The following is a 144,179-nucleotide window of genomic DNA, read 5'->3' as shown; positions in this document are numbered from 1 at the left end:
GGAATGTCACCAGGAAACTACCTAACCTGATATGGCCAACAGACCACAACCCCTCACTGCTTTTTCATGTAAGGAGATATGAAGCAGCAACATATGGGTCAAGAGCCATCAAAAGGGACTTAAGGGCCTTGGGATAACAGCTAAAGGAATTGAATGCGCAGAACATCTTTTCTTTTCATCCTTCTGTATTGGGTAAGGACATGGAAACAGGTCTTTAAATATCTGGCCCTTCCCCTTCCCTTACCCCTTCCCTTTCCCATTCCTCCTCTCCTCTCCTCTCCTCTCCTCTCCTCTCCTCTCCTCTCCTCTCCTCTCCTCTCCTCTCCTCTCCTCTCCTCTCCTCTCCTCTCCTCTCCTCTCCTCTCCTCTCCTCTCCTCTCCTCTCCTCTCCTCTTCTCTCCTCTCCTCTCCTCTCCTCTCCCTGTCTTTCATGACAACCAAATGGCCTCTATGACACCATGTTTGTGTGCAGCGGATGGGATTTGCCTTTCTCTAAGGAGAAGAAGTGTCCTTGTGGAAAAGCTAATGGGACTCATTGGGAGGGCTTTAAACTAGGTCTGAAGGAGAGCAGAGGGGATAGTGAGCCTTCTCATGATAAGACGTGGGATGGCACAGCTATATTAGAGGAACTGGGTGCTAGAAGGTGCTAGCACACAAAACTCTGTGTTGATGAGGCAGTGACTACTGGAGCAACATAGAAACTCAAGGGAAATGCTTAAAAAGAATTAAAGAGTTATCCTTTAAGAAAGTGATAAGACAAGCTGCTGAGCAGAAATGCCTCTACAACAATGCACACAGCTTTGAAGCAAACAGGAGGAGCTGGAAGCTACCATGTTGCTAGAAAACAATATAGCTGCCATCACCAAAACCTGGTGGGATGATTCCCATGACTGGAGTGTGGCTACCAACAACTTCAAGCTGTTCAGAAGGGACAGGCAAGGAAGAAGGGGAGGAGGCATTGTTATCTATATCAGAATATGTGAAGAACTGTCCCTATATAATAGTCATGAACAAGTCAAAAGCCTGTGGGTGACAGAGACTGAGGCAACAAAGGGAACCTTGCAATTGTTGTCTACTACAGGCCACCTGATCAAACAGAGCCAACTGATGTAGCCTTCTACCTCCAGCTACAGGAGGCATCATGATTGCAAGCGCTCATCCTGATGGAGGCCTTCAACTATTCAGACATCTGATGGAAAAGTACTATGGCAAGTTGTAGGTGATCTAGGAGGCTCCTGGAGCGCATTGAGGATACCTTACAGAGTCAGGTAATGGAAGGCTCCACCAGGGATGATGCAACACTACACCTGTTGCTTGCCAATGCAACTGAACTGATTGGTGATACCAGCCTTGGAGGCTGCCTCAGCTGTAGTGACCATGCAATGGTGGAGGGATTCGAGACAAGAAAAGAGTAAAATTTGGACACTAAATTTTAGGAAAGCTAAATTCCAGATCTTCAGTGAGTTAACCAAACACCCAGGGTAACTGTCCTCATGGGCAAGGGTGCAGAGCAGAGCTGGCAGATCTTTAAGGAAGCTTTCCTCAGGGCAAAAAAAAACTCTCCATCCCCAGTTGCAGGAAGTCAGGAAAAGAAGGCTAAATTGGGACCTGCTGGTAAAACTGAAGAGGAGGAGAAAATATACAGGCAGTGGACACAGGGACAGGTACCATGGAAAGGTTAGGAAGCTGCTAGGCTGTGTAGGGACAGGGTCAGAAAAGCCAAGGTCCAAAACTTGAACTAAACTTGTCAAGGGCTGCATAGAAGAATGTCTTCTACAGGTACCTCAACCAGAAAAGGAAAGTCCAGGAAGGGTGTACCCCATCTAGTGAGTGACACAGGCAAGCTGATAATAGCACATAAGGAGAAGGCTGAGGTACTCAACTATATTTGGCCACCGTCTTTTCTGAAAAAAACTTGTCTCATAGTCCTCAAATGACTGATTTGGAAGGAGGAGACTGGGGGAAGAAATGCCCCTACCACTGTAATAAGTGAAGATCAGGTTTCTGACCACCTGAGGAACCTGAACATCTACAAATCTATGGGTCCAGATGAGATGCATCTCAGAGTCCTGAGGGAACTCTGGACATAATCTGACATAGTCATCAAACCACTCTCAGTGACATCTGAAAAGTCATGGCAGTCAGGTGAAGCGCCTGGTGGCTGGAAAAAAGGTAATATCACACCCATTTTTAAGAAGGGTAGAAAGGATGATCCAGGGAACTACTGACCTGTTAGCCTCACCTTTGTGCCAGGGGAGATCATGGACCAGATCCTCCTGGAAGCTATGCTAAGATACATGGAAAGTAGGGAGGTGATATGGGATAACCAGCATGGCTTCACCAAGAGCAAATCCTGCATGACCAACCCAGTGGCCTTCCATGATTGTGACACTGCATCAGTGCACAGGGGAAGAGCCACTAATGTCATCTATCTGGATTTCAGTAAGGCCTTTGACGCTGTACCTTACAGTATCCTTGTCTCCTCACTGGAAAGATAAGGATTTGAAGGTTGGAATGTTTGATGGAGTCACAGGAGAGGCACAGACTTCAAAGCTATGTAGAGGTGGGCCACAAAAATGATCTGAGGATGGAACACCTCCCTGTGAGGACAGGCTGCGAGAGCTGAGGCTGTGCAGCCTGGAGAAGGAAAGGTTCTGTGGTGACCTGAGAGTGGCCTTTCATTATTTAAAGAGGAGCTGCAAGAAAGAAGGGAACAGACTCTGTTGCAGGTTCTGGTTTCATAGGACAAGGGAAATGGTGTCTAGCTAATTGAGAGAAGATTTAGTTTGGATATAAGGAAGAAGATTTTTACAATAATAAATAAATGATTAGGGAGGTTTATATCTCACCGTAATTATTTATTCATTTGTGGGTTTTTTTTGTTTATTACTAGTTTCACAACTTACAATATATTAAAAATTAAATACTCATTATTATCTAAATTGCTAAATTATGGCTTGAGCATAATGCAAATAATTGTTGAATTGTTGAATTGTTGCATGGATTGTTGGTTTTTTTACTAAAAATATTGTCCTTTCCTAGTACTGAAAACTGGAATATTACATTTCCATACTTATATATCAGTAGTCCAATGTAGATTTAAAATGTATAATTTTTGAAGTAAATGTTAGTCATATTTTAATTTTTTTTTTAATTATGCTTCCCAAGTTATTCTGGTTCAAAACATTTATGATTATTATCTCACATGTACATTGCAAACCCCGAAATTATTGTGAATATTTAGTAAGCATGCTACCTGAAAGTTTCATTGTTATAATCATTAGCTGGGATTTTCATAGGCTATTTGCCAGTTGAACTCCGTAATGGCTTGTGACTGATGAATGCATGATTATCTGAGAGCTTCAAATTTAACTTCATGATTTATTAACTTTGTTAAAAACTATTTACAAGTGGATACTCAGTGTTAAATAAAATCTAAGTATGTAACAATTCAGGACAAAAAGCAAGGAATATAACATATTTCTGTCTCCTTTTATAAAATTTGACACAGAGAGAACTTTTTCTCCTTTCACTGCTCTGCAAATACCTCCCAATGCACATCTCAGATCTTTGATGTTCTTGCTGTTAGAAACATCTGCAATCCTTTTCTTCCACATGTGAGAGTTTCATCTTCCTCTTCATGCTAGGAGAGCTGCTCTGAAAGCAATGCTATTTTATTATGTCTGCCTATAATGTCAGAGACAGATGTGGGTGGGATGGCAGCAATGGCTGAACTTTCACAATATTCTGTTATGTTTTGTTGCTGTGTGATAGATGACAACAGAAGGACAGTCTGACAGAATGACGTCTGACATGGAAGTGTGTATGAAGCAGTGGGATGGAATAGAATTTCTCCATGCAGAGAAGTGGCTTACTGAACATATATGAAGACAGTGGATGTGAGCACAATGAGGCGCGCATTTCAGGGTAGTACATTTCAGCAGTAGCAACAACAGTACATCCATTATATTTGAAAGGTCATGGCAGTCTGGTGAAGTTCCCACTGACTGGAAACATGTTTCTAGTGGAATATATTCATGATCTATGCTATGGTAATCAGAAGAGCAATATTACTGTATCTAAGTCACAGATAAATGTCACAAAATACACTGAACCTACTATCAATGTTTCTCACTATGAAATTTCACATCAATTTAATTTTATTCTGATTTTATTTAGTTTGAGCACTAGAAGTAAAATTGTACTTGCTTTACATTTAACTGTAATGTCAAAGTTAGAATGTTGATATCTTTCCTTACTGTGTAATGTGAAACACGTTTAGTCTTTTTAAGAACTTAATTTACTGATTGTTGACGGTAATTGCACAGCTCTTTCTCGAATTTGCTGCACTTATGACTCTATAACTTACCTGTTAGAAGCTCTTCCTACTGCTTTCTTTCATCCCTAATGAGACATAGATAATAACACTATCCATACGTTGTTGAAACATGATTTCTAATTACATTGGATGTTAGGAAAATTGTCTTCTTTGAAAGAGTGGCCTGGAACGGGCTCCTCAGGGAATAGTGGAGTTACGGTCCCTGGAGGTGTTCAAGAAATATTTGAATGTTGTACTGAGGGACATGGTTTAGTGGGGAAATACTGGTGATAGGTGAACAGTTGGATTGGATGATCTTGGAGGTCTTTTCCAACCTTGGTGATTCCGTGATTTTCTGTGGCCTTTATTATTTCTATTTCTGCCTACGGATCTGTGTAACTCAATGAAAAATAAAAACTGTACTTTTAGATGAAGCCTTATTTTGTTGTTGATGTTGTTGTTACTTTAAGAGAACAAGAGCAAAAACTCTAGTAAGACTAATGACAAGGAACATAAAGAAGTTAGCTTCCAGCAAGGTAAAGGGTGAGTATTTACCCACATTTCAGTTCCTATCTATGTACATGTTTCCTCAACTTTGGGCATCTTGTCTAACCTTCCTTTGCTCCAGAGTCTGATGTGTGAAGAGGGAAACATCCTGTGCTTCCAGCCCTAACTTTTCTGTCTGTATCTTCTCAGGAATATGTAAGCCTACAGGACTGTAAACCAAGTAGAGCAGTAGAGCAGATTTTTAGTTAGACACTGCAAGAGACACAGAATCTATACACTATTCAAATATTAACAGAAACTGCTTTATACTATTCATGATAACAATACCTTCAAACAGATCAAAAACAGAAGGCATGCTCTTTCAAGTAGGATAATGTTATATTATATATCTATCCTGTCTTTTCTGGTCTGTGTCATATAATGAGGCTAATTAGAATTTATGTTTTTTTATTGTAATAATCATTACAATTTGAAAATGAACAGTGCCAAGAAGTATGCAGTTTTTCCTTTTTAAGGAAAATAGTGCAACATCCCTTAAGAATTTGCATGTTACATAGACTCACATTGCATGGTTTAACCCTGTATTAAGAGTCTAACCTATTGATGAGTAAGCTGGAAATTTTACGTGACACAAAGAATGGCTTACAATGTCACCTGCACAGGGAAGCAGTGTTTTTGTGCCAGATGTATGAATTCACACCTCACTACTGCATTTATCCTGGACTGAGTTTCAAGGATTGTTTGTTTGTAAATGACTCAAGCCTCAAGCATTTCTGCAGTGTGCTGTAGGTACCTGATGTTAAAAGCAAAGGCAGAGCAAAAATCCATTCTGAAAGTTACAGTGCTCTCAGAATTTGATTGTGATTTTGCATACAGAAAGTCATTTTGGTACAATCTGTTTCTTCCTACATCTGATTCTGCTCTCTCAGGATTTACCTTTTGAAAATTAGATTTTCTGAGTTATATCACTAAGCAACAAATTATTTCTTGGTGCATTTTATTAAAAATGCTATAAATATTCCAAATTTCAAGCATTTGACCCACTAGAAATGTCTAGAAAAAAGGTAGATGTGTTGCTGGCCATGTTGCTGACTGCATCTGGCTTGACTCAATCAGTCTGGAAATAAAATTGATGATTTTCTATTATAACAACTTGATTAGAAAATGGTTTATGCATTCTGCAAAAAGCTAAACATATTTTTGAAGTGATACAAGGAATATTGAAGTCTAAATCTATAGATAACATCTGAAATATCTGTAATGATTGTAAATAATTTTCATGAGATCCTAGTGAACTGTACATTACTGGTAGCTTAGTTCCCCTCTAGAAGTGCACTTAGTTTTCACATCCCGCTCCTTTCTCCTTGCTATAAATGTAGTCTTCTGGAAATATCATTACCTCCATATCAGTCAGCAAAAGGCTGAAATTCCATTTTCTGCTACAGATAGACTTAATCCTTGCTTCCTTTGTTATCTTTAACTCTTTCCTGTTCCCCTCAGCTGATCTCTGACTATTTATTTTGCAGATGTGCGAGATTTTCTCTGCTTTTCACAGCTGAGGTTGCCACATCATTCATTCATTTCATTTGTACATTTGAAGGCCATTCTCTCCTCGCTCATTTCTGAGTTCCGGTGAAAGCTTTGCAATATGACCAAGTATTACTAGTCCACATAAATGCTGACTCTGCGAAACAAGATAAACTCAATAGTCATCTCCCTTTTGTATGTGACATTCATGTTGAGAAGGTGAATAAATATAAGCAGCAAAGGCAGCATGTGATCAGTACTGCAGAAAAGCAAGGTATCAGACATTTCTGAGGAAAATAAAATCAGTTGATGTTAAGATAATAAAGAGGAAGAATAAACAGTGAGAAACCACTACTTCCGTCCTATCTTTCTCTTTTCAGTACTGTAGTTATTAGACTGAATCACTTTTTCTGGAGTGTGGTTTATGCAAACCACTCTTGATGTGTGATATACCAGGAGCGGGACATGCTTAGAAAAAGATGAACAGGGAGAATTTCCTATATTTTGCTTAACTTTCCTTCTCTGATCCTTCCAGTAACACTACAGAGCTAATCTGCTCAGATTAAATGGTTCATTTTGTTCAACTCCAGAAAGAATTATATGGGAAGAGTTGAAATGATGTCACTGTGGTAGGGTTGTTATCTGCTATTCCTGCCACTCTTAAAATGTGAGGAAAAAAATATTGTGAAATTACCTTTGATATGAGAGGGAAACTGATGCAATTATTGACTACAGAATTGGGTAAAATATTATTTTTTCTGAATTGTATCTTGCTTGCATTACTGATAGTTGCCAGGGAAACCAGCAGAATCTAAGTTCTTCTTCTAGAAAGGCAGCTACAGTTATAAATAGGGTTGTTTAAAACAAATTATGCAAATTATGAAGGAGCTAGGGGGACCCTGATGTGGATTCTGATCCAAGCTCACATGTAGTTAGATATGAAATATTTATCTTTGTTGGTATTAAATGTGTTTGTTTGTTTATTTGTTCATTTGTTTATTTATTTACTTATTACAGTGAGCAATGAAACCAATTATTCTGATTTACTTTGAGAGGAATTGTCCTGCACTGAGTATGTTTGTCACTTTGGTTTGTAATGTCACTCTGGCTTCTGCCTCCAGAGTGTGTGTGCTCTGTCTGCTTTGATTTCCACAAGATCACTGGATACCATGTAGAAGTTTAAATAAAGCTTTAAATATCACAGCAAATAAAAACATAGATCTCTTTGTACATGAAATGAAACCATTTTCCAAGAGGTTAAGCCTGGCTAAATGCCTGTCCGCCTTTCATCTGTAATGATGATGTTTCTTACGCTTTAGAGTGCCCCACATGTCAGGCACAACTACGAACCTTCACATATTCACCAGCACGCTTTCAGGGAAGAAAGCCAAAGTTTATACATAAATCTTTTTAAGGAACCAGTGCTTATGATCTTTCTCTCATATTGGCTTTATGGGACTGACTTTTTTATTACCTTACTGATTTCAACTAACAAGAGAAAATTATTTAAGATGAAAATAGGTATCATGATTTTCATCTTCAAAGGATCCTTGTGTCTTTCTGAATTAAATAATGATCACAAAAACAATTTGTGTATCTTTGATTTTCTTTCTGCCTTTTCTGAAGGTAATGTCCTCCCTGGTGTTTCATCACTTTGAATAATGCTGTCTTTCCTGGTTGATTTGACTTCTTTAGAGCCATGCCTAAATATGTTCAGACTAATTAAGACAATTAAAGACCAGTTGACAATTATGAATGCTTCAAGAAAATGCCACAGACTATACATGAATTTTTGTTCCTTAAGCAGGTAGTTTCTGCCTGCCTCCAGTCCTGCCTACATTACAGTTTATGACTTAGTCTTGTTTTTTATTCTGTCTTTTTGCAGCTGCAGAAAACAAATCTGACTAAGCAGGTGATCTGAGACAGACAACAAGGCTTCACTGAGGGAAGTCTGTGCCTTATCTGGTGGCCTTCTACAATTCAGTGATGGCATCAGTGGACAAAAGGAAGGAAACTTGATTTAATCTCCCTGGACTTATCCAAGGCCTTTGGCATGACCCCCACCATATCCCTATCTCTAAATTGGTGTGATATGGATTTGACGAGTGGACTATTTGGTGGATAAGGAATTGGTTGGAAGGTTGCAGACAGAGGGTTGGGGTCAATGGCTCTACATCCAGGTGGAGACTGGTGATGAGCTATGACCCCCGTTGGTCCATCTTGGGATCAATACTCTTCAAAATCTTTGTCAGATGACGGAATTGAGTGAACCCTCAGCAAGTTTGCTGATGACATTAAGCTGAATAATGTAGCTGATACAGCAGAATGGTGGCATCTGGGCAAAGGAGGTGATTGGCCCCCTCTACTCTGCCCTCGCGAGGCCCCATCTGGAGTGCTGTGTCCAAGTTTGGGGTCCTCAATAGAGGAAAGATGTGGAGCTTTTGGAGATGGTCCAGAGGAGGGCCATGGAAATGGTCCAAGGACAGGGCACCTCTCCTGTGAAGATGAGCTGAATAAACTGGGCTTGTTCAGCCTGGAAAAGAGAAAGTTATAGGGAGACCTCATTGTGACCTTCCAGTATTTAAGGGAAGTTTATAAGCATGAGGAAAATCAACTTTTTATGCAAGCAGACAGTGATAATACAAAGGGGAATGGTTTTATATTAAAGGAAGGAAGATTAAGACCGGATGAAGGGGGAAGTTTTTTGCTGAGTGGTGAGGTGCTGGAACAGGTTGCCCAGACAGGTTGTGGATGCCCTGTCTCTGGAGGTGTTTAAGGCCAGGTTGGATGGGGCCCTGTGCAATCTGACCTAGTACTTATCTAGCAGCTGGCAACCCTGTCTGTGGTGGCGGAATTGGAACTTGATGATCCTTGGGGTTCCTTCCAACCCAAGCTATCCTATGATTCTATGATTCTGTGATGCCCGGAGAAGCAGTAGTCACAACCATATCTGTGGCTGTGCTCATGCAGCTCAGCTGTGACTAAAGTTTATGCAGATCTATTTTGCTACCTCACTGCTAGCTTTTTCAGGTATTGTTAATAGCATATCCTGGCATGTGGGAAGACATGTTGCCTACATTGAACTCTATGCCCTTCAGCCTCTGAGGCTGCTTGTTTTTTGGAGATGCGATCTCTAAGAAAAATGTGATGTTGACATAGTGTGCAGGATGAGATTGGATTTCCCAGTTTGGGGAGTTTAAAAGAACTCCATACAGGCACCAATAGGTTTTATTAGTTAGAATTAAATTGTAGAATCACAGAATCACAGAATATCAGGGATTGGAAGGGACCTTGAAAGATCCTCTAGGTCCAATCCCCGTGCTGTAACAGGAACACCTAGATCAGGTCATGCAGGAACACGTCTAGGTGGTGTTTGAGTGTCTCCAGAGAAGGATACCCCACAACCTTTCCAGGCAGCCTGTTCCAGTGTTCTGTCACCCTCACCGTAAAGAAGTTTTTTCTCATAATTATGTGGAACCTCCTGTGTTCCAGCTTGCACCCACTGTCCCTTGTCCTATCATTGGATATCACTGAGAAGAGCCTTGCTCCATCCTCATGACACTCACCCTTTACATATTTATAAATATTAATGAGCTCACCCCTCAGTCTCCTCTTCTTCCAAACTAAAGAGACCCAACTCCCTCAGCTTCTCCTCACAAGGAGATGCTCCACTACCTTCATCATCTCTGGCTCTGCGCTGGACTCTCTCAAGCAGTTCCTTGTCCTTGAACTGAGGGTCCCAGAACTGGGCACAAAACTCCAGATGCAGTCTCACCAGGGCAGAGCAGATGGGAGGAGGACCTCTACTGAACTACTAACCACGCCCCTTCAAATATACTCCAGGATGCCATTGGCCTTCTTGGCCACAAGGGTACAGAGCTGGCTCAAGGTCACCCTGCTGTACACCAGGAACTCCAGCTCCCTTTCCCCTACGCTGCTCTCCAACAGGTCAGTTCCCAACCTGTACTGGTACCTGGGGTTGTTCTTGCCCAGATGCAAGACTCTACACTTGCCCTTGTTGTATTTCATTATATTTCTCCTCGCCCAACTCTCCAGCCTGTCTACGTCTTGCTGGATGGCAGCACAGTCTTCTGGCTCATCAGCCACTCCTCCCAGTTTTGTGTCATCAGCAAACTTGCTGATCATGCACTCTATTTCCTCATCCAAGTCACTGATGAATATACTGAATAGCGCTGGTCCCAGTACCACTCCCTGAGAAACTCCACTAGACACAGGCCTCCAACTAGACTCTGTCCCACTGACCACAACTCTGTGGCTTCTTCCATTCAGCCAGTTCACAGTCCACCTCAGTACCCAACCATTCAGACCACACTTCCTCAATTTAGCTGGGAGGATGCTGTGGGAGATGGCGTCAAATGCTTTCCTGAAATTAAGATAGACTGCATCCACTGCTTTACCATCATCTATCTACCTGGTTATTTCTTCATAAACGCTATCATATTGGTCAAGCATGATTTCCCCTTAGTGAAGCCATGCTGACTGCCTCTAATGACCCTCTTATCCTTGATACGCCTAGAGATAGAGCCAAGAGTAAGTTGCTTCATCAGCTTTCCAGGGATCCAAGTGAGGCTGATCAGTCTGTAGTTACCAGGGTCTTTCTTTTTGCCCATTTTGAAGACTGGGGTGACATTTGCTTTCCTCCAATCCCTAGGCACCTCTCCCATTTCTCATGACTTACCAAAAATGATGGAAAGCAACTCCCTCAGTACCCACTATGCATCCCATCAGGGCCCATGCATTTATGGATGTCCAGATTGCTTAACTGGTCCTTAACCCAGTCCTCATCAGCTGAGGCAAACTCCTCCTTTATCCTGTCTTCCTCTTGTGCCTCAGGGGTATGGGGCTCCTCAGGACAACCTCCAGCAGTACGGGCAGAGACAAAGAAGTCATTTAGTAATTCTGCCTTTTCTGTATCTTCCGTCATCAGGGCACTCACCTCATTCATCAGTGAGTGGGCCTACATTGCCTCTATTGTTAGCCTTATCTGAAATGTACTTGAAGAAGCCCATTTTATTTTCCTTCACCCCTCTTGCAAGGTTTAATTCTAAGGAGGCCTTACCTTTTCTGTTGCCTCCCTGCATACTCTGACAACAGTCATATTCCTCCCAAGTGGCCAGTCCCTCCTTCTGTGATCTCTAGACTCTCTTCTTCCACTTGAACTTGCCCAGCAGTTTCCTGTTTAACCACGCAGGGCTCCTTGGCTTCCTTTCTCAACTTTCTACCTGTTGGGATGCTCTGATCTTAATCTTGGAAGAAGCAATCCTTGAATGCTAACCAACTATCTTGGGCCCTTTACCTTCAAGTACCCTGTCCCATGGGATTTCCCCTTGCAATTGCTTGAAAAGGCCAAAGTTGGCCCTACTGAAGTTCAGGGTTGTGATTCTGCTTGGTAGTCTATTCCAGCCACATGAGGACCTGAACTTCACTATCTCATGGTTGCTGCAACCATGGCAGCCCTCAACCTTCACTGCTTCAACCAGACCCGCCTTATTAGTGAGAATAAGATCCAGCAGTGCTTCTCTCCTAGTTGGCTCATCCACCATTTGCATCAGAAAGTTATCATCAAAGTACTAGAGGAAGCTCCTGGACTTTGGATGGCTGGCTGAGTTGGCCTTAGAGCAAATATCAGGGTAGTTAAAGTCCCCCACAATGACCAGGGCCTGTAATTGCAAGGCCACTATCAGCTGCCTGAAGAAGGCCTCGTCAACTTTCTCATTCTGATCTGGTGAAGTGTAATAGCCACCCACAATGGTATCACCCAAACCAGCCTGCCCCCTAATTCTCACCCACAAACTCTCAACCTGCTCCTCATCCACCCCTGCACAGAACTCAGTACATTGTAGTTGCTCTCTCATATAAAGAGCAACTCCATCACCTCAACTTGCTGGCCTGTCTTTCTTGAGAAAGACATACCCATGCATGTCCACACTTCAGTCATATGAGCTGTCCCACCATGTCTCTGTAATTGCCACCAGGTCATAATCTCATGACCAAACATGGATTTCTAACTCCTTCTGCTTATTCCCCATGCTGCATTCATTGCTGTACAGGCATTTCAGTGTGTGAGTTGAGCATGCTGATTTTACCCTAGAGAGGTGGGAGGTGTCCCAGTCTTCATCAGTACTAGAGCACTTCCCCACCAGTACAAGCCCAGTTACAGCCCCAACCCCTTTTGGATCTAGTTCAAAGCTCTCCAGATGAACCCTGAGAATTCCTGTCCCAGAACCCTTTTTCCCCTGTGAGATAAACCTTTCCCATACATTATTGTTAGGGCTGTATTATGAAACCAGCCACTATCGAAGAACCCAGAGCCCTGCCTGTAGCACCAATCTTGTAGCCAAGCATTAATGGACTGGATCCTTCTATTCCATCCCATATCCTCACCTGAAAATGGAAGGAGGGAAGAGAAAATGCACCCCAGAGTCTTTCACTGACCATCCCAAGGCCTAGTAGTCTTTCTTCATTCCCCTCAGACTGCAGGATGCAGCTTCCTCCCCACCTGTCTGGAAGATCAGTAGTAGGTAGTAGTCTGTCAAGTGCACCAGGTTGGCAAGTGTCCTGCTGATGATTGCTTTTGAAGCCACTCTTCAGTGTTGTATCTCAGTGTTCCTCACTCAGGAAGCCTCTTCAAAAGGCAAGTAAGTTCTGTTAGTTATTTATTACAGAAGGGTGAGAAGTGGTTAGAGATGTGACCAAGATGATAAAGAAGACCTACAGTTCTCTGGATCCCAAGTGTGTGTATTTGACTTGTGACCATCAGTGAAAAATTGAAAGCTCTTTTTGACAAAGGAAAAACTTTTCAGAAAGATCTGAAAGAAAACTGCTATCACACATTAAATTCAAGAGTAGACTTTGTGTGGAGCACAATACTCTTTTTTCTGGACTTTTGTTACTTTTATTTTCTATTACTTAACATTTAAAGAAATCTGCACTGAAGTTTATACTCTCCTATGTTTTGATTCCCAACTGCATGTTCCTGTGAATGAAATAGCGCAACTTATTTTTTAATTCCGCATGTATTTACTCATATAGGTAAGTTATGAACTAAGTTATTGAGAATGACTAGGCGATATTTAAATCTCAATGTTGTTCTTATCAATCTATTTTCCTTTCAGCATCAGATATTCACATACATAATAATTTTATTCTTGTGTTGTTATGCAGTGAGTCTTTGATTCTAAATGAGTAGAACAGTGTACTAGGGAAATACAATTTATATTTTCTCTGTATAATTTAATGTTTTACTATCTCACAGTTTACTTTCTCAATAGTTATGTCTATGTAAGAACTGCAATAGCCTAATGGCTAAGATATGTGCTCATTACCATGCTATTTACCTTGAAATGCATTTTACAGTTCTAAGTGTAATCCTTACGGGAAACTTGAAACTATTACTAAGCAACCAGTAAACTTTGGCCTTGTTTTGAACTTCAGCCTCTCAATAGAACTGCCAAAGTAACAGAACTAGAAAGCTGTTCTGAACATCATTGCATCTTGTAAAGAGCTAGGACTAAAGGTTTCCACCTAACATTTTTATTCACTGTTTGAAAAACAAAACATGGAAGAGTATTTTCAAAATGAAAAGACATTTTGGATTAAGAAATCAATGTATTTCCTTTGAATAGAATCTCAGTGCAGTCTGATTCTTTCCAAGCACGGACTGATTCTTCTACTCTTTTCTCCTGTAGGCAGGAGCTTTTCTCTTTCCAGCATCTAACCTTCACACTCATGGTACTGGCAGCTTAGGAAATACAAATACTTGATGTTTTCATAACCACTGTGTTTTCTCCTTCCTCTCTCTATCATTGGAACTATTCATTTGCTCATTAAAAAAATTTTACTTTGAAGGAGCAGATGAGAGAGGCAAGATTTTGGGATGATTGCATGGAAAAATTGGCCAGCACCAAATGCACATTCACCACTGCCATGACATATGAAAGTTAAAAAGGAGATAATTAGAATGAAATAATTTATTCTGAACACATGAAAAATATGGGAAAACACAACTACATTATAATGAAATCCCCTTGTCAGAGTGACTTAAATCTTATAGAGGGCAGTGTATTTCACACAGCAAAGGGAGAAAACTCAGGGATTCATTCTGATATTACCAAGTGAAGAAATGAAAATGTGGTTTCTTTTTGATGTTCATGTATGATCACATCAGTGTCCTCTTCTGTGTATGTAAACGTTTATGTATATGTAAACAGTGTATGTTTGCAGTTGCTTTCCTTCAGTATCATTTTAAAAGCTAAGAAAATATCAGCAAATGAAAACATCAGAAGAAATCCCACATTTACAAAAATCCAGGTTTATTAAAAAAGAAAACTGTTGCTCTTGCTAGGTATAGAGTCTTTGGCCTTATTAGAAATATAGATCTAGAAAAAAAACCCACAAATATCTAGAGGTGTGAATCAGTATGCTTTCAAAATACCTTTTCGTTTTCTGGGATTGTCAATAGTCAGTAGGTCTTGTTTCTGCTGCCACATTAGCAATTTCAAACATAAGCTTTAATAAAGAGATGTTTCTGAAATAGATATTAGATATATTATCAATATGATATTACTGATATTATATGACCTACAGTCTGATTTATGCCCTAATACTGACTTTGAAACCAATTGAAATGTGCATATACAGAAGATATTCATTCCAAAAACAAAGGGGAAAGAGAAATCTAACCTACTTAAATTGGTATCTTGAACATGTAGTTATTACATATAATTATTACTATAGGTCATATTCACCTTCGTATTAACAAATATTTTCTTTGAATCTTTGAACTCTTGAACTTTTTGAAAATTTTTGAGGAACACATGTGGTCTCTTTATATGACACGCTGTGCATGTTTGTGCTGAATAAACTAATGACATGACAGAAACACACTGTGCACTTCAGAACTCAGAACTGTTTATTTGCTAAACAAGGGAGGCAACAATTTAATCTCCTTTTATACCTTCAGTTGCTGGAAATTACATCCTTTGTAATCCACAGAAAATGACCAAATAAAATAAAACTGAAAGGAGACTTGTTTATTTTTTAAAAATGAAAAATTATTCTATATCATAGCCATCCTCTTGACTGCATCAAGAGGAGTTGGTTTCCTGTACTTCTTATATATCAGAATGTACTAAGCTGAATTCTTCCATTCATCTTCTTGAGTGCTAACTGCATTATTGGCATTTTTTTAAATTTTTGTCTAGCAGTGTTGTAGGTCTGGGAAAATATAGGTCAGAATACTTTGCCCAGTAGCTGAGGGTGCCTACTTGTGAAAGATTGACGTGTTCTTTTCATACCTTAGCTCTGATATGCAATATTTAGTTTAATGCTACAAAGCAAAATAAAGAAATATAAAACCAGAAATGACAATCCCTTAATTGGAAAATTATCATGTGTTTCTTTAATGATAAAGCTGTGATCCCAACTATTTCATTTGCCTATATATACTTAAGCAGTTGGTCATCCGAAAGGACTTTTGTTCAGCTGTTCTCACCTGCAGACGTTGTGACTAATTAACATATTGGAAACTAACACGTTCCCCTCCATGGGGAGTTAGTAATATCCATCTTTCTGTGGAGTCCTCATTATGAGTGTAGTGAAATATGTTGTAGACATAATATAAAATATAACTCTAGAGTTTTCTCACCTGTGGGTTGTATTTTTGTCAAGTTTGTAATTCTAAAGCATAGGAAAAAATGCAGGGGTTTAGTCTTGGAGAATTTTATTTGTCTATTCTAACCTTAGGAAGGTATTCTCATACCTCTTTTTTTATCCCGAAGTTTCATCAGCTACTCAGATATACAGTAACCATGACCACACATCGAAGACGTTGCCATTGACATCGCTCTTCCTGCGACATGCCTCATTGGCCACTGTCACAGTTGTTTGGCTTTTTGTCCTGACACTGGATAGCAGCTCTTATTAAAACACCAACATTACTTTAAACTCATGTATATCTCAACTCCATGTCTTTTTTAACCCATCGTCTGTTCTGTAATCTTTCATGATTACCAGATCTGCCATTCATGATTCTTTTCAAAAAATCCAGCTTAATCTCCCATTTTCATGTGTGGAAAAATCTCCCAGTTGGCTACAGAATTTTGCTATGAGCTGCTCTGTGTACACTGCCAAAAGAGCTTCTGGGATCTAATTTTATAGGAACTGTTTTGCCTGGGTCTTGATTCTTTACAGCATAGAGAAATAGGGGTGTTAAACATGCATTTAGTGTTATTTCTATTACTACTGAGTACTGAGAAAAAGCAGGATTAAAATTGCTTGCCTTCTAGACTAGGTCAAATACTGCACTGCAAGTTTTGTTTTGTTTGCTTGATTGCTTGTTTGTTTGTAAGAAGAAAGTTAGAATTTAAGCACTTTGAGTATATATCATTCTGGCTGACACACTCTTTGTAATTTGTTTTATCACTATTCCCTAGAAAGGTTCACAGTTTTATCAAAATTTCTGATCTCTGGAACTCAGTCAGTGCTATCAAACCTAAAGATTACTTGGCTGTTTCTCTTAAATATTGTATCTCAAATTGTTCTTCTCACAGAATACTTACAGAACTATTTCTGCTATTCCCACAACACCAATTAGTGGTCTCTTACTGAACTCCTTTTGACTCTGAACATTTATGAAAAATCATGAAATTCAACAGTGTTTATTACAGTATATTGCCCACAGTGTTTCATTGTGTTATAGTTTGTTTGTTGAAACTGTTCACCTTTTTCAGTCTCATTTTTTTTCTGGGAGATTTTGCAGAAGATGAATAGCTGAATAGCTGTGATCATTGTCATGTCTAGTTCTTTGCTGGAACAATGATGTAGAATGTATAATCCTTCCCCAAATTTAGCCTATCTTAAACTTCTTTGATGCCTTTATTTAATACTTATTTTGGAACATTGTCTCAAAGCACCATTATTTTACCAGAATAATTTCCAAACTAATTATGCTTATGGTTAGTGCAACCCTTTTTTGTTGTATGACATTTTTATACCACTCCTTTTTAATGACAGTGTCAGCATGTAGTATTTCAATATTGTATCACCATAATAGACCATAATGATCTTAGCTACAAGACCTTGCAATCTGTTTGCCAGTTCTGTTGGCTCCCTAGGATGGAGAACTGAATACTGATGACAGAGTTAAGTTCACATCAGTATTATAAGTGAGCTCCATTATTTCACTCTGTATTAGTTTTCTGTCATGTGGTTTGATGATGATCATATGCGAGGCTATGTTTTGTGAGTATTGTGAATTAGGAAACTTGATACAGCAATGTGCTATTAAATAGTAGTTGTGATGTACAAATGTTGATTTTTCTTCTCATATAAGTAATTAGAAATATTTATGGAAGCCATATCCACAGTGGCTTTTTCTCCTGTTGCATTCATTCTGCCCTAGCTTTTTAGATAGAATGCTGATATTTGTTAGTCACTCTTGCATTCAGGTATGCAGGAAAAACTGCAGGAGAACAGCTACATCTGATTTTACTTTCAACTATACTCATGTTTGATCCAAGGACATCAGAACAAAGACTCAACCACTGTTGTCTGTTTTTTGATCTCAAACTCAGTGTGATCGTTTAAATGAAGAGGAATACTGAGCAAATGAGGAAGGAAAAAAGAGGAGTCCCTGATTCAGGAGTCCACATTTATCATGGATTTTATTCATTAATCTCTAGATCAAATATTTTTATTTCATTGCTTGTTAGTTTGGCTTTGCTTTATTTTGTTTTAACTTTTTTAATCACAGATATTTAAGTTTAATGTCTGAATGTTAGTTCTTCCAGAATCAGACTCATGAGCCAGAAATCCATCGGAACCCCCCTCTAGATGAGGAAATGAACAGTAAAGTACTATTCAGTAGAGTCCAAGTACTTGCTTCGTACTTATTTTTATTTTTTACAATGGTATTAGAGATTTTCAAGTAAATGTAGACCACATACATTTAATATCCATTTCCAGATAATATTGTCTATAGAGACTCATGCTGAAGAAGCCAAAATAACAGAATAACCTGAACAATGCACATTCTTTGATTTATATTTCATTTTACTTTGAGATTGAGAATACATTCAGTATCAGTGCTCTTGTCTCTTTTACTAGCATAATTAAGATCAAAGAACTATGTATTTCCAAATAATTTATATAACAGATATAAATGCTCTGAGAAATTCTTCTCAGTAGAGGCTTCAGCCTCCCTGGAAAAATACTAAAATGACACTGAAAATAAAACAAGTAAAGGAAGAAAAGAGCTGCAAATGGAACCAACACTATCATTCTGTAGAGACCATTACAGTTGTTTTTTCTTCCATGTGACCAGCCCAAATGTGTCATCAAGAAACAGTGAAACAGTCTAAAATAACAGCTTATTCTTCTGTGGAAGTGGAATAGTGTATCAGAGCTAAGGAGCATCCAAAGCAAACATGCTACCAAAGGCTCCCTTTCTATAAAAGGCTGGAATTAATGCCAGTAGTAATAGCACTCTGTACTTACAGGTTTAAGGAGAAAATCAGCCATGAATATGTCCAAGAAAAAGCAGTCAGGATGGACTGACTGTTCAGTGAAGAACTCTTAAACCTAGTGGAGATTTAAGCTTAGAAACTCAAATGTACCAGTGCCGTATGGACTTTTCTGATTAGGGGAAGATAGAATCTAGTAAAATTTACTTGATAGCAAGCCTAAATATGTTTTGATTCTTGAGGAAGATTCTTGAGAAATCTTTGGAACAATGCCAAACATTTGTCACTAGACTCTGGATTTCAGGTCAGGTGCCTGAAGGCAGCATTGCTATTTCTAACTTGTGCAATTCCAATTTTGAGACTAATATGAGTAGAATGAGCTTCTTCTGCATCTGTTAGTTTAAAAATTCCCTGTGTTTTCCTTCTGAAATTTTTAACATACATGATCATGTGTTCTGCTTGCAGTCACAGACATAAGGAACAAAGGTGGTTAAGCATTTCCAAATTCACGACTGAAAATAACAAAAAAAATTCCACATTTCTCCAGTACCATTTTTTCTCCTCCAGAAAATCACAAGTCTGGAAAAATGAGGGGAATTCAAAACATAAATATTTACTTTTTTTTTTTTTTTTTTTAGTATGTATTGCACTTAGATTACTTTGTTTTTAGTTTGTATTATTCTTCCTTCCTTAGCTTTTTTTCTTTTTTTGTTTTTTGCTTTTTTTTTTTTTTTTTTACTGGGGAAGGAAGGGTTAATATGGGCTAAAGTTCTTGGATAATTACAGGAAATTAGTAACACCCTCTACTGTAATACTTGACAGCATTGGAAACAGCTCAAGTTTATTTATCCCTCTAACCATTGACCTCTACATTCAACTACATTCAATAAACATACAGCTGAAAGATGACAGCAGAAAGGAATTTGTCAGCATTAGCCAGCAAGCATGAATTAGACACTATAATTCTCTGGGGGGAAAAGAAAAGAAAAGAAAAGAAAAGAAAAGAGAAGAGAAGAGAAGAGAAGAGAAGAGAAGAGAAGAGAAGAGAAGAGAAGAGAAGAGAAGAGAAGAGAAGAGAAGAGAAGAGAAGAGAAGAGAAGGAGAGAAAAGAAAAGAAGAATAAAAAGGCTTTCCCCTTGCATAAAAAAAAAAAAAACATACATACTCAAACATGCTCTTTGGAAACAAAGCATTGCTTGGATTTTGCTTTTTTTGTTTAACAGATGAACATCAAGTGCTAATAACCTGCTTTTGGATTTTATTTATTTTTTTACTTTTGCATATTCAACAACAGTTTATTATATTCCTGTGAGATACCTCTGCTAGTTACAGCGACTTTTATAATCTAATTTGTAGATACGCAGTTCTCAAATTGATGAAATTCTAGTCATCCCTTTGGAAATGGATGAAGAAATGGAAAGGATGAAAGTCTTTGTTCTCTCGCCTACAATCTTCTAAATGTCTTGTCCATACCCTGCATTTATTTTTGCACTTACTTTACAGTGTAGTTCATTTGAATGTAGTTCATTGTAATTCTGAAGAAGGTTTACTTCCCCACTAATTCTTCATAACCATTGAGCTTTTGGCCTCTTTACACAACACAAGACAAATATTCTACTATATCTATAGGCACTGGTCCACAGGAAAATGTATAAAAATTCTAGTTTTTTGTTTTGTTTTGCTTCTTCCCTTTTTTTCGTTTTGTTTTTTCACTGCTCAAGAAGGCCAATGGCATCCTGGCTTGTATCAGGAATGCTGTGGTGAGCAGGACAGGGAAGAAATCCTGCCCCTATACTCAGCACTGGTGAGGCCTCACCTCGAGCGCTGTGTTCAGTTTGGGGCACCTCAGTACAGAAAGGACATGGAGATGCTGGAGCAGGTCCAAAGAAAGGCAGCAAGGCTGGTGAAGGGCTTGGAGAATATGGCCTATGAGGAGAGATGAAAGGAACTGGGGCTGTTTAGTCGGGGGAAGAGGAGGCTGAGGGGAGACCTTATTGCTCTCTTCCAGTACCTGAAATGTGACTGCAGTGAGAGCAGGGTTGGTCTCTTCTCACTGATGAGAGGTGACAGGAGAAGGGGAAATGGTCCCAAATTGAACCAGGGGAGATTTAGGTTGGATATCAGGAAAAACTTCTTTACAGAAAGCGTTGTTAAACACTGGAATAGGCTCCCCAGGGAGGTGGGGGGTTGAGTCACCATCCCTGAATGTGTTTAAAAACCATTTGGATGTGGTGCTCAGAAACATGATTTAATTGCAGATTGTGAGAGTTAGGGTAGTATGGTTAGATTGCAGTTGGACTTGATGAGGTCTTTTCCAACCTGAGCAATTCCATAATTCTATGCATCTATGATTCTACATGAGTCACAAAAGAGACAATAGTTTGTAGCACCTCCACACAGCAATATTTAGCTTGTGAATACTAATTTCAGTGAGGTCCCTGAGGTAATTAGGTGAAAAGTTATACTTACAGTCATGTTCTAAAAGCAAAGATAACTCATTTTCCCCACTGGGTTTGGCAGAGACAAAAGCCTGAAAGAGGAGCTTTTCTAGAGAAAACGCAGCCATCAGGGGGCTTCTAATTGATTAAAAGATTTTTGTGAGGTGTTTTTATGAAGCTTCAGTCAAATGTATTCTTCTTTGCTACCTACCTTTCATTGTGTCTCTGATTAAATGTGCTCATGTGAAATTCTGAAAAAAGCAGATTTTTTTAATATATAATACAGTGTGTAAACTAAATAGAATAATGTATTATCATTAGTAAATTGATTTGTTAAATATTTGCAAATAACATATGTTTGATAAAAATAGAATTTATTCATGAAAAATTAAGGAACTAAATTAAAAGAAAACTTATTTTTAAGAAATGATTTCACACTGATGCATCCAATTATTGATTCACTATATCAAATGGTCCCTTTCCTAAATTATTTGTTAGAAATTTTTTTTCTTTTGAAAGAATTGAAATCTTCTTTGCATATCCATTATGCTAACTTTAATGGATCAATTTTTTTTCACTAAGGTCTGAAATTATCTGTGACACAAATGTTTACTAGATAAAAATAAAAGCTCTTGTTTTCTTGTTGCTCTTAATTATGTGCCTTTGATTCTCATGGCATGCATTTAAGAAAATGTAAATTACTGATGAATGTCTCCAGTGCATTTGATTGAAGTTCAGTTTCATATAAGCATCTGAATTTAAATATAAATACTTTTCCTAACGCTATTACAGGATCACTGGTACTAAAATTCTTAATTAATATCAGTGCATGTTGTTGGTAAGATTTTAGTTTGTGTCTGAAGTATTTTGAAAATTAATTACACACCTAGAGAAACCTAAAATGAAGTAATAATTCTGCTATAATTATTCAAAGAAAGAACTTCTAGCTTGGAAGCAATTTTCATTTTCTTCCCAACCTAATCAAGTCTGATAAAATCATACTGTCTTAGGAAATGTATAACCATGATGAAGTCATTTTTTTCATTTTGGTAGAGAAGATCTTCATAAAGCCCAAAACGCACACAAGGATGGTATCAAACAAATCTGAAAGATGTATTTTCAGTTTTCATTGTGGGGACTCTAGGTCAACAATATACATTGTTATCAACAAAAGCACAGTGATATATTACTGGCTTGTTGTCCATGGAGAAATGAAGTCAAAGAAATTCTCTACTATGGCATTAGACAATGCAGAAGAGGCAGACCCTATATTAATTCGGCTTGCTCTTTAATTACAGAAAGTCTGAAGCTTATGAATATGTTTAGGCAGGAATTTTGCGTGATCTCAGAGTAGCTGAAGGGCATCAGATGCCCCATTTCTGCCACTGAGATGTGCCTCAGCAGACAAGTAACAGATTATAAATCTCTGACAGGATTTTTCAGTCATGCATTTTTACCATATCCATAAACCAACCACAGGATTTTAAAGACTATAAAAATCCTTTGTACCAGAGGATTTTGAAGCATAGATAATACTGTAGAAACTTGCTGTACTGTCATTTTTACCCAAATAATTGGGCATGGAATTGTACATATGCAGAACAAGAAAAAAAAGCTTTCTCACATACTACCACACAGGATGTGTAATATAGAGTTACAATTGTAATAATCCATCTCTGTCTTTACTGAAATTGAAAACAAAAAAATACTGTGTTTGAGATACAAAAAAAAAAAAAAAAGAAAAAAGAAAAAAGAAATTGAACAACTGCTATACATTATCGGGTTATATTGTAGCTGGTGTGTCTGCAATTTGAACTCTTTTTCTTTTCCACTTCACATTCATTGCTGTGTAAATCAATTCAGTTTGCTGAGAACCTTCCATTTTGTGTTATTTTATTCTAAAAAATCTTGTTGAGAATTTATTATTCCCTGCAACTTCTTACAAAACACAGCCAATTTCTTCCGTCTTACTTTCTCTCTTTCTTCCAAATGGATAATTGCATTACTGATGACTTGCAAAAATTCTTGATTTATATTTGTAAACCGTAATTTGTCCATTTGGGTGTTGGAGGCTGAGAGCTGTAGGCAGCACGTATTTAGAGAACAGGGATGTGTGCATAGTCCCTCAGTTGTGGCTTGATTCTAGCTGGGCTGCAGCCCCAAGAGAGAAAGGTGTGACATGCCTGGAAGATGATCTCAGTGGAAAACACCTGGTCTGCTGTCCTCTCAGGTCTTCCCTGATCCATATGAGCAAAACTTGATATTTTGAGTTTTATGAAATTTGAAAATTTGAAACTGGATAAGGATCTGGCTGGAGGGCCAGGCCCAGAGAGTGGTAGTGAATGGAGTTAAATCCAGCTGGTGACCTGTCACAAGTGGTGTTCCCCAGGGGTTGGTGCTGGCACCTGTCCTCTTCAATATCTTTATTGATAACCTGGATGAGGGCATTGAGTGCACCCTCAGTAAGTTTGTGGATGACACCAAGTTGGCTGGAAGTGTCCATCTGACTGGGGGTAGTGAGGCCATACAGAGGGATCTGTACGGGCTGGATAGCTGGGCTGAAGCCAATGGGATGAGGTTCAGCAAGGCCGAATGCTGGCACTTTGGCCACAACAATGCCAGGCAAGGCTACAGGCTTGGGGCAGAGTGGCTGGAAGACTGTGTAGAGGGCCTGGGCATACTGATTGATGCTCAGTTGAACATGAGCCAGCAGTGTACCCAGGTGGCCAAGAAGGCCAATGGTATCCTGTTTTGCATCAGGCCTTGTGAGGAGCAGCTGAAGGAGCTGTGATTGTTCAATCTGGAGAAGAGGAGGCTCAGGGGAGACCTTATTGCCCTCTTTTATTACCTGAAGGAAGGTTGTAGTGAGCTGGAGGTCAGCCTCTTTTCTCATGTAACTGGTGATAGAACTAGAGGGAATGGCTTCAAGCTGTGCCAGGGGAGATTTAGGCTGGATGTTAGGAAATACTACTTTTCTGAAAGAGTGGTCAGGCACTGGAATGGGCTGCCCAGGGAGGTGGTGGAGTCACTGACCCTGGAGGTGTTCAAGGAACATTTGGATATTGTGTTGAGGGATATGGTTTAATGAGTACTATTGGTGATAGGTGGATGGTTGGACTGGATGATCTTGAAGGTCTTTTCCAACTTTCATGATTCTATTTGATTCTGTTTCTACCAGGCAATATCACATGTACATATGCCATTAAAAACGCAACACTTTATCACCCAAACCAGATACTTTCATTTTTAGATTGACATGTTAGGACTAAAGTATGCATATTCATACTTTATATGTATGTATATATATGTACTATGTATAGGGTTGACATAAACATGTGAACAAATACGTGAAAATAGGCATCTCTAAGTTACTGAAGGGAAACATTTTGATATAAGTTTTCCTCCTTATCCGTTAAGTGTAACAGATAATAAATATGGATAAACTGTCAAGTCTGTTACATGCTAGTTAGACTGTTAAACAATGTATCACATTGTATTTTTGTTTATTAAATGACATGTTTCTGAACCCTGCATCTCTTTCAACTTCCCTAAATTAATAACTATACAGAGCTTGAATAACTTTAGCATCTTTGCTTTAAATTGCTCATGGCTTTTTCTTCTTCATCTGTTTAGTTAGGTTAAGAAATAAAAGAGGATAGTCTGTATCTCTGTTGTGTCAGATTTCTGAAACTTTCTTCTTGTGCTTCTAATGCCTTGCAAACTAATTAAATTCACAATGACATTCTGGAAAGAAAGAAAGAAAGAGAGAAAGAGAGAAAGAGAGAAAGAGAGAAAGAGAGAAAGAGAGAAAGAGAGAAAGAGAGAAAGAAAGGGAAGGGAAGGGAAGGGAAGGGAAGGGAAGGGAAGGGAAGGGAAGGGAAGGGAAGGGAAGGGAAGGGAAGGGAAGGGAAGGGAAGGGAAGGGAAGGGAAGGGAAGGGAAGGGAAGGGAAGGGAAGGGAAGGGAAGGGAAGGGAAGGGAAGGGAAGGGAGGGGAAGGGGAAGGGGAAGGGGAAGGGGAAGGGGAAGGGGAAGGGGAAGGGGAAGGGGAAGGGGAAGGGGAAGGGGAAGGGGAAGGGGAAGGGGAAGGGGAAGGGGAAGGGGAAGGGGAAGGGGAAGGGGAAGGGGAAGGGGAAGGGGAAGGGGAAGGGGAAGGGGAAGGGGAAGGGGAAGGGGAAGGGGAAGGGGAAGGGGAGGGGAGGGGGAAGGGAAAGGGGAGGGGAGGGGAGGGGAGGGAAAAGGGAAAAGGGAAAAGGGAAAAGGGAAAAGGGAAAAGGGAAAAGGGAAAAGGGAAAAGGGGAGGGAAAAGGGAAAAGGGGAGGGAAAAGGGGAAAGGGAAGGAAAGGGAAGGAAAGGGAAGGAAAGGGAAGGAAAGGGAAGGAAAGGGAAGGAGAGGGAAGGAGAGGGAAGGAGAGGGAAGGAGAGGGAAGGAGAGGGAAGGAGAGGAAAGGAGAGGAAAGGAGAGAAAAGAAAAGGAGAGAAAAGAAAAGGAGAGAAAAGAAAAGGAGAGAAAAGAAAAGGAGAGAAAAGAAAAGGAGAGAAAAGGAGAGAAAAGGAGAGAAAAGGAGAGAAAAGAAAAGGAGAGAAAAGAAAAGGAGAGAAAAGAGAAGAGAAGAGAAGAGAAGAGAAGAGAAGAGAAGAGAAGAGAAGAGAAGAGAAGAGAAGAGAAGAGAAGAGAAGAGAAGAGAAGAGAAGAGAAGAGAAGAGAAGAGAAGAGAAGGAGAGAAAAGGAGAGAAAAGAAAAGAAAAGGAGAGAAAAGAAAAGAAAAGGAGAGAAAAGAAAAGAAAAGGAGAGAAAAGAAAAGAAAAGGAGAGAAAAGAAAAGGAGAGAAAAGAAAAGGAGAGAAAAGAAAAGGAGAGAAAAGAAAAGGAGAGAAAAGAAAAGGAGAGAAGAGAAAAGAAGAGAAAAGAAGAGAAAAGAAGAGAAAAGAAGAGAAAAGAAGAGAAAAGAAGAGAAAAGAAGAGAAAAGAAGAGAAAAGAAAAGAAAAGAAAAGAAAAGAAAAGAAAAGAAAAGAAAAGAAAAGAAAAGAAAAGAAAAGAAAAGAAAAGAAAAGAAAAGAAAAGAAAAGAAAAGAAAAGAAAAGAAAAGAAAAGAAAAGAAAAGAAAAGAAAAGATTTGTGCTCATTCTTTTTAGGAAAAATGGCCTTGAGATATATATTCTTTTAATAAATCTCCTAAGAAATAATAATAATAATAATAAAAAAACAGTTCAGAGAAAAGTACTTTGTAGTAGATACCCAAAGTGGTCAAAGTTGATTAACCTCCTTATTTCCTTCTTCCCATTGCAAAACTTTCTGATAATGGCCTATAATTCTTTTCTTTGGTTGGTTTTCACATGTTTTATATTAAACCATTTACATGTTGTGCATCGTACCCCAACAAGAATTGGTGGATCGGAAATACTGATAAATTGTAGTTGAATTTATTAATTGCTCATGGTCCAGAGGAGGGCCACTAAGATAATCAGAGGGCTGGAGCACCTCTTCTATGAGGAAAGATTGAGGAAATTGGGCTTGTTTAGGCTCTGAGGAGACTTCACTGTAACCTTCCAATATTTGAGGGGAGTGTACAAACAGGTGGGGGAACGGCTGTTTCTGAGGGTGAATTGTGATAGGAAAAGGGGGAATGGTTTTAAACTAAGACAGGAGAAGTTTAGGTTAGATATTAGGAATTTTTTCACCCAGATGGTGGTGACACACTGGAACAGGTTTCCCAAGGAGGTTGTGGATGCCCTATCCCTGGAGGCATTCAGGGCCAGGGAGAATGTGGCTCTGGACAGCCTGGATTGATAGTTGGTGACCCTGCATATAGCTGGGGGGTTGAAGCTAGATGATCATTGTGGTCCTTTTCAATCCAGGCCATTCTATGATACTATGATTTGCATGAGATTTTCTATGCTAGAGCAGCTGAACTTAGTTATTCAGGCTATACAACATTTTTGACCCCATGTTCTTCAGTTGTCTTTGTGCATGCCTTACCTACCACAGATGAGAAAACCACGCTGTAAAACTGATTATTTCCCTTCACTGAATTATTATTGAATTGGAACACAGTAACAATGAGATAGAATATAATGTATTACCATGTTAAAGTGTTTGGAATACCGAATAGCATAACATCAGCATATCCTGGCAGATCAGCATGACAGCAGCAAAGCAGAATGGACTGATTTAATCTCTACTGCAAAGCAAACTTTGCAGCCCATCACTGAGTTTGCAGGGCTTACTTGCAAATCTGCCTCTGTCTCTTAGAATAAGCACGCTGCATCTGTTATTGATTTCAATGGCTTTTTAAAGGTTGCCATATGAGTATGTTTTCCTATGGGAATATAAAAATGGAAATAAGTCTGACCTCGTACTGTTTAAGAGAAGGTATCAAATATAAAAGAGATTTGCCTGTACCAAGTACTGAATCTCACTCTGATTCTGAGGAAAAAGTACATTAAAAATATGACCACAAGGCTTCAGATGGTGTGAGTGATAAAATTCAATGCAGCACTGAGCCTTCTGTAGTATAATGTTTAAAAAAAATGCATTTCTGATGACAGCAGCTTAGAAATCACTCTTCTGGTTTGTAAAAAAGTCACTCAAACAAGAATGGTGAAATAGGTGTGGAGGTAAAGTAGTTGCAGGTGGAAAGGTAAAACAGCTGAATTAGTATGACTGAGTCCCTACAATAACACAAAAAGTTTGGAGAAATCTGAGTGCACTGTGTGCATGTGAGGAAGAGTTTGAAACTGTCCTGAAGTTTTTATACTACATTTCAGTGTTGTACTTCTAATTTTACTCTCATTCCACTCTATCCATTCTATCCTTTTCTGGGAAATTTACAGGCGCTTTCTGGTATTTGATACACGTGATTATCAGAGGAATGGAGTTAAGGTTCACTGTCTTGGCTTGTTCTTAATGATGTATCTTATGTACTCATTGTACTCTCTCCGACATGTGAGTGGAGAACATGAGAAGCCTTTTTCCTAGCTGTAAGAGGTTTCATCACTCTTAAAAAAAAACACAACTTCAAGAAGTTGGCCTTCCAAAACACCAGCTTCCTGTCCCCAGCAGTTAGTCTTTTAATGCACAATTTTGTTCCAAGAGTACAAAGAATGAAGTCTTATTGATTGAGACAGAACCCTGTTTCAAAGTGGTCTTTTAAATGCTCCAGTATCTGTTGTATAAAAGATGATTTCACAAAGTAGTAATAGTCAGTACTGTGGGAAGCCCCAGAGGAGGGACATCTGAATCACAATATTGAACAAACACAAGAAGGAGGGAATGTAGGTAGTCTACCTCTGAGGAGATGCTTTTGCAGATGTTTTTGTTTTCCAGCTTGGGAGCCAGAAACAATATTTTCATCTGGCTTTACTAAAGAACACTGAATTTTTTTCTACACAGATGTTCTCACTGTTTCAATGATATGTTGGGAGAGGAAAACTGTAGCAAAATTTGGAATGCTTGTCCAAATTTTTACCTTCATTAAGATGGATTCAACTGATCTGCAGGAAGGGAGATAAATTCTTGTAGTTTTAAGTGTAGAGGAGTCTTTCTAGATTAATATAGAAGCTCAGGAAAAAAAAAAATCACTGGAGATTGTCTCAAATGGCAGTCAAACACACTTCAAGGTATTACATGCTTATTACTGTTATTTTCTTAAAGTGTTCATAGATCATAGAATCACAGAATGGTTTGGGTTAGAAGGGACCCCAAGGATCTTCAAGATCCAACTCCCTGCCACAAACAGAGTTGCCAGCCGCTAGATCAAGCACTGGATTTGGTTGCACAGGGCCTCATCCATACTGGCCTTAAACACCTCCAATGACAGGGCATCCACAGCCTCTCTGGGCAAACTGTTCCAGCACCTCAACACTTTCTCAGTAAAGAACTTCCCCTGACATCTATTCTGAATGTCCCTTTAGTTTAAAACCATTACCTCTTGTTCTATCACGATCTACCCATGAAAAAAAAGTTGATTTCTATCACGTTTATAAACTTCTGTTAAACACTGGAAGGCCTCAATGAGGTCTCCCTGCAGCCTTCTCTTCTCCAGACTGAACAAGCCCATTTCCTTCAGCCTATTTTCCCCTCCCCTTCACTTCATTAAAAAAAAAATATTATAAAGCTTTGAAGCGTTTTCCATTAAAAAACAAACAAACAAACAAAGAGCTTGCCAATTTATTATAAAAGCATAATCTCAAATTTGTCAAGTTTCTATTACACTGTAGCCAGTGAAAGAGAAGGTTATAGCTAAATGACTTACTATTCTAGGAGAGAACGTTTTTTGCCATGTTTCTTCCCTTGCTTATGTTAGAAATCACAGTGCTTATGCTTTTTAAAATCTTAGAGAAACACAAACATCATTTGTGGTGTGTTTAATTATTTAATACACTAGAGCTGCCAGAAAAATTGGAAAGTGAATTATTTTAATTTGTTTTGTATTTATTCTAATGTCATGTGTCCTCAAAAACCTGTAACTGCTCCGCATAGTAGCAGAGTCCTATCACACCATTGCACAGCCTCATATTTGTGTACCATAAGGAATAAATAAGTTACAGAGTAAACCTGATGGGATGATGTCCCAGTACAGAAAAAACAGACGTGTCTGAGAAAAGGAAATCAATTTGAAGAACTGAAACTATAACAAAAAAGATCTTCAAAACAATATAGGCAGCTACGGGGAGATAACTTCCCGTCTTCCTTCATGCATAGAAGCAAATTAATTTCCATTTTATTTTTTTCTCACTCTCTCTTCTCCTCAGTGGGATATTTGCAGTCAATAGAATTTCTGTTTGCAGATAGGGGTATTTGTAAGATAAATCATGTTCATTTTCATTTCACTATTTCAAGACAATTACTTCTGAGAATGATTTTAAACAACAACAAAAACAAATAAACAAATAATAGTAATAATAATAAAACAACTCAGAAGCCAACACAAACAGCTGGTGGGAGCAACTGATTATTACAGAAAAGTTTAAGTCAGCTTATGTAGAGGAAGATCCCAACAAGCATGATGACATAATGATTTAAGTTAAGAATAGATAGCCATATCTGAATTATATGACTTATTTATCACATTTGATGACATGACAGTTGATAATTTCAGACTAAAACTCTGTTTTGTTTATGTGCATTGCAAGAAAGCATTATTTTAACATTACTGCATTGTAGACTGAGAAAACTCTAGCCTGCAGCCGAAAGTTTATGACCCTTTTCTTGCTGAAGAAATAATGCAGTCATCCAGACTTCTTGTAACTATGATTAGGCCTTCTGACAGCAGCACAATTATGCTCATCAGAAGCAGCTAGTGATTTATATCACTTTGTTGTGTTTGCCAGCCACTCAAAGTACGCACATACCTACTGCTGGTGCACTTACTTGCCAAGATTCTTTCAGTCTTTACTGTGTTTGAGATTTTAGTCTAAACTAAGTTGAAAAGAGTAATTTCAAGGTAAAACACAATTTTACTTTCATGGTAATAAGTACATGAAGGAAATAAAAATTTTCAGGGTCCATTATACAGTTTTATTGCTGGAAATATCCAAATAATTTATCAGGATGGCAACTCTGATAAAAGCAGATTTTATTCGTGATTGCAATGGAGGGCATCCTGCAAGCAAGAGCGTGCCTGCAGAGACAGTGTTACATCTTCTATGCCCTATTACCCAACGCTTTGCTTTTACTCCCCAGGTTCCTCATTTGCTGAGTACTTCAGGTTCACAGATCTTCCTGACACTTAACTAAACATATGGATACCTGCTAAACATAAATTGTTGCTATCTAAACATATATAAACATATATATTGATAATTATATATATTATATATATATAAAATATATATTGCTAATTGACTTCTCCTCCTTAAATTCTCTATCACTCAGGTCTTGTTTGTCCAGCACCAAAAATTAGTAGTCTTTCAACATAACAAGCCTATTGATATCCTTGTCACACTGTCTACGAGTGGGATGCCTAACTTGTCTTTAACTCAAGGCTCATAGGTATCCCAGAGGGCTGGACAGACAAGAGCTGCAGCCTTTGTACCTATAAATTACTCCATCTACCTAATCTCTGTGACCATAAATTACTTCACCTATCTGTTGAGCATGAGAAGACTGTCTGAGACCCCTGATGAAGTAAAAAGATCCCCCCAAAAAGAACTGTTAGTAAAATATTTATCTTGTTAGTTCTAATGCAGAAACAACATTCCATTTCTACATTAATCTGACACATTTTGTTTTCTTCAAGGCTATAAAGATAAGATTGGGCTTATTTACGAATATAAGGATGTAAAAAAACATGTCCTCCAACATCTCAAGCATCTTAAATCCAGGAAGATATTATTCTCTTTGCACCCTGACCACTTCTCTTCTATATCTGTATTTACTTTCTAAATTGAGGGAACATTTTTAAAGGACACCTCGTTAGGAGGAAGCATTGAAGCTTTTGGGATGCTTCAGTAAGGAAGAAAAAATTCAGCTCGTTGCAGTGTAGCACCCCAGCAATTTGAGTTGAAGCAGTTTGCTTCTCTATGGAGTATTAAAAAACAAAAAATAATATAACTTAATATAGAATTAATCGCTGTTTGATTTTTTCCATGGCAAGATATCAAATGAGTTTTTTTACAGACCCAAATTTTCAAAAACTGATGATGGTGGAGCAGCTTAGTTATTTACATAGGGCAAATTACAATAATTTCTTAAGATCTTAGCCATACCCCTCATGTTGATTACAGTGCAAAAGAGTTTTGAGAAAACAGGGGAAATTCCAGACTTCCTTTTAAAACTGGGCTGTTTTTTTATGTCAATGGATCCTTAGCAGTAGATGAGGTGGAATTCCTACATAGAAGAAATAGCCAAACTCAAAATGCTGAGGTGCCACTCAGCCAGTAGAACACTGTCTGGTTTGCAGTGACACCAGTTTTAGTCTAATGTTCTCCATTCATTGCCTAAAGCACTGAAACTTGCCCTTCGGCCTTTCTTCCTAAAAGTAGTTCTCACATCTTTTCTTAAATTCCTGTTTAGGTAGTAAACTCTTGGGACAAAAGCTTTCTCTTTCTGCAAAAATGTACAGCTACAGATAATTTTATGGAAGATAAATCAGGAAAAAGACCAGAGATCTCAAGTCAAGAGAAAGAGGGACCTGCTGGACTATTAGGTAGCATATGCATAATTAATGGTATGTTTTGTGGGAAGATGCAGCAACCCAGGCTCTATCCCAGCAACCTTCTGTCACCAAAATAATTTCCTGAGTTGCAACCAAATTGCAGTGTTTGTAAAGATGTACTTTTTGCCATATCAATGGCTAGCATGGCAGTCAGAGGATCAGAACAGCACTAGCTTGATTCTTTGCTGTTGTCTCCATGTGGACTAATACCTGGAAGACTGTTTTGTACACTGTTTGGAGCAAGCCTGGAGTTTCTGAGAAAATTACAGCCCCTCTCCCACAAAGACTGACTTTTCTATTATTCATTGATTGTTCCTGGTGGCACACTGCAGGGATGCCCAGGGACTGTGATGTCTGCAGTTGGAGTTCTGTCTGTGGACAGTGGACTGAGCCTCAACTACTGAGAATGTCAGGCAGCTCTCAGATGATTTGAGTTCTCTTGCCTGCAGTGAAAAGTAAATACATTGTCTGAAGCTAGCCTGTGTTAGAGACAGTCTTTTCTAGCCTATGTAACAAGGTGGATAAAATCAGATAAAACTAGGAAGAGAAGGGCATAATGTATGCAAACATGTATAGTAAAGTAAACATACAGTGGCATCTTCATGAATGGCAGATTAGGGAAGTTTCTAAGGAACCAAGAGAGATGTTTGTGCATCCTCTGTCAGAGATAGTAATTAAATATCAGATATCCACATCATAGTTATCTGCTACCATAAAATGCAGACTCACAGCATCCGTCTTTTTTGTCTAAATTTGGAAAGAAAAACACCTGCTCTTCAGTTGTGTAAAGAAGGTAATAACTGCCACACACTCCTAACTGGATTTTAAACAGGTAATAGGATGGAGGAGTCATTATCCAGTAAAATAATGCCAAGCGCATAGCTATCCTTGCTTGATATTTATACTGTTATCATTAATATTTCTTCTCTCAAAATTATTCCCAGACTTGATTCATGTGTTCGTTAAAGTTGTATTTGTTTTTTATGTGAAAGGAAAAAACTGATCACCACAGACCACTTTCTGTTCAGGAGTATAAAATACATGTTTAAATCATACGTGCTTCACGTATGTGCACATTATAACACATTTTCAGTCATGTAAGAAACAACACTAATCACTAAAATAAACTCATAATTGTCCTCGCTTCTGTTGAAATCATGATTTTCGTTCTCAGTGTATAGGTGGTAAAACTTAGTCATTCAGTTTGGAAGCTGTAGAAGTACCCTGCCTCTTTGCCTATGAATCCCCATTCTGCTTTGTGCCTGTCCAGTGTGTTGGCAATTTCTTTTTAATAAGTACTGAGGAACAGTCAGTCTCATTTACAGACTCAGTAAGACTTAGGTTTCTTTACTCTGCCTATGGTGACATACTCTAAAAGGTATTGCTATCTGTCATAGTTCAGTAGCCAGCTCTTCTGCTTTTATTAGGATTTTCATCAAGAAACCCTCTAGAAGATTTACATACAGGACTAAATTTCTTTGCTATCTAAAACAGAATAGTTGAGAGACAATCAAAGCCTTTATGAAAAGCAAAGAATTGGCAATTACACAGTCAACAAAAAACTTGGTTAGTGACAGAAAAACTCAAAAACTGAACAGTTGACAGTCCTTAGTTGGAGGAAAATGAATTCTAAAGACTTAGTGAATTCTTTACCATGGGTGCTCTGAGAAGTTTATTCTGCAGAAAGTGGGGTGGCTATGATGACAAGAATTTTAAGTGTTGATTTTCTAAAAGGTAAAGTAAATAAACAGTCTGAAACAAATGTTTCTGAATTTTTGATCCTTACACCACAGAGAGTTATCAGTGACCTTGCATGTGAATAACAAAATTTAAAAAGATGAGAATGATGCTTTAGTAGAGGAAGAGTGATTAAAAGGGAAGTACTGATAGTAGTTTTCACTGATCAGAAAATATCTGAACTTTAAATAAACAGTCTTTCATTCCTGTACAAGTTCTGTTCTAACAACTGAATCATAAAATGACTCAGTGTTTGCAATGAAATGAATAGGATTTTTTTGATGAATATCCATGCCAAGAAATAGTGAGATGAAAGTAGATATTTCCCATTGTTTGTGAAAATATTCCTGTGTAATTTCTTCTGGAAAAAAAATTGCTTTTGTGTTCCTTTGAAGAATTGCTTTCAAAATTCGTTTTATTGCAGTCTTTACAGATAATTCAAGGCTATAGCTCTGCTGCTTCAAGGCTCCTGTTCTTTTCAAGTGACTAGGCTGTACATCCAGTGCCTTTGAGTGTTTTCAGGGTTTATATACTGTTTTCTGTAAGAGTTCTCATTCCAGCAGATTGCATGTTCCAGAAAGCCACTTAGCAAATATTGCAATGACTTGCACATTCTCAATCTGAAATGTTGCTTAATTTTAAAATTTAAATTAATTTTTTTGTGAATCTTTGAATACAAGCTACATTTCTGAAATTCGTCTTAGCACATTACTTCTTGCTTTTTGCCTTCTCATCCTACCAACAGTAGCCTTGGATCATGAAATTCCAGAATCCTATTGCATTTCACAGGGCAACATGGAGGATATGAATACAGGCTACTAAACTGTTATTTGAATAAGATTTCCATATAGATTTGCTGGAAGGACCTCTGAGTCTCCCCTTATATGTATGATATGAAACCTAGCGTTATCTGAGTGGTTAGCATGCAAATACCCCTACCTCATTAAGGTGCAGAAAACAAATAAAGAAGGGGGTGTATTTTCCACCTACATCCCCAGTTTTTTAGGCAATGTAGAATGGGAGTTTCTAGGATTTGTTATCTTGCAGAGAATACAATTGCTTTCTTTCAAGAATGGCCAACAGAAGAGCACAGTTGTGTTACTTTCACACAACCTGGTGATTAGAGAACTCCCTGAAAATGAAAAGTTTTTGCACAGCTATCTACTTAAATGCAACTTCAATGTCTCCTTTTAGGATACAACCCTGCCATTGAGAAGATGATTCTGAATTCACTGTTGAAGAAGTACATGCAACTCTAGCACTTCAGTCAGAAGACGTTTCCAGATTTTCGTCCTTAATTCCTAGGACGGTTTCTTTTCACTGTTAAAAAAAAACTGTTAAAGAGAAACAACTAAAGCAAAACAAAACCCCAAACATAGCCAATGTCCCCCGAGTCCTCGGAAATTAAGAAAAGACATTGAAATAGATTCTCCTGTGCTCATCCTACAGAATCTTCTTCTGAGTCATGTTTTGCTTTACTGCACATTCAGTTACAACTTGAGGTCCACTTTGTCATAAAATCCTAAGAGTCGGAAGGGACCTATAAGAGGCCATCTAGTCCAAATCCCCCTCAATAAGCAGGGACCTCCACAGCTAGGAGCCTGATCCAGACTGGACTTGAAAGTCTCCAGGGATGGGGTATCCATATCTCTGGGCAACCTGTGTCAGTGCCTCACACTCTCACTGTAAAAGAATTTGTCTTTATATCCAGTCTAAATCTCCCCTCTTTAAGTTTGATACCATTTCCACTTGTCCTGTCACCACCACGGGCATCCCTAAAGAGTCTATCCCCTTCTTTCTTGTACCTCCTCTTTAGATACTGACAGACCACTTTCAGGTCTCCCTAGAGCCTTCCCTTCTCCATGCTGCACACTCCAGCTCTCAGCCAGTCCACACAGGGATCTGTTTCACCCCTTGGATCATTTTTGTGGCTCTCCTCTGGATGCACTCCAACAGGTTGCTGTCTCTTTTGTGCTGAGGATGACCCATCTGGACGCAGTGCTCCAGGTGAGGTCTCACAGCGCAGAGCAGAAGAGCAGATCCCCTCTCTCGCCCTGCTGGCTGTGCTGCTCTGGGTGCACCCAGGATCTGTTTGGCTTCCTGGTCTGAAAGGGCACAGTGCTGGCTCATGTCCAGCTTCCCATCCACCATGCCCCCAGGTCCTTTTCAACAGGACTGTGCTCTATCCTTACATTCCACAGCTTGTACTGGTACTGAGAGTTGCCATGACCCAGGTGCCAAACCTTGCATGAGATTCTCCTGGGCCCACTGCTCATCCTGTCTGTGTCTTTCTGGATAGCATCTCATCCCTCAGGCTTGTTGACTTCTTCACACAGCTTGGTGTCAGGTTGCTGTCTTCATCTGAATGACAATAGGAATTGAATGAGAATGTACTGTGGATGTAACGCAGTGGTAAATACTTATCTATTAATTTCAAGAAAGAACCAAAGATTGAATTACAACTTAAGACCATGGGTCCTTGGCATATTTCTGATGCTGTTATCTCTTCACAGAAATTTAAGGGAAATGACAGTTTATGTAGTGCTTTGAGAGAAAAGATTCAGAACTGCCAAGTTTTGATTCATATTTTCTTATCCTCATCTAAATAGATATTTAGGTATGGACCATGGAATGAAGTTTTATCCATTTTTTATTCATGATGTATTCTGGATGATGGAAAAAAAAAAAAAAAAAAAAAAAAAGATAGGGGGAGATGGAAAAAAGGGGAAATGAGAAAGGAAGAAAAGTCAGAAAGAAGGAATTCCTCTGGTGTCAGAATAAGAAGAACTTTATAACCCTTTTTTATCCTATAAATTTGTCTCAAAGCTAAGTAGAACTGGAAATTTTCTCTGATCTCTACATGCTTCTGACATCCTGAACACAATCTCACTGTGCAGGAAATTTTAAGTTGTAATTTGTTTTCAAGTGACCAGCAATTTGTCTCAGCAGAGAGAGCACTGTGTCAATTTTATCTGGTGCTATCTGCAGAGACATTTTTTTTGCTGGCAACAAAGAGGCTGTGGTAATTTTCATGGCTCCTGCCTGCATGCATTTTCTGTGAACTACACAAAAATAAAATAAATACAGCAGTGCCAATCCTGAGAACACACACTCACCCCTTTCAGGAAGAGTGGAAGGTTAATTTAAAAGGAAATAAAAGTTTAGGTAGAGTTCACTTCTCTCTTCATTTTTAAGTCTAATTTTGCAATAATTGGAGACTATGATCTTTCTATATGCTCTATATGCTCTTGGGAAAATGTCTTACATTTTATAATCAAATTTGGAATCCCTGATTAATGAATACATATGTGTAACCCACCAGCTAATTTTCATTAACACCTGTCCTCCCTCCTTTGGGGGAATAGTAGCTGTGTTGTATATACCATGCAGCTGAGATTGTTTCAGTTCTTGGCTATAGATCCTGTCTGTTTTGTTCAAACTGTAATGGTTCATACATCAATTCTGACCACTGATAACAGGGATCAGTTCTGATAGTGCCTGATGCTGATTTCAGTTATAGTACTGCAAATTTGGAGACAGTGTAAGTGAACTTAAAAGCTGGTGAATTGTGGTGAGCAGGAATTCTCCCACAGTGGAGCTTGATGCCCCATTTTTTGATCATGTTGTTGCTTGCCTGCAGTGCCTGAAGTGGCGCTGGATAATCAAACTAATGCATCTGTGGCTAAAGTAGAGCAGTCCTTATAGTCCTCACACTTACCTTCCAGGTTGATGGCTCTTGATATGTCATGCTGTTCCCAGCTGACCTATGTGATTTTTCAAAGTGGTGTGACTGAGGAGAACACCAGATGGCCTAGGATAATTAAAAAAGAAAAAAAGTCCTAGCCACCCACAAAGGCTTGTATCGATCCCAGGCTCTCCACAGGGGGGAGTAACAGTGTTGGCTTATGATCATCCCAGACTTAGGGATACAATGTGGACAGGTTTTTTGTACCTCTCTCTGGAAAAGCAAGCTCTTGATATGCCTTAGGACAGCAGTCTGCAGACATCTGATCCACGCAGTACTCATATTGGCCACTCATTACCTTTAACTAAGTGTAACATTGAGAGATTTGCTTCCAGATTGGGATCAGGGGCACATTTCCTGTTCTCCTGCTTCTTTCAAAAAATCCACTACTCTGGTGCTGTGTTATTTATAGCATTAGATATGACACAGAAGTTATCTACAAGACTTGATATAACCTTCAATTTTCTTCTCTCTGACACATACTATTTGCAAAGGTGTTATGCAGAGGTTAAATGGTATAGAGAAGGCAATGAGAGCAGTGTGCTGGGACCAAATTTCTTAATTTCTTTGAAAAAACTACCAAGAATCTGGATGTTGGGGTACAAGCATCAGAGAGGCAGTGTAAAGACTTGTCATATTTTGACTGAGAGACTTCAGTGATGAAGATATATCTTGAAAAGAATAAGCCTCGACTACTGAGTGATGAGCATGGAATAGACAGGGATTTCAGATATCCACCAAAAAAAATCCATTTTTTCCCTTTGTTTCAGAAACTAACAACATATCACATCCACAGTGCCCCACAGCATCCTCCCAGCCAGTTGGCTCTTAGCAGGAATAGGACCAATTTCTTAATCATTACTACACATCTTGCCAACATACTGTGAAGACAGAAGATATACCTTCTTCAAAAAGCATTTGTCTGCTATCATAGCCAGGTATATGCTTCAGCGGTGGCAGCTGGTGTAAGAAAAAACTTATTTATGCATAGATATATATAGCAACATACCTATTTGTATGAATATATAGATATATAGATAAACATACATATATTCAGATTGCAAATGTGCTCATTTCTGTATATGAAAAAAAGAGACACCAAGGAAATTGATTGGGTGTTAGTCTTCCAATTCAGCTTTTTTGTCTTAGTGTTTTAGATGAGTAGGGACAATGTGAGCAGCAGACGAAGTAGACCTTGTCTTGTGATTATTTTTAAGTTTGGCCAAGAATACTTTTATTCTTAGTTTGATATTAAATAAATATTTAAATATGAAAAAAAAATCATCTGTCTTGGTTCCCTTCTTCATAAAAATATAACAGACCTGCACTAGTCATTTACTGAGACTGACTCAGTAAGTTCTCAGTAATGACAGTTACAGTGAAGGGAAGTACCAAGAGAATCCTATGGAAGACAATTGAGGTTTAAGTTGTCTCAGAACTTCATCGCCTAAAAAAAGAAAAGTGACTCGCAATCGTTATAAAAGATATTTACCACGTTGACATACTGTAGAAGAGTTAACAGATGCTACTTCTATGTAGATGAAAACAGGAATTAAAAGCATTGCAAGTACACGATAAATATATATATTTTTTTTTCCCCAGAGATTTTTTTTTTTTTTTTTTTCCCTAAAACTTTCTTAAATACATGATATGGAATTACCCCTGGCACTGGATAGATGTAATGATTCTCAATCCAAAACTGTTTAATCTGTAAGAGAATAAGCATATACATGCATGTCAAGAGAGGGTCTGAAATGTTTTTATTTGTCACGGAGTTATCTAGATCAATCTATGCCCGTAACAGGGGGGGCAGTAGGCCCGTGGGCGCCCTGGCCACCCAAAAAATGGAAAGGGAAAAAGGAAGGGGTAGGGAGTTGGGAGCTGGGCTCAAAAAAATCCAAAACAGAACAGCAGCAATGATCTAAGGAGGAAATAAATTTTGCTCCTTTTACTAACTATGATATTGGAATACAAGATAACACAATATAATACAATCTAATTGAAATTGAGACTGATGAATCAAGTAAAATAAGAGAGAGAGAGAGTTTTCCAAACCCGAAAAGCTGAAGGCGCACAGCTTGGAAGAGCACCCACACACTGCCAAGCAGTGAGCGACAGAGGGCAAGATCTCATGACTTCCTTCCTCCTGTGACTTATCATGTTCGCCTCATGCGAAAGGTCCCCTGGGATATGTAGTTCTTCTTCTCTTTTGAGAGCCAGGTATCCAAAAAGTTGTCAGTCCGCAGAACTGGACTATTAACTCTTTAATTACTCGTGATTTACATGATGTTATGATGTGGAATACCAATAGCAAAAAATTACAAAACGATGACATTATTAATTCCCAGCTTAGCACCTACTGCTCATAGCATGCAATTCAACAAATTATAAGGAAAGATACACTAGACCGCACCCCCAAAACCCCATTTTAGTAGCAGGTATCACTGTTCTTATGTTAATGAGTGTACTTCTGCTGCATGGGAACGGGAAGATAAAAATCTACTGTCAGTACTTAAAGAAGTTAAGGGAGATCAACACATCTGATCTAGGGAAAAGTAAGTCTGTCAAAGCAAAAATTTCACATCATTTGCGGCAGCATGGAACAAGGGTGGGAAGGAGAGAATGAAATTTCTTATCCATTAAGGTAGCCATTCCTCACTTCATTTAATAATCAGTAACAATGACACTCACATGTCATCTTAAGTCTCCCAATCACTTTTACTCTTAATTGGCCCCCTTTGCCAGGTTAGTTATAGCACCCTTGCTGGAAACTGAAACTGAAGCATATTTCTCAGGTCAAACTCAATAGTGAGAGACAACGCTACGGAAGTTAGGTCTATTTACAGGAATTGTTTGGTGTTCCCTTCGTAAGATTCTAGATATACAAAAGCATCTTTTAGAACAAAATGGGTCAATGGAATGAACAGACAGATTAACAGTGATTCTGAATAAGAGTAACGTTGATCTCAGTGGGATTATTTACGTCCAAGGTCTTGTTTTAATTTTCCTCTCTTTCATATAACAGTGATACTGCTCTCAGAGTTTTAGTCAATTAACCCCCCCCAAATATTAAGAAACATTTTATTATGTAATTCTTTGTCTGTCACTCTACTACATGGGGTGGATAATGTTATATGCATTTGGTGTTTGGTAGGGTAAGAGATAATACTGCAGGCAGAGATATAAAACGTTTCTCAAAGCAGTAAGAACCATTTCACTCCATTTTGTTACAGTAATACTGCCTCAGATCCTTTCCTAATACTTTATTAATACACTTTTCACAATGTACATCATAGTAGGATTCTTCAGACTTGACACTTTATCCACACAGTGCATTTGAGAAGTTCAGAAGTCTTCTGATTTCCATGTTACATTTACATATACTTCTCATTTCTTGACACTGAGAGAAAAGAGAATGTGAAGCAAATTGTTTGTACTTGGTTTGCTGCAATTAGGGGAAAAATACTTATCTTGTTAAACATGGTCCAAAGATTTTGTTCTTAAACTCTGGTATTAGATACTTCCTATGGGAGAGACTGGCCTTTGTGACTGACTGTTACTGTTAAAAGGGCCTACAGTAAATCTCAGACAGATTTTTGATCTCTTAGAAAATCTGCTAGAAATCTGCTTTTCCAAAGTTTTTTCTTGCAAATTAACCTGTAGAGACATCTTAAAAGTGAAACATAAGATGGTTAACTATGTGTGAAGAAGTTGTTTTGTTTTGCTTTATTTTTCCAGAAGATGAATCAGAAATAAGACAAAATGTCTTTTGGTCACTTGGAATGAAAAATATTAACTGCTTGCTTGGGGACAAACAAGCAAAAAGAGATATCCCATAACTGAGATTGTTTAACTCAACAACAAAACAAACAAACAAACAAAAAAAACCCCAACACTTTATATCTTTTTGGTACTCTTAAGGGTACACCCTTTTTTAAATAATACAGTCTGTTTGTGTTTCCAGATGAGTTGATTTTGGTTTTAAAAATGATTTGAATATTTCAATTCAATATGTATATTTTTTTACTTATGCCTTACCGTAAATTAAGTACCACTTCCACTTAATTCACTTTTTTGAGAGTTTCTTTCTTTCTCTGTAAACCTGTAGACTGATTTATTTTGAATTTATTACAGCTCTGATTATGCAGCATAATACTGTAACCTGGAATCAGCCCAGAGAGGCTGTGGATGCCCCTTCCTTGAAGGTGTTTAAGGCCAGGCTGGATGAGGCCCAGGGCAATCTTATCTCGCACTTGATGTAGCAGTTGGCAACTCTGCAAGTGGCAAGGGGATTGGAACTTGATGACCCTTCATGTTCCAACCCAAGGCACTCTATGACTCTGTGATTTCCTTATTATGAATGGAAAGACTGCAAGTTGCCTCTGGTACCTCAGAATGCTCTTGTTAGGTATGATAAGTTAAGTATTACTCTATTTGTAATCAAAAGCTGGTTCTCAGTTTATTTCCTAGGTTATTGAGCGAGCATAAAACAAGCGGATCTCACTGGAAATATCTATTCAATAGCTTTACCAGCTCCTTAAAAACTCATTTGTCTCTTGACAAATAAGGCTGCTGGTAGGTTATGTCATTCTCCTGGCAAACAATGTTCCCCTCTCCCTATTGATACTCCACCATCTCTTTCCCAGCCTTGTCTGCCGCTTAGATGCTAGGATTCTGGAGAAGAAATTAGGTGTTTTTTCCCAGTCTGCACTGTATCAGTATGGCTCATGACTACGATTGCTAGGTGCCATGATGGTAAAATAATGGTTAAGACAAAAGCTTGATAATTCCATCTATGATACTTTTGAAGAACTTTGAAATAATGGTTAGGGATCATTGACAGCTTAATCTTAAACATCAGTATCATGAGGTAATACAATGTTGCTGATGAAATTAAATCCACAGATCTAAAAATCTGGAAATGATTTTTTTTTTTCCCCTCTTTTCTTTTGTCTCACCTAATCTCCTCTTTTCTGATATGAACTACTCCAGGGGATAGAAAATATAATAGATTTGTTATTTAAATATGTATATATCAGCTTAACTGCAGAATATAAATAATTCAAATTGCAAACAAACATTAAGCTGCTGAACAGGTGAAGTTAGAAGAACAGTTATTTCCACTTCATATTGTTGCTGACTGTAAAGTGCAAATTCAAGTCTCTCTTAAAATTCTTAATTTATCTACAGTCCAGCTCTACAAGGTACTCTCCACTTATGTGCAATATTTGCACAATGCACAAATGTACTGGTTGGTGCATTTCAGCTCTTGGTCTCCTGGACTGTATGTGGTGGCAGAAAAGAGTGTTTTTTAGTAGGGATTACCTGCCATGTACCCTAAAACAGTCTCTGACTGAAATGTTTGTAGGAAATGTTGCACTGCGTATACTTTGCAGCTTTGTAAAATTAAATTATTAAATCAGCAGCTGATTGGTTTGCATCATTTCAGCTACTCTCATACACACAGAATAAAAATGTAGTCCATTGTCTTTCTCTTAACATTAAAATTCTTTTTTTCAGATTATTAATCACAATAGTCTGAGACCTTATATATATTTTTTTAAATTGATATGGTTCACTTTCAAACTTAGTTTAAGATCCTTATGATGAGATCAAAAAGAATTAACTGTTCCTTGTTACACCAGGGATGTATCCAAGTTAAAATTATGCACCTATTCAACAACTATACTACTTTTACAGAGTAATGAATTTCAGCATAAAGTATCCAATTTTCACTATGAAAAAAATACTTATAAAAGTTACAAGCAAGAAAAAGAAGAAATCTTTTAATGAATGATACTTTCTAATCTTGTTGTGAAGAACACTATGATCATTGCATTAAATGATTCACTCGCATCAATTTTGGTAATACAGTACATCCTGGTAATTCGTTCAGAATACTGTGGAGTTCTTATCAGTTAGAGCTGGAAACATTCTAAGAGATGTTTAAATTCAAAGTCTATTTGTAATAGAATGGGCTGACCAGCATGAAATGATTCCATTCTCATCAAGAAAGCTTACTGTTGTCTCTCTCTGTAACATTCGTCTTCTACCCCGTGAGACGCTGCGTAGCCAGCGAAGCCGACCCTAACCAGGTCGGGGCCAAATGCTTGCACAGACCCCAAGAATAGGTGAAGCAAAATGGCGTTTATTAAAATGTAGCAGGCACTTAAATATTCTTGTCCCGCTTTGTCTACACCCCTTGCATACACGCTGTCCTATTATAGGGCAGCACTTGGCAAGCCCTGAGCATAGGGAACCTGACCCCGTCACATACCGTTTCCTCGCCACGCCTACTACAGCTTACTGCACTAAGTTTTTTCTGTTTTCAGGTGAATATGTAGGAATTCACTGCTTAGAAGGTGAATCTATAGTCAGTGCATAAGCTGGAAGACTGATTCCTCTGTAGTAAATAAAGCAAAAGAAACACCCCCAAAATTAGCCAAATTCAACCAAACAACCAATCAAAAACCATCCAGAGAAAATGTTTTTACAGTTTAATATAGAAAATCCATCCCTGACACTGTAAAACACAGAATAGAACTAAAGATTTCAGCCTGAAAAATCTTTAAAATGTCAATAAATTATCTAAATTAACAAGAGAATACATATCTGAAATTGAAGAGGAGAAAAACACTTAACATATACTTAAAGAAAAAAATGTTACCCTTTAGAAAAGATTCCCACAGTATCCCAAGATAATATAATTAAATGTAGGTACGTAGCTGCTAAGGATTTGCTGAGATAAATTGTTAAGTGTAGCACTCAGTGTGTGCTTTATTAAATTTTACTGAGGAATGTGGTTGACCTACTGTGCCTTTACTCATGGGTGCCTTCCAAAGCAAGACATCCTGTGTGCAAATCTGCATACTCTGGCCATGATTCATGCAGAGCACTGTTACAGCCTACGCAATTGTGAAAATTTGTTGATTGGATGTATAGATGGAAGTGGACCTCTCTGTCTTGTCTATAGCTGCTACATAAGATACTGTTATCTGGATTTTTCATATAAAATATTATCTCAGATTTGTAGATCAAACTAGATAATATAATTTTTGTTTTGGTGCCGTCACATCCCTACTTTTAGCTGCATAAACGTAGCTTGATATTCACAGTATTTAGCAATTGCTAAATCTAACAGCGGGATCAGAAGACATTGAATTTCAAAATGATGGGAGAAGATTGCTTTTTTCTTAAAATGAATTTTACAACCTTAAGCAAAATTGCAGTGAAAATTGCAAGTGAAGTTGTGAAGCTGAGGACAAAAATGGACAATTATTATAATTTGCATTCAATTCAGAGGATTGAGGAAGTTCTGTTTTCTGGAAACAGAGGCAAAAGGGAGAGATAAAAAAGAGTAAATTTTACACCTGCCTCTTAAAATATGTCTACTGAGCTGTAATTCAACTAAGCAGCAGCAAGTAACTTTAATTAATCTCTAATTAGGCCCATGAGTTTTAGCTGAAAGAGGGTTTAGGTTCTTAAAAATGATAAAAATCATACCCCTCCACAACCAAAGGCTGTTTTTGCAGACTCTCTGAGCCTTAATTACACTCCCTAACTCCTCAAGCAATTTTCTGAGCCAATTACATCACAATCACAATCGTGGCTAGAGTAACACATTACAGTGCCTTATAATTGGGGTGCTTGCTTGCTAGAATTAAATGGTTTGAAAAATGAGAAACTGCCCAGAATCAAGACCTAGATCTTGCAACTGACATTACTGTAAAACAGCTGTGGACACTTCTGATTTTGAGTCCTGTATTTTCTACTGATACTTAAAATTAGGAGCAACAACAAGAGCTAGTAAAGAGAACAAAAAGCAAGGGAAAACATTAAGTGTTCTTTATTATTAGAGTTGTTACATACAAATTCACATTCCAATGAAGAAGCGTTCTTCCTCTTGTGCTATAGCTATTACGCTGTAACTTATTCAACATTGTGCATATTGTACAAATAAAGAAATGTAATTTCTCAATGAGTTTTTAATATATTTCTACTCAAATACTACTTTGAACGTCTATCCACTGCATAGGAGTTTGTATCAGTACTGAATACAGGGTAACAATTTCCCTGAGTTTTTGAAAATATTACACAGCCAAAAAGGACAGGAAAATTTCACAGTAAATACATTTCCCAGTGCATCTGCAAACTCTGAGGGTCTCTTTAAAAGTTTCAAATCTAGACCTGCTGAGTATGCATTTTATATAACTCACTTAGAATTATAGAGTCATAGAGTGGCTTGAGTTGGAAGGGACCCCAAGGATTATCAAACTCCGATCCCCTTGTCATAAGCAGAGTTGCCAATTGCTACATCAAGTGCTTGATCAGATTGCCCAGGGCCGCATCCAACCGGACCTTAAACAACTTCAAGGATTGGGTATCCACAGCCTCGCTGGACAACCTGTTGCAGGACATTACCACCCTCTCAGTGAAAATCTAAATCTCCCTTCCTTTAGTTTAAAATCATTTCCCTTTGTCCTACCGCTATCTACCCATGTAAAACATGAATTTTCCTCCTGTTTATAATCTCCCTTTAAATACTGGAGGTCCATAATGTGGTCTCCCTGCAGCCTCCTCTTCTCCAGCCTAAACAATCCCAGCTCCTTCAGCTGCTCCTCACAAGGCCTGTGTTCCAGACACCTCACCAGCTTTGGCACCCTTCTTTGAACCCGCTCCAGAGCCTCAATGTCTTTCTTGCAGTGAGGAGCCCAAAACTGGACATAGTATTTGAGGTGCGGCCTCACAAGAGATGAGTACACAGGGACAATCACTTCCCTGTTCCTGCTGGCAACACCATTCCTGATGCAAAACAGGATACCATTGGCCTTCTTGGCCACCTGGGTACACTGCTGGCTCATGTTCAGCTGAGCATCAATCAGTATGCCCAGGCCCTCTACACAGTCTTCCAGCCACTCTGCCCCAAGCCTGTAGCCTTGCCTGGCGTTGTTGTGGCCAAAGTGCCAGCATTCGGCCTTGCTGAACCTCATCCCATTGGCTTCAGCCCAGCTATCCAGCCCGTACAGATCCCTCTGTATGGCCTCACTACCCCCAGTCAGATGGACACTTCCAGCCAACTTGGTGTCATCCACAAACTTACTGAGGGTGCACTCAATGCCCTCATCCAGGTCATCAATAAAGATATTGAAGAGGACAGGTGCCAGCACCAACCTCTGGGGAGCACAACTCGTGACAGGTCACCAGCTGGATTTAGAGCTACCAGCTACCAGCTGGTAGACTACATTAACAGTCTTTCCCTCATCCACCAGGTGGGTCACTAGATCATTGAAGGAGATCAAATTGGTCAAGCAGGATCTGCCCTTTGTGAACCTATGCTGGCTAGGCTTGATCCCTCGGTTGTCCTTTTGCAGATGAGAAATCCAGTCTTTCCTGCTCTGTCTCCTGGCTTACAAGTCCTCTTTGTTTTGCAAACTGTGTGCATTTCTGTGGAGGCATTTCATATGGGCAGTTGACCTTGTCAGCTTTGAAGTAATTCCCCTGAGTTTCCATGCTGTCCTCTCCTATTGCCTCAGTGATCCTTGTGCTTATGGTCATAAGATTTGAATTGTGCTGTGGTGTTGCTAGCAGATCTCAGGGCAGCAAGTAGAGGGCAGCCCACTAAACACTCTGTTCCTCGAACATACTTATGCCATCCCATGCCTTATCATGGGCAGGTTTTCTTTTACTCTCCACCCCCTCTGAACTTAGTTTAATGACAGTGAGCCCTGACAGGATTTTCCCAAGGACTCTCTTCTCTCTTTAAGTAAGGTGAAATTCCTCTGGTGACCGTGGGCCTGGTGCTATGTTGGCCATCCCTCTGTCAAAAACCCCAAAGTTTTGGTGGCAACACCAGCCACAAAGTCAAATGTTTATAGATCAAACCTTTCTGTTTCTTTCAGCATCCTTAACCTGTGCCCTCAATTCCTTCACCAGATGTCCTCAGGTCCTGAAGTCCCTTTGGATGGCATCTTACACAGCTGTTTTCACACGGCCACACAGTGACAGTGAAAGGCTCAGACACTGTGCAGCTGCAGGCCTGGATGGACGCATGTTTGCATTGGAAATCAGTTTGGGTTTCAGCATCTTTCCTGTTGGGTGCAGACACTCTCCATCAGGTGCATACAGTGACCAGTCTCTGTTCTCAATATGTGCTAATCCTGTATTTAGAGGATGATGAACTTGTACTTGGAGAGTGATAGTTACCTACTGACATTATCTCTCTGGCCTGCAGAGTGCTCACCGTCTGATCAGGGGCTCCGGACAGGGGAGTAGGAACTCCTTCTTACTCCCTGCTCTTTTCTCTTTACGGTTTTTGCTGCAGTTCTGCATAACTACCAGCACTATCTTCTGTTCTGGAACCAATGTCCACAAAGTCCATACTGATGCAGTGAGTGAGCTGTTCAGGTATTCGATTGTATTAGAATTGTACTATCAGTTGAATTATGTTGAGCAACACCTCTATCCAATTGCAACTCAATAAAAACTGTGACCACAATTTTGCTCTTAGAAGAGCAAAACAAATCCTTCCCATTCTGGTATGCCATTGACAATGTATATTCAAACTTAACCTGAGGGGATATAATGTACCAAGAGAGTGCCATTTATTAGTATCCACTAAATAAATGCTCTCACTATAGGGTAGAAATTTTAAAAACTGCTGATCATACATCTAAAAAGCCTGCATTCTATATTAATTCTTTCTCCACACTATGCTGTCATAATGCAACAATCAAAAAGCACATGCAATCTGTAAAGACAGATTTGCAGCAAAGCATCTCCTGGGAGAAATAAAATTTGAAATTTACCATTACATTGTCATTTCTCCATCAGTGAAGTTTAAACATTAAAGTCCTGTCATAAATTCCATGCAGCAAGTGCTTCTTACCCAGGTTTGAGCTTTGTGTCTGTTTCTTTGTAAGTGTTGTATTCTTGGAGAATAACCATTAATATTTTACCCTTGTAAAGAGGAGGCAATCTAGCTTCTCTTAATATAATTTTTATTTCTTATTATAATGCTTGAGGATTAACTTCCATTCACTGTTTGAATTTGGGGTGATTTGAAAACTCACAATCAGATGAAACCAAGTCTTACTTCATCTTAAATGAAAAAGGAGGGTCAAAAAAAATCAGATCTCTTAGAATCAGAGAATAATAGAGAAATAGAATCACTAAGGTTGGAAAAGACCTCTTACATCACCAAGTCAGCCATGTCTAACCCATGGCCTGGAGGACACATGTGGACTATCACAGCCTGTCCTGTGTCTGCCTCCTGCCCTGTGCCATCATGTCAGCAGCTCTTCCCACTGAACGGTGCAGCCCAGTCCCAATCATTCATACACTGCTCACTATCAAACACTGGCATGCAATGGGCAATTTCTGAGCTGAAACCAGAGCACAAGGAGAGAGCAGTGCAGGGCTAATTCAAGTTTTGGGAAATAATTGCGTACATTCTGATACTCTGGCTAAAAACAGTCAAGTGAACAGCAAAAATTGTGCAGCCATACTTTCCATGGTGATAAAGAAATTTGAGAACAGATATTAAGGTTTCTGGAAAAATCACTGATTTGTCACAAGTATGCAAATCAAATTTCAGTCAACATAAGCATGTTATCTGAGAACAAATGGAATCAGAATAAGAAAAAAAAAAAAAGTAGAACTTGTGGGTTGAGATAAAACTATTTTCTAAGACAGAGAAAAGGAATAGGATGATAGTTATGACTATATAAATATATATATGTGCTATGGCTCTATATGTATCTATGCATGTACAATGGTGAGCATGCACAAGCAATTGCTCACCACCCCCTGACCGATGCCACTAGAACAACAGAAGAGAGAGATGAACTTTCACTCCCTTCAAAACACCTTCTCCTTAATGTCATGTGGTATGGAATATCCCTTTGGCCAGTTTAAGTTTCTGCGAATAAACTCTTCCTAATATCCAATCTGAACCTTCTCTGTCATAACTTGAGGCTGATGCCTCTCATCCTATCACTGCTACCTGGGAGAAGAGGCTGACTCCCACAGCCTCCCTTCAGGTAGTTGAAGAGAGCGATAAGTTCTCTTGAACCTCTTCCCCAGGCTGACTCATCCCAGTTCCTTCAGTCACTCCCCAGAAGATTTGTGCTCTAGACAAAAGAAGCTCAGCTTCCTTACCCTTTTCTGGACACACTGCAGGGCCCCAATGAGTTTCTTGTTCTGAAGAGCCCAACAGTGAACACAGCACTTGAAGTGCAGCCTCACCAAGGCTGGTAACAGTAAGACAGTCAGCTCTGGCTACTGGCTACACTGTTTCAGATACAAGCCAGACTGCCATGTTTAATCTTCAATGGCACACAGCTGGCTCATATTCAGCTGACTGTTGACTAATCCCCCAGAATCCTTTCCTCCCCACAGTCTTCCACCCGCTCTGCCTGTGGCAATCAATAGGATTGTTGCATCCAAAGTGCAGGACCCAGCACTTAGTCTTGTTGAAGCTCATACAGTTGGCCTCAGACCATCAATACAGCCCATTGATCTTGTACTTGAAGGATCCATCTCTGAATTTTTCTGATGTGATCTAAGTATTAGTATTAGCATTACCATAACTGACACTGAACTGTGTATGGAAAAAAGTCTGAGACTAGTAGAATTTTCTGTATTTGAAGAATTTCCAGTCCGGAAAAGGCTTCCTGCAGCACATCTCCAGTTTGTTGTTGAGAGCTGCATACCAAATAAGATGTGTAGGCAAAAGAAATGATTTATTCTAAGTTGAGCTGAAGAAGCAGAATCTAGAAATGAAGATTTTTTTTCCTCAAGCTTTTGGTCCTGTCAGCACTAAATTGGATTCATGCTCATTCCCTGTTCTGGCCTTGCAGAGTTCTTAGCAAATTATTTGAAATATACTTCTGTATGAAAGGCATGGTGTAGCAATGGTAATCTGAGCACTGTTGTGAAGTACGCAGAAGAACTGTGCACATGAAATATTTGTTCAGAATCTTCTCTGCTTCATGACTCTGCTTCTGCCAAAGGAGTCCGTCTTTTACATGCTTTCTCACCCTTTGAATGTTAGATGTTTCCTCAATGAACCATTGCATAAGACAGTGCAACCAGTCCACTGAGACAGGTAGCCATAATCCTACAATTCAGGTTAGTCATGTTTTATTCCCAGTTAACAATATACTTTACACTTCCAGAAGACACAGACAATTACTTTGAAGCTGATAAGGTGAAAAACAATCAAACAAACAAATAAAAAGGTATAACTTTTCACTGATTATTAAGTGCTTAGAGCTAGAATTTGAGAAAGATCTCAGTGGCTATATGCATGTGAAAAACTTAGCAGCTCTAAAACTGAGAAGTGCCCTAGTGTAGCTGACATTTACACACAAATGTCTCATGTTCAGTTAGAGCTTGAGTTTTTCAGTTCTGACCTCCAGGGGATAGTAGGTCTTTACTCACAATGTGGTGGCTGCTGGCATTTCACATCCAGGCTTTTGGTTACTGAACACTGTGATGCCTTTTGCCACTTCTTTTTGATCTGCTTGATGTCGAGCTCCACCAAAAATTATTAGTTCAGTATTTTTAAGCAGAACTTATGAAAGATGGTTCAACTCTTTTTCCATACACATATTTCAATTAATTTTTCACATGAGTTTGATATATTTTTTACCATGATTTACCACAATTATATTCCATCATTATCAAAACTGCCTTCTTATTCACAGAAACTAACATAGAAACATCAAACATAGAAAGATTTAGGGAGATGATTGGTTTCAGTCTCTGGTAACAATATGAAGAGTCCGCAGTACTAAATAATTAATATTATCATTGGAAAATTCTCATGGAGGTACATAAGATACTATCATGTCCATCTAAATCTAAAAACCAAAAAAGCTGAAGAAGCTTATACAATTACAGGCAGAGTTTATCCTAGAGCTATTCAGCAGACCAGATTTAGAGACCAGATTGGTCTCTAAATTGATCTACCCACTAACCTATGCTTTTTCCCTGAAATGTGCTACAGAACCAATATGAAGAAGGAATTTGTGAAAACTTGAACATTAGGTACTTGTTCCATCTTCATACAAACTAAAATTTAAACATTATGAAGCTACTCCTGAAAACTAGATTGTGATATTAGAAAAGCAAGAATGTGCTAGTCCCAAGAAAAGACTGTAGAAAAAATGAGCATAAAAATGTTATGACAGGTGCAAAGTAGCACACATTTTACAACCTTCTCTGACAAGAACATGTCTGACTTTAGACGAGATTAAGCTTCAAAGCTTGGTTGTTCTGTGTGCTGCTCTAAATTCTTCGATTTTGTTTCTAAGAGGAATTTAATTATGGAATAGAAGTTAATAGAACATCGGCATAATGTAGGTCAGGTTGATAGCTCAGATTGTATGCAAGTTCATGATTTCAAGTGTAATCTCAAAATCAGTAAGTCACTTTGGCGAATTGAATAATGCCTTAGCATAGTGCCTAAGTGGTGCTAAAAGCCACTTAGTTTAAGGAGTAGGAAAGTTCAAAATACATTTCTGTTTTGTGACTCCAGCAGTGGGTAAAGTACAAAAGGAAGATAGTTTGCTTTCTTTTAAATAATGGCGCTCAGTACTTTTAAATCAGCTAGAGATTTGGCCGAGACTATTTGATCTGTCTTTCAAAGGATTAGTGTAAGATTTTTGTGCCCAATGTTATGTAGGTTAGAACCCCTGGGCAGAGCTGTGCTGGAAAGGTTTCAATGAGTGACAAGATAGGTCTTTTGAAAATGCAACCTCACACACACAAAAACAACAAATCATTTAAATAGGGCTTATAAAAAGAAAAGGTAGATAGACAATATTAAAAAAATGTATAATAACCACTCAAATGGATATCTGCTTTCTTCAACTGGATTAATAGTTTATATATATATATATAAGGGATCACGACGTATTTGGAAAATATCTAATAACTTGTAAGACGAATTTCCTAAGTGTTAACAAGTTATTTTATTAAAAAAAAAAAAAAAATCCCCCAAATCTCAAAATATATTTCCAGCACAGTTTTCAAAAACTCAGTCTAAAAAGATACTTTGCTCTTACTAGTGTTAAATCCTCATAAACTCCTGTAGAGTGTAGACAGTTTGAAATGCTTGGTCAAAGGCATTCAAAAAGTTAACGTGAGGCTTTCTCTCTGTAAAAGCTCATAGCCTCTTTGCTTAATATCCATATTTATTTTCTCCATCTCTAAAACCTGCAAAATTTTAATTAACCATAAATTTTCTGCTTAACAGATTCAATGATATGAGCAGAACCTACTCAGTTTGAAAGAGATGTGAAGATTGTTACTCTTTTTGCTTATGGAGACTGAGAGCACTATAATGACAACACATTTGATTTCTAAAGGGAAGAAAAAAACTGACTGCTTTAACTAATGTTATTCCCTGCTGTCGAGAAATAATGTAGAGAAAAAGGCAAGTCTGGTACTGCAGTAGAAAATGCTTAAGCAACAAAGTTGAGCAAATACGAGAAATGCCATAAAAAGCATTGTAGTGATACTCATGTAGGCTTTGACTTGCTAGATTTTGTGATCACCCAAACAAGTAAGGAAACTCAGCTGAGTCACTAGCACAAGAAGAAAGCTAAATAAACAAGCATACAAAGATTTATGGAGAGAAGTTCCCTATATGGGTTCCTTATAGTACATTATTTCACCTGCTAAAGGAGGTTTGAAATATATTTATATATTTAAGTCAGAAGGGTCTCAGCACATTTGCAAATTATATCACTTAGTGGCTAAGTGTGAACTAATTTGTTCCCAGAGTACATTAGAGATGCTGTCATGCTGTGAACGTTTTTCTGCTTGTGTTTAAACTATCTAGTGAAAATTATGTTTTTTTTATTTTAAGCTCTATGCCATTGTTTGGTCAAATCTTAAAGCTTTGACACAGTGCTGAAGGAGGTGTATTGATTCTTACAGTCGTTGTCTGCCTGGAGTTCAACTGTTATGATCCATTCAATTATTTGAATTCAACACAACAGACTTGAGAATGGAATTATGCTCATTTTCTGGAATGATTCAAATAAAAGAAGAGAAAATATGACATTTCACTGCTCACAACAGAGAAGTTACATGGCAGGAAATCAACTGAAATTAATGTCTGGAATAATTACTCCAAATTGTTTTGTGTTCACATTTAACTTGCCCTCCTCATAATGATGCAGATCAGCAGAGACACTTCAGTCTCACAGCAGAAAATGCAAAAACTCCTCCAAACTCCTAGGAAAACTCAAACTACTTTGAACTACTGCAGTGTAAACTAACTGCTTCTTTTGTTGTTGCTAGCACATCCTGTAGATGGACAGGCAAAACAAATGTTGACAGGCTGATCTCTGAAGTTGCATCTGCTTCTGTCTTTATATCCTTCCATTCCATTTTGCTACTTTCTTTTAAACTGTCAGGGGAGATATCAATGGGCTGTAAATGAAGAGTTGAGGAAATCCTTTCTTGTTGCTGCTTGACCTGTTGCTGGTTATAATGCTGTAGGAAGGAATAATTCACTGTATGCAGCTGAATCCTCAACAGGAATTGACTGGCAACATGCAGTTGACTGGCTCATTGAAGAGATTTGGTTCTTATGACTTTTCTGCCTGGTCAAAGATTTTCTCCTCAGTTATTCACATTCCTTCTTCCTTTCTCTCATTTCTCAATTCTTTGCAATGCTCTACATATTGAGAGCAGGTAGGTTTAATTTCACCAGTCTCCTTGTGTCTGTGTGTGCAGCGTACCAGTGTGGATTAAGGAGTGACTGAAGTCACTCCGTAGTAGTGAAGGACACACAATTTCACTTTGCAGTTAAACCTAGGTGATAGATAAGGAAAGAGTTGATTATGAAGTTGCCAAGTAACTGAATTGTTATTCATTGGAAAGAATCTGAATTATTTTTAGTTGAAATTTTCTTCTGTCAGAGCCAAAATGCTATGATTTTATTTTCTAATTATTGATGCTACTGGTATAGCTGTGTTGCTTTCAGTGGCTCAGTGAAGACTGTCAAAGATCTTTCTAAGCTGCCATTGACAGCAGATGAACATAAAAATGCATTTACATTCAGCAGCATATCCTAGTTCCTAGTTGTCAGGAACCTTTGTTTTTAACATCCCTCTTTCAGTGATGGAAACACCATATTCAATTTTTTGCCACTTTTGGGGGCGTACTTTTATGCAGAGTCTACTTGTTCTTATTAGTTTGCTGTGCAATGATTGATCAGCCTGTGTATAGCTCATTCTCCTTTCCTTAGATCACCTGCACAACTTCAGAAGCATTATAAAGCTGCTCTCTCTATCAGGAATTAAAAGAGCTACTCACCTTGAAAAAAAGGGAGTTCCACAGCTATTCAGTACCAGTGTCTTATTGGTCCTGTTTCTGCCTCTGAGTTTTGAATGAGCTAAGAAAAATCTTCTCTCCACCCTTGTCTTTTCTTTTTTATCTTGCTTATTTAGGTTTTTAAGTGGCATGTGATTTGTTGCTTTTGTAAGTCGAATGGCAATCTTACGCCAAGTATTATTATTATACTTAACTGACATAAGCAATACATGTCAGTGAATGTATCTGGTACATTGCAACCATCGTTTAGCAATAGAGATATGACACATACTGATCTAGAACTACCCCAGAGGTGTTCGAACTGAATAGATATTGTATTAATAAATCACTGCTTTATAAACACAGAACCAGATACATGAAAAGGACTGCTGCTTGGTATACGTTGGCCTAGTACCAAATGAAAAGCCGTACTCTGACTTGCAAACTTCTAAAGATTTATCAGTACTGAGAAAGACCACAAAACAATTCAGTGAAAAAATGTCAGAATACCTGGAATCCAGTAGAAGAGATGTAAAATAGATTGAACTTGTGGCTAAATTGAAGATAGAAAAAAATATATTTATTGGGATAAAATATTGAGAATATGTGCTTCATGAAGGGACGTTTATGGAGGCTGCTGAACATAGCTAGCAATGCAGGCAGCTGTATCACCCCTTATTCTGTGTACCATCATGGTACCTCTAGAAAATATGTGACTGAGGATCAGGGAAAACTGTGCTATCCACATATTCACAGCTTAGTATTTTCATGCATTCTTCTCATGTAACTAGTCATCCTAGCTTATTTGCTCTCCATTTAGAGGTCATTATATAAGCATTGTGCTTAAGTGCTGTTTTGTTGTTGTTGTTGTTGTTTATTTGTTTGTTTGTTTTAGAGTGGGGATTAAGAGGGGAAAGTTGTACTACACAAATATGTAATGAGTTTAGTTCCACCATCTCTTGCATAATTAAAAGCTTTTTATTAGGATTTTCAATGAAGTCAGCATTTTAGTGTCTAGTTTTACTTATTTTTTCATCACACAAGTACACACTCTGTACCATCTGCTATAGTAGTGAGTTAACACACTCAGAGTCTCCTATTGCTGTAGAAGGAACATCAAGTTCAGCAGGAATGGGCTCCCAGTGTAAAACAGATATCAGGAGTGGCATAACAGGCAAATCATGGATTCATAACAGTGTATCTAGTGGGGTTTTTTACACATAAAAGAACAGCCTTTATTTCCCATTCTTTTTACTATGTAAATCTTGCAGCTGACTTTGTGCACTAGATTGGGTGCCCTGACAAGTGCTGTGAACACTTATATCCAGAAGTTGCAGTGGAATCAAACAAGAAATTTCCAGTTTCCCTGCTGTGTGTGTATATATAAAATGAAAAGAAAACACAGCAGGTAAAGTATTTTTTTTAAAGCAGATTGTTTCAAAAAGGTCAATTCCATTAAATCTGGTTAAGTTTGTAACAGTAAAGTGTGAAAATCTAGGTAGATAATTTGAACATTGACTAATTTAATGTCTGTCCACAATCTTTGCCTAGCCTAGTGATCTTCTAGACTGTAAAAAGGAGCCAATTCTTACCAAGATGTCTAATGTACATCATAAGGAAAAGCAAGGCATGTCTTTTTTTTTTTTTTCTTTCCTGTCTTTAGATAGCAAGGTATGTAAAAATTAGTTTGAAGTAATTGTCTTTCCTCTTGAAACTTGTGCATTCCTTTTTATAGATGGATCTGTGAAAATCTGGTGAATATTGTAGAATGTGTAAAAAGAATCTTACAATTTCATTTTGCTATGAAGATCTTGGTATTTCAACATACCACTTCAAGAGATTTCCCTTAATGCCTTTTAATCACCAAAACTAATTTAAAAAAAGAAAGAAAAAAAAAAAAAAAAAAGAGGTTGAAAAGACAGTTACAAAGTTTAAGTCCTTACAAAACTAGGTATTCTTTTGTTTGTGTATCTGATTGCAGACAGTGATGTGAAAAAAGGAAGCTGACAGTAATTGCTGGAATATTCAGAAAACTACATAGGAAGAACACATTCTCTTGGACTTTCTACTGCATATTTGACATCCTTTTAACAATGTCCTTTCTGCTGGTACATACTTTCAACTTTGTGTCTTCGGTAAGGAAAATTGAGAAGACTACCTTAGGAAGGCTATGCCTGGATGATGAAATTAATTTATAGACTAACCATTCATGCCATCCTATCATTTGACATCCACTGAGCTGTTGATGTGATTCTTCTATCCTTATTACTGTTTCTTCACAGCTGTCTGTTGTCTCCTATTTCTTAAGTTTTGCTATTGAAACCAGAGACTTATTTGTTTGCACAGTGCTGCACAGTGAGAACTTGGTGTACTATCAGAGTTTCCAAGCTGTATAATAAGCAAATGATGAGATTTCCGAAACACTACTAAAGGACTAAAGGCAGCCTTTGTTTCTCCTGAATGGAGCTCTTTGTTTGGTGTCACCATGCGCTCCTGCTATGCAGTTCTGCTTTCTTTTTTGGAGGTAAAACACCACTTTTTGGATAATTATCGTTGTTGCTCTTGTTGGCAATTTAGATATGTGGAATGAAATTGTAAGTGATTTGGTGCCAAAGTTTCCTTATGCAACCGAAGAGCATCTTTTGTCTTGATTAATACTGCAGTAAACATGATGCTCAAATGTATTAGCAGTGATGATGCACCTGAGAATGACAATACTAGGGACAGAATTTTTTGCATTCCATCTCCTATGTATTCACGAGCTAATTTTAAAGAAAAGAAGACTTACAATATTCAAAGACAGTAATGAATAAGAAAAATGATGATGCCAACTTATGGTAATGCTAAGTGAAACAGTAATTCTCAGCTGGAATGAATTTCAGTAGAAGTTGTTTATAAAAAATGTAATAAAATTCTAATCACAGAATCACAGAATCACAGAATCACTAAGGTTGGAAAAGACCTATAAGATCATCCGGTCCATCCATCCACCTATCACCAATGGTTCTCGCTAAACCATATTCCTCAACAATATCTAATATCCCCTGAAAAGTTATCATCCAAGTCAAGAAGACATTATTTTATAAAGCTATGACAATTTATATTATCAAGATGGAAGATTTCATGAAACCAAATATGGACTTTTCCTGAAATCAAGTATGGATTCTTTTCACTTACTGTGTGGGTAGCATTACTGCAATATCACTGAAGTCAATGACAGAGAAGCATTATTCCCAAATAATAACATGGAAATACTGATAAAAAGACCATGAGATGGCAATTCCAACTGACATTGTTTGCAAAAGAGACTTTGTGGGGCAGTTATTGGGTAAATTCAAAGCTAAAGTGCAATAGAAGAAGGTGAATTCTCAGTTATTAGATTAGATATTCAGGATCAGTAAAAAATAGTGTAAACAGTGAAAAATATTACCAGTTTTTATGGGTGCCATTATGATTGGTAGCAGAGCTATGAAATTATGTGCTGGTAAAAAGATTTATTGAAGCCAGCTAAAGTATAAGCATTAAAAAATGTTGTACTAGATAACAGTTTGATAACAGTTGCTAGACATTTCCTGAGGTTGTTTTCTTAGAAATGCTATTATTGCTAATGATAAGTATTCTGTTATTTGTGCAGCTACTCTAGTGTGTAAACAGTTTATTCTGCTGATTTTTTATGTGTGTTTCTTAAATTTGATGATATTTGGGGTTACTTTATTTCTTTCTGTATGTTCCTTCCATGGGGAATGTGGAAATTAAATTCACCAGTCATCAGAAATCCACCTGTCTTACTGTGGGAAAATCTGAAAGTGAGAATGGTATCATTCACAGATGCCTGCATAGAAGTTCTGGATCAATTTGTTCTTAGCTTACCAGAATAAGAAACTGAAGAGAAGTCATAGTTCATGATCAGATAAGTATCCAGTCACAAGAGATGCATGCTTTTTCTGTCACTGAATGAAATATCATCTCAAATGAGTCTCTCCTTTGGAGTTGAAATATCTTTGTATCTGAACCCTTGTCTATTTTCATACTTCAGCTCCCCAGTGCTAAATTAGGAATAATAGTAATGTTATTATTATTCACAGATATATGTATCTAAATCTCAGAAGCCTACAAGGAGAAGAAAAAAAAAACAACAAAAACAATGTATTCCTTCTTATCAATACCTAGCTAGAAAAAAAAGTAAATATAAGCAAAATAAGTAAATATAGTCAACATTTATTTTGAGGCATTTAGAACCTAAAGTGGTTGGATGGAGAATACATAAGTGAAATGCATAAAGCATATCAATAATATGCATAAGGCATAATGATTTTCTAGACTGCAAAATAGAAAACTGGATGTCAGAGAAATGCACAATAAATTCATTTAACATCTATAATTTCAAACTTCAGAGGAAGATTAAATAGAAGAAAAACATATGTACACCCTCTTTAAAATATATTTTTTTTCCTCCTTAAAAATTGTACTGAACAAAAATTAGGCAGGTCTGGCAAAATTACTGTACTTCTACTCATTAATTCCTGTGTGAGTATACCTTCCTATGATTTTGTTTCATATGTGCCAGTTCTGAATTCCATACAGAAGCTTTTCTCTCCCTTCAGGGGAGGTTAGGTTAGATATTAGGGGGAAGTTTTTCACCCAGAGGGTGGTGACGCTCTGGAACAGGTTGCCCAAGGAGGTTGTGGATGCCCCATCCCTGGAGGCATTCAAGGCCAGGCTGGATGTGGCTCTGGGCAGCCTGGTCTGCTGGTTGGTGACCCTGCATATAGCAGAGGGTTTGAAACTAGATGATCATTGTGGTCCTTTTTAACTAAGGCCATTCTATGATTCTGTGATTCTTTGTGAGTGACAGAAGGAGTTCCTCCTCCTCCTCCTGCTCCTGATCTATTCTCATTTTTATTCTTCATTCAGGTGTCTCCCTATTTAAAAAACTCATTTTTTTGCAGACTCTCTTTGTACAAGAGTTTTCCCATGCCCTTAATCAGATTAATCAAGTCCTTAATTGCCTCACTATATTCAGTCAGATTTTCTAAAACGATCATTTGCATCACTTAAATGATGTACAGTTGTCACGATCTGGCTGCAAATTCCCTGTAGCATAGTGAAACTGATGGCTGGACAGATTTTGACAGCTTTGAGTTTCGCCTTTCTCTCCAACATAGTTCATATATCGGGGGGGGAATGACAGAATAAGAGAGGGGGTGGGTGAGATCAGCTATACTACTAGTCCAAGTCTGGGAAAGAATATGGCCCAGTATTATAAGGGTACTTGTTTGTGTTTATTCATGTAAAGTGAATGCACTAAAATTTGACCACAGAAGGTTGGATAATAATTTATGTCTGAAAATGGTGAAATATTTAAGTGTCACACTCTGTAAATCCAAATGGTTGTGCTATTTAAGGCAGGATCTGATTTTATCAATAGATCATTTGTGACATATGACACAAAAGAAAAAGAGCCTATGGCAAAAATAGATTTTAGCTAGGTCTGAATTAGATTTTATAGGTCAGCTATTCTGGGTTAATTCAGTACCATTTGATTGCTATAAAGGTACTTAATGAGGGTTAATTAGAAAGGATGTCTTTTATCATCATTTAATGCAATTCCATTCACATGAGATCAAGGATTGATATTAGATTTTTCTCTTTGTGATTGTTAAATTAAGAAAGGCCAGTAAATGATCGTACTTCTTACATTTCCTGCCCGATGCTTGTAGAATAAGCAGCACAGGAGCAAGTTTTAGAAATTACATGACCACAGTTTTAGAGATTGGACAGAAAGCATGTGAGCAGAAATGACATAGTAAATGTCAGAGAAAATTTAAATTTGAATTTTGCATTTCATGAGAATAGGAATTGCATGGAAACTTCCATTGTTTTAAAACTCTTCCATGTTTTCTACTTCATTTTATTCCTCTTTTTTTTTAATTATTTCAAAATATTCTCTATTGTTGTTATAAACTATATCATCAAACTTTGTGTAAAGAATGTTAGCTATTTATCATAAACAGTTTTGTAGCACAGCTTACGGGTGTCAAGAATGCCTGGCAAGAAGACAGATATTTAAAAAAAAAAAAACAAAAAACAAACAAACAAAAAAACAATGACCACACAAACAAACAAAAAAAAAACATGAAACAATCTTCAACATAAAATCACAGCATTTTAAATCTAATTTCAAGTATTTCAGAGTGAAATTAATGCTTGAATTTTTGGGAAACTTTTTTTTAGAACAAAGGCAATGCCATCAAATGCAAAACCTATTAAAATACCTTAGTCTTGAAAAAGCTTCAGCAACTTAAATAATTTATTTTCTAACGAAAACATGTTTGAAATTTACAAAACACTTCCTACTGACTAACCAGATGGAATAGGTTTTATGATCAGAATGTTAAGAGGTTACTGTGTTATTTTCTCTCAGATATGCCTGGTTCTCAAGAATGGTGTTCAGTGGTCCTTTAAGTGAAGCACAAGTGGTGTATGCATATAACCAGTCACTGTGTGGCTTTAAATTACCCGATGCGCAAATGTATTTTTACTGAACTGATACTGGAAATGCCATGGACAGTCAGACTTGACTGTTAAAAAAGCGAAGGAAGTTGACATGACAATAAATGAACTGGGCATGAATTATAGTAAATGCATCTACATCAGGCTCCCATATTTGCTTTTGTCACACTTGAAGTCTCTTAAATTCGATACAATAACAGACTTAGTAAATTAAAATTAAATGCCAATCTAACATACCCTGAAGTTTTGTGCTGACTCTTGTTTCTTAATTATTTCAAATCAAGTATGATATACTTACAGCAAATGTCAGTCACAGTCATTCTGTTGTTTTTATTAATTAAATTGTATCTTGTTAAAACAAGTGAAGGAGGTCTGAGAGTCAATAAAGCACAAACAAGGCATAAACAAGGAAGCAGTTTACACAGTAAGTGTAGACATCTAATGAAAAATATGAGGAGAAAAAAAGATTGTAATGAAGATGACGTAATTAAGATTTACAGGAAAAATTTGACATTTTACACATTCAGCCAGCAAAGTCCTGTTGATCAAAATACCAGGCGAGTGTCAATATATTGTGATATATTATTTAGAAGAAAAGGTGGCTTTCTTCTTTCATGAAATCAGAGACTTATTTTCTGTACACCACGCTGCTTGAACAAGTAACCTTTAACTAACTTACTAATGTCGTTTCTAATTAATGTCCCTACTTAAAATGAACAATTCTAGTGACAGAATCCTAAAAACAATTAAGCTGAACTTGTCAAAATTAATATAAGAGATAGCATCTTCATCTTAGCCAGCAAAGGCAATTAGTATCAAGTGGTTTTCTTAAGTAGACTATGTATTTTTTGTGTTTGTTTTAGAGAAGATTTCCTATTATTATCTTGCTGAGAAAAAAATGATCTGAGTAGAACCCAACTGGACTGAGGTAAAAGTTTCCTTCAGGACTCATGTTCTTTAGTTCTTTCATTTCTGTGGTGTCACTACTATGAGATACTCCCAGAGAGCTGAGATAATTCTCTTCAGATACTAGCCTGTAGCTTCCATTCGGAAAGTATGTTCACATTGCTAAGCAGGTCTGACCTTTGAATTCCTACTGGACATAGTAGATATGCCCTCTGATTAATTCATTTCAATAGATACTTTATGAAAAATACCCATTTGTAAGGAAAATGAAGGAGAAAAATGTAATATCTAACATTCTGTTCCACAAGCAGCAGAGCTGAGTAAACTTACTTTCCTGTAGATTTGTCTCCCATGTTTTTAAATCTAGCTTTGAGCTCTGGCATCTAATTCATTATCACATATTTTCTTCCATGAAACCCTTCTGCACTTCAAATATTCCGCCTTCTACTTGCCCTGAAATGCTGTCTCACGTGGTCTTTCTTAAATTCATCCATAGTATGTGAATACCATATTTTCTCCAGTGTTCCTATCAATATTTTATTGGAGGAGACAAGCTGCCATTGCAATAGTGGCCTTTTTTAACATGAAAAGCTGGGGTCGTTGTGCTACTATTATGGTAACCAAGCAAGGGCTACTATAATATTTTAATTATAAACTGATGTAACATGTTTTCTGAGGGCTAGCACAATATTTTGTGACTTAGTCAGTAATGTATCTATATTTTGATAAAACAACTTAGACTTCCTGTGTCTTCCTCAGCAGGAGTGTTAAAGAAAATATACCAATCTCAGCAAGATACACTGAGGTCCTCCTCTCTTCCACATGTTCTTCCTAAGCCTTACTAGTACTAAAAGTAAATTTTTGCAGTGTGTATTCTCAGATAGATGTTATTATCTCAGAGACTGTTATTATTTTTGGAACTGTAGTTTATTCAGTATAGTTACTATTACAAGATATGTGGTTGCAGAATACTTCATTAATTAGAAATAATTTGGTCTTTTATTTAAGACTCCTACTTCCCTCATTCTGCTAGCTCCCTCTTTCTTTCTTTGTTTGAACCACTACCCCAGAACAGCTATGAAGTGTAGAGTTCTGAGGTGAAAAAAAAACAGCAAATTCCATGCTGTGCAGTGTAGGCATTGTTTGTTTGTTTTCATGCTGACAAACCAGCCAAAAGTAACAGAACTTCTCCCTAGTGAATAATACAGAAAATTAGATTTCACCAAGATAATGTAGTAACATATTACGAGGACTACATTTTTTTTTTTCTACAAATATTTCTCAATGGATACTTTCATGCTATGATTCTATTAGATGATTGTGTTGCTTTAAAAAAAAAAATCTTCATGAACTGCATGGAAGCTCTGCTGGTTATTAGCTAATAACAATACACAAAGGAAATACTGCTGTCAAATGGTATCTTTGTAAGCATCTGCTTCATTCATATTTTCTAAATGTGTCCATTTGAGTTGACATATCCACAGTTTAGCAGAAATACAGTTAAACCATAAAAAAGAACCATAAGCATTTATGACCTGATTTTCTGAAGTATTTGTTACTTAAGTGCTATGTTAAAATATAGTACTGCTTAAAGATGCTTAAGAAAAGAAGGTATCTAGTGTATCCACAGGAGTGCTATCCTTCTGCATGGAAAACACAGGACCAGCATGTCCAACCCATGGCCTGGCACTGCTCTTACTGTGGCCCAGTCCCTTACTGGGGTCATCATGGTGGCAGCTATTCCACACTGACTGGCCTGGCCCTGCCTGGCCACTTGCCCAGCCCTCATAACAACCAAACATTGACAATTAGCACTGTGACAGCTGAAACCAGGGGACTAACTCAAGTTATGGCAAATAATTATATGCATTTTGATACATTAACTAAACAGAGTCTCTGAACAGCAAAAAGCAGGTATATCGATAAAGGAATGTGAGAACAAATTTCAAGATTTCATAAAAAGCATCATTTATTTTCCATATAATTGCAACTCCATTTTCGGTTGGCATAAACACATTTTCTGTGGATTTTCAGATGGAATGTAAAGAGCTGCAATCAGATATTCAACTCAAAAATTTGAGCTCGTGTCACCTTGCCAGAATTTTATAACACTTTTATAGGAGATTATCAGAGAAAAATATCTCTCACTTCCTATTCATGTCTTATTCAAGTCACCATTTTTTGGCAGTGAGTACATTTGTGAATAACTGTCTTCAAAGATGAAGTACAGGAAGAGCAAAATTTCATCAAAAATCTCTGATGAATACCTAGAAAACTCATTAAGGATTAGTTTCACAAAAACAAGGTAAATATCCCACTAGTTTTATGTTTCTCTTACCCTCTTCCTTTTTTTAATAAAAAGTATAGAAAAATAAAATTTTTGTTACTTATATACAGTAAATATATTACATATTTTATATGTGGCCCAAGACAATTCTTAACTTAATGCAGCCCAGAGAAGCCAAAAGTTTGGGCAACCATGACGTAGGGCATTCTAAAAGTGGTTATGCATTAATAACCTTTAAGTCTTTGGTGTCTTTTAATATATAGTGTCAGATACAAATTGCTACAGTGCTAATAGTGAGCTGACCAGAAGACATGGAAATGGATAGAATCAAAGGAGAGATCTGCATATATCACGTCCGAGGAAATGTTCTGCTTGACACAACAATCTTTTTTTTTTTTGTGGCATCAGTATAATGTTTGCAGATCAGGAATTGATGGATGCTAAAATGTTTTTGTCAGGTTCTTTGTTGCTTTTTCGTCAGGGAGATTTATTACAGAAAAATGGGGATTAGTGAAAAACTAGTAATTTACAGAAACTTTTCTTGAAGATTAAGTTTCCACCAACTAGGTATCTTGAAAGTAATACATTTAGTAATAGACTTGCAAAGAGAAAATATAAAATCTGAGACTTGAGTTAGTAATAAGTTGTATGGTGGTTTGCGTCTCATCTTCCAATATTTATGAATGTCATTACTCTGACACAATTTACTATGGTGATGCTATTTTTCTTCCTAGTAGTTTTTCAGAAGACATCAGTACAAAAATAAATAAATAAATAAAAGGCAGACCTCTCATAGTCTTAGCATTCAATCAAAAAATTATCTGCTTTTAATTCTCCTTAGTCTAACACTGAACAACCAGAAGAAAACTGAATTTTCTTTTCAGAAATAGGTTTGTGGATTTGATAGCAGTACTTAATACCTTTGGTTACAAATAAGAGTTTTATTTTTCAAATTCTTTAAAGTATGCAGACTTTGCTGGGCGAGGGTTTCCAGTGAGAAAAATTGCTTGGCTTAACCTTGTGAGCAGCTGAGCCATGCAGTTTCACTGCAGACATTTTTTTAAAACTCTGCTGTGGAGAAATAAGTACTCAGGTTTGAGCTTTCTCCTTCACCAAGTCACACCAGACTACTAACAAAGGAGTTCTGAGGAATACTCCATGCATACTAAAGATCAATACAAGACAAAGCTAAATAAAAAGTGTTGCTGTTTTTTTTTGTTGTTTGTTTGTTTCTTTTAGAATTCCTTTCCAAAGGAATTTGATCATGCGTTGCCTGTCATAAAATATGATTACATTTAGATTGTTTGTTTTAGAAAATAACAGCAAATGCTTTCAGTATAAAGAATTGCCTTAGAATTTTCCTCCAACTACTTCTAATGACAAATGTTGCAGGTTAAAATTACCTAATGTACCATTCATCATTTTATGTTGGATACTATTAACTGGAATTGAAATTTTTTGGAGCTTAATACAATCTAAGTAAAAAATAATTTGTATGTTAAATAAAAGAAAATTAGAGTATTCAGATTAATGAGTTCTATCTCTGTGCACATGCTAATGAATATATACTGGGGAAAAAAAAGGTTGCATCTCATCCATTCTGCATTTATTACTGCTTGGAGTTAGGTCTGATAATATGCCAAAGGATCTTCAAATGGCAAAGCTACTTTGATTAGACAGTGATGGTACAGCAAACAGAGTTCAAAGGCTACAAAAAGGGCAAATGTTTTAAATGAATTGTCTAATACAGGGTGATATAGTTTGGTTTGTTTAGCAACAAGGATTAGTACATTAGTTTAAGAACCAGTATATTAGTTTAGCAAAAGGAATCCATAAATGATAGTTCTGAAACTTTCCGTCTCAGCTTTAATAGGTGAATAGCCTTGTTTTTCATTAATAATTTTGCAATGGGGTCACAATGAAATACTTCTATCTTCTGCCTCAATGATTTTGCCTCCTGAGAAGTACTGGAGTCACAATAGAATACTTTTATCTTTTGCCTCGAAACATGCAAGGACAGTTTCCTCAGGTTCCACATGCATTGTTTTTTAAAAGATGTCTTACTATGGACTAATAAGCAATGGACATCTTCCAAACAGGGGAAAAGTGAATGAAAGGGAATCATAGGTTTTGGTGATGAAGCTGGTGGTGAAAAAAGGGGAAGAAGTAGGTGGACAATTGACCACCCTAAATACCTCTGAGCATGCCCAAAGGGACATCAGCATAGACCTCTGAGACCTTGAAGAAGAATGACTATGTATGCCAATGTACTGCATATGAAAGTCTTAACTATGTAAATTAGAACCAGAACTCTGAAAGGGCCCACTTGCTTGTCAAGTCACCCAGTGAGCATCATGAGGAATAGAGGAATGACACTTTCTAACACCACACTGGAATTAGAGAGTTTTCTTTCTGAATTTTGGATGACAAGGGACAGTAAAGAAGAGAAAAAGAAAGGGGGAAAAATGTCTATGCAGGTCAACATATCAGCCATTCTTATTCCGTTATTTTTATCATCAGTTGCAATGCCTTCCTTCCTTTCAAACTATGAAGTCCTCATTAAAATTCCTTCCTGTAGAGAGAAGATGTAGTTAAAATAATTGTTTCTAGGAACTGAAAATGTTCTGTACTTTTATGTGATATCAGAGGTTTGAGCACTTAGGGATCCATCTTGCCAACTCTCCTCCTTAGAGGAGGGGTTACCTTGGAGTGTTCTGCTGTTACCAGTGAGGATGTGGTAGCCCTACTCCAGCCACTTTTTAAGCACCACAGCACCATGCAGAAGCCAGAGTGAGGCAAGTGTTCAATCTGAAAATATTAATGCCACATCAACAGGTGTAAAAGAGTGTCAGATCTCAAGATTTTTGTCAAAAGAACATTGGTAATAATGTTTGAGATTTAAGTCAACAGAAATTTGCATTAATAACTATGAGAAAAACTAAATTTAGAAGATAGCTTGCATATAGTAAAAGGTTAGGTTTAAAATTTTAAACTTATCTTTTCTAATTGAATTCCTAATTCCTCTTATCATTTAAATTAGAACTTGACCATTTAGTAAGAATATTGTGGACTGCACTTCAGTATACTCATTTTACTAAGCTCTCAGAAAACTACACTGGAATTGTAGTTTTCTGTTGTAAAGAAGGAAGGTGGTGTTTGTTCTCATGGGTCCCATCTATGAAATCAGGTCCTCATTTTTCAAAACATTGGTGAAGTCAAACTGCATTAACTGGTAATACAGGTTAGAACAATTACTGGATCAAACTGTGTTGCAGATAATTTTGGTTTGTTTTTCTTTTTCTATTCAGCACTTTTTTTTTTTTTTCAGAATTGCTTGAAATAACTATATGTGCTTCTTGGAATTTGGTAACTTACAAGTTTGACTTAGAGGACAGTCTAAATAATGGTCTGATAATCTAGATGATAGTCTGGTAGCAGTCATATATTTCTCCTTTTCAAAAATAAGTATAGCTAAAATTACAACAGAGTAGCTGCATTATGTCTTTAGTGAAAGAAGTTGCCAAGTTTGATGAGGCATACTAGAAACAATAGGTTTGAAACACAAAATGCACATATGAAAGATTTAATGACAAATGAGTATCCAGCATTAGACACGCAGAAGAATGTCACTGCAGGAAAAAGTGTTTTAAAAAAAAATTCTTACAGGTGAGGCTATTTCTATTTTTGACATGTCAACCAGACATGTCGCTTGCTAAGATTCTAATACTGCCACAGCTGTATTAGAACATATCACAATTTCATTTCTTCCTGCTTTTGGCAGTGGTCTTAGTTTCAGTTGGGAAGGCATTGTTTTCTTCATTGTATGAAGATATGGTATGATGCTATGCTATAGGAGAAAAGCAGCATTGGTAACACACCGATATTTATAGTTGTTGCTAAGCAGTGTTGTACAGAGCTATATGGGGCCATTCTCAGCAAAGGGACCAAGAGCTGAGAGCAAACAGGATTAGGACAGCTGACTTAAACTGGTCTGATTTAAACTGAATATTCTGTACTATATGACATAAAGAGAAGGAGTTTTGGAGGGGATAAGAGTGTATCTCTCCCTCTTTTGCTGTTCAAGGGACTAGCTGGGCATCAGTCAGGGTGTGGTGCACAATTGCTTGTGCATCATTTGGTATGTCCATTCATAAATACATATATATATACAGTTCTAACTATGATTCTTTTCCTTTTCTCTTTCTTGGTAAATAGTTTTATCTCAACCCATGAGTTCCAATTTTTTTTCCTAGTTCACTCCCCCATCCCACTGGGAACTGGGGGGAGGTGAGTAAAAGAATGTGTGGTTTTACACCTACCATGTTAAATCACATCTAAGACAGCAGTACACAATAGAGCTATTTTTTTTTCTAGAAGCCACTATCATTTTTGTCATTAGAGGAAATAATTCCTATATTGTAACAATGGAAAATCAGAGGCTGCAGAAGTTTCACTAGAAATATTAATTATATCTGAAAACTACTTCCCACAAAGAAGAGAGACAAACAAGTACCTACTGAAGTGCCTGCAATTCAATTGAGTGCTGTGCAAGACCTCAGTTTATTTCTATTTTCTGGTGTTTATGCTTCAAAATGCTCAGGAAACCACCATCAGAGAAATGAATGACTATTTAACTCTGTTCCTCTTTATACTCAAATAGACTACAGAAAAGCAGATCTGTCTCTTTTTAGTGTTGTTTTTTTTTTTTTTTTTGCTCTTGCAACTGTTCTGCTTCTAATTCCTTCTAAGCAAATCTGAAATCTGAATTGAAATCGCCTACTAATCTACCAAGACCTGATCCTGCATTGAATTTTATTGAAGTGACTCTTTGCTAAAGAAAAGGAGCAATCTACTTTTTAAAAGATTGCTGCTAGACACTGAACAATATGTGTTCCTTTCCATTTTCTTTTATGCCTCTTTGTAGATAATTTAAAAAAAAAAAAAAATCCTAAAAATAGAGAACATGATGTAAGAGTGTTCATTTGCTTATTACTTGTTAGGGAGGCAGTTGACTGCTTTGGTAAAGTATTATGAACTTCTGTAGTGTGAGTTTCTGATTTTAGTTTCTTTTATTTTTGTAACCAAAAGCTATTGGGACAGAGATTCAGATTTCATCTACTAACTCGCTTGATAAAAAATGACTGACTCTCATATTCGATACACTGAAAGTTAAATTTATTGTCTTTTATATGCTTTCCATATGTGTTTAAATGGACAATATTTTAATTTCTCGTAATTAAAAGACGGCTGTCTTATTCCTGGAAGCTTAGAAAATTTCTCAGATGGCTGTTTAAGTATGGGTTAAAATATCATAAGGTGAAAATGAAATGATTATTGTTCATCTAAGACAATACTAGTTTTTATGTGCAATAATTTAGTCTCTGTCTCGCTCCAATTTATAGGAGGGAGATAAGGTTCTTTTAATATCTGTATACCCGGTATGAGATTAAGAAACAACGGTTCAAATGTTGGTCCAATCAGTCTATTATAAATCCTAATCAGGGAGACGGGGAAGGGAAGGGAAGGGAAGGGAAGGGAAGGGAAGGGAAGGGAAGGGAAGGGAAGGGAAGGGAAGGGAAGGGAAGGGAAGGGAAGGGAAGGGAAGGGAAGGGAAGGGAAGGGAAGGGAAGGGAAGGGAAGGGAAGGGAAGGGAAGGGAAGGGAAGGGAAGGGAAGGGAAGGGAAGGGAAGGGAAGGGAAGGGAAGGGAAGGGAAGGGGGGAGATAGGAAAGATAGGAAATAAACAAGTATCGCGTCTAGAGGGGATAGTCACCACTAGTTGCACGCCGTTTCGAAGGTCCGAGGCAGAAGCAGCAAGGGGGGGAGAGCAGTAGTGTGGCCGGCCTTGGGCAGCAAGCAGGCAGGAGAAGGCAGTCACAGAGCCAATCTGGGAGGAAGCAGCAGGACTCAGGTAGCAGGCCCAGGAGAGTCCATCAGCATGCAGAAATTCCTTAGTGAAGAACATGATGGCAGACACCTTTGTTCTTCTTCAGCATGCAAGTAGAGCGCAGAGCAAGTCCAGGAGGGAAAGAGGCAGGTCATGAGGCTTCTCATGGCAGAAACATCTTCTTCTTCATGAGGAATCTGTTGCCAGAAAACCTAAATCTCATGATTGCGGGTCCCCATTTTATCCTTCTTCTTTTTCTGCCTATGTGACATCCCTGGGTGCTTGAGCAAGAGTCATGTGAGTACCCCCTGAGATGGCCATCTTCCTCGAGATAAGCCCATGCAAAAGACCGTTTCATGGCCATTAAGCTGCAGCTTATCTCTCTTTCACTGCCCCTGGCCTTGTCCATCTGTGTCCCTCAGACAAAGGATTTCACAACCCTTGCCCAGGACTTGTCCATCAAAGTTCTCCAGACAAGGATTTCTCAACCCCTGCCCAGAACTTGCCTGGCCTTGTTCATCTGTGTCCCCAGCAAGCACTGACACAAAGATGTTAACAGAATAATATCTTACACCACCCCTTGACTCAAAGGTTGCTTTAAAATGGGACATAGATAATCTATGGTGGTGAGGAAAGGATAGCAAGCATAAGGGTAAAGAAGGGAGGGTGGCAGGGAATCAAAGATTTCGTACAATCATTACAAAAGATTTTTCAGGCTAGGCCCTGATGTGCTTGACTTCCACATCAGTAGAGGAGGTTACAGAGTACATAGATGATATAACACATTATATAAAGCATGGAACCATACAAGATGCAAACATAAGAGTTGCAACAGCTCACAATATCAATTTGCCACAGACATCACCCCGTGACTCTTCAGGAATGGTGACACAAATATTACATTGATTCGCGGAATCAAACTCTCTAACCCACGTAAGGTTATAAGATCGCTCCTCCTAGCTTGCACACCGAAGAGTGAGATTCCGATACAATTATAAGTCAATCCATACATATTCAGATATTCATTACTTTTCCGGGAATTCATTTACATACTGTCCTTCCCCCCCCTCCCCCTCTCCCCCCAGTGCATGCGCAGTAACTTCTATTGGATGAAGCTCGACATCTTCCTCCCCATCTGGTGGTCATTCCGGGATGAAGTCAGATGTCTTTCTGGCCATGTCCTTGCAACCTTTGTCCCAGTTTTGAGCTTTTCTTCCATCCTGCATATGTCAGCAATTTCTAATTCCGCCTACCTTTCCTCCCCCTTGCTTTCTTAGGGGCCTTTTCCTGCTGACTGGAGAAGGCTCCCTTTTGAAAATGTGTCTGGGCTAGCAAAAGGTTAAACTACGCAATAAATTCCTCTTGAGTTAGCAAAAGGTTAAACTAAACAATGCTATTTGCGAAATCCTTTTGAGTTAGCAAAACCAAGCGATGTTATGGAGCCCTTACATCTTGTATTCTTCATCTTATGCTTCCTTTGTAGCCAGCCCACATTTATCCTTCATCCCCTAACTCAACATAATGAATAAAAGGTAGAAAGTGAAAAGAGACAACCATACATTTGACAATAACTATACATTTGACAATAACCATAACAAATAAATATAACAAAATAGAGGTACAACATAACCACCTACAACAACACAAAACATAGTACTTTTGCAGCCAAAATACAAAAGGTAATCAAGAGGTATATTCAGCATTCTAGCATGATCAAATTTTCAATATTTCTGTCACAAAACACAAATTATTAGAGTCCTTTCTGTATTCAGTTAAGATCCACAGGAGTGTTCTGTAAAACAAAACAAGACACCGACTTGCCCTTTTTTGGGGATTTTGTTAATATAGTAAAAAAATGAGGGAACAATCCAGCAAGTGTTAATTTTATATTCCTTTTTCGGGGTGTCCTTGGACTTCCAAGGATATTTGTTAAGGGATTCCATTAAGGTTAGGGAAACTGGCCTCGGGTTAGCTGAGCCAATTGACACAGGATGGCCCAGGAGATAAGTGTTTCACTTTGTTGTGAGCTTTCTAATGCATCCACCCTTCACCGCCCCCACCCTGCTCACTTGGGAGGGGCGAAGACATCAGGTTTCTGGCTTGGATAGCCATTCAGGTTCTCCTGGGAGAGGCCCTAGGACCTGGGGTTTTGCTTTCCTCAAGATTCCTGAGCTTTTGTTCTGGCTACCACTTAACTAATTTCTCAAACCTGACTGTGGGTAATCCATTCATCAGATCTCATGGAACACCCTTTTGCCAGCCCAGTTTCCAGAGACAGTTACGTTTATGAAAGGTACACTAAGGGAGGAGGATGTACACGTGTTCAAAATCTCAGTTACTCCTTACTTTCTAGGTTTCAGTAAAGTAAATAAAACTTCTTCGAGAGGCACACACGTTTAAGTCACAAAATATCACTTTCTCAATTCTCCAAGAGGTGCATACCAAAACGGTTCAAATTTCACACTTCAGTTACAGGATAACTATAGAGAGGTCTTCCTGAGGAGGCACACACGTATTAAACAAAATGCAAATAGTCAAAATACGTCCCCGAGAGATGCACACATAAAAGGTTCAAGTTTTGCACTTCAGTTACAATGTAACTACAGAGAGTCTTCCCGAGGAGGCACACACATATTAAACAATATGCAAGTATTCAAAATACATCTCTGAGAGGTACACAAGTAAACAGCAAAGTTTTAGAATATGGAGCGGTCTTCCTGGAGAAGGGACTCCTTCCTGGAGAAGGGACATTTAAATTTTTGAAAATGTCACTCCTTGCAACTCCAGGAGGTACACACAGAAAAGTTTCAAACTATATCTGGAAAGACAATACTCTGACAGCGGGTATCCTGCTGACTACGCCAAAAAAAATGTCTCGCTCCAATTTATAGGAGGGAGATGAGGTTCTTTTAATATCTGTATACCTGGCAGAATAATATCTTACAGCCTCACAACATTTTTTTTTATTCCTTCTCTTGTCACAAGTATCAGCAATAAATCATTTATGGTTGGAACAGTTTTAATTTCAGATTTTTCTATATTCTGCTTCAATATCTTGAGTCTATACCATAAATTTATACTCATCTGTTCATTCTTCCTCTCTCATGGGCAGGATGACCTGGTGTAAAAAGAGGTTCTTGTGCCAACAAAAATATTCTAGTTAGAGTCTGCTGAAGTAGATGTTAGAATCTGGGCCATGGATTTAATCATGGCCAGGATTTAATCTTCTTCCATGAGTTCTGCAGATACAGTAATTTTTTGGTATTTAAGAATTAAAACCCTGGGAATGGCTTACATAGAATAGAACATAGAATAGCTCAGGTTGGAAAAGACCTTAAAGATCATCAAGCCCAACCACAAGCTAACCATACAACCCTAACTCTAACAACCCTCCACTAAGTCACGTTTCTGAGCACCACATCCAAACGGTTTTTAAATACATCCAGGCATGGTGACTCAACCACTTCCCTAGAGAGCCTGTTCCAATGCTTAACAACACTTTCTGTAAAGAATTTTTTCCTGCTATCCAAAATAAACATCCTCTGGTGCAACTTGAGTCAATTTCCCCTCATCCTGTTCACTTGTCACCAGTGAGAAGAGACTAACCCGAGTCTTGATACACACTGCTGGCTCATATTCAGCTGACTGTCCATCCGTACACCAAGGTCCCTTTCCATCAGGCAGCTTTCCAGCCACTCTTCCCCAAGCCTGTAGGGTTGCCTGGAGTTGTTATGACCAAAATGCAGGACCCAACACTTGGCCCTGTTGGAACTCATACAGTTTACCTTGGCCCATCAATCCAGTCTATCCAGGTCCCTCTGTAGTCCCTTTCTCTCCTCAGGCAGATCAGCACTCCCTCCCAACTTGGTGTCATCTGCAAACTCAATAAGGGTGCACTCAATCTCCTTGTCAAGATCATTAGAAAAGATGTTAAACAGAAGCAGCCCCAGTACTGAGCCCTGGGAGACACCACACAAGTTACTGGCCGCCAACTGGATTTAAATCCACTGACCACAACTCTTTGGGCCCAACCATCCAGCCAGTGTTTCACCCAGCGGAGCATATGCCCATCCAAACCTGGGCAGCCAGCTTCTCCATGAGGATGTTGTGGAGAACAGTGTCAAAGGCTTTACTGAAGTCCAGGTAGACCACATCAACAGCCTTATTTTCATCCACTAAGTGGGTCATCTTGTCATAGAACGAAATCAGGTTTGTCAAACAGGATCTACCATTTTTAAACCCATGCCTATTAGGCTTGATCCCCAGACTGACCTTTAATTGATCCACGATGGCTCCCAAGACTATCTGTTCCATGACTAGACCTGGGACAGAGATGAGACTGTTAGGTCTGTAGCTATCAGGATCATCTTTCTGGCCCTTTTTGAAGATGGGCATCACATTTGCCAGTCTCTAGTTCGCCAGGACATTCCCAATTAGCCAGCACTGTTGAAGAATGATGGAGAGTGGCTTGGCAACCACATCCGCCAACTCCCTCAGTGCTCTAGGGTGCAATCCATTCGGCCCTATGGACTTGTGAGCATCCAGCTCTCAGAGCAGGTCCAAAACCATCTCCTCATGGAGATGTTCCCCATCACTTTCTACCAGCACAAGGGGCTGTGTTCCCAGGGAGTAACAAGTCTTTCTATTTAAGAATGAAGCATAGAAGGCATTAAGTACCTCAGCCTTATCCTGATCCTTGGTCACCAAGCTGCCCTTGGCGTCCAACAAGGGATGGAGATTCTTACTAGCCCTCCTCCTCCTGTTGATGTATTTACAGAAATATTTATTTTTCTCCTTCTCCTCAGTGGCCAAATTCAGTTCTAGCTGGGCTTTGGCTTTTCTAATTTTCTCCCTGCACAGCTTCACTGCGTGCCTGTAGTCATCATAATTTGCATGCCAGGTCTCTTCCAGAGACCATGTACTTTCCTTTAGTTCCTGAGTTCCAGCCAAAGGTCTTTTTCAGTCAGTCTGGCCTCCTTGCCCATCGGCTTGTCTTCTGTGACTTGGGGATGGTGAGTTCCTGCACCTTTAGAATAACTTCTTAAAGTATTCCCAGTCTTCCTGGACTCCTATGCCCTCCAAAACTGCCTCCCAAGGGACCCTCTCCACAAGGATCGAAAAATCTAGCATCTTGTGGTCACTTTCCCCAGACAGCCTCCAACTTTTACATCCCCCAGAAGACCTTCTCTTAATGAACAGGTCCAGGATTTTGCTCCCCCTTTTTGGCTCCTTCACCAGCTGTGTCAGGAAGTTGTCTCCCTCACTTTCCAGGAACCTCCAGGACTCTTCCCTATCTGCTGTTTTATAAATCTAGCAAATGTCTGGGAAGTTGACGTCCCCCACAAGAGCATGGGGTAGAAACCCTGAGACCTCACCCAGCTGTCTGTAAAGTGTCTTATCCACCTCTTCATCCTGGTTGGGTGACCTGTAGCAGACTCCCACAGTAATGTGAGATTTATTGTCCTTTGCTTTTATTCTGACCCATAAGATATCAAACCTATCATCACCATCACTGATTTCCATACATTTGCATTCTTCCTTAACATGAAGGGCTACAACACTGCCTTTCCTGCCTTGCCTATCTCTTTTGAAAAATTGGCCATCCATCACAGCACTCCAGCTGTATGAATCATTCCACCATGTTTCCATTGGCCTCTACCTCCTCTTGTTTGTTACCCATGAGGTGTGCATTAGTGTAAAAGCACCTGAGCTGGGCCTGCTTTTCAGTGGGAGAAACCCTAATGCCCTCTTGACTATACTAGTATTTCTGTAGCCACCAACCTCACACCAACATTTGTGTTCTTCCTTCAAAATGGTGAGTCGTCCTTCACCAGCACACAAGACAGTGGGATCTTACTAGCACATTCCCCTCTCACAAGCACTGTCACATTACTCTGACTTAATGGTTTCTTGATACAACTTAAAGCTGGGTGATGGAAAACTTAAGATAGGGCTACATATCCACTTAAGATTGAGCCTGGAGGAAGAGCTGTGAAAGGGAATTTGTCATTCATATTGTGCTCCATCCCATCTCTGTACATACTTCTGCTCTTATTCTCTGTTTATATAATCATTTTTTAATACTCATCTTAGCAAGAAACTGTGAAAACAAACTTGTTAAAGAACACTATAACCTTTTGAAAAAAAATAATTAAAAATGCAGTACTCATCAAAGTTCTTCTCTTAGTTATTTTTTCGATTTCTACTGTGCTATTTTGCAAGCATGACTTCAAGGTTCACTGCAGAACTGCCATTTCTGAGATCTACAGTTTTGCTTTCCTCAAATTTCTCACTGCTGCAGGAACATTAATGTAGGGAAAGAAGAAATGGTCAGGTAGAGCCAGTGACTATGATTTTCATCTCCTTATCCCTAGATATGGTGACTGGTGCACCAATGTCATTTACCTGGTCTTGAGCAAGGCCTTTGACATGGTCCCCCACCACATCCTTATCTCCAAATTGGGGGGATGTGGATTTGATGGGTGGAACACTTGATGGATAAGAAACTGGTTGAAAGGCTGCAGACAGAGGGAGGAATCAATGGCTCTATGTCCAGGTAGAGGCCGGTAATGAGTGGCATCCCCCAGGGGTCTGTCTTGGGATTGGTGCTCTTTAACATCTTTATCAATGACAGTGATGACGGAATCGAGTGCACCCTCAGCAAGTTTGCTGACGACACCAAGCTGAGTGGCGCAGTTGACACGGTGGAAGGAAGGGATGCCACTAAGAAAGACCTCGACAGGCTAGAAAGGTGGGCCTGGGTCAACCTGATGAGATTCAGCATGGCTAAGTGCAGAGTTTTGCACTTGGGCTGTAGGAATCCCAGGCATCTATACAGACTGGAAGGAGAGGTCCTTGAGAACAGCCCTGTGGAGAAGGACCTGGGGGTCTTGGTAGACGAAAAACTTAACATGAGCCAGCAGTATGCCCTTGTGGCTCGGAAGGCAAATGGGATCCTGGGCTCCATCAAAAGAGGGGTGGCCAGCAGGGCAAGAGTGCCTCTGAGCTGAGAGAGAAAAAGAAAATAACTCATCTCTCAACCAAAGTAGTCCTGTCTGCTCATTGACAGCTTGCAATATCCCTACCGCAAGAAGGAAATTGCAAATATCTGTATTTGTTGAAATTGTTGAAAAAAAAAAAATTGGTCTTATCAAAGCTAAATTATGTTCAACTCTCAAGTTTCCTTATTTCTGTTGTTTCCATAAATGTTCAGCAAGCATCCATGAATGTCAAATGGGAGGCAAATATAAATGGATAGTTTCAGATTACATAATTAATTATTTTTCTAGTAGAGGTGGCTACTTACTGGAATAGGTGGACTGTGGAATGATAGTTGTAAAGAATGCATTAATTAAATAATTCTTAGGAATGATTTACATGAGGATGATCACATTGGGTGAGGACAAAGAGTCACATTCTCACAATACTGCTCCACCTGGTTTCTGTATTTATTGTTTGCTAATTGTACCTTCCAGCTGAATATGGACAAACAAATTTTAACTGAGTCTGATTTTTTTCCATACCATGAAGAAATACCTGATTTGTGACCTTCAGCTTTGTCTGAAGATTTCACTTTTCCTTTCACTTTTTTTTAACTGTATTAACTGCAGGGGGCTTGTGGGCTGCTTGTGGGCTGGAGGGATATAAAAGACAGAGGAAATTCTGTAATAAACAGAGGAGATATGTTCAACTGCAGAAATAAGTTGTTATTCTCTAGCATCTTTTGGAAGGCTACTTAAGAATAGTCTACTAGAAGGAACAATTCATTCATGAGCAACAAAACTGCTGTCACTGTAGCCATAAGAATTCAAGTCATACACAAATTTTGTTCACATATTTCCTAAATTTAAGACATCAGTTTACCTTTTGGTGAAGCACTAATGATGGTTGAAAAAAAAAGCTGCTGTTCTCTCTTTCTGATCTCATAATTAAAGAGGGAGCTTTAGATTCAGGATGAGACACTTGAAATTCAAAGGTAGAAGTGTTTCTCCAATTGATCCCTATGGAGGAAACAATAGATAATGAAAAGAAATGAAAAGAGATGAAACATATGGTTGAAATAGACGCTTGTCTAAATCTCTATCATATTTGGGTGAAATAGTTGAACAGATGATATTTTATTTAATTCTTTTAAGTTCAAAACAATTCTGATTCTGTGCTTTCAGACAGGTTTGTAAATATCTGAGTCACGTTCTGCATGACAAGGGGACACAGTGTGAAGTACATGGGAGACACATTTAAGGCCAAATGCTGAGATGGGGATGCACTTCTGAAAGCATATATTAATAGACAGACCTGAATGTTAGATCTCTCTTTAGAAGTAAAATGTGGCATTTATGCAATGATGAATCAGAAATCCTATCTAAATGAGCAAAACTCCAAGCTACTATCTATTAGTAATAGGCTTTTATGACTTTGGGTTGTTTTTCTTTCAAAAGCTTTTCAGCTATTGTTCATATTTGTTCAGCATAAGAACAATGGGCCCTTAGCAGCATGTATTTGGCTCTTTCCACTCAACTATCAGCTTCCTCAGCAGAGAGAAATTTATATGCTGTGACACAGTGGTTAATTGTGAGTATTGCTCTGTTCTTGCCATGAATACTTGTGAAAGATTAAGGGACTCACAAAAGACATAAAATTGGCCCACCTTGTGTCATTGTGTCAATATGGCATTAAAAAAAAAAAAAAAAGGATTTGGTAACTCAATCTCTTTTCAAGGAAATCCAACAGACTCTGTCCCTTTATACAGATAGTATGAAAAGAGTTTAGCTCCCAAAGTCCAGTCAAGATACTGGGTTTAATGGAGTGACAAAGATACAGGCGTAGTGGTTGAGAATAAGAAGGGCACTCAGATGATGTGCTATCAGCTGGTGAGAAGCATAAGGAAGTGACAAAGGTCATGAGGAGGAGCACAAAGGTCAATGCAGCTTTGCCCAAACAGCCAGCCTTCAGGAAGAAGAAACATCACTTAATCCTTTCTGACAGAGATACCAAAGCTCTGGGTGACTGAACCAGAACAAGCAAAATCAGTAGTCATGCTGCAGTTCTCTAGGACACATACTAATAAGTGCAAAAAAAAAAGCCCAGCTAGTAAAAAGACATTGTTTGTTGTGTGTAGCATAAGGCAAACAATCAGCACACTATTTTAGCTAATTTCTGTCTTGGATTTCAGCTCTTCGATGAACACAGCTTTCCCTTCAGAGAACATGGTCTAAATGATATTGACCTTGGAGATGGTCCAGTATAGGGTAGATAAGATGATAAGGGCTGGAGCATCTCCTATGGCAAAATGCTGACAGACCTGGGACTGTTTAGCCTAGAGAAGAAAAGGGGGGATATCATGACTGTGTACAAATATCCGAGGGGAGTAAAGAAAGCAGAGTCCTGCTTCTTCAGTAGTGCCTAGTGACAAGATAGGATGCACTGAGAACAAATTCAAACATAAAAGGTTCTACCTAAACATCACAAAATATTATTTTTCTGTGAGGGTGATGGAGCACTGAAATGAGTTGTTCAGAGAGGTTGTGGAGTGTCCCTCCTTGGTGATATTAAAATTTCATCTCAATATATTCCTGGGCAACTCACAGTAGGTGAGAAGGGGGGTTGGATAAGATGACCTCTGAAGATCCTTTCCAAGTTCAAACATTCTATGATTCCTTGAAAATGTGTAGCAAATTTTACAGAAGAGAAATCACAAGTGGGGATGCAAACAAGACTAAATTATTTATTCAAACACCTTATTTATTCCACAGTGAGACTGATTTTCTAAATAGATGCTGTAAAATATTTACAGCCAAAGTCAGAAGTTAGTACTTATTACAAGATGTCACACCTGCTTATCTCCTTTGAGAGAGGGGAGCAATTTTCCTTAAACCTCTTTAATAGATACTGCATGTTTTGTGTCCCAGTGTGCCCTGAGTTTAGAAAGGAAGAACTGCTATCTCCTCACTCAAACCAGCTCTTCCCTTAATGGAATATTTTAGCAAAAGTTTGCTATATGGAAAGTCTGAAGACCAGTTTTTATGTGGATTGTCAAAGTCAAAAGTAAGTAAAAGAAATGACAACTTAGGTTACTATTTTATTGCTATCTTCATTCACAGTAATATTGATTTTTTTTTTTTTTTCCTATTTTACAGTCCTTCTGTTTGGTACACTGGAGTTCTTAGATTATTATCTGATCTGCATTTGTGGATTCTTATATGATAGTTATTTTTTTCCCCCCTTTTGCCTGCATTTCAGATGTCTTTCTTTCACTATATTGTTCCATCTGCAGTAATAAATGGGTATTGTTCACTAGATACTAGAACATCAAGAAATTCCTCTTTCTATCTATGCCTTGTGGAAGCTTACATTCTGGGGGGGAGGGGAGGGGGGGGGAAGGATGAATGCTTTGTTGTAAAAAATCATTAGCCAAGCTGTATTTCTCACAGAATTAGATCTAGATCAAGACTACACAACTTCAGAAGCAAAACATTATTTTAAACAACAGCATTTATTTTTTCAGTTGCTAAAAATTTTTCAGTCTCTAAAATGACACCTTGATTTAAATCTTTACATTCTGGTTCACTGCAAAATATTTATCCAACCAGTTGTGAGACTGTCACAGAGGAAAAGTCAAGTGCCTATTTAGACTGCAAATTGCTGTATACCAAAGGCTGTAGTGTTTGCATAACCACTACAGCATTCTGTCACCTTTTGTGCTGCTAACATCCAATGCTGAATGAATATTTAATTACTTAGTTTAGTGCCCAAAGCCTTGTTCTGGCACATTAATAATACTGAAACTACTTAAAATTATATAGCCCCAGGTGCATGCTGGATCCAGTGATCTGAAGTTTAGTTTAAAACAGATTTTAATATAATAATTACAAGCATAAATATTTTTTGTCCTATGCAGAATTTTGAGGCAGTGTAAGATCCTAACTTACAGGTAGTGATAGGCAGCTCCAAGTATGTCTTTCCAATACTTAGGCTTTGAATGCCCAAAGCTTTGGCTTGCTTGGGCTGCACTGAGTGAAGAGAAATTGTCTTGGGCCACATACTAAATATGTAATATAAGTAATGAATATAAGTATCAAACTTTTTTTTTTTTTTTTTTTAAATTAAAACAAAAAAAAAGAGAGAAATAAAAAATAAAACTAGTGGGATATTTGACCGTGTTTTTGTGAAACTAATGCATTGGTCTGGTTCAATGGAAGTGGGTGCAATTTTTGGTGTGTTCTCAAGGAGTTCGCCAGAGATTTTTGATTTTACTCTTCATATGTTTCCATCTTAAAAATAATTATTCAGAAATGTAAATATAGCACAGATATGGTGATTTTCACCTGGAAGATGCATGTTTAACTAATTTAAATGAGCATTCAAATCCACCAAAAATTCTAGTCCACCAAAAATTCTAATCTGTGAATTATTTTTAATCTTCATGTTCTGGAACAAATTTTCCTTTTGATTTCATAAATGACTTATTTCACTTTACAAAACATAAAAATCTTTTTTGCATTTTACCCTGATTTAGCCACCCTCCTTAATATAAAACAAAACAAAATAAAATAAAAATAAAATAAAATAAAATAATGACCTCATGATCATCATTCATACTTTTCAGGAACTCCTAGAATTGGTGATGATTCAATTACTTGGATTTTACAAAATTCACAGCTTTGATGATTTATTGTATGAAAATACCCATTTTAAAGCTTTTGCACAGAAATTTTTTTTGATGTCTAATGCAGTGATATTTCATCAAACATGTTGAAAGTAGTAAATGGATCATCTTATATTAATTTTATAAGTCCCTCTTTTTTTACCAATTATCACCAGGGCACCATGAGAAGCTGTACCAAATATGTTAACAAAGTTAAAGAAAATTGCTTTAATGTATCTTTTACTGTTTCACGCAAGTAAAGAGATTTAGTTGTGTCTTTTGATCGCTCCAAAGAAACCATTTCTTCAGTGACGTTGTGTTAATTATTAATACTTTTACTGAAAATGGTAAGTAGAGACGTGCCTGTAGCATCAGTACTTCTATCTATCATCAAAGCATAAAATTGGAACTTAGCAGCTTTACTCTCCAAATTTTTGCCAGTAGATTTTCCTATTTCTTCAGGTTGCCTGATGTCTCGCTCCTATTTACAGGAGGTTCTTTTAATATCTGTATACCTGGCGTGAGATTAAGAAACAACGGTTTAAATGTTGGTCCGACCAGTTTATTACAAATCTTAATTAGGGAGATGGGGAAGGGGAGGACAGACATTATTATGAATTAGGGTAGTGGGGAAGGGAAGGAGGTCAATAGAAAGAATGGGAAAGAAGAAGCAAGGAGTTTTTATAGGAAGCAAGAGGGAGATAGTCACCACCATGGATCCAGCGTGGTTTGTAGTTCAGTCATTGATCTTCAGTAGTGGTCATCAGGCATTGCTTGTTCTGTTGACGGTGATGGTGACCACGGTGATGATGGTCCCTTTTCAATGGTTCCAAAGTGATCGAGTCAGCTCTCTTTGGAGTGACAGCTCAAATCCAAAGTGGTTGAGTCAGTTCTCCTTGGAGTGGCAGCTTCTGGCTCTGGGATCTCAGCAGAAACTCCTTTGTTCCAATCTTCCTGGCCTTGCCAGCAGATAAGAGGGAGCAGGAAGGCACCAACTTGTATCTTGCCTTCACAGGATACAGTGGCATCATCCCCCACTCCCCCATAGCAAACAGGAGTTATTTGGTCACAGGCTAGACCTTCCGCCAGTAAACAGTCCTGAGCACTATCTTCCAAAGGTAAACAGATAAAATTGTCCACACAGTGATGTTGATTGCCACACGGCAACACCCATCACTCATCTCCTAGACAAGTTGGTCTTATCACAAGAAATACCTCAGGAAGCAAGCTGCAGATTTTAGGAAAATCCTGATTTTTTCCAGGGCATATTGTATCTGTTGTGCTTTCCCTACTCTGCTTAACGAACTCATCATTAGGAAATGTTTTTATTTTTTTGCAGTCAGATTTGCTATCATGCAACTGACAAACTAATTTCTATAACAGAGTCTGTTTGATATTTAAAATTCTTAAATTATTTTGTTGAGGTTACATGTTATTTCCATTTCTGCTATTTTGTCTATACAAAGCACAGGCTTTAAACACGGTCTCCACAAGACAGTGGGCTTTCTCCAAGAACACCGTGGCAACCTAGATGGCAGGCCTGCCCAGAAATGTGACCATTCAGGTGTCCACCTGCAGGGAGTGCCTGAGCCTGCTGCTGCCAGGGGAGGGTGGCAGGATTCCACCTGTGTGATATGTGAGCAGGTGGATGAGCTGCTCAGTGTGGTGGTGGAGCTCAAGGGCCATCAGGGAGTGTGAGTGGGAGATTGACTGGTGGAGTGACTTACTGGCATGCTGGAGGGAAGGGTGTCAGGGATATACACCCAGAAAAGTGGTGGACTCCCTGCCCTATTACAGTCAGACAGACCTGACAGATGAGGAGGGTTGGAAGAGAGTACCAGCTCAGCATCACAGGTGCACCCAGGTTTCACTAAGCAATAGGCTTCAGTTACTTGAAATTGAAGGGAAGTTGAGTGGGGAGGTGAGGGAGGATCTTCCTAGGAGGAAGCCTAGTGCATAGTGGTCACCTACCCACCTTGAGGCTGCCTCTATCAGGAAAGACAGGAGGGTAATTCTCAGGGGAATGCAGGGCCTCATTTGAAGACCTGACCCATAGGAAAGTGTGCTGTCTCCCTAGGGTGTGCATCAGGGATATCACCAAAAAAACTCCTGAATCTGTTTTTTTTCATCTGATTACTAGCAGTTACTGCTAGTTTAGCAGTGATGAAATCAATCAGGGAAGCCTGCAAGCTAACAAAAAAGATGTCAGGGGTTTAGGGCAAATGTTTGAAGGAGTGAGTACGCAAGTGGTATTTTCCTCTCTCCTGTCTGGGGTGATAAGGGATACTGAACAGTCTAGGAAAACATAGGCTTTGAATAAGTGGCTGAAACATTGGCATTGCCACAGGAACTTTGGATTCTTTAACCATGGGGCTGTTTACTTGGCCTGATGGCTGCAGATGGGTCTCATCTGTTTTTGAGCGAAAAGCAGATCCTAGCCCAGGAGCTGGCAGGGCTCATTGAGACAGCTTTAAATTAGGTATGAAGTGGGATGGAGATAAAATGATGCTCACTAGGGTGGAACAAGTAGTTCAGAAATTTGATTTAGATTTGATGAGGGTAGAGGGTGGAGGTCTGTGGGACAGAGAAGGGCTTGGGGATTTTGTCATTGTAGGAGATGGCAAAGAAAAGCCTCTGAACTGTCCTGTAGGATCTTCTGGGAACTCCTCAGAAGAGGTAAAGTTGTTGACCCCCCATCTGAAACCTTCTTGTGTCCCTCTAGGAAGCAGTGGGGGAAAATTTCAGAATTATTTTGGAGGCTTGAGGGAGGGCCCCTCTAGAAAGGTAGCATGCCAGAAAGCCCAGCTGAAGTGCTTTTACACTAATGCATGCAGCATGGGAAATAAGCAGGGGGAGTTGGAAACAAGAACGTACTTGGAAAATTATGATCTGGTTGCTATCACAGAATGTGGTGGGACAAATTCCATTATTGGAATACTCTGATTGAAGGCTACAAGCTGTTCAGAAGGGATAGGGTAGGAAGGGAGGTGGGGTTGCCCTCTATGTTAGGGCAACCCCGAGTGGATAGATTGCAAAAAGCTCTGTCTGTGTAACAACCATGACCAGTTTGAGAGCTTATGGGTGAAAATCAGGATTGGTTCAGTGAAGGGCATGTAGTGGTTGGGGTCTGCCACGGGCCACCCAATGACAAGGCCTGTTGACAAGGCCTTTTTGCTTCAACTATGGGAGGTGTCATGCTCGCGGGCTCTTATCCTGATGGGGGATTTCAACCACCTGGATATCTGCTGGGATAGCAGCACAAGGGTGGTAGACAATCCAGGAGATTTCTACAGTCTGTCAAGGACAACTTCCTGGTCCATTTATTAGATGAACTGACCCAAGGTGAAACCTTACTGGACCTGGTGCTCACCGATACAGAGGAATGCATTAACAGTGTTAAGATTGGAGGCAGCCTGGACTGGAACATGCCCTAGTGGAATTTCTGATCTAGAGGAATGCAGGCCTGGCAAAAAGTGGATTCAGGACCCTTAACTTCAGGAGAGCAAACTTCCAGCTGCTCAAGAAACTCCTGGGTGGGATCTCTAGGGAAAGTGTCCTTGAGGGCATGTCATGGTTTTGGTTTTTGCTTATTTGATTTTCAATATTCAACATCAAAACATCATGTACTGGAAGTGTTAATGTTCTAATTCTACGTACCTATCCCTATACATTGCGGAAGTCATGGGATCTGACCCTTCCGGGGGGGGCGGTCTCTTACTGCCTGGCAGTGGGTGCTGGAGGGTGCTTTCCTAGCCGTTCCAAGCTTTTTCAGGTTTGACTCGGTCTCGGGAACTCTCTCTCATATCTTATTTGATTCATTAGTCTCAATTTCAATTAGATTGTATTATATTGTATTATTTTGTATTCCGATATCATAGTTAGTAAAATAAGTTTACCTCCATAGATTGTTGCCGCTGTTTCTTTCCTTTTCCCCCTTCCTTCCCATTTTGTGGGCCCAGGTGGGGGGTGGGGAGGGCAGGGGCCTACTGCCCCCTGTCAGGGGCATAAACTGATCCAGTTAATTCCGTGACAGATTTTGGTGGAGAATGCGGGCATAGCTGCCTTTTGTTTTTGGTTTTTGCTTTTTGGCTCTTAGAACGAATCTCGCTCTCTGCTCTTAGAGAGCTTCGTTAGGGAGCATTATCAGTAGTTCAGGTTTTGTGCTGGGAAACTTGACCTTGAAAGACCAGACGTACTGCCAGTATTCTGGAATATTTGAAAACTTTGAGCACTGCTTAGTCTGGGTAGTGCCTTTTTTTCCTTCCCCCCCCCCCCCTCTTGTTAGTTTCAATTCATTAACCCTTTTTGAGCAGAAACCAGCGATGAACCCACTCTTTTTCGTGGGAGCGCTGAGTAAGGGATTAAAAGCTATGGTGTTTCTCGCGACCTACTGGCGAATCATCAATGTCATCATTACTTGTTGTGGACTTGTGTACATATATAACCACATATGGGCACTGACGGAGACGCCTGTATGGTACCTATCTTGGTACCTATATGCAATGTTTAATACGAATTTTGACACTTGCATCCCGGATGGAATGGCTAATTTCACAAGCAACTACATCCCAGATGGAATAGCTAATTTTACAAACCACACGATGTTCAAACCAGTTTCCAGGTTTTCCTTTTGGTTTATCAGACGTTTTTCCAATGCTGAGTTAACTCTCATGCTTGTGGTCGTAACAGTCCTGTTCATATCACTCTCCCTGAATGTATTCCAATACAGGAATAGTAAGCAGAAGGAGTCTCCTCCAGAACCAGAGAATGCTGACTGGCAGGGAATATGGAGAGGTTTAGGAAAAATCTTAGAAGCATGGGGACCCGCAATGTCATGGGATTTCACTCTTGAGCACCTGTGGGATCCCCAGAAACTTAGCCAGTATTTGGAACAGGGGCAGTGCGGCTTAGGTAAATCTAAGGAGGTACAACTTATTTGGGGTTTGGCTTGTGCTTACCGTGCCCTATATAATACTGTTTTGGAGAGAGAGAGTTTCCGAGCTGAGGTTCAAGCCAAAGGGGAAGTCAAATCTGATCAATTACAGGAGACACCAGTAACAATATCAGTTGCCCCTGTGGAGGGCAAGAAATGGAAACGAGTGTCCTCGCGTCTAGAACGGAAAAAAGAAGAAGAGGAGGAGGAGGAGGTGGAGGAAGATCCAGGTGAGGGGCCCTCCTCGAAACCACCAACATCAAGGAAGGCAAAAGGAAAAACTAAGAGACATGCAGAAGAGAGTGATGAAGAGGAAGTTTCTATTACTACTCGTCAGCCTCTGAAGATGACTGAAATCCAAGGCTCAAGAAAGGAATTTACACGGCGCCCAAATGAAGCTATCGTTTCCTGGTTAGTTCGCTGTTGGGACGATGGGGCCAGTAGCTTGTCTCTAGATGGTAACGAAGCTCGCCAATTAGGAGCCATTGCCAGAGATCCAGCTATTGACAGAGGAATTAGTCGATGTCTGGATGGGGCTGCCTCCCTCTGGGAACGAGTATTAACAGCCGTGAAGGAAAGGTACCCCTTCAAAAGTGGCTTGAAGCCTGTGACAAAAAGATGGGATACAGTTGAACAGGGTATCCAGTATTTGAGGGAAATAGCCGTGGTGGAAATGTTGTATGATCCTAACTGTGTTTTTAACGACCCACAAGGCCATGACCCTGAGAGAGTGAGAACAACACGTGAAATGTGGCAGCAACTCACATCAACAGCACCAGCCAGATACACCTCTGCACTATTGGCAGCATCGGACAGATACCAGGACCAACAGAGAAGCCCCTTAGTTTATGAATTGATTCTTATGCTCCAAAGCTATAAACAACAGCTACCCCCAACTCGCGCCGCCATCGCCGCCATCTCACAAATGATGGAGCAACTGAATGAAATGCAAGAGCAAATGTCTTCACTGATGAATCGTGACAAACCTGTAGAAGTATCAGAAACGCTTGATGAAGATCAGAATAGTCAAAAGAGTCTAATGAAGGAGCTGATAAAGACGATGAACCCTCCTTCTCAGGTGCAAAATCAAAAATCTCAGCTGTTAGAGGCAAACGCTCTCCAGCTCCAGGAAGGAATCCTACATCGCGACTTGCCTTGTGGCGTTACTTACGTGACCATGGAGAAGACATGAGGAAGTGGCACAACCAAGCTACTCATGTACTACGAGCACGGGTGAGAGAATTACAAAGCAGATCAACTGCCAGTGCAGTTGCTCCGGTTACCACAGGTAATGAATAGAGGGGCCCTGCCCTCAGTCAGGGGGGGGAAAGGGATAATAGAGTTTATTGGACTGTGTGGATCCGATGGCCTGGCACATCAGAACCACTGAAATATAAGGCATTGGTGGATACCGGTGCACAGTGCACTCTGATGCCCTTGACTTATGAAGGGACAGAATCAATCCATATTTCTGGAGTGACTGGGGGCTCTCAAGAATTGACTGTGTTGGAGGCCGAGATAAGCCTCACTGGTAGGAACTGGCAAAAGCACCCTATTGTGACTGGTCCAGGGGCTCCATGTATACTTGGTATTGATTACCTCAGAAGGGGGCATTTCAAGGATCCTAAGGGGTATCGATGGGCCTTTGGAATAGCTGCTATAGACACAAACAACATTAAGCAGCTGTCTGTTTTGCCTGGCCTGTCAGAAGATCCGTCTGTTGTGGGGTTGCTACAAGTAAAAGAGCAACAGGTACCAATTGCTACAAAAACGGTGCACAGACGGCAGTACCGCACCAACAGGGATTCCTTGCTCCCCATTCATAAGTTGATTCGTCAACTAGAGAGTCAGGGAGTGATCAGCAAAACTCACTCGCCTTTTAACAGCCCCATATGGCCAGTGCGTAAAGCCAGCAGAGAATGGAGGCTGACGGTGGACTACCGTGGCCTGAATGAGGTCACACCCCCACTGAGTGCCGCTGTGCCAGACATGTTAGAACTCCAGTATGAACTGGAATCAAAAGCAGCCAAATGGTACGCCACCATTGACATTGCTAATGCCTTTTTCTCCATTCCTTTGGCCAAAGAATGTAGGCCACAGTTCGCTTTCACCTGGAGGGGTGTTCAGTATACTTGGAACCGTTTGCCCCAGGGGTGGAAACACAGCCCAACCATTTGCCACGGGTTGATCCAAACTGCATTAGAACAGGGCAGTGCCCCTGAGCACTTGCAGTACATTGATGATAAGTCTTCACAAAAGGAGAGCGAATAATCCAGATTCTTCTGCGTGCTGGTTTTGCTGTTAAGCGGAGCAAAGTGAAAGGACCTGCTCAGGAGATTCAGTTCCTAGGTATAAAGTGGCAAGATGGCCGTCGTCACATCCCGACAGATGTGATCAACAAAATCACCGCTATGTCTCCACCCACTAGTAAGAAAGAGACACAATCTTTTTTGGGTGTAGTGGGCTTTTGGAGAATGCATGTTCCAAACTATAGCTTCATTGTAAGCCCCCTTTATCATGTGACGCGAATGAAGAATGAGTTTACGTGGGGCCCCGAGCAGCAGCAGGCTTTTGAACAGATTAAACAGGAGATAGTCCGTGCCGTGGCCTTAGGGCCAGTACGGACAGGGCAGGATATAAAGAACATCCTCTACACTGCTGCTGGAGAGAAAGGTCCCACTTGGAGTTTGTGGCAGAGAGCCTCAGGAGAGACCCGAGGCCGACCCCTGGGATTCTGGAGTCGGGCCTACAGGGGGTCAGAAGAGGGCTACACTCCAACTGAAAAGGAGATCTTAGCTGCGTATGAGGGGGTTCGGGCTGCTTCTGAAGTGGTCGGTACTGAAACACAGCTCCTTCTAGCACCTCGACTACCAGTGTTGAACTGGATGTTTAAAGGAAAGGTTCCCCCTACCCATCACGCAACTGATGCCACTTGGAGTAAGTGGATTGCGTTGATTACGCAAAGAGCGCGGATGGGGAACCTCAGCCGTCCAGGAATCCTAGAGGTCATCATGGACTGGCCTGAAGGTAAAAAGTTTGGAACACCAGCAGAAGAAGTATCACGAGCTAAAGAGGCCCCACCATACAACGAATTACCAGAAAATGAAAGAAAGTATGCCCTGTTCACTGATGGATCGTGTCGTATTGTGGGAAAGCATCGCAGATGGAAATCTGCTGTGTGGAGCCCCACACGACAAGTTGCAGAGGCCACTGAAGGGAAAGGAGAATCAAGCCAATTTGCAGAGGTAAAGGCTGTCCAACTGGCCTTGGATGTGGCTGAACGGGAGAGGTGGCCAATGCTTTATCTTTACACTGACTCGTGGATGGTGGCAAATGCTTTGTGGGGGTGGTTACAGCAGTGGGAGCAAAATAACTGGCAAAGAAGGGGTAAACCTATTTGGGCTGCTGAACTGTGGAAAGATATTGCTGCCCGAACAAAGAATATGGTCGTGAAGGTGCGCCATGTAGATGCTCATGTGCCCAAAAGACGGGCTACTGAAGAACAGCAAAATAACCACCAGGTGGACCGAGCTGCCAAAATTGAGGTGGCTCAGATAGACCTGGACTGGCAGAACAAGGGTGAATTATTTCTAGCTTGGTGGGCTCATGAGACCTCGGGCCATCAGGGGAGAGATGCAACATATAAGTGGGCTAGAGACCGAGGGGTGGACTTAACTGTGGATGCTATTGCACAGGTTATTCATGACTGTGAAACATGTGCTATAATCAAACAAGCCAAGAAGATGAAACCACTCTGGGAGGAAGGGCGATGGCAAAAGTATAAATATGGGGAGGCATGGCAGGTTGATTATATCACCCTGCCACGATCCCGCAGTGGTAAGTGTTATGTGCTTACCATGGTAGAGGCGACCACTGGGTGGCTTGAAACATATGCAGTACCCCATGCTACTGCCCGAAACACCATATTAGGTCTTGAGAAACAAGTCCTTTGGCGACATGGCACCCCAGAAAGAATTGAGTCAGATAATGGGACTCATTTCAAAAATTCTCTTGTAAATACTTGGGCCAAAGATCATGGCATTGAGTGGATTTACCATATTCCCTATCATGCACCAGCTTCTGGTAAAATCGAACGATACAATGGGTTGTTAAAAACAATGCTGAAAGCAATGGGTGGTGGAACATTTAAGCACTGGGAGAAGCATTTGGCAGAAGCCACCTGGTTAGTCAATACCAGAGGATCTATCAATCGTGATGGTCCTACCCAATCCAGCTCTCTACATACCGTAGAGGGAGATAAGGTCCCTGTTGTACACGTAAAGAGCATGTTGGGAAAAGCAGTTTGGGTTCTTCCAGCTTCTGGAAAGGGCAAACCTCTCCGCGGTACTGTTTTTGCCCAGGGACCTGGATCCACTTGGTGGGTAATGCAGGAAAATGGGGATGTTCAATGTGTACCACAAGGAAATTTGATGCTGGGGGAGTGCAGACAGTAATTCCATGTATATGTATATAGACGTGTGCGTGTGATGCATTTGTAATCATTTTGTTTGTTTGCATATGTGTATATATATATATATATATATATTAAGCGTGATGTAGTGATGTAGAATAAGGGGTGGAATGTCATGGTTTTGGTTTTTGCTTATTTGATTTTCAATATTCAACATCAAAACATCATGTACTGGAAGTGTTAATGTTCTAATTCTACGTACCTATCCCTATACATTGCGGAAGTCACGGGATCTGACCCTTCCGGGGGGGGCGGTCTCTTACTGCCTGGCAGTGGGTGCTGGAGGGTGCTTTCCTAGCCGTTCCAAGCTTTTTCAGGTTTGACTCGGTCTCGGGAACTCTCTCTCATATCTTATTTGATTCATTAGTCTCAATTTCAATTAGATTGTATTATATTGTATTATTTTGTATTCCGATATCATAGTTAGTAAAATAAGTTTACCTCCATAGATTGTTGCCGCTGTTTCTTTCCTTTTCCCCCTTCCTTCCCATTTTGTGGGCCCAGGTGGGGGGTGGGGAGGGCAGGGGCCTACTGCCCCCTGTCACGGGCATAAACTGATCCAGTTAATTCCATGACAGGGCATACAAAGAGAACAGAGCTGGCAGCTCTTTAAGAATAACCTTCTGAGAGCACAAGAGCTCTCCATCACCCAGCAGAAGAAATTGAGCAGAGAAGACAGGCGATTGGCATGGCTAAGCAAGGACCTGCTTAAACTGAGGGAAAAGAGGGAAATGTACAGGAAGTAGAAGCAGGGTTGCGTAGCCTGGGAAGCATATAGGGATGTTGTCTGCATTTGTAGAAATAAGATCAGGAAAGCCAAGGCACAGATAGATCTGAACTTGGCGAGGGATATGAAAAATAACAAGAAGGGGTTGTACAGGTACATAGGTAGGAAGAGACATGCCAAGGAAAGTGTTCCCCCTCTGATAAATGAGGATGGAGAACTGGCTTCCTCAGACATGGAAAAAGCTGAGATTCTCAATAAGTGCTTTGCTTTGGTCTTCACAGGTGGTCAGGCTTCCCATGTCTGCAGGACCCTGACACCCTAGGTGACACACTGGGTGAGTGAAGTGGATTCCATCCCACTGTAACAGTGGAACAAGTCTGAGACCACCTCATGAAACTGAATGTATATAAGTCCATAGGTGTGGATGTTATCCATGCTAGGGTTCTGAAAAAGATGGCTGATGTGGTTGCTGAGCCGCTCTCCATTATATTTGAAAAATCATGGCTGTCCAGTGAAATCCCCGGTGACTGGAAACAAAGGAAACATTACTCCCATTTTTAGAAAGGGAGAAAGTATGACCTAGGGAGCTATAGGCCAGTGAGCTTCACCTGTGTGCCTGGGAAGATCATGGAGCAAATCTTCCTTGTACCTATGTTAAGGCACATACGAGATGAAGAGGTGATCCAAAACAGTCAGCAAGGCTTCACCAAGGGGAAATTGTGCCTGACCAATCCTGGTGGCCTTCTATGATGGACTGACCACACTGGTGGTTAGGGGAAGGGTGACAGATGTCATCTTCCTGGACTTCTGCAAAGCCTTTGACATGGTCCCTCACCACATCCTTCTCTCTAAATTGGAGAGGTATGGATTTGAAGGATGGACTGTTCAGCAGATTAAGAAATGTTTGGCTGGTCACAGCCAGAGGGTTGTGATCAATGGTTCTATGTCTGGGTGGAAGTTGATCACCGGCAGTGTCCCCCGAGGCTCCTTCTTAGGACCAGTGCTCTTCAACATCTTTATCAGTGACTTATACAATGGAATCGAGTGCGCCCTCAACAAGTTTGCAGACGACACCAAGCTGAGATATGCAGTCGACAGGGACTGATAGAGGGAAGGGAAGCCATGCAGAGGGACCTAGATATGATGGAGAAGTGGTCCCATGTGAACCTGGTGAGGTTCAACAAGTCCAAGTGCAAGGTGTTGCACTTGGGTCGGGGCAATCCCAGGTGTTTATACAGACTGGGAGAAGAACCCCTTGAGAGTAGCCCTGTGGAGAAGGACCTGGGGGTCCTATCGGTCAAGAAGCTGGACGTGAGCCAGTAGTGTACACTTGCAGCCTGGAAGGCCAACTGTGTTCTGGACTGCATTAAAAAAGGGGTGGCCAACAGGGAGAGGGAGAAGATTGTCCCCCTCTACTCAGTTCTTGTGAGGCCTCATCTGCAGTACTGCATCCAGGCCTGGGACCCCCAGCACAAAGAAGATGCAGAGCTCTTGGAACGGGTCTAGACGAAGACCACTAAGATGATTAGAGGGCTGGAGCATCTCTCCTATGAAGAAAGGTTGAGGGAACTGGGCTTGTTTGGCTCTGGGAGACCTCATTGTGGCCTTCTAATACTTGAAGGGAGTGTATAAACAGGAGAGGGAATTAATGCTTACGAGGGTGGATAGTGATAGGACAAGGGAGAATGGTTTTAAACTGAGACAGAGGAGGTCTAGGTTAGATATTAGGAGGAAGTTTTTCACTCAGAGGGTGGTGATGCACTGGAACAGGTTGCCCAAGGAGGTTGTAGATGCCCCATCCCTGGAGGCATTCAGGGCCAGGCTGGATGTGACTCAGGGCAGCCTGGTCTAGTGATTGGCAATCCTGCCCAAGGCAGGAGGGTTGAAACTAGATGATCTTTGAGGTCCTTTTCAACCCAGACCATTCTGTAATTCTATTCTTTGATATATATTAAATTCAGCAGCATATTTCTGCATATGTCTTTTCAAACAGTAGTCTTTGAAAACTGAGACAATTTCCTTGCAAATTAAGTACAGTGCCCTATTATTTGTGAGCACTGCACTGCACCCTCCTCGTGTCCCAGAACCAGGCTAGGCCACTCTGCAGGGCAGAGCTGCTGCCATGATCACACAGCTGGGTCATGTGCAGCCTGTAGGTAACTTACTGGATATGTCTGCTCTACACAGATCTCTCCAAATATTTGTATGCTGTGTGGACATTGTTAATCCTCTGTGTCTCAGTCCTATTTATAGGAGGGAGAGGAGGTTCTTTGATACATGTATGCCTGATGTGAGATTAAGAAACAACGGTTCAAATGTTGGTCTGACCAGTTTATTACAAATCTTAATCAATCAGGGACATGGGGAATCACAGAATCACAGAATCACAGAATCATAGGGGTTGGAAGGGACCTCCAGAGATCATCAAGAACAACCCCCCTGCCAAAGCAGGTTCCCTACACCAGGTCGCACAAGTAGGCATCCAGGCGGGTCTTGAATATCTCCAGAGAAGGAGACTCCACAACCTCCCTGGGCAGCCTGTTCCAGCGCTCCGTCACTCTCACCATAAAGAAGTTCTTGAAGTTCTTGCGCACATTTGTGCGGAACTTCCTGTGCTCCAGTTTCTGGCCGTTTCCCCTTGTCCTGTCTCCACATACCGCTGAAAACAGTCCAGGCTCGCCACTCTGCCCCCCACACCTTAGATATTGATAGACCTGGATCAGGTCTCCTCTCAGCCTTCTCTTCTCAAGGCTAAACAGACCCAGCTCCCTCAGCCTTTCCTCATAGGAGAGACGCTCCAGGCCCTTCACCCTTCATCTTTGTGGCCCTCCGCTGGACTCCTTCCAAGAGGTCCCTGTCTTTTTTGTACTGGGGAGCCCAGAACTGGACACAGTACTCCAGATGAGGCCTTAGCAGGGCAGAGTAGAGGGGGAGGATCACCTCCCCCGACCTGCTGGCCACGCTCTTTTTAATGCACCCCAGAATGCCGCTGGCCCTCTTGGCCACAAAGGCACACTGCTGGCTCATGGCCAACATGTCATCCACCAGGACACCCAGGTCCCTCTCTGCAGAGCTCCTCTCCAGCAGGTCATCCCCCAACCTGTACCGGTGCATGCGATTATTCCTCCCCAGATGTAAGACTCTACACATGCTTTTGTTAAACCTCATCTGGTTTCTTTCTGCCCAGCTCTCCAGCCTGTCCAGGTCTTGCTGAATGGCAGCACAGCCTTCAGCCAATCCTCCCAACTTCGTATCATCAGCAAACTTGCTGAGGGTGGCCACTATCCCCTCATCAAGGTCACTGATGAAGATGTTGAACAAGACCGGACCCAGCACTGACCCCTGAGGAACACTGCTGGTTGCAGGCCTCCAACCAGACTCTGCACCGCCTTCAACAACCTTCTGCACTCTGCCAGTCAGCCAGTTCTCAACCCACCTCACTGTTCACTCATCTATCCCACACTTCCTCAGCTTTGTTATAAGGATGTCATGGGAGAGAGTATCAAATGTCTTGCTGAAATCAAGGTAGACCACATCCACTGCTTTCCCCCCATCCACCCAGCCAGAGACAACATCATAGAAGGCTACCAGGTTGATCAAGCACGACCTCCCCCTGGTGAACCCATGCTGACTACTCCTGATAACCTCCTTTTCCTCTAGTTGTCTGGAGATGGAATCCAGCACAAGCTGCTCCATCACCTTTCCAGGGACAGAGGTGAAGCTGACTGGCCTATAATTGCCTGGGGCTTCCTTCTTGCCCTTTTTGAAGACCGGAGTGACACTGGCTATCCAGTCCTCAGGCACCTCCCCCGTTCTCCAAGACCTCTCAAAGATGACAGAGAGACAGGCAATAGAAAAGGTAGGAAACAAAAGCAAGGAGTCTCTGTAGAGACCAAGAGGGAGATTGTCACCACCATGGATCCAGCGTGGTTCGTAGTTCAGTCGTTGATCTTCAGTAGTGTGGGTCATCAGGCACTGTTGTTCCGTTCATGACAAGAACTTTTCAATGGTAGTACAAACTCATTTATAAGTCCTGTGTCGCTGAATCAGCTCTCCTTGGAGTGGCAGCTTCTGGCTCTGGGATCTCAGCAGAAACTCCTTTGCTCCCATCTTCTGGGCCTTGCCAGCAGATAAGAGGGAGCAGGAATGCCCACCTGCATCCTGTTATTCACAGGACACAATGGTATAATTCCCCAGTTTTCCCATACTAAGCTGGAGTTAATTGGTCACAGGCCAGATCTTCCTCCAGCAAACACTCCTGAGCACTCTTCAGGAGGCAAACAGCTCCAAAGAAATGCTTTCAAATGTAAAATTGTCCACACAGTTATATTGATTGTCATACAGCTACACCTACCTCTCATCTCCTAGATAAGTCAGAGTCTTATCTCAAGAAATGCCTCAGAAATCAAGCTTGAGCCAAAAAAAAAAAGGATTCATACGCTATTCTTGCACAACTCAGCTATGAGCTTTCTGTGCTAGGTGCTTCCTGCATCAGGCAAAAACTTGTGTTTGTTGGGCCTTAGGGTATTAGGACGGATCTATACACCCGTTTTGGACTCAGATGACGGTTGTGATTTGTTTTCTTATTTAGTGCTGTAGTTGTGTTAGTGCTGTCTCTTGAATTGTTGCAGTTATTTTGTCATCAAGGTGCAAGTGTATTTTTGTCATCTTTTAATTAAGATTCAATTTTGACAAGTATAAAATCCCTTATGCCATTATCAGGAAAATGCTGAAACTAAGGGGAAATAACTGCTCTACCTAACACATTAAAGATAATATGAACTGGCAGTAAAGTGTGTATTCAGAAAAGTCAGCAATACTAAAAACTGTGTGTTAGAAAGAATTTCCCATTAGAGAGGCATGTTTGTTGTGTGCTTTTTCTCTGTCTCTTTACTCTTGATATATTTGTCTGTATTTTATAGCACATGAGTGTGAAATTCCACCATTGCTATTAAGTTCTGCTGCCATCACAGGGCCATTTGTTCATTTACATTCTTTCCTATTCTAGTGTCTATTAACTCAGTTATCCAGTTTTTAGTAACTGAAGGGATTTATTCTCTTCCACATTCTTTTACTGTAAATTGGACACTTGCGATTTCAGACCCACTAGAACTAGGATTGAATTCTCTTTGCTTTATGATGCCAAAGCTGCCTTTCCTTGTTGCTTATCATCACCCATATTGTATTCTTGTGCTGACATTTCTCATCCACGGGGATGCAATTCCTGGCATATAAAGTGTGTTGCAGTGATAATTTTTATTGGTGGCAGTTGTCATTAACTCTAAGCATATTAAAAAGAGCTCTCTTCACATTTAAGAGACTGATTTTGAAGTCATGAGAAAATTTGCATTCTTGACATTCCAAGATAGAAGTCCCTAATCTAGAAGCCTCACACACTCCATCCAAAATGTGTGCATTTGAACAATAAATGCAACACAAATCTGAGCTTATAACTAACTCATTAAACTGAATGAAAGAAAAGTCATCTCTGAAACTGAGAGCAAAACATCTTTAGTAAAACAAAGAGATCCCTATGTGGTCTAGAGAGGTTGCTAAGCATGGTCTATAGGACTAGAGTTCTATAATTCTGTCACGTTAGGAGCCAATGAAGAACAGTATTTTACAAATATGAGAATTAAAACACACAAGTATTTAAGCATTTAGACTGTGGACAATTCTTTTATAGTCTGGTCTTGAAGAAGAACCTTTCTTGAGTTGTGTAAGCATGGCTTCTGGGTTAAAAGTAAAAGACTGTCAATGTATTGTAGTGTAAGTGCAAATGTTTTAATCTCTGAGGGGTAGCTGTCGTCTCTTTCCTTAGACTTTTTTTCTTGCATCTGTTGCTGCAGTATTTTTATATTGGTGTCACACCCAAGATCATTTCAATTTCCTGGAGTTGGAGAATCAAAGTCCTAGTTTGCCATCCTTCTTCTCATGCTGGCAATGGAGTATCCCGAAAACCTTCAGTTTCGTACCTGTTGCTATCTTTTTTAGGAATAAATTTCTTTATACAATGGATCATGCTTGTGAAGAGTTCTGCTGGGATTCTGTGTCTGCTGAGGAGAGGTAGTGAGGCCACGAAGGAAAACACTCCCACAGCTTTGTTGTGTGCTCAGGTCCTGCCTTCCCTTCTCTCAGTGGGCCTCACAAAATATGGTCATCTCTGGTTAGGCTAGCTCAGTTAATTACTGTGAATTTTGACTGCTACTATGAATTTATTTCAGTGCTTTCTGCACCTTATGTTTATTAAAAATCTTTTCCCATATGTAGTCTGTAGTAACTTTACCAAAAAATCTCTCACTCACTCAGCTATGGGGCATTTTTATGTGGGATCTCTCTTTGATAGACTGTTTAGTTCTGCTTGATAACACGAGGCACAGTCTTAGCTTGTTATGACAGCATCATCATCTCAGACTCCCTTGAGCCGAAGCTGAGTGAAACCTTAGAAAAATTAAATAGGATCTTTTTAGCTTTGAATCATCCCTGTATTTGCAGTAGTAAGGATGATAACATCTGGAGAGACCTAAGAGTGCTTAGGGGCTGGACAGTAGGAATAGGTGCAGTTAGAGAAAGTAATTATGTACATGGTACAGAAATAATATGTATATTTATATTCAGAGAAATATGCAAAATTATGAATCAGAAATATGATTCTTTGGAATATATTTCCTATACAACCAAGGGGCTCATTTAGAAATTGGTACTTGGATGTAAAATGAGTACTAAATGACTGTTAATACACACTATGTGTGTTAACTGTGTTAACTGCTTGTGGTTTTATTTTCAGAAATTTAATACAGTTCTTTCAATTGTAAAATAAATGATAAAAAAGAAGGGGAAAAAAAAAAGAAAAGAAATACATGTAGCTTGCGTACATAAGCTTTCCAAAGAACAGTCTCTGTCTGTTAGATTTCTAGGGTCACATACAGAATACCTTTCTAGACTTTGAAACTTTCTCCAAACATATATATAGCAAATATATAATATTTGTTGTGAAGAAATACTATAAATGTAGCTTTCTAGATGTTTAGAAGGCTAGAAATGAAAATCTAACAACAGAATTCAAGAGGATTCAGTGTTTCTCCCTGGGGTCAGAAGAAAATTAAATTTTAGATTTTTACATTACATTCCTTTATTTGCTCTTCAGAAGTGTAAAGCAGTTCAGCAAAAAAAAAAAAAAAACATGAAATGCAGGAAGTGTTCACTGTTTATTTTTTGATTTGGTGTTTTTAAGCCATTATCTAGCTGGTGAGCTCTTTCGTTCAGGTTAATAGTGATCACTGATAGCACATTATGTTTTTGAATTCTTCAAGTTCACAATACTAATACTGGAAAAGCAGTAAAAAAAAATAGGACAGTAGAAGGATTGTATAGACTCCAGGTTGAACATAAAATTACTAAAATAATTGTCTAGTACCAAATATGCCTCCCTGCCCTCAAAAAGGGGCTGTGTCCTTGTAGTCTGGCTGCAAATCTGTATTTGAATATGCTGACTTTGTAGCCAGATGGATAAGAAAGAAAAGCAAGCTTAAGTAATGAAAAGACAAAGCTGTTGATTCCTTTGTACAGCCACTACTCATTAAAATGTGAAGGAACTCAGTACTGAGATTCTTTCTACCAAGTTACTTCGAGAATAATATCTTTTTATCTTTTAACCATTGAAATTATATAATAATATATTCTTGTAATAATTAAATTATATAGTAACTCGATACTCTGTGGTTTAGAAAGATGTTTTTTAAGTCTAAACCTATTATCCCATTTGTTGCCGCTCTCTCTGCAACATTCGTTTTCCACCCCATAAGATGCTGCTTTGCCAGCGAAACCGACCCCTAACCAGGTCGGGGCCAAATGCTCACACAGACCCCAAGTATAGGTGAAGCAAAATGGCGTTTATTAAAATGTAGCAGGCACTTAAATATTCTTGTCCTGCTTTGTCTACACCCCTTGCATACACGCTGTCCTATTATGGGACAGCACCTGGCAAGCCCTGAGCATAGGGAACCTGACCCCGTCACACACCGTCTCCTCGCCACGCCTACTACATCTCCCCCTCCCTATGCTCAGTAATATCCCGTAACAGCGCGAACGCAAACGCTACAATTGTTCCCGATACCTGTGATACTCTATACTCTATGCATTGGTCCATAAGCTACTACATAATCCTTAGCAAGCAATTCTGAAAGCACATAATCACACACGGCAGAATAGCGGCAATACACACAATTACTAAGAGTGCTAATACTATGCCCTTAACGATCTTCGCAATCCAACTCCCGAAGTTGCCAAACGTCTTCTTGAACCAATCTCCGATGGGGTCGTCGTCCACCTGGATCCTCTCCGTATGGTCTCGCAGGGCTTTCAGCGCTTTATGGATGGATACGCCGTGGTCGCTAAGATTGAAGCAACACATTCCTTCTAGGTCTTCACATTCATGCCCCTGTGCCAGGAGCAAGAAGTCGATGGCTGTTCTGTTTTGCAGCACCGCATGCCGAATGCTGTTTGTGTCCTCTAGCATCGCATTCAATACTAATGTTGTTAAATTCGCCTGCTTAACTGACCAACATGCTAGGCGTTCTATCTGAGCCAAGCTCTGTGCTGCAGCAACCCCAGGGTCGTTCAGAGATTTTATCAAACATGCCGTTTGGCTAGCTAGATCGGTGTTGTTACGGCAGCTGGAATGGTTTGTAGTGTACCTCGCAAAGGCTTCTAACGTGTATTGAGGGATGCCCACTAGGCAAGTGCAAAAGAGTGAGGTTGCCGATTGCAAGCTAAAGCAAAAGTCGTTTTGGCTCGTCTTATTTACCTAAGTAACCCATAAATTCCCTGACAGTGACAAAAGGTGAATTCCCTCGCTCCCTGTGATAAAGCAATAACCACCACACACACTAAACATAGCATTTGCCTGATAGAAACGCGTTTTCTCGTTGGCAGCAACGGTTGAGTTTCCTCCATGCTTCTCCCGGCCTTCTTTCGGGGTTCCTGGGCTGTCTCCTTCTTCGGCGTTCACAGGAGCCATACCTGCAAAACTCAGAGTCCCTCGTTACTGTTCTCTTTCATCAGATCTGGTTTGACCTTTCTCGCCGGGATCCACATGACACTTCCCATATTGACATGTTTTACAGCAGCATACCCTCTACCCCACACTAGAATCCTCCATCCTGGCTCCCATATTCCTGCCTCCGTTCTTATTTTGACTAGAGGGCCTTCCTCTAGAACTCTGGGTCGCCAGTGCTTTTCTACTGGTGCCCTGCTGGCATCCCCTCTTTCATAGTGATTTAAGGCAAACTGAGCTTTGGCCAGTATCTCTCCTTGTCTTGCTATTGGGATTCTGTCGTTATATCCCTCCCCCTCCCCAAGAACATAGATCTTTTCTTTGAGGAGGCGGTTAGCCCTTTCAACAATGGCCTGTCCTTGTGAGTTTCCCGGAATACCCGTAGTATGCTGAATTCCCCAGGCCTCTAACCAATCCTTGGTAGACCGTGATGTAAAACATGAGCCGTTGTCCGTTTTAATCTGCACTGGCAAGCCGAGGACCGCAATAGCCACAGCCCAGTGGGCCTGGGCCGAGGTAGAATTAGCTTTTCCGTGTTGGGTAGCCACGATCATCGTGGAGGCTGTGTCAACAGTAACTGCCAACCACGACCGCGGTGACATTCGCGGCTCCCACGTAAAGTCCGTCTGCCATATCTGCAGCGGCCCTAAGCCGCGGGGGTTGACCCCCGCCCCAATAGCAGGAGCTGAATTACAGTGAGGGCAGGCCTGCACCACATCCCTTGCAGCTGTAGTGGAAATACCACAGGCTCGAGCGAGTGCCCGGGCGCCTATGTGAAGCGTGGAGTGGAGGTCTCTGGCCTTTCGGATCGTCAGGACATGGGACCCTGCAGCCGCATCTGCGGCTGCGTTGCCCTCTGAAAAGAATCCTGGTACATCCGAATGACTTCTTACATGTAAAATTGCTATAGGCTCTACTCGGGTGCACAAAGCATCTTCTAAGATAAGCGCTGCTTCCGTACTAGGGATGCCTTCTTGGCCCATTTTCAAAGCGAGCTTAGCTGCAAAAGCAGAATCTGTGACTATGTTACAGGGAAGGGAGGGCCAATAAACAATCGCCATCGCAACAGCCCTGACCTCGAGCATCTGAACGCTGGCGCCAGGATCTGTGAAGATTATGGAATCCCAGCGACCATTTGTTTCCCACACTACTGCCCCTTGCCCCGTTGATGATGATGCATCGGTAAACAGGGTAGGCCCTTCCACGGGCGAGTCTTGCACCCTGCACCGTAACGACAGCTGCAATGGTCTCGCCAGTTCGAAAATAGGGGGCGAGTCCGCAAATGTGAGGGAAGCTGACGTCCCTTCCAAAGCAAGCAAGATGGGCTCTGGGAGCGGTAAAGAATCACGAAATGATGTAGGGAGATAGATAATAGAAGGTTCTTGTCCAAAGGCTCTGACAGCCGTATGACGGCACTTACAAAGAAGCCTAGCCAATATTTCCAGCCAGGAGGAGTACGCACGCGTGGGCTGAACGGAAAAATGCCACCACAATGGTTGCGGTTTGGCTCCCAAGTCATGGCCTATAACAGCAGCCGCCCCACTCTCGCATTTACAGGCAGCCACTTCTAGCTCCCTTCCAGGATCATATCGAGACAGAGCCGAATGACAACAGAATTCTGTTATTTCCTTCCATGCCTCTGCCATTTCGGGCGTGATGGAACGCGCCTCGTTCCGAGCCCTTAAGCTGCTCATAAAATGGCTGCATGAGGCGAGGAGGGATCCCCAGTGCCCCTCGAATCCATTGTAGGGCTCCCACTAGCTTCTGCACATCCCATAGCGTGCGTATCCGGGGTTTGATGTCAACCCCGACTGGGTGGACAGTTTTGTCTCCCAGCCGATATCCTAAAAACTGGACCCCCGATCCTCTCTGGATCTTTTCAGCAGAAATAGTGAAGCCGGCTGATGTCAGGAGCATCACCACTTGGGCTTCTAATGACTGGAGCCCCGATGGGGTCGGGGATGATAGCAGCAGATCATCCATATAGTGCAGCAGGAGGAACTGCCTAGGGGACTGTCGGACCGGACTCAGGACTCTGTCAATCACTATCTGACAGATCGTGGGAGAGCATGCCATCCCTTGTGGGAGCACTCGCCAGTGATACCGACGAGCCGGGCCTTGGTTATTACGGACAGGAACCGTAAAGGCAAAAGCCTCCCTGTCATGCTCAGCCAGGGGTATGGAGAAAAAGCAATCCTTCAAATCGATAACAACAACCCCCCAGCCTGCAGGCACGGCGGATAGTACGGGCGCACCCTGCTGAACTACACCAAAAGGCACTAACTGAGCGTTAACTGCGCGCAAGTCGTGCAGCAAGCGATAGGATCCTGACCGCTTCTTTATCACAAATACAGGAGTGTTCCATTGACTAAGAGAGGGTTCTATATGACCTAAGCGAAGCTCTTGCTGTACTAATGCGTGAAGCGCTACAAGCTTTTCCGTCGGTAAGGACCACTGATCTACCCAGACAGGTCGCACTTCCTGTCTCCAGCGCAGTGGGATCGCATACTGCGCTGACAATTGACAGATCGTGGCCCCCACTATAAATTGTTATGCGTGCTGCCCCTGTTCTGCTGTAGCAGAACAGGCCTTTCCAGGGAACCATCCCTGTTGATTACGATAATCTCAACCTTCTGGGCGGACCTCCGGGTGGGCGTTGTTCCTCCCACTCCCGCTATCATCTGTGCCGCCCCTGTAGGCCATGTAGAGGGCCAATCGGATTCCGCAATAACCCGATGCGATAGAGAAAGCGCCCGTGTTTGTAGGGCTAACTATAAACGCAGCTGGATTCGCTAGGCCCTTTTCTTTCGCTTTCTCTTTAACTTTAGCCCAGTCAGTAACCAGGCCCCCCCCGGCCGCGGGCTCCCCCGCGGCCGCGGGCTCCCCCGCCCCGCTCCGCCCACCGCCCTATCGCGTTCTTCAAGGGGCGGTTCTGGCTGAGACGTTTTGTCCAAAGAAGGGCATAAAGACGGAGCAGGGTAAGGCGGGGGCGGAGCTGTCGGCTCACATGACTGACTCGGCGACTCCTTCTTCTCCGTCTCTCCGCCTCCGCTCTCTGCCGTCGCCGCCATCTTTGCCTCGCCGGATCTATGAGAAAGCAAAGACCCGCTCCCGGCAGCCCCCGTCACGCTCCGATCCTCCCCGAACCCTCCTTCTGCCTTTGCCGCTTTAAGAGCCCCAAGTATCAAGCCCCACGTTTTAAGCTCTGAGGCTTTTTGGTCGGACATGGCGCGCTGGCACAGCGCCGAAGTAAGTGAGTCCCACTTATTTGAATCGAGCACCTGTTGAGGGGAGTCCAGCTCACCCTCCTTTTCTAGCCGCGATAACACGGCCGCGATCTCCTTAGAAGGAACGGTCTTACCGCAATAACTTTTACAGAAATGTAAAAATACCTTAATTACTTGATCCATAGTTACACACGCGACCTGCCAATACCCCACAGGTTCCACCGCAGTGTGTCTTCTGTAGGCGACCTGCCAACACCCCACAGGTTCCACCGCCTTACGGGCACGCCGGGCAGCTACTACTCACAGGGTAGATCACGTCGGGGTCACCACTTGTTGCCGCTCTCTCTGCAACATTCGTTTTCCACCCCATAAGATGCTGCTTTGCCAGCGAAACCGACCCCTAACCAGGTCGGGGCCAAATGCTCACACAGACCCCAAGTATAGGTGAAGCAAAATGGCGTTTATTAAAATGTAGCAGGCACTTAAATATTCTTGTCCTGCTTTGTCTACACCCCTTGCATACACGCTGTCCTATTATGGGACAGCACCTGGCAAGCCCTGAGCATAGGGAACCTGACCCCGTCACACACCGTCTCCTCGCCACGCCTACTACACCCATTATACCATTAATGAATGTCTTAGTGAAGGTATCAGCAAAACATTTAGTAAACATTCAGTGTGAATTTGGTGATACTTTGAGGAAGATTTGTTTCCTTGGCACTTCCTCTGAATGAAAAATTCTTGCTTCCAGGAAAAATACTGACAGAGAAAGTGTACAAGCTTTTTATTTTATTTCTTTACAGTAATACACCAACTCAGAAATGCAGGGAAGTAAAACTCTCAGTTACTGTCATTGATAGACTTCTCTCCTACCTCTAGTTCTATTCTTACCAGAAAAAATCTATTATGAAGAAATAGAAAATAAGCTCTGATTTGCAAAGTTTCTTACACTTCCCAAAGGACAGGACAATGGTATATGATCTTTAAAAACTAAGCAAGAATGACACACAAAAGACTCAGGTGAATGGAACACAGGTTAATTTGTAGAAGTGTTTCATAAAATTATCTTCCCCTAGAAGCATCACTAAATAGATTAACTTATTAGGAAAACATACTTTTTCATTGAAAAGGAAGGCTTTTTATATTTATTTCAGTCACCTATGCGTTTCAATTGATCTCAGCATATTTTAATTAAAAGAAATTATTTAATAGCTTGACTACATGTAGTAAAACATCTTGTTAAATTAACAATTACAAATTCTGCTGACCATCTTTAATTAGAATGCATTTTTGTAATTTCTCATGTCAGATTCTGAGGAACCTGTCCTTATCACAGAATCATAGAATCACCAGGGTTGGAAAAGACCTTCAAGATCATCCAGTCCAACCATCCACCTATCACCAATAGTACCCACTAAACCATGTCCCTCAATACAAAATCCAACCGTTCCTTGAACACCTCCAGGGTCGCTGACTCCACTGCCTCCCTGGGCAGCCCATTCCAGTGCCTGACCACTCTTTCAGAAAAGTAGTATTTCCTAACATCCAGCCTAAATCTCACCTGGCACAGCTTGAAGCCATTCCCTCTAGTTCTATCACTAGTTACACGAGAGAAGAGGCCGACCCTCAGCTCACTACAACCTCCCTTCAGGTAGTTATAGAGAGCAATAAGGTGGTCTCCCTGCAGCCTCCTCTTCTCCAGATTGAACAATCCCAGCTCCTTCAGCTGCTCCTCACAAGGCCTGTGCTCCAGACCCCTCACCAGCTTTGTTGCCCTTCTTTGAGCCCACTCTAGAGCCTCAATGTCTTTCTTGCAGTGAGGAGCCCAAAACTGGACACAGTACTCAAGATGCGGCCTCACCAGTGCTGAGTACAGGGGGACAATCACTTCCTTGTTCCTGCTGGCAACACCGTTCCTGGTGCAAGCAAGCAATTGTTCAATAATCAAAATGTTCCTGGAAGAAAAAAGAAATCCAAGCCACTGAATGTCAGATAAAAATGCAAGAAGCAAATTGTAGTAAAAATTACCATCTGAGATAAAGTGGTAATAAAACACTAGGTTTTGGCTTATGAATGAAGTTTGGCTTTTTTTTTCCTAGATTCCATTGCAGCATTGGAAATACTGTAATTGGCATCCCTGACTTGTTTTATGTATACAGCAAGAACACTATTTCCTACTCATTTGCAAATGTTAATTTATAGCTTGTAGAATGCTTTCTCTGGCTTGAGAAGTCCATGATAAAACACAACTACTACAGTTCACTGATCTTTCCCTTTGAAGGACTAAAGTTATTAAAAATATGTATTCAGCCTTTTTATTGAAGTTTCTATGTGCGGATACGTTCATGTTTGCCTTTTTTTTTTTTTTCTTTTTCATTATAGCATAGACAAAAAGGAACTAGTTTACCTCTGATGCCAAGCACAACAATCAGGTGCACACTCTTAGGTAATAGTTTTCAGAATAGCCTTGAGGAGATTCCACTTTGCAGATGGTGACAGCATGACCTTCAAAGTTATGATATCTCATAATCATATATTCAGTGCCCTGTAACCAAATCTAAAGCTAATACATTGTGTGTTTGGGTGTCATTTTTCAAAACAGTTTTATTGTTCATCTAGATCTGGAAACTGTGTTTAAAACTAAATCAAGAATTCATTCCTGCAAGAGGCAAAAATACAGCCCCATTAGCTGTGAGAATATCAGCATCATATCTGGCATGAGAGAGATTTCCGCAGGCATAACAAACAAAGAAAGCTATTCAGAAGCTGAACTAATTCAGATATTGTAGGTGCATTACAAGTATTTGGATTTTTTTTTTTTTTTTTCTGGCTGGAATAGTGCATTCGTCTCACATATACTATTGTAATTACAATGATGAGGAAAAGATATTCAGGTCAGGTCAAGGATAATAAACCAAAAGATTAATACTCTAAGTGATGAAAGGATTTTGGTGCCTCACAATATTTCATTTTAACTAGTGGATATATTTATATATATATTCCTTATTTTAAAACACAGACTATGCTCTACAAAATTTGATTTAAGAAAATACAGCTTTTTTGCATTCCTTTCTAACCATCACCGTCAAGGCACCAGCTTTTATTGCTGCAAATTAGTATTCCAGCACCCTGAAGGGAGTACATGTTCACCAGAGGAGAGCAGCAGTATGGGCACAGTGTTTCAGAAATCCCCTTTCTCTGCTCTGTAGGTTCTCTGTCACTGCAACTATCCACTCATTCATGTGCTTTGTCTGTATGAAAAGACAACATGATCTTTCCCTAATACAAACACAAAAAAAACCTGAAACATTCCCAGTCTTAAAACATACTGTCCTCTGTGTGGGATAACTGAGTGAAGAGTAAAATAATAAGATTTACTTACGTTCATTAAGATCTCTTTTCCAAACATTTGCTCTAATTTGAAAAAGAAATATATATGCTTTTCTGAGCAGCAGCCTATATTAAAAACCACAAAGGTTTATGTAATTTGAGTGTCATGAAATGTGATTTAATTTGGAAGATTGCAATCTGTGAATATTAAGTTTTAACCAATTAAATTATTCAATGACAAATCACATAGGGCATATACATAATATCAATAGATACTGTCAATATATCATTCTTCTAAACAGTAGTATGCAGGCTTAGTATTTTGGCTCAAGGTGTTCATTTGCAAATGAACAATCCATCATGTATGGAAAAAGGAAATCGCTCCAGGTTTGTGTCAGGTTGCCCTGGCATTAACTGCTGCTCTTTGATGTGACATTGTCTAGACCTAATGCCAGTGGAAGTAATAGAAGGGAGAGTGGCTATTTCATTATTCTGGATAAATTAAACTATTGGCTGCCACTACCCAAGTGTAATGATTCTAATGTTCATATCCATAACTCACATCAACAAAAAGTTTTATATGCTATATGTTTTTCTTCCAAACCTTTAAAATGTATCTTCTCTATATATACAACCTTTATGAGAAACTACCTAGGCAGTATGTTGCAGTCATTCCATTTTTATTTTCTATTTTAAAAAAGTATACCTGGCTGAACCAGGGCCTGCACAAATTAACAGGAGATATTCTATTGTTTTCTATTGACTTTATAGAATGCAATATTATCTGTTATCAGGGACATCTATAGAATAAAATTAGCAGTGGCATAGTGAAACACAGGGGAGAGATGCACATCCTTAGTACCATGTAGGAGTATACATTATGGCCAAGAGTCATGCACATAGAAAACAGTACCAAAACAGAAGTTTATGTCCCACCTCACTCACACACACACACACACACAAAGAAGTGGAGCAGAAATTACTAATTCAGTAATAATTAACTAGATTTTAAGATAAGTGACAGTTTGTTTGAGATCCTCTGTGACTTTTCAGTAGAAGAAAACTTGTTATAAAATTTAGTTTGTGTGTACATAGTAAGACACTAGGCATATTAAGGTTATAAAGTTGCTAAACTCTGTTACTATCACAGAGTGCACAGCACATATGTTATACAATGGATTAACAGCCAACAAATTCAAGGACATATTTTGAATGTCTCTGAATTAAATCAGTACTTTGATTTTATTAAAAAGAACTCTGAGTATTTCTTAATATTATTAAATTCATGTATACTGCAGGGCTACATGCCAGGAATTAGATATAATTAATTCTTCTTATTTTTAAAATAATGTAGTACACTTTTTAAACAAGACACAACTTATTTCCTTGACCTTTTTGTTTTTTCTCTCTTCTCAAGCAGTCTCTTTTGTGACATTCCTTATCCTTTATACAGATAGTAAGAGGATCTATAGAACACAACTAAATCCAACAAGAAGCCTCTACAGGACTCTGCAAGTTAGTCTTCTCCATAGTATTTCATAAATTTAGAAATAGTTTGTCTCTGCTGAACTCCAGCAACACAATCTGCTCTGGGTACAAGGTGTCTTAGAGAAATATCTTCATTACTCTAACAGAATATTGATGTTAAATTGAGATGATATGGAGATTAACTTGACCTATCAGCTTGGAACTGCAGCTATACTAATATTTTTGACTATGTCTACTCCCAAATGATCAAAGAACCTTTTGTTTCTTCTCCCAAGAGGCATCAGCACAATACTCAGTTTAGGTTTTCTTCTTCATTTATTGCTGAATCTTATTAGTATAGCAGTTAGTTCGGATTATCATAAAGAAGTCTTATCCTTCCTAAATATTCATTATCCTAAAATATTCCTCTCATCTCTTTTCCTGCTTTTGATAGTTCAACCACATTTCAGTGCTTTTCACAGTCTCCACATTTTAATGAAAAAGATATGGAAAGCCAGAGCAAATCCAGAGCAAAACTACTGCTTTCTCAGTTTTTCAGTCTCACTGGTATAGGGTCAACAGCAGAATCATGAATAACTTCACATCACAACAGTATGAAATAAAACTGGAGATATTTCCCTTCAATTTCATGTGATGAGTTACTCATTTGTAAATAAGCACCTAGAGCCAAAATGAGTCTTGATTTTGACTTGTGATATTCAGGAAGTTCTCCTAGTTTCCAAATCATTGCAAATTTGATAAATAATACAGTGTTTAACTGACAGATTAATGAAACATTTCCAGTCAGCAAGGTCACAGTTTACAGAGTTGCACAGAATCACTGGGAAAAAACAAAACAAAACAGAACAAAACAACAGTAAATCTTACCCTAATTGAGAACTGCAGCCCTAATTTGAGAATGGCAAAGAAGCTGGTGAGGGGCCTGGAGTACAGGCCGTATGAAGAGCAGCTAAGGGAGCTGGCATTGTTCAATCTGAAGAAGAGGCGGCTCAGTGGGTAGCATTATTACTCCCTACAAGGGAGGTTGTGGTGAGGGCGGAGTTGACCTCTCCTCACATCTAACTAGTGATAGGATGAGAGGCATTGGCCTCCGATTACAGCAAAGGAGATTCAGGTTGACACTAGAAAATACTTCTCCAACATAGTGGTGAGGTGTTGGAACGCGCTGCCCAGAGAGGTGGTGGAATCACTGATGCTGGAGGTATTCAAGAAATGTTTAGATGTTGTACTGAGGAATGCGGTTTAGTGGGAAATATTGGTGATAGGCGGACAGTTGGACTGGATGATCCTTGAGGTCTTTTCCAGCATAGGTGATTCAATGTTTCTAATATTGAGCAGATGTAAATGAAATAAATATTTCAACAATATTTTATTTTAAGGTCTGGGATTTTGTCTAGCACACATGTGAAGCCATCTAAATTAAAACATTAAAACTTGAACTTTCTGAAGTAAAAATGACTGTAGAATTATTCTTTTCCAGTATGTACATTAATTTAACTATGTTGGTAAATTTTGTATAAAAGACTCTAAAAGATTTAAGTGTCCAGAACTTTGTTTGGTATAATACTTATAGAACTCCTGCATTAAATACCACCTGATTACTTAGCTAATTACTTTGATTTTCTTTTAATTCTCAGACCTCTGACTGGAAGTATTGCATGAAAACACCAAAACACTGTAGAATGTATTTAAAAATCAAGCTCTAAAAAATAAGGATATAAGTTGTTTTACCCTAAGCCCATGAAATTTAAGTCTTAGTTACAGCGAAAGTGGCTCTGGTGATAGAGCCAGCGTACAAGATGTGCCAGTGTACTAACAGTTTCTCCTTGTTTTCATGAACAGGGATATGTCTGTGTGCAATGATAGTCCTTGCTTAGAATTTTGTGAGAAAGTTTTCTATGTTTTTAAAGTTACAACCATTTCAAGATGCTCCGCTTAACTCCCATGCAAAGCTGACACCGCAGTAATACTAGCAAAATTTACAAACAGCACTAGATTCTCGAAGACTAAGAGATTTTTGTAAACACAGTTCACATTATCTATAACAAACTAACTACAAACTTGTAACAAGCAGTAATAACTAACACGCATATGCTTATCCATCCACCAAGTATAAACTTCCAGATTTAAATAGATTTTTTATGCTATCCTTGTGCTACTTTTCACACTCTCACCATTATATTGGCTGCCCAGTTAATTTTAGGGTACTCCATCCAATAACAGAAGGAAGAGCTGTTCATATAATCTGTAATCAAATTCTATACAACTAAGCTTAGGGATTTTAAAAGAGTTTTTAAAATATCTGGCTGTGATGATGGCTTCTTTACAACCCTTTCCCATTTCTGTTTCTCTACAAAGTCAATGTTCCTATTCTAATGAAAGAATTATGGCAGAACACCGAATTCCTCATATTTCTTCTGCTTCCTGTACATGTCAGCATTCAAAAAGCACCAAACTCTGTTGCACTGTTATGATTAATTTATAGTAATGATACTCAAGCCAACCATTTAAAGAACAACTTTTACTCTGTGACAAGTCTAAAAGATCTGAACAATTAACAATTCGCCCCAACTTCATGTTTCTACATTACTATTAGTGCTATATTTCTAATACAAGGCAAACCAACTAACAAATACTGCTAGGTAGGCAAGAAAGAAAAGAACTGGAACATACAAACAGCATAAGTCATTCTCCCTTAATTAGTGTAGTTTCTGAACCATACTATGTCTGTGATTGTAGGTGAAAGTAACTACCAGTATTCTATGACAAACTTGTATTCATTCTTTTTCAATTTATAACTTTCATTAAAGTCTAAAGTGATTTAGGAACCATATATATCAGTTACGTTCAACCTGCAGTCTGCAGGCTGTATGTGGCCTGGCATGGCTGGCAATGCAGCCAATCCTCTGCCCCGCACTATAAAGACGGTGGCTCTTCGCCACAGAGAGGACCTGGGCAAGCAGCCATTGCTCAGCAGCAACCATACCATCAGTGTGCTAATAACACTGTGTGAACTGAAACCAGGGCATTGGGAGGGCAGTGCTGTGCAGTGCCTACTCAAGTGATATCAAGTAATTGTATGAATTTTGATAGATCACCTAACCACAGTGCTCTGAACAGTGAAGAATATGCAGTTCTGCTTTCTGTTTTCATAAAGCAGTTTGAGAGTAGGTTTCAAGACTGCCAAAAAAAAATCATCAATTTATAATTGCAATACCATTTTTAGCTGATATAAATACATTATCTGCAAATTTTCAGATGAAATGTATAGAGTTACAATTCAACTCAAAAATCTGATAATGTCTCTTTACCAGACTTTTGTAAGACCTCTCTTGCCAGAGAGAAATACCTTTTGCTTCATAACCATACCCTAGTCATATCATCACTTATTTGTCAGTATGTACATTTGTCAAGGATGAAGCACAGGAAGGGTAATTCTTCATCAAAAATATCTGATAAATACCTTGAGAACTTCACTAAGAATTGCAGTCATTTCCATTGAACAAGACTGGTGCATTAGTTTCAAAAAATCAAGGTCAAATAACCCACTAGTTTAATGCTTTTGTTACTTGCATATTAATTATATTACATATCTTACTAGGGATCCTCTGAAAATAATGCTTCCTGTTCTGTTACACTGGCCCATGACATCAGAGGGAGATGTTGGTGCATGGCGGCAAAAGATGAGCCTTCCCACCAATATCCCATTGCATTTTGATGTTGTGTGACAGATGGCAGCACAGGGGCAGTCTGAAAAAGTGGCGTCTGACATGGAAGTTCATATGGAGCAAAGATATGCCACTGAAGTCCTCCATGTGGAAAAAACTGTGCTCACTGACATTCACTGATACTTTCTGAATGTTTATGAAGACAGAACAGTGGGTGTGAGCACAGTGAGGAGGTAGATGGTGCATTTCAGCTGCGGCAACAGTAGGTCACTCCTCTGGTGCAGATTTTTATGGATGCAGCATGAAAGTTCTTGTTCATTGGTGGCAAAAATGAATAGCTAATGGTGTTGACTGCACTGAAAAAGAGTGTTTTGCAGCAGAGAGTTTGCTCTATCAAACACTGTTATCTTGCTCTTTGTATCAATTGTCATTTCCATGGAAATAAATGGGAGACATTACTTTTGGAACAGCTTAAATGTATGAGAAAATTCCTCTCTATTCAGTGCAGCCCAGGCAAGACAAAATGTTTGATACCCATGATATAAGTCAGTGAACTCACTGTGGTTATGAAAATTGAGAAGACAGTAAAAAATATATGTTCTATTTTTTCTATTTTAAAATAAAAGTTTGACTTTCAAAGAGAAGTGGTATAAGTTATTCAGCTTTTATATCAATGACATTATGAAATATTTTGGGATACTCTCAATTCCCTTATTTTTACTTAGGATAAAAGTAATATCTACTTTTTCTTATAATAAGAAAAAGGAATAATTTTTCTATAATAAGAAAAAGGATAGTCATGGCTCCCACATAGAACATTATTAATTAAGATGATCAAGTTGTGTATCAATAAAAAGTCAAACACAACTAATGACACAAGAAATAGAGCAACGTTAATGACATACTTTTACTACTTTTTTACGACATCACCTACTATACTGCATACAGCTCTGGCCACCTGCCTTCAAGAAAGTTAACTCAGCACATTTCATTGGCTTGTTACTAGGATGCTCAGAGGAACAAAGTACTTGTCTAAAGGTGAGAGATGAGACAAGCTTGGTTTGATAAGATTTGTAAAATGAGGGCTGGGAGGAAGAAGGAGAAAACTACAACCTGTGCATATCCAGAATGTTAGAAGGGGGAGACCTGACAGATGTAGTGAAACACTGTGAGAAAGGGAGACAGTTAATAAAAAACACTCATTTTGTTAAGGAAGAGTACATACAAACTAGACATTAATAACTTAGAAAAAAAAGTTCTTAATTATAGGAGCAATCAGACTCCACTTTCAGGGGAAGTCATAGCAAAAAACACCCAACCACATTCAAAATAGAATAGATGAAAGTGGTAATATGAAATTTTTTTTGTGAAAGCTGGAAATTGAAGTAAAAGACCAGGGACTCCCTTCATCTGTTGTATTTTCTTACAAAAATGTCAGACTTAATTGAAAAGTCAAAGAGAGAACATGGGGAAAAATCAAGTCACCGTGCTCATGGGAAAAGAATAATTCTGCATTCACAGCTTGAGCTCGATGACGTAATGTAAAAGATCTACACTGTGTCCTCACTGAATGATGGTGATGTAACATAACATTGATTAGATAGCTCACCTGGGGAGTGTCAGCCACCCTAAGCAAGGATGAGATAGGAGGTATTTGGAAAAAAAGGTATAGAGTATGTATGTACAAGAGGGCAGAAACTTTGTTGTGAAGGCATTCTTACTCATAACTTCCAAGTTCTTGTTTTTGCAATATTAATATGAATAATCTTTTGAAGAGTTTTCACAACTACTTTACAGTAAATATCATCAGGAGTAGGTATTTATATTCTAGAACAATAGTGGAAGTATTCAAAGTGGTGCTTTCCATCTTTTAGTAATAATAAGTTAACAGTTAAGAGCAGAAGGAGGCATATGGACCAGACAAATACAAACCTCTCAGTTTAATTATTCTTCAATACTAAGTAAAGCCCATGTCTAATTTCAGTACTACGTGGCATGCTGAGTTTTAAAATTTGCTTTAAACCCACTGCCTAATCATTGAAAAGCATAGGTACTTTTTTGTATCATGCAAACCACTGAATCTCTTCCAAGATTTGATCATTCACCACCTTTTTAAAAACCTAAAGTGATAGGCTATTTATTCCATCAGAGTGGAGTTGTTCCTTATTTTTTATCATCTTCCTCATTCTTTCTAGTTTTCCAATTCTTCTGTACTCCTCTTTAAGTTGATTTTATCAGAACTTCATTCAGCATTCAATACAGGGGAACACCAATGATGTACTATGTTTTCTGGTTTGTTCTCAATTTTGTTTTTTTTGATTTGGTTTGGTTTGTTTTGGTTTTCTCTAGATATAACATTATTTGTCTTTCTGAACCTGAAACAGGTTTACAGGAAACTATTAGAAACAACACAAATCTCTTGGTAAGACAAATTTGAATCCAGCATAATTTTTCAGTGGTCTTGGAAATCTGAAGAGGTCCCACTTGAGTGAAACTTGGAAAATATCATTCTGATTTTCAAGAAGAGCAATGAAGAAGACACTGGTAATTATGGGCCTGTCAATCTCACCTGCAAAAATTATGGAGAAAATTATGCTGAAAAAAAATGTGATTATTGTTCACAGGCAATGTGGGTTCTGAAGGAAAGTTCTTACTCAGTTAACTTGGATTCCCTCTCAAAGGATGGATTGCCTTTCCTGCTTTCCAATCCTCAGGTGCTGATGAGGACTTAGGTGATATGTTGTCTGACACCACAGTTAGTATGGTATTTGCATTCTATTCATGTGTACTTTAATTCTCTCAATGCACGTTTTACAGAAGAGTACCAAACAGTTATTTAAAACCTGCATTTTCTTCACCTATTTCATAAAGATGAAAGAGATATGCTACTTTTCCACTGTGGTATAAATCAAATACATTAATCAGCAAATGTGACCTTCCTGCAGAGTCTGAATATCTTCCAGTCCTTGAGATTTTGTTTGGTACAAATGGATCTTACTTCCAGAATCGGCTGGAAGAAGACCAAATGCAAATGTTGAATTACTGATTTAAAAAAAAAAAAAAAAAAAAAAAAGTATTAGATATCAGTAACACTGTAAAAGATGTTAAATAGTTCCAGTCCCAGTACAGACTCCTGAAGAATTCTGCTTGTCACCAGTTTCCCATTAGGAAATTGAGCCATTGACAAAAGTCAGAGTGACACCATCCAGCCAACTCCTTATTCTCCAGTGATCTATCCTTCAAATCCATGTCTCTCCAATTGAGAAACAAGGACATCAAGGAGGACAGCATCAAATATTTCAGCTCATTTTACCTTCTGATCTCAGGTTTGTATGTTATTAGTATGGTTAGGTTGATGATGGACCTGATGATCTTGAGGGTCTTTTCCAGTCTGAGCAACTTATTTAGCATTTACTGAACTCTGCTCACAACAGATAAAAAATACAGATCTGTAAAAATACAGATTAATTAAATAAAAAGGGTAAATTGGGGAAAGTTTAGATTAGATATTAAGAGGAAGTTTTTCACCCAGAGGGTGGTAACACACAGGGAGGTTGTGGATGCCCCATCCCTGGAGGCATTCAAGGCCAGGCTGGATGTGGCTCTGGGCAGCCTGGTCTGCTGGTTGGTGACTTTGCACATAGCAGGGGGGTTGAAACTAGATGAACATTGTGCTCTTTTTCAACCCAGGCTATTCTATGATACAAAAGCAATTTATGCATCTTTGATTTCCTTTCTGTCTTTTCTGAAGGTTAGGTCCTTTGAAAAGGAACATTCTCCTTGGTGTTTCATCACTTTAAATAATGCTGTCTTTCCGGGTTGATTTGACTTTTTTAGTCCCATGCCTAAATATGTTCGGATTATTAAGACAATTAAAGACCAACTGGCAATGAAAATGTCACAGGCTATGCATGAATTTTTGTTCCTTAAACAGGTAGTTTCTGCCTGCCTCCAGTCCTGCACAGTTTATGACTTAGTCTTGTTTTTTATTCTGTCTTTTTACAGCTGCAAAAGACAAATCTGACTAAGCAGGTGATCTGAGACAGACAACAAGGCTTCACTGAGGGAAGGCTGTGCCTTATCTGGTGGCCTTCTACAATTCAGTGATGGCATCAGTGGACAAAAGGAAGGAAACTTGATTTAATCTCCCTGGACTTATCCAAGGCCTTTGGCATGATCCCCACCATATCCCTATCTCTAAATTGGTGTGATATGGATTTGACAAGTGGATTATTTGGTGGATAAGGAATTGGTTGGAAGGTTGCAGACAGAGGGTTGGGGTCAATGGCTCTACATCCAGGTGGAGACTGGTGATGAGCTATGACCCCCGTTGGTCCATCTTGGGATCAATACTCTTCAAAATCTTTGTCAGATGACGGAATTGAGTGAACCCTCAGCAAGTTTGCTGATGACATTAAGCTGAATAATGTAGCTGATACAGCAGAAGGAAGGGATGCCATCCAGAGGGACCTTGATAAACTTGAAAGGTGGGCCTTTATGAACCTAATAAGGTTGGGTCGAGGTAATCCCAGGTATTTATACAAACTGGGAGAAGGAATCCTTGAGAGTAGCCCTGATAAGAAGAAATTAGGGGTTTTGGATAATGACACAGCATGAGCCAGCAATGTGTACTTACCAGAAGGCCAATGCTATCCTAGGTTCCATCAGAAGAGGGGTGGCATCTGGGCAAAGGAGGTGATTGTCCCCCTTTACTCTGCCCTCGTGAGGCCCCATCTGGTGTGCTGTGTCCAAGTTTGGGGCCTTCAACAGAGGAAAGATGTGGAGCTTTTGGAGAGGGTCCAGAGGAGGGCCATGGTAATGATCCAAGGTCTAGAGCACCTCTCCTGTGAAGACGAGCTGAATAAACTGGGCTTGTTCAGCCTGGAAAAGTTATAGGGAGACCTCATTGTGACCTTCCAGTATTTAAGAGGAAAATCAACTTCTTATGCAAGTAGACAGCGATAGTACAAGGGGGAATGGTTTTATATTAAAGGAAGGAAGATTAAGACTGGATGAAGGGGGAAGTTTTTTGCTGAGTGGTGAGGTGCTGGAACAGGTTGCCCAGACAGGTTGTGGATGCCCTGTCTCTGGAGGTGTTTAAGGCCAGGTTGGATGGGGCCCTGTGCAATCTGACCTAGTACTTATCTAGCAGCTGGCAACCCTGTCTGTGGTGGCGGAATTGGAACTTGATGATCCTTGGGGTTCCTTCCAACCCAAGCTATCCTATGATTCTATGATTCTGTGATGCCCGGAGAAGCAGTAGTCACAACCATATCTGTGGCTGTGCTCATGCAGCTCAGCTGTGACTAAAGTTTATGCAGATCTATTTTGCTACCTCACTGCTAGCTTTTTCAGGTATTGTTAATAGCATATCCTGGCATGTGGGAAGACATGTTGCCTACATTGAACTCTATGCCCTTCAGCCTCTGAGGCTGCTTGTTTTTTGGAGATGCGATCTCTAAGAAAAATGTGATGTTGACATAGTGTGCAGGATGAGATTGGATTTCCCAGTTTGGGGAGTTTAAAAGAACTCCATACAGGCACCAATAGGTTTTATTAGTTAGAATTAAATTGTAGAATCACAGAATCACAGAATATCAGGGATTGGAAGGGACCTTGAAAGATCCTCTAGGTCCAATCCCCGTGCTGTAACAGGAACACCTAGATCAGGTCATGCAGGAACACGTCTAGGTGGTGTTTGAGTGTCTCCAGAGAAGGATACCCCACAACCTTTCCAGGCAGCCTGTTCCAGTGTTCTGTCACCCTCACCGTAAAGAAGTTTTTTCTCATAATTATGTGGAACCTCCTGTGTTCCAGCTTGCACCCACTGTCCCTTGTCCTATCATTGGATATCACTGAGAAGAGCCTTGCTCCATCCTCATGACACTCACCCTTTACATATTTATAAATATTAATGAGCTCACCCCTCAGTCTCCTCTTCTTCCAAACTAAAGAGACCCAACTCCCTCAGCTTCTCCTCACAAGGAGATGCTCCACTACCTTCATCATCTCTGGCTCTGCGCTGGACTCTCTCAAGCAGTTCCTTGTCCTTGAACTGAGGGTCCCAGAACTGGGCACAAAACTCCAGATGCAGTCTCACCAGGGCAGAGCAGATGGGAGGAGGACCTCTACTGAACTACTAACCACGCCCCTTCAAATATACTCCAGGATGCCATTGGCCTTCTTGGCCACAAGGGTACAGAGCTGGCTCAAGGTCACCCTGCTGTACACCAGCTCCCTTTCCCCTACGCTGCTCTCCAACAGGTCAGTTCCCAACCTGTACTGGTACCTGGGGTTGTTCTTGCCCAGATGCAAGACTCTACACTTGCCCTTGTTGTATTTCATTATATTTCTCCTCGCCCAACTCTCCAGCCTGTCTACGTCTTGCTGGATGGCAGCACAGTCTTCTGGCTCATCAGCCACTCCTCCCAGTTTTGTGTCATCAGCAAACTTGCTGATCATGCACTCTATTTCCTCATCCAAGTCACTGATGAATATACTGAATAGCGCTGGTCCCAGTACCACTCCCTGAGAAACTCCACTAGACACAGGCCTCCAACTAGACTCTGTCCCACTGACCACAACTCTGTGGCTTCTTCCATTCAGCCAGTTCACAGTCCACCTCAGTACCCAACCATTCAGACCACACTTCCTCAATTTAGCTGGGAGGATGCTGTGGGAGATGGCGTCAAATGCTTTCCTGAAATTAAGATAGACTGCATCCACTGCTTTACCATCATCTATCTACCTGGTTATTTCTTCATAAACGCTATCATATTGGTCAAGCATGATTTCCCCTTAGTGAAGCCATGCTGACTGCAGCTAATGACCCTCTTTTCCTCGATACACCCAGAGACAGAGCCAAGGATAAGTTATTCCATCACCTTTCCAGGGATGGAGGTGAGTTACCAGGGCCTTTCTTTTTGCCCATTTTGAAGACTGGGGTGACATTTGCTTTCCTCCAGTCCAGAGCCAAGGCCATTTTCATCAAAGGACCCCGTGAACAGAATTACAACAACTGTCTTAAACTGTCCGAAGGGATATTCCAAATTATATGACATCATGAGGAATGACTTCTCAACAGAATGGGTGTGCATCTCCCACTCTTATACTTCTCAGAGGCATTGGTCAGGTCAGTTGGACTTGATGAGCCATTGCTTGTACATCATTTGGTACATATATTCACACATATATATATAGTCATAGCTATACCCTTTTAATTTTCTCTATCTTTGTAAATAGATTTATCTCAACACACGAGTTATACTTTTTTTTTCTGATTCTCTCTCCCATACCATTGGGAATGGGGAAGTGAGCAAATGACTGTGTGGTACTGAGCCACCTGCTTTGTTAAATCAACAACAACATCCACCCTTATTCCCAGTTACAATCCCTTCCATCATCCACAGATGCTACTTGCATTTGTCAGCCTTTTGTAAATGGAGTTAGCATCCCAGTAACCATTTCTTTGCCAGAATACTCTTGTAAGATTATTAAGCCAAAAATGTATGCTAGAACAACAACCCATTATACTAAATAAATTGAAACAATTAAATAAAACAGGAAAACAGAGGTAAGCCATTACAAAATGTAAATAATAGAATTTAGTTTTCAAGAAAAACAAGGTTCATCACAAAAAGTATTGAAGAATGATCTATTATCAAGAAAATACTGAGCATTAAAACAAAACAAACATGAGCCAAAAAGAAAATGACCTGTTCCTTTCAATATTTACCTCATGTAAACAATCTTCTGAATTTTTTTTTCTAAGTGCAGAACAAAGATTATCCTTTATTGTCAAGCCTCTGATATTATATTAGTAACACATTCCCTTCGCATTCAAATTATGATCCCCGCTGAGGATGATACTTTCTATGCTAGTAATATTAACATGAAAATTGAACAAACTAGTTATAATTCAGTTATGCTCTTTCTCACTCTTGAAATCTTAATTCCTGATCATTGCCCATGCCCTGATGTCAACGGTTTACGGGCTGGTTTGGCCCGGTTCCGTGACTAGCAGGGCGGAGGGATCTGCAGATCTGCGCCCCCGGAAAGGAGAAACAGGGGACCCAAAATAATTGAAAACAGCAGCAACGATCTCAGGAGAAACAAACTAATTTACTAAATATAGTATAAGCAAAATATAAGGAGAGAGAGCGAGTGTGTGCGAAAGGTGGATAGGTCTCACCACAATGCTGAGGTGAGAAGTGCAGTCCAGTTGAGCCGGTGAAGAAAAGCAGATGGAGACGAGCAGACAGAGAAGTGCAGGCAAAGAAGAGCAGGCGAAGGAGAGAACATCAAGTGACCTTGCCGGGAGTTACATCTCCTTGCTGACCACAAAGCCCCCTGGGGAACGTAGTTGTTCTTCTCCTCCAGACAGGCACCCGGAACTTGAGCATCCACAGTCAAACATTACATGATGTTATGATGTGGAATACTGATAACCAAAAATCATAAAACTATGACACCTGACTATAAAATCTGTAAACACTCTGTGCATTACAGTGAAAATTCTTTATTTCAGGTAAACTAATTTTTTTTAACCAGTAATAGGGTGTTAATACATAGGCCTGTAGGAACATAGAATAGAAATACATTTTTCCAAATAAGAAGCAATCTGGTACACTGTATGCTTAGTTAGACAGCTCAACACATATTAGAAGAAGCAATAAAGTTTACTGTATTTCTGAAATGTTGGTGCCTGTATGTAAGCCAAAGTTGAAACATGTACAAAGAGTGAAGAGATTGAGTTGGGTCATCAGCTTGAAGCTGGGGGTTCTTTGGCTGTTTTGCCCCATCTTGGGTAAATTGAAAATTTACATGTTGCAATATGCAATTAACAGCAATTTGTTGTTATCTGTCTGTTTGAGTTGGCAAACCATACACCCTCTAATCTTGATTTCAAATGTGGTTTGTAAGTAGAATTACAATAAAACTTGGATTCTTGACCTCTCTACAACCGTTTAGAGAGGAAATGTAAACCTGTAAAACCTTGTAAAGCAAGTGTAAGTAAAAATTCTTGTAAAAGCATTTCTATAAGGATAGGAGAAGAAAGAAATTGTGGCAGTTCCACTAAACCATTAAGAGGAGCTGATCCTTTTTTTCTGGAGATGATGATGTGAACAGACATCAGATTCCTTACAGATTGTATGAAATTGAAAGATTGTATGAAATTGAAAGCTCTAAAATCTGACATAGGATCTTCAGTGGATTATCCACTCTGACATTTTTGTTTCTTTCTCATGGTCTAATTAACAAAAGAAAAATGAAACTGTGGAAATGAAAAACTCATCATGGGATATTCTCCTACAGAAATCCGTATCTATTCAGTGATAACAGGATGTATGATAACAGAGAGGCATTGTTTACGCAAGAAAAAGTTGTAATGGTGATGGGAAGGTATAATACCTTTGGCCTTATGCATTGGAGCTGTCATAAATGTTTTTCTGCACACTTCGGACATTGTAATTAGTAGGAAAGGTGAGTAATATTGATATTTCCTCAGTGTAAACATCAAAGCATTCGGCTCTGTGTCAGCTCCCCCCACATGTTCAGTTATCTTTCCAGCCTGACTTACGCCATTTTCACAGTTGTATTTTTTGCCCTGGATTTCTCACAAGACTGAGTTTTGGAAGTGACCATCTTTCTGTATTTGTGGTTTTGGAAAGCTGTAAGACACAAATCTGGGGAGATAGAGAGAATATCCTGAGGAAGTTGCACAGAACACTTGATCTGCTCTCATAATCCAGCTGTTCTTGGCTTCTTGAGCAAAAGGATGTGAGGAGGTAGTGATCTTTGTTCTGATAAAAGAGGCCATTCCATATATTCAGCCTGTGACGCTTGTAACCTGGGGGAGACATGGAAAGATATAAAGGAGTGTTTTTTCTCTATCATTTTTTTTTCAGTTCTGTTTAATAATAAAGGACTCAGATAGTTTCAGCAAAGGTGGATAGGATTATCCTTGCTGTGTTCTCCAGATTTGAAATAGTGTCAGCTAATGTCAGCTAGCCCTGAGTGTGGCTGAGGTTTTCTGAACTAGCAGCAGCTTATGTGCCTTAACTTTATTATTTTTTTTTTTTAACACAACAGCTAGCATAAATATAAAGTAATTGAGTAACATAAGCATTAATTGACTGTGACTGGATGGAAGCATATGGTGACTGCTAATGATGGCTTATATTTCATGAAGGAGTTCTATCATTAATCCAGAGGATCTCACCTCAGAAGCATGCCAGTGTTTAGTGGTATGTTTCTTACAGATTTCTTTTAAATGAGAACCAGACTTCAATGTTTGCCAACTATTTTCTCTGGCTTAGCAGTAAAACTGACCTCTCGTCAGATTTCTCATTTGCACCACTCCTTTTCTCTATTAGTGATTTTGCGTGATTGATTTTAAATATGCAAAATAGTTTTCTGCTACAAAACAAACAAACAAACAAAAAACAAAAAAAAAAAAAAAAAAAAACCACAGTCTTTTATCCCACCTACCAATCTTCACGTTTGTAATTAGCTTTATAATTAGCATACCTAAGCAGAAGCTGCGAGATATGTGAACATTCAATGCTACTGGAAGAGGAGAGCTTTGTAAATGTGAAGCGTGTTCACTAGGCAGTTCAAAATCTAGGGCAAAAAAATTGCCATTTTAGTCACTAATTACCCTGTATTTACGGATCTTTTAAATAAAAGGCAGTAGTACATATCTGAAAGTGATTCTGCAGCTAGGTGTATCAAGCAGGTAAGCAGAGTATTTCAGTATTTCTCAGCCTTATAAAACAAGTGATGCTTCATAATGGATAGTGACAAACAATTCACTGCAAATAGGAAAAAGAATACACTGTGAATGGTCATTTGCCTCGTAAGGATGGCTTAATTTACTTGAAGGCAGTTTGTGTCTGCACTGTTTCTATCCATTGCTTTGAATTTTGCAGATTCAGGTGATTTACACCTCAACAAAACCAGACATTATAGGTAGGGTATTTACCATCCACAGTTCAGTTTCTCTGCATAGACATTTCAGTTTATGAATGTGCCATAAATTTGCATAGTGAAAATCTGAATAAAACTTATTTCAATTATCCTCTTTGTACCAGTAAATGACAGCCTGTGTATGAAATCCTTTAACCGCAAAGATCACCATTGTGAATTTTCCTAGGACTTTGTATGGACCAGAGTTATAACTACATTGAGTTCGCTGAATAATAAGGGCGTTATTAACTGTACACTGTGAAGGATCATTCTTAAAATCTTCTTAAAAATTAATGTTCAGGTGCAAATTACTTGTCAATTTTGCAAGGCCTGGTGGTGCTGCTATCAATAGCTGCACAGTACCTTTGTGAGTGTAATAATAATAAACAACATGTCCAAGATTTTGTTTCCCCTTGTTGGCTCCTTCACCAGCTGTATCAGGAAGATGTCTCCTACACACTCCAGGAACCTCCTGGACTGTTTCCTATCTGCTGTATTATAAATCTAGCAAATATCTGGGAAGCTGTCTATGAAGTGTCTTGTCCACCTCTTCATCTTGGCTGTGTGGCCTGTAGCAGACTCCCACGATAATATCAGTCTTATCAGCCTTTGCTTTTATTCTGACCCATAAGCTCTCCTATATCCTGTAGACATCTGGATTAACCACTTCCTTACACACATTTACAAATACATTCTTTACTTTTAATATAATTAACCAGGTAATTAATTTTCCTCAAACACTATAAATCACTGATATCTCTGTAAAATAAATCCATCTGATTTCCTAGGTTGTGAAGTATGGTAAAGGGAACTCTTACCTTTCTATTGATGAACATTTTAACACCTCATCTGTGAGAGATGTTGCCAAAAACTGTAGGAAAAATAATAGTAATAAAATACTACGAGGGTGTTTAGATCTCTCATCAGATTTTAATCTCAATTTACAGAAATTTTTCATGACTGTTGTCATGTTTGATGCAATATGGCTGAGATTCTCTTTGATCATCTACATGATGTATGCAGTCTTCTCCATGTAGTAAGAGATTTCAGAAATTCTAAGGATCAGGAGCAACCATTTCTGCAATGCTGGCAGGGACTAGAAATGCCTATGGCATAAAGTGTGGATGAATTGAGTCTCTGTTTATTCCTAGGCATGTGCCAAAGTGCTCGGATCTCTTATAGGTATAAGTTAAGTGAGTAAACTTCTACGAATGAAAAAATATCGACGAAGAAGTACTGAAGAAATACCATTTTTCTTTAGAAGATGCTCTGTTCTGCTATTCTAGATTCAGGCCACGATTGCTAAAGGGTCTTAAGTTACTAAAACTCATATATGAAGACAAGACTCTCTCTTTATAATATAGAAATCAAATAATTTATTATTTTTTTTCCTAAAAAATGGACATCTCACTTTAAACTGCTAGAGAGTTGTTACAAATTCAGAGCAAATCTAAATAGTGACACCTTAACCACCTTGATATTGTGCTATAAGCCACTATTTTCTGTTTCTGAAAGTATTTAGGTTGTCCCATGCTTCATTTCTACGCATTTCATAGTATCTTAGTCTAAATTAATTTTTTGTAGGAATATATTCTCTTACTGGGGGGAAAAAATCATAAATTCATCATAATCCTGGTTAATATTTTATGAGATTCAAGAAAAAAAAGTATATAAAACTGTAGAATAGGGTTTCCTTGACTTTCATAGAATTAATTTTTGATAATGTGGTTTCCAGATTACATAAACATTGAACATGGATTGCCATATGATAAGAGACCAGAAGAATTTCTTCCTGACAAGTAAAATACAACAAGAGAACTTTAACTTTCTAAACAGAAAGATGCACTGTTACTCAATATATTTATAATTCCTGAAAAAGATGTTAAACAGTAAGGCAGAAAAACTTGTTAATGGAGATACACGGGTTAGTCACCACTAGGGAAGACTGATGTATGGGAATAGAAAAATATTCTTAAAAGTTTTTCTGGTTTGAACACCAGTTATGTGGTGAAGTGTTCCTAGACTCAGCAGCCCTGTGATCTTAGTACTGTGAGCTGATGGATGAGCTTCACAATGATCATGACAACAAATGAGACTCACCCTCAATAAATGCAAAGCATTAAGATGTCTATGGAAGTGGAAAGGATTTGGAATTAATTATTCAATTCAGGAAAGAGACATGAATGGTTTTATAGGCAGCTTGATGAAGACTTAAACTGTGGCCAGAAAACTAAATAGACATTAAGAAGCATAAGGAAAAGGACAGGGAATAACACATAAAATATTGTAATTAGATCTGAATGGGAAGTCTTACCTCAGCACTGTGTAATTTTGCTAACTTTGAACAAATCTCAAAACTTTATTTGCAAAAAAATCCAAAACACTTGGACAAAAAAAAAAAAAAAAAGCAACATTCCTGTAGAATCTGGTCAATTATATAAATTTCAAGAATTTTTTTTTTATGGGTGTTACATTTCCATGCTTATCCCAGTAAGAAATTGTTTAACAGGGAGGAAGAATTACATCACAAATTGAAAAAAAAATCTTGCTGGCTTTTTGTCAGTGGTTTTCGGGCTCGTTTGACCCAGTTCCGTGACTGCGGTGTGGGGGGACCCACAGACTCACACCCTGGGAAATGGAAAAAGGGAAAAAGGGCAAGGGGTAGAGAGATGGGCCTAAAAATAAAACAGCAGCAGTGATCTGAGGAGAAAATAAATTATTTTATTAAATAAGGTTTTGGAATGCAAGGTAACACACTGATAATACAATATACTTAGAATTGAAGCTAATAATTTAAAAAAAAAATGAGAGTGTACGAAAACAAAAGGCCTTACTCTAAGTAAGCTGAGGCAATGTGGCTGGGAGCAGAGATGAGCCAGATGATCCAAAGGGGAGGTCAAGCGATCTACAAACAGTTTTTATCTTTCCCTCTGAGAAACAGAACAATGAATAGTCCTCTGGGGGACTTAGTTCTTCTCTTCTGGGATGGGTACCCGGAACTGGAGCACTAACTCTTTAACTCCTAGTGCACTACATGATGTTATGATGTGGAATACTGGTAACAAAGATCATAAAATCATGACAGTTTTATGAGAAAAAGTTGTGAGTTTATATGAGTAAATGAGCCATGAGATCTGGCCAGTATAGTATTCCTTCTTCCTTGCCCTTTTCTTGTACTAGCTGAAAATTGAATGTACATGGAGCAGTATTTAGACGTGAGTTTCTTTTGGAAGAACTAAGGTCTGGGCAACATGCATAAGAGATGTCTCATAGATTAGAGCAAAACTGTAAGCTGTATAAGCAAGAAAGAGAAGAATATGATTGAATTGCAAAAAGTTTGCAGTTTGCTTCCAAATGAAATATGTAAACATTACTGAAATTTTCTTTTTTTTTTTTTTTTTTTTTTTTTGAACCATACTGAATAATTAGTACTAAACAAAATAGGACCTGAGTAATAGAAATGCCCTCCGTTGGCCTCAGAACAATGCACTCACTTCAACGAAATGATGTCGCTTCATTGTAATACTATGTGCTTCAGGCTGTACTTTGAATAGATTAGGTCCAAATTTCCTGCTGGTGTAAAACTAGTGTGGCTCCTATCTTAATAATGTTATCACTGATGATCTTATCGAAAGTGGCATAAACATAAAATTTCCCGTTGATCATATGACATTTTTGTTAATTAATTTCATAGAGAAATCAAATAAAACTGAGCAGAGAGTAGTTCCTACTACAATTGTAACAAGTTTTACTATAAGATGATGGAGAAACAAAACGATCACAAAGTCCCTGAATGACATGGACACAACACTTGGATGAAATGGAAATAATTATGGAAATGGAATCATGGAATCATAGAATCGTAGAATTGCATTGGAAAAGCCCTTAAAGATCATCAAGTCCAACCACAACCTAACCATGCTATCCTAACTCTAACAGTCCTCAGCTAAATCATGTCCCAGAGCAACACATCCAAAAGGTTTTTAAATACATTCAGGTATGGAAACTCAATCACCTCCCTGAGGGCAAAATAAATGTATTGGTGTTTGCCTTAACCCTTAGTAGGCAGATTGAAATGCACAGTTCTTTTCCTCCTCTTCCTCTCTGTTGGTAAATTTTTATTTTCTTTTTTTGTTAATTATGAATAATACACTTTCATCTTTTAGCATATTCTCCCTGGCATCTGCATTCCCACTTTATTTTTTTATTTATTTATTTTTTATTCCAAGCAATTTTTTATTCTTTCATTTATTGAGTTCTGTATTCTCAAGCTTCTTTTTATTTCTTTTGCCATCCTTTTTGGCTTCTCTTGACTTTTTTCTGCCTTATCTTTCTCAATCCTCTGCCTCTGAAATGTTCAGTGTGTAAGTTAATCTAACAGCATGAAGCTAACTGATATGATCAGGACTTGTGAAATAGAAACTAAGCTCTGACTTTCAGAGACTATGAATGCCAAATCTCACATGACCAAACTGGTTTTTGACATATGATTAGGCCTACTTGATTCTTAAAATATGCTTTAAAAACAACCTATGAACCTGATTTTCCTCTTCTGAAAATGTATGTTTGTATCACTATTGCTTACTTTTCTGTATAGCTGTTCTTGATGTTATACTTATAACAAAATAGACAATGAAAGGAAACTTATCTAGCTTCATCGCAAACACATATTAATAGCAGGTTCCTTCTGTGGTAAGGATGAAGTTTTCATAAAGAAAAAAAAATCTTTTTCGTACATGGAGAAGTAGATAAATTTTTGGTTTGAGAATAAAGTTGTCTGCTTGCCTAGACATATTCTCTGGGCTACATTGCTTTCTCTTTTGTCTTTAGACTAAGACTGCCATTCTGATAACCTGAAACATAGTTACCAACTTTTGTCTGGAAATAACTGTTGCCTGTTTAAGGATATAGAATAAGGCTTATCAAATGCATCACAACAATTAGGTTCTTAATTAAAAGAACCAAATTAGAGTCAAATTTATCTTATTGGGAAACAGATACAAAGAGTCATATTGCCATAAGCAAACCTCTGCAACCCATTTTAGGTAACAGCCATTGCAGCACTTTCATCTGTTCCTGATCCTGTCCAGTCCTGTGCTGAGCTTGAGATGTGACATTAGAGAGTCTTTTCTCAGCACAGTGACTCAGCACTGCATTTCCAATTTCCCTTTGGAGCTAAGTGACTTAGAGGCAGCATCCAGGTCTAGAGTCCATTGAAATCAGAGTACAGGTGTTCATAGAGGCTGAAAAAGGCCTTCAGGGAACAGACAAACAGAAACTTTCATATTTTTAAAGGAGGCAGGAGCCTAACATTAAGTTTCACTTAAGACATGACAGGCAAGAGGCTTACAGAGGATGCTAAAGCATGGGTCCAGTGAAACAGATGTATAACCTAGTTTGTCCTTTGCAAGGCACCAGGCAGTTGCATGACACTGACAGTACAGTGAGTCACAGGCAAGGATTTTTGCTGCAGATAACTAGGAATCTGAATTTTACATCTGATTTCTAAAGAGTCTTCTGCTCTTTATTTTATCCTTAACCAACAAGATATTTCTGTTCTTTTTTCTTTCAGAGGATGACGTTGACCATATATATTTTGATTAACTGCAGCAGTCCTACTGCTGTGGTTTTGTGATTTTTGTACTTGGCATCCCGCATCAGAACATCATGTAAAAGAGTGGGAGTAAAAGAGTCAATGTTCTGGTTCCGTGGACTGCCTTTTTTGGGCATTTTGGGTTCTCGGAGGGGAGGGGAGGAGCGGCACGGCATTCTCGGAGGACCTGGAGGGCAGAGGAAGAAAAGAGGCAGGACACCAGCAGCTGCCTGGCTCGCTGACTCGCTCTCCCTCGGTTTGCCGGCAGAGGAAAGCACGTGCTTCCCCTGCAGCCTACTACCGTAAGACCTCGCACCTTGGACACTCTTTTCTCTCTCACTGATTTTGTTGGACTTAGTAAATTACCTTTCCTCCTCAGATCGTTGTCGTTGTTTGGGGTTTTTTTTAGACCCATCTGCTATCTCCCTACCCTTCCCCCTCTCTCGAAGCACACAGCCCGCTACCTCGTTAGTCGCAGGCTGGGGCTGGCCGCGATGCAAAAGGTGGGGTAATTTTGCTTTTTTCCCCCTCTCTCCTTTGTCTCCTTCTGGTCTTGCACCCTATCACGGACTCAGATCTAGAGATAACTCCATGACACCTACTAAATTTGCTCACACTTTAAAATATGCATGACATATACTTGAAAAAAAAAAAAAAAAAAAAAAAACAATCAACCCACATATTGTGCTCATTCTGTCATGCTGTCTTGAAATGTGTGATTTGTGTATTAGGTGGTTTTACTCTGACTAGAAAAAAACACTAAAAGCACAATCAAATGTTTCTTATTGTTCAGACAGCTTCACCCTGTGTCTACTACTAAAAACATAAAACTAATTATGTTGAGATAATAGATAATTATTTTAGAGGTATATTGACACCATACATCTTTATCATCTTGTTTAACACAAGATTATGTTTCATTGGCTCAACAGAACTTTTTAAAACTTTTAGCCTAATGGAAATCATGGAGGAAGAGAAAAAGCTTTGAAAGAAGACTAAATAATTGGGAAATAACTAAATGGCCTTGATGAATGTGGTTTGTGGAATCAAACTCTATAACCACAAAGTTATAGAGCAGGTATATTTATTCAGCGCTGCACACATATGCTGGATACAGGGGGGGCCAGCCCCTCCTAGCCTGCATGATGGACGCAGATAAGCATCTTTATTTACAGAATGAATACATGCATAAAAGGAGTAGTTATTACAATTACTTCTAGGAATTCATTACAATATCTCACACCCATTCTAAGCCCTGCACTCCACTGCTAATTAATGCCTTGACTCATGCATGGTACCTCCTGGCGGTCATCCTGGTAGTCATGGGGATGAAGGTTTTGTATCTTCCTTGTAATGTAATTTGAGGAAATATTTCAGCTTCAGTTGGTTCAGTTTCTAGGATGTGACTCCTAGGACCAATCAGCAGGATCCTTGGGTTATAGTAGAGGTACCTCACATCTTTCCCTTTGTGCTCAAATACTTTTACAATATAACAAATTAGCCCTTTATTCAAATGGAAAACTTTATCCTATCGTCTATAGGATCCTATTATCTATACACATCGTCTATTTTGCCACAGTAAAGTCTGCCAGTGCTAAAAGGGTTTTATATACTTCCCACAAGTACAGATACAAGATACGAATTCAGTGCCACAACCATGCAAATACTCATGCTCGACTAGTGCTAACATAAAATGAGGTACTTCGGTTTTTTGTATTTAACAGCAACAAGTTATGAAAGAAAGATTCACTTGTTTTATACAGGCAAGATCTTTTTCAACATCTCTCCCATAACAAAAGAGACAGTTCCTCCCCTCCCAGTACCTCCCCTTGCAAGCAGGTAGAAGGACATAGGAACTGACAGCTGTCATTCCAGCCTGTGTAATAAATACACTCAAAACCTGTGGAATCTCTGGGAGCTATGTGTGGTGAAAATTATATCCAAACTGTAGTATTCAATGACACATTTTCTATTTCATGTTGCTGCTGAATCAGGCTCTTATTAATTACATTTTTTTTTTCCTTTGGAAATATAGGAAAAGTATGTCTATCTTCTGAAACTGTTGTGTATTCACTTATGTCTGTAAGATTCACAGAGCTTCTTAAGAAGAAGTTGTAAATTCAGCTGTCTTTAAGTTCCTGAACTGAACAACAAGGTCTCTCAGCAGCAGACATTTGCTGAGATGCAGAGGAAGGTCTGTTGCTCCAAGGTATCACATCTAATATCCTCATTAACAGTGCTGGTTTTTGTAGGTGTGATATAATCTCACTATGAGGGTATTCATACAAAGAAGGAGAGACAAGGCAGAGTTATTCCCAGGTTGAGCAGTACTGAGCAGTCTTCTTCCAGGGAAGGACTCAGTACCAGAACTGAGCACATGCTGCATAGTTTAAATTCTCTTTTCAGCCAGAAACTCAGTGTCCTCTTAAAAGTTTCCACTTCCACAGTAAAGTCTTTAGTCTTGCTACTACTGAATTAACATGGACTCCGATGATACAGGATTGCATTAGAAGGGTGCCAATGGCTTATGTCATTTGATGGTGCATTTCATCCTTTCTCAATTAAAAAAAAAAAAAAAAAAAAAAAAAAACAGACAAAAAAACCCAAACCAAACCAAAACAAAAAAACGGATATTTTTAGTAGAGTTGTTCCCACAGCCTGAATTTTCTTTTATAATTAGCATGTCTTACAGTGGAAACTGAAGGGTATCAAACAACAATGAGCAACAACAGCAATACATAGCTTACACTTCAGTAGCATTTTCTACCTGGAAGTTTCAGAACTGTAAGTATAAGCTGATGGAGCCTAATGAATTATGAAAAAACACACAAGGCTTTTTGCAAAGAAGGTAGTCAAACTGTAATTTGTATGAGCCATCTGTACGACTTTTAAAGAACTACCTCAGTCACTTAATTTCTCAGTTTTTAACTTGCTATAGAAGGAATGATGTGCATTTTTGTAAATTTACTCAATTTACTTCTTTTTCTTTTATTTTCTGTTTAAATTTCCCTGGGAAAATTTTTACCTTTCTTACAGCTCTGGAAAAGTCCATTATAACATAATTCCTATCTTAATGAATTTGATCAATGATATGTGAATATGTTCTTTCCATGAAGTCAATATATATTTATAAGAGATATATTTATTGAGAATTTATTTATTTTACAAAGTAGAGAAGTATGTACATGTGTAAACTGGGGGACAAAGAGCTTATCTAAAGCAGGAATGCAGCCTGCATTGTCATTCTCTCTTTAATAGAGAACAGAAGAGTAAAAATTGCATATTTTTATTATCACAGAGCAAGTAATAAGAAAGAATGTTTATTTTCTTGCTACAGAAAGTAATATCCATGGCTTTCCAAACAGAGATTAGTGGTGTCAAATCCATGAGTAAGCTGTTAAAAAGTAATGAATGTCTTTGTTTTATGCACTGTATTACACATTTTGTCAGAATGACTAATAAGGCGTGGATGCAGAGAAGGCAGTTTTGGGGGACTCCTCAACATCATCAGCTAATTGATCACTTATTTCTCTTTGATTTCTGTAAAATGACTGGAAGTCTCACAGTACAAACAGGGTATGGCTGCAGGTGAACTTTTTTTCCATATATGAGCATTTCAGAAAGGTTGCAGCTGAGAGACTCAGATTTCATCCTGTGAGAGAGAACTCCAGGAAATAAGAGGTTGTCTGTTCCTTCCTAGTGTCTCTGAACACCTGAGGCACTGCTTCTTTGTGCATGCATAGTTTGAGATAAAATATGAGTACTGTTTTCAATAGATTTTCATGTTTGCACTGCTAAACTGGGCATTTGGGAATGTCTTGCTAAACTGCTCAGAGCTTGAGAAACAAAGGAGCATAAATTGCTTATAAATGCTTTATTTTATGACTGGCTATCCAAGAAGTACCACTTGGTTCAGCTCAATATTTAGACACCAGCAAGCCTTAGAAAATGCTATCTTTTCTTCCCAAGCACTTTAATTTATAAAAGGACATGCAAAAAGAGGGAGTGATTTATCTCAGTAATGGCAAAATGAGGTCACTCCATGAGCAAAAGCTAGTAGGAGAGACACAAAACAATGGTTAGTTAAGCAGAATCATTTTAGATGCTTTACTCAATTCAGCAACTGCATGCAGTTTCTGTAGAATTAACAACATGATTTGTGGCATTCAGCAGAATCACTTGCTTGTTCACTGTTCAGTACAAAAACATCTCTAAGACTCTCATGGTAGTAACTCCTAGGCATCTTCTAAATGATTTTCAGTGTCTCCTGTCTCTTTTATCAAGTTGAACACATGAGATATCTCAGTCTGCATGAGAAGTACAAGACTGCCACTCTGAGATTGCTAGATCTTTTTGCTAATATATATATATATATATATATATATATATATATATATATATATATATATATATATAATGGGATAAATATGGGTGTAGACACCGAGAATGTGGTACAGCACTATGTATGCTGGGTTTCTTCAAGAAGAGACAAGGGTGGAGGAGAGTAAGGGCTCAGCAAGTCCTAAATTCGTGGCTGGGACATGACCCAACCAAGAAAAGAGGTATAGAGGACTGCATAGCATTGAGTGTGTGCCCTGTTCATAAGAGTTATTTGATATAAGAAAGAGAACATTTGTTTCTTCTGTCCCTTGACTCTTCTCCTTACCCTGAAAGCACAGACAATTCATGCTTCTACAAGAAACTTGAAAACATAAGAACTGTTCTGGATGTTTTATCTATTTCCTGATCAGTAGGACTTTTAATTTTTAATTTCACTGAGAGGGAACTCCAACTAACTCACAAAGATGCAAGTGGCATGCAGACAATGACAATTTGCTGATGTGTGTAAGATGAAACAACTTGTGGTGAGGTTGATTTCTCCCTTTAACTACAAAAAGAACACAGATGATAGAAGTAGATAAGACCTCATGCTTAGGTAGGTACAGTTAAATGACATGAATTCCACATGAATGACATAATCAAGCAGCAAAAGATACTCTATTATAAAGCTGTTCTGCCAGAGGATACTCTCCTAATATCACTGGAGTCTAAATCTCTTGCTGCACTGGACTAGAGAGTACAGTACTGCCCTATTCGGTATATGTACTTACTGGACATTTAAAGTGTGGATCAACACAAAATATTAAAAAAACAAAACAAAACAAAACAAAACAAAACAAAACAACAACAACAACAAAAAACCTACTAATTCCAAGGAGCAGCTTTAAAATTAATAGTTCTGTGTGACCCACTTTATTCCAAGGGCAGTGACAAGCCAGTGTTCTTTGTGTCATCTGTCCTATCAGAAAGGACTTGGGGCCAAGTCCATTCATAAAGAATGTTGATAAGTCAGGAATGTAATGAATATGTATGCGAATTCCACTGATTGTGTATTCGTTCAGCCTATATCTGTTCCAAGCTTCTTCCTTACATTGGGCAAGATAGGTGGAAATATCCCCCTTGCACCCAGTGCCTGTGCAGCACAGATTAAAACGCACCGGCTTCACAATCTAACTTTGGGTTGTGGAGCCTGATTCCACCAGTCAGTACGTGAACAGCATGGCAGATTTCAGTGGGTAAATTTGAGAGAACTACAAATCAGCATGAGCAGTGATGAAAAAAATACACTTAGGAAACTGCAGAAAGCCTCTGATCTGTGTTTTTTGCCAGAGGCAGCTGTACCCATTGTCACAAGCAGAGCAGCAACATATACCATTCAAGGGACTGTAATCTGGGATGCCAGTTTCTATCTTTCCTATTAGATTGGCCTGCGACAGCAGTATTCTTCCTTTTCAATAACCACTTTAACATTTATGTTCCTCTGTGCCCTTGCTGAGGTGTCTTAGATATATTTTTTCTTTGCATGTGACAATTTAGTGCAACAAGGGTAAGAGCAAGCTCCTAGTGTTCCCCTGAAGGAGAAACCTGGAGAGTTGTGTGCATTGTTCACACTTCTTCAGTGAGCTGAAACAGAGCACTGCAGAATGAATTCCTTAGCCATGGGATCTCTATCTGTCTATTAAATTTCTCATTGAATTTGCCAAGTTTAAGAGAACAGAGGCAGCTTTGAATGGCACACATCAACCTATAATAACTGGCTGGAAGCATATGCACTGCCTGCTGTTCTTGAGGAAGAGAAAAGGCCAGGTCTGTACTATTTGCTTTGATTATACCAAAGGAGGTGGAATGGCACATTTGGGTGCAGGAGCCTTCTTCTACAGGGGAGTGAGGGCCCCTGCTAGGAGGACAGTGCTCACATTCCTGATGGTCATGACCTTTGCTTAGGGCTCTGCTTCCTCTGTTGCTTTTCTACTTCTGTCCCCTACATCTCTTTTCAGAAGCAACCTGGCTCTTACCCAGCCAGACTGCTAAGCCTCCTGGCAACAAAATTCAATTTATCGATTCAACTAACTTGATTAATAAACAAAATCAAGCAGATCAGAGAACTATCTTTGCAATCAGCATTGCAATCCACATTGCTAAACTGAGTTCCTTCAGCTAAGGGTAAAGCCCACATTCTTTTCACATTTGTATTAATTTGGAAGCAACTGTTACATGTATCATTAAATTGGAATCTCATACAATGAAAAATGTTCTGGATATGTTAGCCAGAAAGAAACTAGCTAGAAAAGTTTTGTTGATTTTGCTCAGAGTTTTCACAGCTTTCAGTGAGGCATTTTTTCAAAGCTAAACTTAGAGGATTAACACCACTCTCCTCATGGTACTCACTTTACCAAAATAATGTTGGTCAAAGGGAAAAAAGTGGACAACTTCAGACTTTTTGTGTCAGTCCTGCTTATAGAATAAATATCCATTGACAATAAAAGCATGAAGAAGAAAATAAGCTTTCTACCTATTGTGCAATAAATCAAACGGTTCCAGTGAATTTCTTTGAGTATTAGCAAAACTGCTTAATCTAGAATTTCAGAGTGATCAAAACCATTTTAATTATTCCTGACTTGCACTTGTATCATTCCAGACTGACCTGAGTCTTTTCCCCTAGTACATTCCTTTATTAAGAGGAAATAAAAAGAAAAGAAGTGAATTTCAATGATCAGACTCCTAGCATGTGGGAAATATGACTTTAGTTCTTTATATCTTCCTCAGCAGAGTCTGATTAAGATGAAACAATTACAAGTTTTTCACTAAACAAAAAAGCAGAGGATCAATAAAACAATGGCAGAACATTTTCAGAAAATTGATTTTTGTTATCTGTAGTAATACAGGAAGAAGTTTATCTATTGTGAAAAGAGCAAGACATTCTAATATAGCATAAATATGTATATGATAATAAGATTATATATTTTAGGTGAAGACAATGTATTGTTCATAAAGAAGAAGAAACAGCTGTGGCTAGACTTTGGGAAAAATGACTTTCTGACTGTGACTTTGTCCCAAAACTATATAACTAGGTTTTTTGGTTTTTGTTTTTTTTTTGTTTGTTTGTTTTTTTGGTTGTTGTTGTTTTTTTAATGTATATTTACTGTTACGAGTGCAGTTGCCATTGATTATAGACTTATATCTAAACTCTGAGGGCAGCAGAATGGATTTGTTAGAGTTGTTAAGCACTTCTGATCTTTCAGAATAAGAAATACCAAATGGAAAATGCATAGATATGCCTTTCTATTTTCTCTATTTTGTATTACTGAATATTTTTGTAAATAACAAAATACCTAAATATAACAACTGGCCTTATTGCACAAATTATTCATTTAAATACCCAAAAGAACAATGTGTGAACTCTAAAAGATCTCTTATTTTTTTTTTAGATCTGACTAAAAATTCCAAAATTGCAGCAAGTTGCATTCCTTATAAAACAGTGAAATTAAAGTGAAGAACCTACTGCACTGCCTGTAGTGCTGATCCACAAGTAATATAAATGCTGATTGCTTAGTTTTAGAGATCTACAACAGTGGCTGCATCTTCAGCTTCTATAAACCTTCACATAGATTTAACATTACACTCTTTATAGCAGCTAGGTAGCTAATCTAAACAATACCTATTATTCTTAGGATAGCAAAGTTAAAGTATCTAAGATGGACATAATAAAAAGGATCATTGAATATCTGCTTTCATAATCCAGATTTTCCCAGAACTTCCAGAAAATAAGTCTCTGAAGCACTATTCTAACTACTGCTTCTATTATACTTCTGCTGGCCCACAATGGTTTGCAGGACACCTGAATGAGCAGAAACAATTCATGGTGTACAGCATGCCTTATGTTTTATACAAATGGTCTATAAACAATGGCAAATTATCTGAAAGTATAAAGGTGAGTGTGGGATTACCATGCAAAAGAAGTTCACCATGCAATTTATGGTCTAGAAGCCAGGAACAACGTTTGATTTCAATAATAAGCAGCAGAAGTAAGAGCATCAGTTTAATGGGCTATAACTTGGATGAACACAAAATCTAATCATATATCTAAGTAACACAACTAACCAACTAACCAGTGGATGAATTCAATAGAATAACTAAAAGACAACTGAAGGATAGAGATGAAATTATAGCTTAATTGCATTAAATGAGTAAAATGTCACAGATTCTAGGAGCATCTGGTCCTAGATTCATAGATCAGCTCTCTGCTGTTTAGAAGCATCCTCAGACTGCTAGGGATGACACATCCACACATATCATAGATGATGGACTGTTGAAAATGGTGGTCCTTCCTACTGGAGAACCCAACACAAATAGTTGGATTTTATAGTCTTGTAATTGGGCTCTAATATAGAAACCATTTCTACATCCTATATTTAGTGGGCAAGAGAACAATTAAATATAATTATGGAGTAGAAAAAAGGAGACAATATATAACACAGGAAAGAGACAGACATAAATGAATGAATTTCTTTCTTTCCCCAGACTGTCAAGTTCTTATTTCAGCAGCTGTCTGCCACTCAGAGCCTCTTTTGGCTCACTTGCTAGCATAAAAATTGTTTGCAACAGTCAAATTGACTTCACGTGGAAAAAAAAAGTGAAAAATAACTGGTATGTTAAGAAATATTGCTGAAAGGATTCAATTGAGCAGAAGCACAAATAATGTGATTCAATACATTAAGTTTTAGGAGATGGGATTCCGTGCATATTTGGAAGTATAAGAACAAACTATATTTTTCCTCATTTCATTTGTCTCTTTTCATACGAAGTGAGTAACTTTTTCTGTTCTAAATAATTTTTGCTGTTTCTTTTTTGTAAAACAGAAAACTAAGCAAAATCTGAAATGTATACATCACATTCATAGAGTAACAGATGCCGAGGAAAGAAGAAATTCTACCACTGTATACAGATAAAGCTATAAAGCTATAATCACTGGCTTTGAAAAACAATTACACTTAGCATTTTCATCAGTAAATCTCACTAGACTAAGACAAGAAGCATCATCCCACTCATTAAAGCATGGGGACACAGGTAGGCGTTGTTTGAGGTCATTGGCAGAACTGAAAAGAGAACACTAATTTCTAAATTCCCAGCCAATGATCTCTTAAGTAGGCTCACTGCCTCCGTATGTAGTGAAAATAGATACAGTAATATGAACAAAATAGTTCAATTTTAGGCATCCAATATGAACAGTCTGTTAACACTCTACAGCTAGGTATCATTCCCACACAAAATTTGGAGGACAACAGGAAGCCAAGGACAACATAAACCACCAGCAAACAAATTTGTAAACACTCATTAATGAAAAAAGAGGCCACATTAATAATTAAGAATTATGCACTCAGTTCTGTTAAGTAGTTCATGAAATAGATGGGATGGTTAATAAGGTCTCAGAAATCACAAACTGAAATCTACACTTCAAATTACAGAGTGAATTATAGCATTACACATTTCCCCTCTTATTATTGTCTTTTCACATAAGCCATGCATATGACTGAGTTGTATCAATCTTGTATAACTTTAGGCTTTGGTTTCTCAACTATGCAGGAGAACTGTCTGTTCAGCATATTTGATAATGGCTATTTCTCTCCAGAAGTTCCACAACAAATAGGCACTTCATCAAACTGTTCAAAGGATCAGAGCTGAAGTTCTCATCTTTCTGGGAGTCTAATTTAAATAACATGATAGTTAAGACCATTACTGTCTATCTCCTCCTAATAACTCATTCTGGCATAGAAATACACATAGAATTCACACAGATGTATTGTTAGATTTCCTTTTGACTCACTAATATTTGTAATAAGCCATCCTAAAACCTCTGGAAAAAGCACAGAAAATCTGAAGGGCTTTTTCTGACCTATTATCCCCTCTCTTTTTTCCTATATTTTTAATATGTTAGCTCAATGTTTTAAAGCTTTCCATAGAAATTTATTGGTGTTTCTGTGTTTCAAGCTGGAATACATATGAAGAGAAGTGTCAGCTCAGCAGAGCACAGCAGATGTGACAAGAGCAGTAAGGTTTAGCCAAGGCTTTGCTCTCTAGAGTGGATCTCTGAGTTTCTGAAACTATTGAGCAGTTCAAGTCCCAGAACTGCCCCAGAACTGAGGAACTTGGCTACTTGTGAAAGAAGATAACGAAAACAAAGACTTAGCTGAATACATGCCATTTTCCTGCTCAGCAAGAATACAGTAAGGAATACTCTAGTCGTAAAATTTAGCAGACATATGACAAAATTGATCTTCCAAACAAAACCTTACCCTCGCAGGAGAATGGGAGATGATTGTGTTTAAGATGTTGGCCACATAAGTGGGTTTTTCACCAATCTCACCATACTCAAACTACTGAAAATCTGATATTAGTGACTCAGACACAAACTGGGAGTATGCTGACTTCAGATTGATATGATGCAGGCTGAAAGACCCTTAGATGGCATTTTATGTAATAAGACAAAAGAGGTTGTCTCTCTTCTCCCACTGCCGTTGAAGTACTGCCTGTGTTAGGTGAGATTCTTGTCACTACAAACAGTCCTGGGGGAATCCGCTTGAGGCCATTCAGGTGCAAAGCGAACAAAGGCACTCTGCATTTACACCTAAATTGCCCAGTCGCCCAGTTTAAAACCTTTAAAAGCCTGTGACAATCTTGCTTTGTTATTATATTGCTCTTCTGTGATTAGAAGAGAATTTACGTAGTCACTGCATTTTCACAGTTCTCATTTTTTTTCTGTTGATTTTAGCTGTCCAAGTAAGAGGCTGGCATGGACTGAAGTCGGTCAAAAATACTTGGAGAAATGAAAGAAGTATGTAACACGGCAAAAATCTGCCTCAACACCTCTGCCTCTCAAAACAAAAATCAAGATGTCTTAAAATAGGTTCTGACATATTATCAGTGATTTCAGGGGGATTATGTTCTAATCTTTTGTACGGAAATAGCTCTTCTCTCAAGAGGAGATAATTGCAACAGGTCTATATACATTAGCAGTGCCTTTTCCAATGCAGACAGCATTCTTAAAATGGCTGTACTGCCTACTGCCTCCTACACAGAAGATAATTGGTGCCTAACACTTCTGGCTCTCAGGAGCAATGCAAAAAGAAGATACAAGAAATCTGTGTTGCTAAGACAGAAATCTATACTTGTTCTGCCACCATACAGAAACCTGACATCGTATTGCACACACGCATAATTGGTGCAATTGCTTTTATGCTGCAAATACCAACATAAATTTTCTGAATTTGTAAAGGATAATGCCAGCTTCCTTTTTAAAATTGGCAATATAATTACGTTTGCTCTTGTTTTTTAATCAACCACATATATTGATCTGAACAGTTTGCTGAAATGTTAGATTTTGCAAAGGTCCCTACAAGTTGTAAGACTGTAGCATTTATTAGACGAATTGTTCATCCACTGTATTTTTAAAAACATAGATAAAAAAGATTTGGAAATACTGCAAGTATCTGTACTCTTCTGAGCTTCCCGCTGATTACTTTTTCAAGCATAGCACATTAACAGTGATAATTAGATGCATGCACAAATAGGCTAACAATCAGAGATGAGAACCGCATTCGAAATGCTTTAGTTACCTGAACATCCTTGAAGATAATGGAGATGCATCTGGACTCTAATTTCACTCCTTTAAACATTAAATACTAGGTAACAAAAGCTGCTGCTGTACGCAAAAGGGGTCCTCCATGTTTATGATCTCAGGAAGAAAACTAATTCTATAAAGTCTTGTTTTTCAGACTTCACTCATACTCCTGAATCTATTTGATCTTTACAATGGTTGGTTCTTCAACGGTAGCTCCAACATGTCTTTTATTCCAAATGATCTATTCACCTGTATTCATAAACATGTTAATCTGCAGCTTCAGAAAATCCAACCAACCCTCCAACAACAAAAACAACAGAAACTTCTCATTAACCACCTCACTCATTAGCTAGGATTAAGAACGTCCGTCAAAATGATTGGCCTTGTGCCCAGAAAAGCTATGAGATCAATAACCCAAACGGACTTAATGATCGTCTGATAAAAGACTAGCTTAGTACTTCTCGTACAGACTACTTTGAAAAACTGAGGGGAAAAATTCAAGAAATGTCATACCATCCGCATAAGTTAATTTATCTGTTGGTTCGGGAGATGTACAGTTTTCTGGGGGGAGAGCTTTGGGAATAGTTTTTTTCCTTTTGTCTCTATTAAATGGCATTTACTGTCTCCGAGATTAGCCTGCAAGAGCCTAAATAGTTTCATTACCATTTCCAGTATCTCATTTCACTCATGAGCACTTTAAAATCATGGCATTTGTATTCATATACAAGAAGACTTATATTTGGGCAATTTAACTTGCTGGTATCTTTACACTGACACCACTAATTACAGCTTCTAACTTTTCTGAAGTTTGATTTTCATTTCACAAACTCAATAGTAGATGGAAAATGGGAAGAAAAAGATAACCAAATAAACCATACAATATAATTGTCTATCAGCACAAGAATGTACTATTAAATGCCAGTGCCTCTGACTGAAACAGGGCACTGACCAAACTACACTGGGAACATTTCTTTCACGGACAGTATGAAAATGTATTAATCATTAGAGTACATACACGTTAGTGCTAGAAAATGATCAAGCTCACTGGCTGAATCTGTGAAGGAATTTTAGCCATCTAATCAGTACTCAACTTGTAACCCCCAGACAGTTACAGAGAAAAGCAGGTGTATTTGAAACTCAGTTTGTGCCATATATTTTGGGAGGGAATAAGTCACATTTGAATGGCCTGTTTTTTGATATTGACTCTAGAGACCCTAAAACCACTACTTTAATTCTGAGTTTTAATAGCTATGGGAGGAGGTAAGGACTGAGCTCCCAATGGAGCAGGGACTTTAATTCCCTTCAACACTGAAATAGTTCCTCTAGAGCTAGGTGAGGAAGAAAAGGAAAGCACCCAGATGGGCAACGAGGGGAAAGGTTGGTGTACTACAGTCTGGGGACTTTTGAAATACAGAAATCAGAAGTGAGTGAGGAGTTGAGCAAATGTTGGATGTGAAAGGATTAAATCTGATGGGAAAGGCAGACTGAAAGAAAGAGGTCTCCCAAGGGGCATTTGGTTTTGCAGTAGACATGCAAAACCAGGTTTTGCAAGTAGCACAACAAGTAGCACTTCCTTTGTCAGCAGAAAAAGGCAATTAATCTCTCATCCTCTAGGTATGCTCTACTACTGGCAAAACCACATAATTGTCTTAGGAGACAGATGTCTGCCTAGGAGGCATGGGGCAGTTTGAGTACTGGTAGTGTAAGGTTAGCATCTGTTTCTACTTTACCACTGAAGTCACTTATTGAAATCCAGTTTGTAAGATCATACTTTGTCAAGCTTTACTTCATGCTTACATATAATGATGTCCTTCTCAAAAGCATATTCATGCATTGGATGTATACTGTCCCTTATTTGTTCTCGAGATAACTATGCAGTTTGCATACTGTTTCAGTCTGCACTGTCATTGTTTCTGTAAAGATTGTTATATGTACTCTCACAAATGAAAAGGACGGATGAAAAACCTTGCATCCTATTTTCCTGGGGTAAAAAAAAAAAAAAAGAACAACAACAACAACAAAAAAAACCCAGTTACATAATTTTTCATAGCTTAGATTTTCAAGCTATAAAGGAAATTTGTTTCACTCATTATCGCGCCATTACTCAGGCAAACAGCATTCTCATAACAAGCAGCAGATTGCAGGGCTGCACAGCAAAAGAAATGTAGAGCCCTTCTGTGCAGAAGCTGCCAACACACTTTCCCTGTTAAACCAACTTCTTTAAGCATAACTGAAAAAAAATCTGTCACCTCTACACCTTCTGAAAACGATTGTTTCATAGATGT

This window comes from Phasianus colchicus, chromosome 14, assembly GCF_987193195.1.
Source record: "Phasianus colchicus chromosome 14, bPhaCol1.hap1.1, whole genome shotgun sequence".
NCBI lineage: Eukaryota > Metazoa > Chordata > Aves > Galliformes > Phasianidae > Phasianus > Phasianus colchicus.
The sequence above is the reverse complement of the archived record's forward strand: the minus strand, read 5'-3'. Positions refer to the sequence as shown.